This window comes from Sabethes cyaneus, chromosome 1 (assembly GCF_943734655.1).
Source record: "Sabethes cyaneus chromosome 1, idSabCyanKW18_F2, whole genome shotgun sequence".
Classification (NCBI taxonomy): domain Eukaryota; kingdom Metazoa; phylum Arthropoda; class Insecta; order Diptera; family Culicidae; genus Sabethes; species Sabethes cyaneus.
In genome coordinates, this window is record NC_071353.1 from 54,805,217 (window position 1) to 54,949,395 (window position 144,179).

Below are 144,179 nucleotides of genomic sequence, written 5' to 3' on the forward strand. Positions count from 1 at the left end.
CAATTCCATGCCATTACCCCAAAGCCCACTACCCCGAAAGCAACTAGCCCGAATAACAAGTCCGAATGCAACATAAGGAGCTTCGTGACCGCAAGTTTGCAGAATCTACTTGATGAGCGAATCTAGAAGAAACAAAACCATTTTACTTAAAGATGAGATTATTCTCAGGTCACTCATTACCGATCCTTCGTGCTGAATTTTATATTATCCCAAAAATGACTTCTTATAGAGTTAATATAAGGAGGAGCTATTGAGAACGCACCAACCCAGGAACATAACGTCATGCGGCCTCACCAGAATTATACAATTGCGCATTTAGATGTAATAATTTTATCGAATACCCATTCTAAACAGAATCGATTCCTTTGAAAGTATCAAATATTCGCAGCCCGACTACGCCCTCTAGGACAACTTGTTATCTATAATGTCGCAGTATAAATTTTATCGTATACTTAACCGTTTTTATACAACAGACTTCACAGCCATCAGCTAAAAGTTAATAATTGCGTTTCTAATAGTAACATTCACGAAATCAGATATATTTTTATAAAAAAAGACAATTTTTGAGTTAATGGCGATTAACTCAAAAATTGTCTTTTTTTATAAAAATATATCTGATTTCGTGAATGTTACTATTAGAAACGCAATTATTAACTTTTAGCTGATGGCTGTGAAGTCTGTTGTATAAAAACGGTTAAGGTTAAGTTTTGAAACGGAGTGTAGCATCCAGGCTTGCTATCGGTTTTATTGAATCCCAAGAATACTCAAGAATAAGACACACTTGAGCCCCGCCTTTACATAATTTATAAATGCTCAATCAAAAGATCACCGCGTATTCAGTTTGATAGTCGCAAAAAGCGGCTTTGCCGCTTTAAATTTCCCGAAAGTTAGATTGATGCGAGGACTAGGGAAGACTAACTAGAGGCCGGTAGACCTAGGAAAACGAATAGACCTAGACAGATGTGATTTCTGCGGGGGGGCTGACCCCCCCCCCCCCCCCCCCCCGCAGTTGCCGGCGCTTCCGACGGCGGGTCACCGGCGAAAACTCGCCGTTGCCTGCGGCCGGCTCGCCCTGAATCATCTAGGAAACGTGCGATACTAGCATGGCAAAAAAGTTTCATATCTTATGACAAGCATAACTCATAACACGGCTAACCGAGCTTACTTTTGTCACTTCAATTCAATTGAATTAACGAAAACGCCTTAAATATTATTAGCGATCTATTGAAAAAATTGTCATACATTCGGGCTACTGTCACATTTAGGCAAGTGCCCTTCGGCCATGTGGTATTCGGGCTAGTGTGATAAAACCCTCCGCAACACCTCCGTTACCAAAAAAATGACAGAAAATGAAATTCGCGTTAGGCCAAGATTTTAATTGCATCTATCGCGCTGTATAAAACTTCGAAATGAAATGCAAAGCCAGGTGACGCACCCTGTGCCAGCAGCACACAACTGTGTCTTTAGCTTGAAAAAAACAGAAATCGGCTTTGTCGTCGATACGAGGACTAGGAAAAACTAACTACTGTGTTACCTGACTCACTGCGAAATGCGTTGTATTCGCGGGATCGTGTTGGTTCGAAAGGTTTCGAAAAATATCGCCCTTGTATCGAAAATATCGTTAATTTTGATCACTAAAAATAACGTACTTAAACATTATATTTCATGTGCCAGTAGTACGCAATAATTGTATTGTGAAACGGAATTGTTATTTATGCAACTTTTTACAAATTAAATGCAATAACTAAAGCACAACTTATAAAAAATCGTTTGTTATCGATATTAACTGAATATGCGTTATAAACGAATAAAACGCATGGTTACGTTTTATTTCAATAATACGCATATTAGCAGTGAGTTAGGTAAAACAGTAGGGTCAATAGTCCTAGGAACGCCCTTAATCATCTCAAAAGCATCTGCCTAGCCACTTCGGTTCTCATTGTCCATTCGACCTCGCGTCCATTCGGCCTCATGTCTATTCGGCCTCTCGTCCATTATGCCTTTTGGCAGTATGCCTTCCATCCAGTATGCCTCATATCCATTATGCCTGACGTCTGTATGCCTACTGTGTTACCTGACTCACTGCGAATATGCGTTGTATTCGCGGGATCGTGTTGGTTCGAAAGGTTTCGAAAAATATCGCCCTTGTATCGAAAATATCGTTAATTTTGATCACTAAAAATAACGTACTTAAACGTTTTATTTCAAGGGCTAGTAGCACGCAGTAATTGTATTGTGAAACTGAATTGTTATTTATGCAACTTTTTACAAATTAAATGCAATAACAAAAGCACAACTTATAAAAAATCGTTTGTTATCGATATTAACTGCATATGCGTTATAAACGAATAAAGCGTATGGTTACGTTTTATTTCAATAATACGCATATTCGCAGTGAGTCAGGCTGTTTTCTAGGGGTAAAAAGTGACTTTTCTTATGTAAACAAATCCACGGTGAATTGAAAATAACGTATAATGAAAAATAATTAACGATGAATAATTTTATTATAAACAGAAAGCAAAATCGATACCTTTTGTTGTGTATAAAACGAGAAGCGCCTTTCGAACAATTAAACTTTTCGCCTGGGCAACAACATAGCTTCTCTTTTAGCAAACCCATTGTCATCATCGTCATCACTATCGTCATATATAATTTTTTTATTTACGATCCTTTTTTTGGTTACGGCTGCGCTGTTGGCTGTTTTAGATATGGACGAAGGTTTAACTACATCATCGTCATCGCTATCCTCATATACAATTTTTTTATTTGCCAATCTGTTGCCAATAACTGCTGCACTGGTGGCTATTTTAAATGTAAACGAAGGTTTGGTCACCTCAGTTACCACAGGTTCAATCTTAGCCTGTTTCGCTGGACTTCTGCCGGTTTCAGTGGCCTCACTTTCAGTCTCGTCGTTATAAATAATTCCTTTCGATTTGACAGAGGTATGTGTTGTAGGTATTCTATTGTCTGACTGATCGCTCATCACTGCCCGCTCGAGAGCTGCTATTTCGTCCAAGTCAAACTCTTCATCATCATCATCAATATCGATGTGATCCCCTGTGGAAGCATGTAAAAGATCCTTCTTACTACAACTTGCTTCCTTACATATTCGATCAATTTCAGCAAAACTACTTTCGGCAACGGACAGTTCTTCATCTTCTTCACCCCAGAGATCTTCAGCAAGATTTTTGGTAGTAGTTTTTACTTCTTCGCTTGATTGGTTATCCTCAGTGAGTTGAACATTTAGCAACTCGAGATGACGTCGTACGGAAACGTAACTAAGCACTAATTTTATCTGATCGAATGTAACATGTGGCAAACATTGATTCTTGATATCAGTCATCTTGCAGCCTTCCAGCGTAGTTGGGAGTTTTGATTTGATATGGTCGAATGTAGTCTTGGCCATGCCTATTCGAGTAAAATCATTAAACCCAAATGGAAATCCGTGCTTGATTGCTTCGCACAAATGACTGATAACAGTCCCTTCTGCAAGATTACGAAATTTGCCAATATCGGCAACTGACCGACCTTCTAACCAAAGATTCCAAGTCGTCTGATGCGTAGATGAAAACTTACTTTTGGTAAATGGATTACACTGTAAAGCAGTCTGCATGAGAGAATTCTCAGAATTGTCATTATTGGGTAAAAAATTCAGCTTTTCCTGAATGCATGACAGAAAACTTTTTCCAAATTTATGTATTTTTATATCAGAGAATCCATCCAACTGAGCATTTTTCATCTCGTCTAAGTTCAATGGCCGAATGGTTGCCATTTGGTGAAGAGCTAAATTCGATGCGATCATATATGGCATGCACTCATAAGAAGTAGCAAGCTCGGATCGTTTTTTGAGCAGACTTTTAACTAGATCTTGCACAATATCTTGCTTAGAAGCGATTGATTCCAACGTTCTTGAGTTGTTCAAACTGCTAACACTGTGTACAGTTGGCAAAGGGAGCATTTTTGGCACAACACTACGCTGACTCTGAAAATCCGTATTATACAGCGGTTGGACTTTGATCTAAAACGAAAAACCATTAGCGCGTACCGTTAACCATTTACAAGATATCTTACCAATCTCAGCGATTTAAACATTTCAGCCGTTGGCTTCATCATCAGTTTCCGGTCGGATGTTGCAAGCCACTTCTTCGCCAATGGCGTAGGCTGAACCTTGTACATAAGGGCAAATTTGCAGTAGTTGTTTTGAAGTTTGACCTTGTTTAGAAACCCTTCTCGCTCAAGCAATACAGCCAGTGCCTTCCACCATTCGTCATCTTTTGATTTTCCGATACCATGCAGCGGGTGTTTCCAGTAGCGCTCGTTTAATTTCTTACTTTTAGAACCTCGAAGTAAAGCAATCGGTAAAGAAATGCCGGTTCCACCGCCAAAGACGTCGATAGCATTTAATAAATATTCACTGTCTTTGCCAAAGTCATAGTTCCCTTGTTCATCAATGCCATCGTAGCGTTCACTATCTTTTACGCCCCCAACTGTTCGGTCACAATTATCACAACAATGTTTTCGCGATTCCACTACAACATCTTTCTCTTCAAAATACTTGAGAATAAACCTTCGTCGGCACTCTCTAGTATCCAGATACTCGTGCATCTTTTTGGATAACGCCTCCATATTTTTTTGAACACCTCCGGGATTGTATTCACGCAATATTTCATGCGTCTTAAAGTCAGCACGGCTCCAAAACATAACACATTTAGATGGTTGCCCGTCACGCCCTGCGCGACCCGCTTCCTGGTAGTAACTTTCTATATCTTTTGAAGCACCATAATGGATAACTAAACGTACATCGGGTTTGTCTATACCCATGCCAAACGCTATCGTGGCTACTATAATTTGTATTCGATCGCGCACGAAACTCTCGTGCACATTTCGTCTCTGGCTGATACCAAGACCAGCATGATACGGCTCACATTCAACACGTTTATTTTTCAGCAGTTCCACAATTTCTTCTGTTTGCTTTCTAGTCAGACAGTAAATAATGATGCTGCCCTCCGAATGTTTACTGAGTAACCCTCGAAGATCCTCCCACACTCCAAGGGATCCTTTCATTTTAACATGAAATTCTAAATTCGGTCGATCAAATCCCGTACAGAGAGTTTGTGGGTTACGCAGTTTTAGACAATTAATAATGTCTTCTCTTACATTGAGTGTGGCGGTTGCAGTTACTGCTAAAATAGGAACCATAGGGCATAATTTGCGTATAACTCCAAGATTTCTGTAAGCCGGCCGAAAATCATGACCCCATTTGCTCAAGCAATGTGCCTCATCTATAGCTATTAATACCAGTTGGTCTGCGATATGCTCCAACAGATATTTTCCACTGTCCCCGGTTACGTATTCGGGAGTCAAATAAATCACACGGAACTTTCCAGCTTTTATATCTGGCAAAGGATTTGCTCGCTGAGCCGAACCCAGTAAGCAAGCGGGTATATTACTCAAATTCAACGATAAAACTTGATCTTCCATCAAGCTAATCAGTGGAGAAATTACGATTGTGGTCCGTCCGAGAAAAACCGACGGAAATTGGTATGTTAAAGACTTTCCATATCCGGTTGCCATGATAACGCAATTATCGCGACGATCTTCCAGGATCGAACGTATAATAGTCCATTGCATCGGCCGGAAGCAACTGTGGCCGAAGTGGGACGCAAGTGCAGCCAGATGAGCCGGCTGCGGTTCATCGCTTTCTGCCATTCTGGATGGAATGGACAATGGAGATAAGTTAAAGAACACCATATTTACCTATTTGCGTTATACTTACTCTGCTTCGGTCGTTTAAATTTTTAATTTGTACGTCAGTTTGGCTCGACCAAGACGCCAAGACGTAAATAAAACAAACTGCGGTTCATTTCAATCATTTCAATCCGGGACAACCAGGGGCTTGCGATGGGTGCCATGTTTTTGTTGCCAACATCTCAGCACATCTCGACAAGGTTGGCAGCAAATCTACCTGTCAGACGGGCGCTATTTCTTGCATTTCTTGAAATAGCGCCCTTCGTTAAGTCGACTGTCAAACACCGTTCGTTAAGATAGGGATAGCACCCCGCTGGGGACAACGAAGCTGAAAAAGATTTTTAAGCCTGTTTGCACTTATGACGAAATCCCATGCCGAAGTGTCATTGTATGAATGATGACAAAAGCAAAAATACTTCCCTCTTCTTTTTTCTCACATAAAAACCAAACAAATGTCGACCAACATTTGAAAAGGGCGGATAAGTCAACTGTCAAACGGAACGAGTGAGAGTTCATTTTCCTATCCCCCGCTTAGGCGCGCCCGGCAGAAATCGAACAAAAATCTGGCAGCGAAAAACTTTTTCTGCCAGACATTCTGCCGGATTTCTGGCCGCCGTCACCCGTGAAAACTAGCAGAAATGCAACAACCGATTCTGGCAGAAATTTCGCCTAACAGTTTTGTCTGCCAGATTTCTGTTCGATTTCTGTCAGCCATGTCGAACAGAACCGATACCGAAACCGATTCAACCGGTTTGTGTTTTTTGCGTAACTTTTTGATTAAAAAAAGCTGTCATCAAAAATAAATACAATACATTCATACATTTGCGCATTTTACACTACTTAATATTGTTCATTCTTACGTTCAGCTTATTTTTTTGTTTTCGGTGCATTTCAGAAGCTGAAACCAGATGAGCGAGACCTTCGGTCTGCAAACAAAAAGAATGCACGGAGCACGCACGTTATTGGAATCGACCATTTAAAATGTTTCGTGAGGCTTTAAAAACAGAAACTAAATCCCGCAGAAACAGGTTAAATATTATTTTCTTGCCTGTAATGCAGAACTGCAACATTAGGTAGCATCGTGTGAAGCACGTATCTCCCGTTTTAAAATGTCATTTTTGACATACAGAAAAGCGAACGAAAAACGAAGAAGACGAACCGGTTCTGAATGTCAAATTTTGCCGGCGCCATATTGATTCTGTCCGATTTCTGCCAGGCATCCGAATTTTTCCTAAGCGGGCACTCGTGAAAACTAGCAGAAATTCAACAACCGTTTCGGGTAGAAATTGCACAGAGAACAGACAATTATGTTCATATAAAATATTTTATTTTAGGTGTGTAAAGCTTTTAAACAAGACACTAGTGACATCTCTCTTAGAGTGCACCAGTTGTCCAACATCCTCGTTGCCAAATTTATTACAGTATCCCCCCGCTAATCCGACACCCAATAATCCGACGACTCAATAGTCCAGATCTCGCTACTCCGGAAAATTCCGAATTAAAACGTATTGTACTTGACTTCTTTCAATCGAACACTACCTTCGTTTGGCGTCTCCGTTAAAGTCAGAATGGCACTCTTTCTAACTAAATGAAAATGGTACATGGTGCTGCTTCTAACTACGTTCACTTTTGCCATGGCTATAATATTTTCATTGCTACTCTCAATAGACTGATGCTTATTTCGACACTAACTAAGAATTTCAAAGTATTTTGTTGACGAAATAGAGCATTACCGAGTATAAAACATAGTTATTGCGTACTTACGACAAATATTTTCAAAAATGTTTACGTATGGATGTAAACAAAACCACATTTCAAACTCACACTGACGTCAGTTTGACTGTCGGATTATCGAGTCAAAATTCGCTAATCCGGCTATAAATTTGTCGGATTAGCGGGGCGGTACTGTATGTATGCTTGTCATAATCTACATCGTCGAAACACTGGCAACTCCAATATCAGTTACTGTAGCCCGCTTAGGAAAAATTCGGATGCCTGGCAGAAATCGGAATTCGCTATAAGGCTCTCTAATCGGTGTTTTGACAAGTCTCCTGTTCGATTGGACTTACTTTTGACAACTCATTCTGTTCGATTGGAATTTTGGGTTTAAGATGGCGACTCTCTAAGGCTCTCTAGGAAACCACTTGCTTTGGACGGAAAATATCGATATCGATTCGCATCGCCCATCCCTACAAACTGGTCACCTTTTGGCCTTTGTCAATTTCCATTTCCAAGCTATAATATCCCGAATAAATACAAAAGCAAAGCGGAGTTTAGTTTCCGGTGACATTTTTCGGTTGTTTGGCTTGCTGCACTTTTTGTAGCGTAAAATAATGTCTAAACGTAGAAATCAGTTGGATTCTGCGGAAAAGCGTGAGTACTTGTTTTACTATGTCTGACGACCTACTCTGATCGTTAATATAGGCCGCTCTTTGCAGAATGTAGCTCTGGCTCGCGGTCGTCTCAAAGGAGCGCTTCAGCATGTTGTCCCACAAAGTGAGAGCGATGACACCGACGGGTCGGATTCGGACGAACTGCAACAAATGAATCGTTCGTCAAAACGACAGAAAGTTTCAGCCACTGATACCATTCCCATACCTCATCAATCGTACCTTATGAAGTTGTTCGACCGCAGCGTCGATTTAGCTAGATTTGATGAGTCCACGCCTTTGTATCCTATTTGCCGAGCGTGGATGCAAAATCAACCACGGCTAAATCCCGATCATACCCAACTAACAGTTTATCCAGTAAAACGAGAGAGAAACAACACAATGGCTGAGCAATACCGCTGTAATGAATTAAAGGAAGTTCGAACAATGCCTAAGCCAGAGCCTGTCACTGGTGTTACAGCAAGCAGATGTCCATCACCATTGGCCTGTCAGACAGAAGTTTCGAAGGCAAGAATTGATTTAGCAGCTTCCCCGCTAGCTAAATCAACTTTAATGGCGGAACATTTGTTTCGCTGGGAACAGGTTCGCCGTAAGTGGCAAGAGCACGGAAGAATAGTGGATAGTCGCTATAATGCTAGTTTTGAATTACTTGATGCATTGCTTAAGGCACGTATATAGATGTGGCTGGTCGTGCTAAAGATTTTGTTTTATTGAACTAACGACGCATACAAATGATGCAAATTTTAAATAAGATATTTCATTTTTAAATTAGGCGAACAAAATTGAAGTTTTATTACACTGGAATCACACGAACATCATCGGCAATGTATTGCGACATTTGCCCCTATTTAGACTACCCCGATTTACACGATTATCAGAGTCGAATCTCGCACACGATTTCGCTCAAGGAAAATGTAGTGAAAAAAAGGGCAAGAAGGAAAAAGAAGTCAAACTTATAAGTTGATTAAACTAAAAGCCACTCTGCCCATAAATGACAAATTGGCTAATATGCCACCGACATGAACATGAAAAAAATGCAATTTTATTACTTTTTTGTGTAAAAGATGTTTTACGCGGTAATGGCAACCTGTTTAATGTGCATATTACCCCTCATACACACCGAAGCCACACCGTTGAGTTCCAACAGCGATAGATGTGGCCAAATTCCCTCCGCCGGACGTTTTTAACGCAGTAGCCAGTTTTTCATTTATAAACACAAGTAGAGTTTACAATTCGGGAGCAAATTTGGCTAACGTCCATACGTTGTGAATTATCTCGTGTTAGTGAGTCTACAAAATGGCTTGAAACTACCTAAAACAATAAAGAAGCACAGGTGAAGACGAAGTGGACGACGAAACAAGTAATCCGTGCACCCCGGGCAAGTTGCCAACGAAGCGTGTGCTTCAAGCGCTTGAAGCCAGAAGGAAGAAGCAGCTACTCCGTCATTAATGGAAGCTGCGAATCCTGCTGTCTTGATTGTAAAAAAAAAGATAAAATGTGAAAAAATAACAAGATTCGATCCAAAAACCTTGCGATTGCTAACCATACGTATGAAACCACCACACCACATGATCAGTTTTAATGTGTGATGGAAAAATGCGAAATAAGAACACATCGGTTGCTGCGCATGCGGTTTGAAATCATTATGGATATTAGCCAACTTCTCATTTATTTTGGATATTAGCCAAAATTGTTTCACGTCCTGTGCCTCCAAAAATACATTTTTTTACAATCGGCTTCCGTAGGAACATTGGTTGGAGTGTATGCTATCATGTGATATTATGATCTCAATTTTGGAAAAAATGGCATATTAGCCAATTTTTCATTTATGGGCAGCACTCTAGCGTCAAATTAACAATGCAAAATGCGATTTGTTTCAACAAATGATTATCACAGTAGTCTAAAAGGGGCAATATCGCAACGGAACGTCAGTGATGGTCGCATGCATTTTCAGGCTGTGAATAGTGATGTCCGATTACTTCTCGATTAATCGAACTAATCGATTATCCGCTAAAATAATCGATTATTTTTTAATCGATTGCTTTATGTTCCAATTATTAGATAATCGATTAACTGGCCGATCGATTATACCGGATTATTTAAAATTTTATTCTTTGACAATTTCTAACAAATTTAATTATTACAGTGGCAGGCGCTTACCTTCTAAATTAACCACACGCAATCAGCCAGTTCGTTGGTTTCGAGATACGATGCTGATCTAAGACACCAGTAGTCGTATGTTCAAATCTCAGCCAGGCAGTGCTCCTAGATACAGTCAGTAGGATTGTTGCAATAGCCCCGTAACTGTCTTGTACTCTAATATCTGGCTGTGAAGTCTGTCGATAAAGATGGGTCAAATCTTAGAAAGGATGTTTAATCCCAAGGTTTTGCTTATAATCATCCAGTTTGCACGCAGTAGGCCGGTTTAAATACCACGCTGAAGCCTAAAAACCAAACTAAACTTTATCTAGATACTAACTGTGCTACCGTCAAAAGATAATTCGAAAATTTGTCAGTCTGTCAGACACGGAATTTTGTAAGGAATTTTTAGAAAACTGGGTAATACACTTCGTCTTTTTCTATACAAAAACCAAAAAATGCGGTCTCCTCGATTTCTATGTAACTAGCCTAAGTCTGACTGCACATTCCAAAACACTCGTGGACGGTACTATGGGACGCAAAACTATTTTTTGGTGTCGGGAATTGTAACGAGGTTACAAAAGAAATAAGGTAACAAACCCTATTGTCCAATCCCACACACAACCGTCACTAAAAGCCTGTTTGCGTTACCTGTCGTTATCCCCGAAAAAAGGTTAGGGTACCGCGACAGTAAACAAACCCTGCTAATGCCCACCGGATGGAACCTGGTGAAACTAGCCGAAGCTGAATCGTCGGTCCCGTCGTAAAGTCCTGTGCTTGACAGGACAGGCAAATCAGTCTGGGGAATGAGCGATTTTAAAGATAGCCACCTAAGAGACGACACGCAAGATTGGAAAGGGCTAGAAGTTAGAAGACGCAAAGTGATACATGAGACGACGAAAAGCGAAGTAAACTAGTATTCGGAAAAGATACAATAAATAGAAGTAAAGTGGAAAAAAACACGGGTAGAAAATATAGGCGCTAAAGCGAGGTTAGATTACCTAGTCGAACGAAGCAAAAGACCACCAGCACCCTCCTTCAAACGGAGGTCTTCCCTTAGATCTTGAGAGCGCGACCGTCGTCAGTCGGCCTCAACACGTGTCGACCATGAGTGCGTGATGCGATTCTCCGAGCAACACACCGAGCGAGCAGGCAGTTGCTACCATCCGTGGCCCTATACACCATCGATCGTAGGAACCGATCGCCGAAGAGCGAACCGTATGCTATACCCACCACATAACCAATTGTTACTGTCCGTGGATTCATCACCGTTCGTACCGGCTACCGGATGTCGGACCCGGTCGAACTAAAACATTCCATTCACCATTTGCCACCCACCACGTATTTGGTACGGGCTATCTGTAAGCGGTCTACGAAACCGCTGGTCTAACACAGTCACCTGTTCATCGGAACATCAGAGACCCTTCGTCGACAAGAAGCAGCAGGCCGTAAGTAAAACTGAAGAAAATTAACCACTAGATTAAGCCAAACGTGTAAATGAAGATCTGTTAACCCTCGAAATGGTGTTTGCTGCGATATGTGTCCTCGGAAAGTGTGAGTCCCCGAATGTGCCCCCCCCCAGATCGGTTCGCGAGTTAGCCTTCGGTAGGTTAGTGTAGGATGCCTAGGGGACTCTGCACTAGCCGATGGTTGCTCTTGTCCCCCTGTTGAGTCGGTCGAACGGATTTAACCGATGTTAGGTAAGTCGGGATTTCGTTCGTAAGTTTATAGTTGAGCGTTTGATGGACCTGCCCTGAGGTATTCTAGCCGGACCGGGATTGTATCGCTAAACATGCTCCTTCACGGCAAGTTAATCCTTGCCTGGCGCTTAAGTGAAGGTTGTCACTGCTCCCTGCCCTAAAAACCATCCCGCCCCGTTACAGGACGTAAAGGTTATAACCAATCGATTATTTCGATTAATCGATTATGCAGCGCCGATTAATCGATCTCGATTATTGGCCGCCTAAAAAGTAATCGATTGTTAACTAATCGATCAACTGAAAAAATCGGACATCACTAGCTGTGAACCATTTCGCGAAATTTTTAACTTTTTGGTTAAAATTTGACAGTTCGATGGTTTTCCGAAAATACCCGATAAAAATCCCCCCTACTTTTCCCCCGATTTAGTATAGGTTCGCGTCGGCTGAATCGCCCGATTTTGGACCCGACGAATCGGCCGATTGTTGCAACGACGCTTATGGGAGTTTAACAGGGCGATCTACCGATTCGTCGGTATGTTTAATCGATCGACAAAAACCGACTAAATTGGCTGTTTAGTCGGGTGATGAAATAAAGGTGTCTGCAAGGGTTATTTACATAAATTTTCATCCTGTTGCGGCGGTAACCCGCATCGTCAATCACCGCAACGAGAACAGGGAAAGGTGGCCAAATATTTTTTGGTTTATATGTGCAATTGTTACTGATGCTTTAGCAACTAAAAATACATAAAACAATATCTTTTAGCATCTTACATTCAACAATATGTATTATATAAATTCATTGAATATCATAAGTATAAAAATATGTGTAAATGTGGTAACAAAATTTAAGAAGTACGGAATGGGGTTGCAAATATCTAAACAATAGAAATTGATCTATTTGTATGGCAGCTCTGGACAAAAGCACATCCTTCAATATTTGGCGAGGTCAGCACTGGGCGATAATGTATCGATATAACTGGTACTGATATTCGTGGACGAAATCTCGATAGTTTTTTGACGTAGGACTACGTCTTACGGCAAGTTTTGAGATAGGGTGTCATTCCAAAAAATCGAAAAATGCGAGCGTCACGAAAAATGAAAGGTTTTGAGCGCTAATAGCTCAGCGGTTTTCCGATCGATTTTCAATATTCTTACACCAATCGATCGGAAAATCTTCTAAGAATTGACCCAAATGAAGAAAAGTATGGATTCTTGATGTTGAACTATTGAAAAATTGAAAATAATGAACCTATGTTTTACCAGAATTCTCGCTTCGTGATTGGTTGGAAGATTCTTTACAATGATCTAAACCTATACCAATTTGATATCTGTGCTTGGGAAGTAATCCAAAACAAGTGACGAAGTTTCCTCATTTCAACAAGATTTCTTATGACCGCGGTTAAACCTAGACCATTTTGATGTCCTTGCTTGGGAAGTACGCCAGAAAGAGTAATAAAGCCCCCTCGTGCCAACAGATTTCTTACGAACGCGATTAAACCTAGTCCAATTTGATGTCTGTGTTAGGGAAGTATGCCAGAAAAAATGACAAGTTCGTTGTCCCAACAGATTGCAAATTCTTTACTGCGAGACGATTAAACGGTTTAATTTAAACCTAGGCGAATTTGCTATCTGTGTTGGAAAAATGTGCTACAGCTGTAGTGTTCGGTTACAATACGACTCTGTATGTAGTGAAAAGATGTGCTGTTGATAAAATAGGATTGAATTGGTAAAATCCCTTCAACGACGGGAACCATGGGTAATAAAAACAATCTTTAATTTCAGTAAGGTAGCAGGAAAGCAATAGTTTGTGTTCTTGATTTTGTTAAGTAGTTTTCAAATGCACAATCTTTTGAGAATTGAACGTAAGCAATGTTACTACTTTGATAAATGTTACATACAACGCATGTAGCATGTTTGTATGTTGCATATAGCATGTATACATGAAGAATCGAATGATTGCAAGCATGAATACATGCTACTATCACTACAAAGAGACCTACGTAGTCCTGCGTCACCTACATATGCGGTCGTGTCTTGTACACAACCCCTCTGATTTTTTCGAAATAGTTAATTGCGGCATGCATATAACAGCTTTGTAAATGTTAACACGTTATAAAACAAGTCAAACGGAGTGTTATAAAACAAATGTAAAATGCAGATCGTCACGTGATGCGAGCATTTTTGCTGATTATGCTCTCAGCTGAGTATACGTATCGATATGTGAAAAATATCGATATTCAGTTAACGAAAATTCGTCAGCTTCGCCCAACACAATATTATTTCGACAGCTTGCTATGAACTTTCCGAGAATGAAAAGATTTCTTGCAAAGCACAATATAAAGGGTTGACCAAGTTATGAGAGCCAATGAGATATGCACAGGTGAGGAAGAGAGCTTCGACAAGTTTCACTGATTTTTCGTCAGATTTTTTTTACATTGGTATGGATGCTTATCGCATTGTAAATTTGTTCAAACAACCCGGGTTGAAATGAGATAAATTTTATCTATCAAATAAAAGCAAATGAACATCAAAAATTCCTCCGATTTCAACTCGGACAGAAAAAAAACAATATTTTCATCCTCACCTTATATGCTCTCATTGAGCAATAGCTATAGACCAAATCAAGGTGACGTCATCTGGCATACTGATACTGGCGATACTTGCGCCCTTGTTTACAAACAGACCGCAGAGTCAAAAAAAGTTGAGGCTGTTTAAACGGCAAGTTTGTTGTTTAAACCGAGTTTAAACAGCATTAGGACTAAATTTTAAAGCCATTATGCCTGTAAAATAGCATTGGGCGATACTGTATCTGTATCGAAAAAATCGATACTTTTGGGCCGATACATCGATATTTTGGATCGATACTGAGCGTCCCGATACCGGCCAGTATCGATGCTAAAACGCCGATATTTGTATCGATACCTTTATATAGTAAAAGCTAGAGAAACTAAAATACTTATCCTAATTAATAACCTTGCTTATCCTAATGCGATGTCCATTAGGATTTCACCTGCATAACAATGTTCCGCCAACAAACTCGGTCCTTGGCTGCCCGTCTCCAATTTCTCGAATGTCCCACACTTTCCAGGACTTGCTCCATTAAATGGAGTCTATTTGGTCTAACCGTCGAGCACGCTGCGTACCTCTGCGCCTGGAACCAATCGGATTCGAGGCAAACATCATTTTTACGGGATTGTTTTCCGGCATGTCTCGCCCATTGTACCCTTCCAGCCTCAGCAAATTTCTGAATACTGGGTTCGCCGAAAAGCTGCGCCAGCTTGTGGTTTATGTTTTTTCTCCATACACCGTACTCACATACACCACCAAAGATGATCCTAAGCACACAACGTCCAAACGTTGCCATGGCCGTTGCAGCGCTTTCAAGTCTCCGTCGAGCGTTGTCCACATTTCGTGCCCGTATACTATCGGTCTTATTTGCGCTTTGTACATGGTACATTTGATACAGGGTTGAAGTTGGTCAAATTTTATGGTCTTGTAGAATCCGTAGTAAGCACGACTTGGGGGGCTCCGTAGCCGCAAGGTTACCGAGTCTGATTTGACAAGCGAGTGGTCGTGGGTTCGAATCTTAGTAGAATCAAGCCATTCGATGTCAAGTGACTTTAGCATGGGTTTATTCTCAGGCCCCTCCATTTACCCTTCCTTCGAGCTGAATTCTATATTTACCCTCTGAAGCCTCTTAACAGTGCAAATGTCCCTCCTACAGTTAAGTGTACTGGTCAGAGGTACGAATAAGTCCTCGCCAGGGACGGCTATAATATGGGATAGTGCTGGCAGCGAGGAATAAGTGGGTAAAGTAGATTAAGCTTTGAAGGAAGGGTAAACCCCAATACACGCAAGCACGCATAAAATTCGCTAACTCAATAAAATCGCTCACTCAATAGCGATTATAGCAAAAAGAAATGCAGTGCAGGTCATACAGCAAACACCCGGGCGATATTACAATAGATCAACTATACTGGTCGCAGTAATGAGTCCACACATGGAAAAAAAAGCACGACTTCCGGCAAGAATGGTGAGGTGTGTTTCTCTGCTGCAGTTGTTATCCGACGTCATCAACGACCCGATGTATATAAACTAGTTTACCACCTCGAACTCGTAGAAATTAAAATATGAGGTGTACCTAATTAAAAGTACGGCGGCTATTTTTATCGATAAATATACTAACGCTGCAAAAATAGATGCATTCCTAGTTCCAGTCTTAAATCAAATTTTAAATAAAACTTTAATTTCAATTTGAAATCCAATTTCAAGTCGGATTTCTTGGGCGATGTAAAAATTAAATTAAATTTCAAATCCTATTTCAAGTCCAGTTCGAAGTTCCTTTTTAAGTCCGATTTAACTCCAATTTCTGGCGAAGTTGTAAGTAAAATTTCTAGTATAATTTTATATCCAATTCAGGTTAGTTTCAAGTAAAATTTCAAGTTCAATTTCATGTCTCATTAAGTCCTATTTCATGTGTAATTTCAAGTCCTATTTATATATTCTAGTCTAAATTAGTCCAAACTTAAGTTTAACTTCGCGTCCAATTTTAAGTGTAATTTGAAGCCCAAATTCAAGTTCCACTTTTAGTTTAATTTTAAGGACAATTTAAAGTCTTACTTCCAGTTCAATTTAAAGTAAATATTTAAGTTGAAATTGATTCAAACTATCCAATATCATTTGATCATCAATATCAATTTAAAGTACAATTTTTAGCATAATGCCATGCTTAATTCTAAGTTAAATTTCAGTTTCTATTTCAAGTTCAATTTTAAGTAAAATTTCAAGTGCAATTCCAGCTCCGATTTTAAAATAATCTTCAAATGCGATCATTTAGACAACTCGCAAGTTGCTGAGAACTACGCGCACTTGCTGAGTGAAGCTTTGCTTTCCTCAATGGAGCTAGCTGTCTTGCCACTCGAAAATGGATGTGGTTGGATACGCTAGGCCGTCAATGAGGCCGCAACCGCGTTGTTAAGTGAAGAAACCCTGCATGGAGTGACTTTTGATGGAGATGAACTGGAAGGGGTTGATGAATTCATAAATTAGGGATCTCTGGCAACCGCCGTCAATAATACGAGTAAGCAGATTCAACGACACATTCTAGCTATGTCAGGTCTACTTTTGCCTTCGTAAGTGATTTCGATCAAGGAGCATAAACCGTACGCAAAATATAAGTGCATTTGCCGTATTTGAACGCAAGGTGTTGGTAACTGGAAGCAGAGAGCGGTCCAGGCATATAAACCACGAGCTGCAGGCACTACTTTGAAAGATTCCCATCGTACACGCATTGGCGTAGCTAGAGGGGGTGCCTGGGGTACCAGGCCCCCTCCAGAATTTTGCAGGCCCCCTCCAGAAATTTTCCCCATTGTAATTGAAAAACCGGAAAAACATTCAGTGTATATATTCTCACCGCGTTGATGTTTTCCTTTTTTGCTAGGTATCGCAAACGCGTAGTTGTTGTCATCGTTAGTAGCCGTCAGTAACCTGATAGCCACCCCGGCTGTTATAAACAGTCGTCTCCATTCAACTCGATCTTGGGCCACTCGGCGCCAATTTTCCAGTCTCAGAAGTCTCAAATCACTTTCGACTTGGTCGTGCCATCTTCGCACGTTAAGCCTCCCTGTTCCTGGTGCTGATGTAGCTGTTGAAAAGAGCTGTTCCCGTCACACTGCCGTCCGGTATCTTTACGAAATGTGAGGCCCACGATAGCCTACTGGCTTTCGCCAGATGACAATGAGAATCTCTCCAAACAGTTTCTGTAGCTCGTGATTCATTCGTCTCTGCCACTCTCCGCTTTCAGTTTGTTCTCCGCCAAATATTGTCCGGTGTGCCTCCCGCTTCCGGCAAGCGACGCTGTGAACAGTTACCGTCCGTGTGAGGCACGTGTTTGATTTATCAAGCCTCTTTCTTTCATGTATTTGGGCTTCGACGCACTTATGTTTAACCCAATCCTCCTAGACTTCGCTTTCGTCGGACCACCCCCTCAAGAGCGAAGTTGAATAGTATGTAAAAAGGATTCGAAAGTGTTCCCGAGTTACACACGAAATACATCTCTCGATACAATGTAGCTCTGATCATTTGCCCCAGTTTATCCGGAAAACCGTGCTCTTGCATTATCTGTCATAGATAGCCTCGATCGAGTGCATCGTATCTGCTTTGAAATTAATAAAGATGTGGTGCATGGGCACGTTGTACTCCCGATATTTCTGCAAGATCTGTCGGATGATAAACATCTGGTCCGTAATTGCGCGGGCTCTCATGAAGCCCGTCTGGTATTTCCCTACAAAACCCTGTGCTATCGCTGACAGCCGGCGTAACTGGATCATAATGAAATTTTTTTCGGAAGGCACCCCCTGGGCCCCCTCCAGGGAAATTACCTAGCTACGCCAATGTGTACACGGCTGGCATGTTGTACGAATGCACCATTGGCACCAGGATGAAACTGACTTGGGAGTTCTTGATATAGCACAATCCACCCCGGGTCGCTACAACGTAGCATTTTTTTTCTTGTCTCACTTGCTGATAGCGCCATCACTGGTCTGCAACATGCATTCAACCAAATTTCAGCAGTGTTTTTTTTTCATGTGTGGACTCATTACTGCGACCAGTATAGTTGATCTATTGTAATATCGCCCGGGTGTTTGCTGTATGACCTGCACTGCATTTCTTTTTGCTATAATCGCTATTGAGTGAGCGATATGCTTATTTTAAATTGAATGCGTGCTTGCGTGTATTGGGGTTTACCCTTCCTTCAAAGCTTGATCTACTTTACCCACTTATTCCTCGCTGCCAGCACTATCCCATATTATAGCCGTCCCTGGCGAGGACTCATTCGTACCTCTGACCAGTACACTTAACTATAGGAGGGACATTTGCACTGTCAAGAGGCTTCAGAGGGTAAATATAGAATTCAGCACGAAGGAAGGGTAAATGGAGGGGCCTGAGAATAAACCCATGCTAAAGTCACTTGACATCGAATGGCTTGATTCTACTAAGATTCGAACCCAAGACCACTCGCTTGTCAAATCAGACTCGGTAACCTTGCGGCTACGGAGCCCCCCTCTCAGCAGTGTTTGACTTTCATCTGTCTCAGCAAGTGTTACGCTCTACAGTTATTTCAATGTTTCGATGTTTACTGTATTAGGTGTTAAGGGCCATTAGGAGCATTGTTACCTGTTGGTGTTACCACTTGTAGAGCAAAGTGTTTAATTTAGTTATCTGTATGATTGTAGAGGTACATTCTCACGGTCATCATTATTGTCCAGTTTTGTATGGCTTGTACCTTTTGTAGCGTAAACAGAGGTGGAAGGGGGTTAAATTAATTAGTTTGTCGAATCTAAATCTTCATCCGCACGTTTGGGCAGAAAATGTTCTGATTTTTTAGTTCGACCGATATGGTCACCTCGCTTTTATTCATAGGTTCCATTTCTAGCATTTTTGTCTGTAAGGTTGCTGAGTGCTCGATTTCTGGCCCGGCCGGTTTTTCACTTGCAAAGCTGGTGACCGGTCAATCTGGCAAAAAGTCGGTTTACCGACTTAAGAAAACGGATTTGCTGAAAAAACGGATGAAAATTAAGCTAAATAATAAACAAAAGTATGGTTTTCGTTGTGGTTGCGTACACCCTGTCAGTGTATCGATACCGATATCGATACTACTGGTATCGATACTTGCCGCCCGATATTTCAGCCGGATCGATACTTTTAAAAAATTTGTATCGATTAGAGTGACTATATACAGAGTGGCGACAATGTCAAAATTGGAATGATAATTATCTGTCAGTGTCATTCCAATCGAGCAGACGACCTATCCAACGCGTTGGCAACGCGTATGCGGGAAAGAGAAAGAAAAACCTTGGAAAAACCGCATTGCATACATTTGGGATGACTTGTCGCCACTCTGTATATAGTCACTCTAGTATCGATATTCGAATATCGATGCTTCTCGCAGTATCGCCCAATGCTACTGTAAAATGTTAAAAAACACGCTACATTCGCTATAAACGGAAAGGAAAGTTTTCCAAAATGTAAACAAGGGCGCCAGTATCTGTCAATTGACGGTATGATGATTTGGTCTATAGACCAAATCAAGGTGACGTCATCTGGCAGATACTGGCGCCCTTGTTTACAAACAGACTGCAGAGTCCAAAAAAGTTTCAGCCGTTTAAACGGCAAGTTTGTTATTTAAACCGAGTTCAAACAGCATTAGGACTAAATTCAAAAGCCATTATACCAGTAAAATGTTAAAACACACGCTACATTCGCTATAAACGGAAAGGAAAGTTTTCCAAAATGTAAACAAGGGCGCCAGTATCTGTCAATTGACGGTATGATGATTTGCACTCTTAAATGATTCTACCTGTAAATTGGACGGATTTAGTTAAAGCTAGGTTGAAACTACTCAAAATGCCCTTAAAGTGTACAAGCTCAGATTTTGAGTAGTTTTTCAACCAAAAAATTGGTAGTAGGAACTTACAAGTGCGTTATTTGTCATAGAGAATAATTCAATTATCGGTAGCAAGTAGCCAAAATTGGTTGAAATTTTTACCCAAAGTTTGAGTTTGTACACTTTAAGGGCATTTTGAGTAGTTTCAACCTAGCTTTAACTAAATCTGACCAATTTACAGGTAGAATCATTTAAGAGTGTGGTCTATAGATCATTTTGCGATGACGTCATTTTGCCGTCAAATGACACCACTTGGTGGTTGGTTTACATGTTTTTTGTCACATCCAGCAGTTTCGATTTGAAATTTCGTGAAGGATTACTGCATCAATTTCTGTAAAACGCATGTAAGGCACTTTCTCTTCAATAAAAACTATAAATTTCTATCATTATCTGCCGGACAAAGATAGAAAACTCAATTCAAAATTTAACAACACGTAAACAAACCACCAAGTGCTGTCAAAAAAGTGTGGTTAGGAGCTCCCGTGTAATGATCTATATCAATCCGTCAAATATGACATGGTTCACATTCTGAACTGATTTTAACCACTCAAGGAGAAATAAAAATAACCATCGAATGCGCATTTACACATATATACACTTAAAATATTCTGCACATAACTAATACCACAGAGAACATATTAACAGGCTCGAAGGAAGTAATAGATTTTTTGTGTGTAAAATCTGTCGGTGGCGCCCTCCAGAAATAGTTTGCCAAACGCATCAAAAAATATCCATGTACCTCTATCAATATTTCTTTGTGCTGGAATTACATAGCAGCGATGGCAGCGACATCAAGATTTAGTCTGCCACTTACTGCTCGAGGGGTGCTCTATTGAAAAATTACTCGTAGATTACATAAAAACCTTTTACACACTTTTTGTCAATTACCTGGTAGTCTGTTCTCTGTGCTAATACACTCAACCCCCGCTAATATGAAAATTTAATGTGATGTGAACGCATTCATATCTTGAGCTGATTAAATAAATATATTTAATAATTATTATTGTTTTCCATGTGCAGCTGCGTAGAAACGAACATTGTTTTTGTTTTTAAACGTTACTTTCACTGCATAGTTTCGTTATTCGGTCGAGTCCTTATCATCTTGAAGAGGTAAATCATAGGGTAAACAACCTATTTTGGACCCCATCAGCAGCTGTACATAATAGAGGTTTTCCGTCAGATCATACCCCTCCTTTTCTTATTTTTTCTCAAAAGTACTCCCAATACGAGTGACAATGGTGCAAAAATATATTTTTTTCGTTGACTCTAGAATTTACTACGATTTTTTAAACAATGCAAATTGCAAGAATGTTGAGTTTCTTTTCACCAAATCACGAATGTTGAGTTTTAAAAAATTCGTTTCGGCTGCACTGTTTATCAAAATTTTCAGATTTTCTGGCAGCATTGCATAACAGTTTTTGACATATGTGTATCAGTGGTAGAGTGAAAAGGATAAAACGAATGAAAAGCTAATGATTACCTTCTTTTTCATTTCGTTTGTTGCTTGCCACAAGAGTAAAGAGTGGCACAAATGGTTTCGAAGTGGTGAAAATAGAGGACACTGGTACAAAAAGGCATGTAAGACATCCGAGAAGTGACCGGTTGAAATATACGTATTTTAGTTTTTCATTTTTACAGTAGTTAGAGGCTTTAATAAAGAAAGTTTTATATGGGTATCATTTCTAAGAGTCAAAACCTGACATTTAGTGAAAAAAAAATTTTTGACGGAAAACCTCTATTTAGACACTTCCATTTGATTTTGCTGTAAGTTTCCAAATTATGTACAGCTGTTGAGGGGGTCCAAAATACGTTGGTTACCCTATACTCACGCTAACCTATTGGCTTATCGCAATTTTATTATTTCTAGCAAACTATTTAGTTTGAAGCAAACGAAACATTATCTACTCGATTAGTTACTAAAGAAATCTTACACGGATCATATCGCAAAGTAAATGAGTGGAAAATGTCCAGTGCGGAATTCTGTGGTTACCGCTCCCCACTGAGCACCCGATATGCCAGTAGCGAAATGCAATATTTGTTTAGCGAACAAAACAAATTTTCCACATGGAGAAAATTATGGGTAATTCTGGCAAAGGCACAAAAAGAATTAGGACTCGAAATCTGCGATGCTCAGCTTACCGAAATGGAGGCCCATATAGAAGACATCGATTTCATGGCAGCAGCTGAGGAGGAAAAGCTCACTCGGCACGATGTGATGGCCCACGTGCATGTGTTTGCCAAGCAATGTCCGATGGCTGCCCCCATTATTCACCTCGGAGCTACTTCCTGTTACGTTGGTGACAACACCGATTTGTTAATTTTGAAATCTGGCTTGCAGCTTCTACTGCCAAGAATTGTAGGGGTGATCAAAAAATTGTCAGAATTTGCAGTCGAGTATCGAGAACTTCCTACGTTAGGCTTTACTCATCTTCAACCGGCTCAATTGACAACAGTTGGGAAGCGCTGCACTCTTTGGATTCAGGATCTTTTAATGGACGAGCACGCCTTGAGAAATTGCTTGGAAAATCTACGCTTCCGTGGTGTTAAAGGGACGACTGGAACTCAAGCATCATTCTTGCAGCTGTTTGCTGGAGATGGAGAAAAAGTTAAACTCTTGGATAAGAAAGTCACTAACTTGGCTGGATTCGAACGATATTATGCAGTCACTGGGCAGACTTACTCAAGGTACACCCCACTATATTTTCTCCAAATTTTTCCGTCTATATGTTCATTTTCAGAAAAGTGGATCTGGAAATTGTATCAGCTCTGTCAAACCTTGGAGCTACGATTCATAAAATGTGTTCGGACTTACGTTTGCTGGCATCTCGGAAAGAAATTGAAGAACCATTTGAGCAAACTCAAATCGGTAGCTCAGCTATGGCTTACAAACGCAACCCGATGCGATCAGAGCGATGCTGCGCCATTTCCAGACATTTGATTACTTTACACGCCAATGCTGCCAATACACTAGCCGTACAGTGGCTCGAACGTACGCTGGATGACTCGGCTAATCGTCGTTTAACGCTGTCTGAAGCGTTCCTATCAGCAGATGCTTGTCTGCTGACCTTGCTAAATATCTCGCAAGGCTTGGTAGTGTATCCCAAGGTAATCGAACGCAATATTGCCCATGAATTACCGTTCATGTCGACTGAGAATATAATTATGGCTATGGTGAAGGCAGGTGGAGACCGACAGGTGTGCCACGAAAAGATTCGCGTTCTGTCTCATGAAGCCGGAGCACAGGTTAAGCAACATGGCAAGGATAACGACCTGGTGGAACGTATCAAAGCCGATACCTATTTTACGCCTATTTTGAGTGCTTTGGACACAATTTTAGATCCCAAAACATTTACCGGTCGTGCTGCTGATCAAGTGATTGAGTTCGTCCGGGAAGAAGTGGATCCGGTGCTGCAAAAATATGGCAACAACATCGAGTCCAAAACGGTGGGGTTAACTATTTAGGAGCTAAATTTTAGATCGCTCGATTTAGTTTCTGTATTTGATATGTTGAATGTTAAATATAAAATATGTACAGAGTTAAATAGAAGTTTTAAACTATAGTAAATGTTTGCATTTCTCTGATACCCTTTTATTTCACCAAGTATATCTGTCTTACAACGAAAATAAATAAACATCTCTACTAGTACTAATAACTGAGTTAGACATAGATGCACACCAACGAAAAAAAACCGGTTTGGAAAATGGATTTTTTGTTTGAAAAGTGTAATTCCTAATTTTCAATTAATGCATATTCCATTTGCTTCTTGTTCTGGCGATTAAGAGCCAATGTACGTATGTGAGTGGTGTACGAAACCTCGAAAAACAGAAAAGACTGAAGATTTCGGAGCAAAATTTTTCTTTGTACCTTTCTATTAGTAATGATTTAAAAATATAATTTATTTCTACATATTCGGATTGGCTAAAGTTTAAAATACAAGCTAATGCCATAGCCTTTGTTGACAATGTTTCAATGATATCAAGAGTAGTCAACGTCGATAAATTTAAGCGCTCTTTTGGAGCGAGTGTCATATGACAAATCGTTATTATCATATAAGATTAAAATCACATTTAGAGAATATATGTGTATTCACCTTAGACCGAAAAGTGTAATTTATTATCACTTTGTATTTCAGCATCTCGATTGCACTCACAGATTCAGATAACAGCACAACCATTTTCAAATCCCGCGTCGGCGTCTTAGCGTAGATCAGTTCGGTTGGTCTAGATTGAGTGGGCCAGCACCAGCAGCTGCTGCTCCAACAGCGGCTGCCGCAGATTGATTGAGAAAAGCCACGTTGAACGGTTTTAGTCGAGCCGCAGTGGCCACTCCTCCCGACGAAATCGTTGATGGACACGGTGACATACACGGCGTCGAACAATGACTGTTACTGAGATCACACTGATCTAATAGTCTAATTAGCTCATCGGCCGAGGGTCCTCCTATGAGCTTTTTGTTTTGATCCTTTTTCTTAAAAATCTCCAGTGCTGTCGTTAAGTCCCACATCTGAATTGCACCATTACAGTGACCGGAGAGAATGAATCGGCGCGGACGAGAACCCATTCTAGACGATCCCTCACACTCATGTACACAAAACGAGGTAACGGTTGTCCCGTCAACCGAACGAATTAGGCAAACACGTTCACCATTTGATGCTAACCGTACGTATAACTGATCTGTATCCGGAACAACTTTTTGTACGAAGATCTGCTCATCATCTTGTTCACCAAAAGGCCCAAAATCGTTACCGGCAGAGTAGCTATAAGTGGAATCCACTGCTTCCAGGGAAACAATCTGTAGAAAATTTAGAAACGTAGAAACAAAACAGGAATTAGATAAACAAAAGGACTACAACAAAGTCTGCATTAGCTCTATTATAGCACAGAACAGAAGTGGAGGAAATGGAAGTTGAAATCCAAACAAGTGCATGCTACCTTCTACAGATACTAGCAAACCTGGCGGTAGCGGGGGACTTTTTCCCGCGAAAGCACACGAATGTACCCGAAAAAGCATGTGTTACCACTCTGTTACCATTTTCGAATTGCCAAAGTATTTGGACTTCCACTTCTGTTAAGTCTCTATACTATAGTTTATGTTAAAACACTATGCAGAATGAAACAATTTAACATTTGTATTTTTCTCTGACTATTAAATGAATAAATAAAAAATACATTATAACTAAACTTTACAATGGCACATGACTAGTTAAGCTACTGAATCCATCAAAAAAAAAAGATCAGATTAAATAATATTTCGCAAAGACATTTAACTGAATGGTTTGGTTAAAATTTGTAATGCCAATACACCTGTAGTTAAAAGCTGCTTCAAAAACCTACTTTCTCAATAAAAGCTACACTTTTAAATAATCATCCCATGTCAGTTTACTGCTTAATGATTAAGCTACCAGCGAAGTACGGATAATCACTTTGAGCGCAAATCAATCACGGTTCAAAACCAAGCTTATCTAATACTCCACCAATTCCAGTATACAACCAATAAATTGTATACAGAATCAGACTACAATCCATACCTTAAATGAAGCCTCCGGTGTCGAGCCCGGTTGAGTTGAGATCATGCCACGGAACCGTGTAACCTGCCATGTGCGCACATGATTGTATTCGCTGCACACAGAGATGAGGAACTTCTCCGATAAGGTTACCTTTGTAACCGAACTTTGGTGTACAGTAAAAGTCTGAAAAAGTTGCGGCCCGTGGCCGACCGTTTCCGGATGTTGAACAATAACGCGCACTGAGCCGGATTTGGTTCCGTAAGCGATTTCAATCCAATTTCCAGACAAACCTGCAGCGAGCAAAGGTTTCAATAACTATTAATTACACGCTCCATAATATTGCTTTCAACTTACTTGTTGTCTTAGGTGTTAAATAAACCGAAATGGCTGTAATCGAATCATTTGATGGGTCTTTGTACAACTCAGTAACAAGCAAATCATTATCTTTCATTCTAAGTGGAAACTTCTGCATATCTAAAACAAGAGTTAAGGCATGCCAAATCACGGTAAGCTTTTCTGAAGAAATCAAACAAACCTATATAATAAATTGAGCCATTATTGCATCCGAGTAGGAGAAACGAGCCTGCCGTATCAAATGCCAAAATAGGAACCAGATCCTGGATCTGCCAATGTTGAGTCATCGCATGCCAAACACCGATTTTTCCAGATGATGAAAGCGCTACCAGCTGACTTCCGATGAAGAAGAGATACTCAACGCGCACATTAAGATTAAAAATACCAACGTCACTTTTACTTCCATCTTCCGAGATTCCCCATAGTCGTATTTGACTGCCGTACGAGATTGCAACCATTTTGCTATGTGACTGTTCGCCGGCAGATGTTGCAAGACTCATTTTCGCGTTTATAGCAATCCGCTCGATCGTCTGTTCTACAAAAGGCGAAACAAAAATCTGTTGCCAACCACAAGAATCTTTCAAACGGTAGCAGGTTACAAAATGCGCGTAGGCAACTAAAATCCAGTTATGATGAGCCTTTATAATTTGAACTCGCATTGGGTCTGCCCAACCAGATGATTGGCCTGGACCAAATACCAACCCAACCTCGCTCCGAATGTACTTATTCAGATCGACAGAGGAATTACGAGAATGATGCCGCATCATATCTAGCGATGCGGTTCGCGAATGACCTGGTACCCACTGAGAATTTCGCCCGTTGCCGTTGTATGACACTCGAAGATCCCAAGATGAGTTCCTAGAATGCCCTGCATGACGAGATCCACTGGCCCCGCCAGCACTACTACCAGACGACCCAGAACTCTGAGAAAATTCTGGAACTCGTACCATCGATCCAGGTCGTGGATTAGAGGAAGCGTGAAACGGCCCACCACCAGAGGTTCCTGCCACCGATGGGCACGCCACCGGTGTTTGCGACGTAGATGGTACGGGTAAAGCATCTATTTGAGATTTAGATGGACCAGATTGAGCTGAGCTGTTCGATGTCGTACCAGATAGAGAATTACAAGCCGCAGTAATTCCACTGACTGAACTAGTTGAAGACGACGGAAGAGCTTGTTCCTGTGTGGGAATGTCTACAAGTAAATAGATCTATGATAAACTGACAAATTATTAAACATTAACGAATACATACTTGGTGCTGGCAAATATCCGTAAAATAAAATATCTCCACAGCTAGACTGGTCCATTTCCTCGCATAACATTAATCGCTTGATCAATGGAGATATGTTGTAAAATTCGGCCTCATGGCGAAGCACACGAATGTCACAGGAGCGGATATCTATCTCTTTAGTTCGCAAATAGTTAAGTATTATGGAGAAAAGCTTCGGATCTCGATCGATGAAAATTGCATCAGTTTCATCACGCAAGCTGCAAAGGAAAATGTGCATACACTCACCAAAAAAACAAGATAACTAATAAACTTACCTTGATATTCGGCCATTCCGCTCAGAATTTAATAAGGACGTAAAGAAAGTGTCCGGAACCCACGTTAGAGTCTGACGTGATGTAGAAAATCTATCAGAAACAAGCAACCGTGTGTTAAGCTTATAATTTTGTATGCATGTTTCGGATAACAATAAAAAAAATACACTTCTATTTTAGTTAATCATTGGCTATGTATAATACACAAATAATAAGGGCACTTCGGGCACTTGCCTTGTTCCACCAACATTCAAGTTGACAATATCGCTGATGTGGCTCGAATATGCCATCTTATTTTCACCAACAAAAAGGTATTATGATATGTTTCCAAATCATCCGATTAAACTATTATAACATGATGTTTATTTGGCAAAATCGTTTTATTTAAAAGATTGCCAAAATCACTTTCACGAATTATATTAGATTATGCTCATCCGCTTATTAGATGAAACAAGTTAAATGTTTCTATTATTTATACTTGACACGACTAGCTTCAGGAATTTTTCGAATTTTTCACAACAAAGCAGAGATGCCAGATATTCGTTCAAAAGTAGGACTGCTCGAAAATCAAACAACCCAACAAATAATTTTTCGACGACTAAGGGTTGCCAAGTCTGAAAATTGCAAAAACCGGCCGGTCGGTCCTGACATCAAATAATGCGGGGGGGTCGTGTCAGCATATTAGAGGATTTGACTGCAATGTGTAATATGCGTTAGACAGTCGCCGGTAGCATGTAACCGGCATAGGCATAGAGAGAAAGTGGAGTCGGTTAACAGTTTTCCGTGTAAATTATTGAAGATAGCTAGTTTTTGAGTGAGAACTACTTGCTTCTGGCGCTAGTGGATAATTTAATGTATATTACCGCCAGAAGCAAGGTATTATCACCACGGAGAACAGATTAACAGGCTCGAAGGAAGTAATCGATTTTTTGTGTGTAAAATCTGTCGGTAGCGCCCTCCAGAAATAGTTTGCCAAACTAATGCATGTACCTAATGCATGCCAAAAAGTATGCATGTACCTTCATCAATATTTTTTTGTGCTGGAGTTACATAGCAGCGACGGCAGCGACATCAAGATTTAGTTTGCCACTTACTGCTCGAGGGGTGCTCTATTGAAGGATTACTCGTAGATTACATAAAAACCCTTAACACACTTTTTGTCAATTACCTGGTAGTCTGTTCTCTGTGTTATCACTGCAAAACTAGCCATCTTCAATGATCCACTGTTCAGGATTGCTGATAAATTTATCAGAAAAATTAATAAACCAGACAAAAAGTACAAATCCGGCTTCATACGTCGGAAAACCGGCCTTTTGCCGGATTGACCGGCCACCGGCTTTGCAAGTGAAAAACCGGCCACTTGGCAACCCTAGCGCGACAACTAATATCTACGTTACTTTCCGGGTCACACGAAAAATGTTATTTCGCTATACATATATATCACCGGTAGAGGATACTTTTCTCTCTGGTTTGTTGCGCCTATGAGATTTTTACTATCGCCGAACTGCCAAGGCGAGATATACCTGAACGTTACCCAAGTAACATTTTTGTTGTATAACAGCTTATCAAGCACTTGTACCACGGAAATCAGCTGTACAATAGTTTAATAAGCTATTATACAACATAAATGTTACTTGGGTACACGATCTACTGAGTGTAAGTGCTAGTAAATAACCCACTGCATCGCTTCAAACTACCAATAGTGATTACCATAATTTTCTGGCATTAGACAGAAAAGATTGGTTTTGAAAATTGTCTATTTCATTTGTAACTATTAGCCGAATAATCAATTTCTCTTAAAGAGCACGAAAATTATACGCTTACTTAAGACTGTTACACATTTATTCGGATCGTAGTTTGATTTCTTAGCCGGTACGATATCAACGAGAATAATTACTGAGTCGGGATCATCATGAACCTGCTTCTTATCTTCTACTTCTGCTAGCTTTTTGCTTTGCGGCCACTTTCTTTTTTTCCGAGGACAGTCCAATTTTAATCATTGACTGCTCCTAAAAACGTAATTTTCGCTTTTACGATTGTCTGACGTCAATAATCTGAAATAGTCGAACAATGAATACTCTTACAGCGGATTCTTGCTATGCGTTGATTGAAACTTACTCCGAGATCCAGGTCAGCATTATATTCCTAACTGGGATAGAACACTTTTAATGTTAATGCTGTATTTAATTCCTAACGGACCGACACATTTTTCCGCACCTCACGGGTAACACGTTTCGCTTCAGAAATCTGCTCAACGGGGGATCAGATTTACCGGCGAAATCAAACCGCAACTTTTCCAGTACAACTAATGAAGCTAATCGGTGTCCTGGGCAAGAACTTTTTACTTTTTCAAGTCACTGTGCTTCAAAATATCACGATAAAAAAGGGCCGAACAGCAAAATCATATCACCACTGACAGTAAATAAAAGCCTTATGTCAAAAGGTACAACAACAATGGATAATCAAATCAGCCTTATGATAAAGTCGTATTGCCGAAAGATTTCCGTGAACGGCCTAACGCACATTTTTGCAAATTGCAAGGCAAAATAATATTTTTGCTGCTAGTTGTTGCATTACACAATAAACTGATACGTTTTTGCATCGAAATGCGATATTTAATTTTACGCATAACTGTTTATATCAAATGAGGAGTTAAATTTACACAAATTTCATCAGCGATTTTCTCGAAACTGTCAATTTTGAGTTCGGCCTATTTGAAATGTTGCTCTTGAATTGAAAATAGAATTAACAAAAGGGCGAATGTCGCAAACGTAAACAAACCGAATGAGGGTTGATTTTCCTATGCTGGTCCAGCAAATAATAACTCTCACTCGTTTTGTTTACATTTGCGACATTCACCCTTTTGTTAATTCTATCTAGAATTACCGTGGACCCCCGTTCGTTTGACCGTTTTTAATCTGAACACTTTTTAATGTGAACCCCGTTGGTTTGCACGACGTGCAAATTAAAAATGGTTCAAACGTCATTCTCAATATGACATCATTTGCTTATGCAGACAATGCACATAAACATGATTCTTTTGTGCTGATCTACGTGCTTAATCTGTTCCACATTGCTTTTTCTCAACGATTATGGTAGAAATCCGATCGGAGAATGAAATATTCGCTGCTTGCAATTGCCAACTGAATCAAACCACCAAACAATAACAAAGAGTAGGGCAGCCAGTTTCCACAAGTTCCAGCATATTTAGGGCTACCAGTTGTTCAAATTAAAAATTAACCCCGTTAGTTTGCATGAGGAATCGTTCAAACGAACGGGGGTCCACTGTATCATTTCAATTTTAATTTGTCGTCACTCATAGTCACTCTGGGCCATTTTCTCACAGTCAGCTCACCTCACCTTACTTCTCTCACGCGCCCTATTCTCACAGTCACCTCACCTCACCTAACGGCTCCCCGTTTGATTTGTACAGTCACCCAAGTGAGCGGGGTCACCTACATGACTGGGAGAATCGCAAATTGTCACTTCACCTGAAAAATTTAGGTGAGGTGACTGTGAGAATAGGGCCCTATACAGCCTGAATTCGTTAATTGGGCCACGATTGCACTCCAGCTGATTCGCTAATTGGGCCGACTGACAGTTGTTAGAAATTTCTAAACTCGAAAATTCCATACAATTTTGACATTCAAGTTGTCATATAGCCCAATTAGCGAACACCCAATTAACGAACCGCCCAATTAACGAACCACCAATTAACGAAACTTTGCTGTATTTGTGGCAGCCTGCCACAAATATAATGGCAGCTCTGTTCTTGTAAGAAAAATCCAGCGGGGTGCTATCCGTATCTTAATGAACGGTGTTTGACAGTCCACTTAACGAAGGGCGCTATTTCAAAAAATGCAAGAAATAGCGCCCGTCTGACAGGTAGATTTGCTGCCAACCTTTGTCGAGATGTGCTGAGATGTTGGCAACAAAAACATGGCACCCATCGCAAGCCCCTGGAAAAATCTGACATCTCTACTTGCGGAAATTAGCAACACGCAACAGCTACAGCCGTGGCCCCCGTGGCCGTCAAGGATGGATTAGCTTGGGATTCGCGTTGACGAACGTAAGCTGCTGCCACCTCCAAAAGTTTACTGTAGGGGTGAAGCGGAATAGGAATTTCTTGAAGAGCGCAAGAGATCGAAACGTTTTGGCAAATTTTCACCCACACGTACATACGGGCATTTCTATGAGTGTGCAAGAGATCGTTTAATGCCGTCAACGCGAAAGCGAATTAGTACTTACTTAGTAGAAGGTAGAAGCTCGCTAGAAAGGTTTGTTTTGACTTTTTGACTAAGTTAGGTTCTACAGTCTACAGATTCGGTTGGCTGTTGTATTAGATAAGACTATTATTTTTAGTCATGGTTCTGTTTAAGTATGGTTGCGCTATAATGAGCGTTTTACGAGCGGTTCCCAATCGAACATTGAAACACAGTGCCACACTTTTCAAATCAGAGGACAGAAAAAGCATGCTTGCTTCTTTGCCTGCCCAAGACGAGGGAACTGTTGGTGAACGCCTAATGGGGATGGACGCTCTTATTTCTAGGTAATGCCTGGAGTACGACAGCTTTAAGCGTTCTCTCCAATTTCTGTTATTCTTTTAGACAAAATCGTTTCCCGGATGCCGATACGCCTACCACTCTTTTTAATGGTGTGCCGTTCAGTGAAATTCCCATCTGTAATATTCGTGTTTCGCCAAACAACACAATAATTACCATTTGTGACGCTAAAGGAACTCCGCAATTTATTAGGTCATGCGGAATCGAAGGCTTCAAAAACACTCGCAAGGGCACTAATATCGCCGCACAAGCCACTGCAATTAGTATTTGCGCGGTAAGTTAAAAAATGTAAACCTCAATATAACATCTTCGAATACTTCTATTTTTTCACACTATATCCCTATGTAGAAAGCCATTGAAAGGGGATATAAAACTGTTCGGGTAACAATCCGTGGGCTTGGACCAGGACGAATGGTAATTACAATCATATTGTGAACCAAAGAGATTCCTTTTTTTCTCGATTATCTTTCCAGTCCGCTATAAAAGGCGTAGAAATGTCTGGAATGAATATTGTATCTATTACTGATGCAACTCGCGTATCTTGGAATCCACCGAGGCCACGAAAACAACGGAAACTTTAAAAGTATACATTGAACTGTTGTTAGTATCTAATTCTAGAAGAAAAAAACGAGAATGTTTTATTCTGGCTTACAGAAATAAAAGACATCTAATCGTGTAAATATCTCAAATTCATTCCGCGTACTCTGTACTGCATCGGGAGTAATGGTCTCATGATTTCTGGTCGTTTTCTACAGCTTTCCTGATTGCCAGGATTAGCATTATGGACCAACCTTGCTAAATAAGCTCATGTTTGTTACCCTTAATAAAACCATAAAACCCTAACTAAAATCCATTTGCAAATGTCGACTTCGGTTTCATCAAACAATTTAAAAAAATACAATTCGTACAATTTCTTGTCCATTCCCCATGACCTATCTGTTCCTGTTACTATTTTGAAATATCATTACGGCTCAACAACGGGAAAATTAGCTAAATGACAGAACTGTGCACTCTGCAACATTACCCCTGCATAAACACACGATTTTCATAAATCATTTCTTTGATTCAAAAAATATCATTGCCAATTACTATTAATCTCAGTTCGCGTTTATACACGGTACGTAGTAGACGCATTTCTTTAACTCTGCTCCGTACTTTAACATTCAAAGCGGTACCTACGGCATAATCACGTTACTGTCGATACTTAGTGTATCTTACGATCATAGTTCTCTATTAGATAAATTATCAGTGAGTTATAAAGCCAAAAGAACATATTTACCAGCATCGATTTCCGACGTGATAAGAATAAAGAAGCTAGCATTTCGTATACGGTGGTACATCTGCAGTGATAAAAGCAAGTGAAGTTGTCATTGTGAGTAGAGGTCACCATCCGCTGTGCGGTGGTGTATCTCGCCTGCACAGGCAAGGCAGATCGAAAAAGTTTATCGTATCTATCGCTCCACACCGACCGCCGTGCGTCGCAGAATTATTACCCCCGCAAAAACCATCAATACACAGTGGTGTATAATCAAACAATAGCAGTGTGAACACAGATTTCAATCGGTTAATAAATTTCGTAGTGCAGATCACATCTCACCACTGGTAGTGGATATTATATTTACCACTACCCTCACCATCTTTATATATACTAGTGCGAATACGATCAGCCGAAAAGTGCAGTGCAGTGTTTGATTCGCTCGAATGGGGACCGAAGGTCCACCCCCCGATGGGGGAACATATATCGGCAAAAGAACGCTTCCTTGTTGGATGGACTCTAGTGGCGACCAAATTAATACCGTGACACTTCTTTTGAGAGCGGTAAGTCATTCCGATGTCAATGATAGTTCAGACTCGAGTATACCTCCCACCCCCACCACTCCTGAAGCTAAACTTCCCTTGAATCCCTTTCTCATCGAAAAAACTGTCGACCTGGCGCTTGATGGCAAGGCTCGAAAATTGGTCTCAGCTACTAAAGAAGCCCGCGGAAATCGTTACGTTCTGAGAACCACTTCAAAAAGCGCATGCGACAAGCTTCTCGCGATCAAACAGCTAATCGATGGTACCCCAGCCGAAGTCGTCTTACACCCATCACTCAGTTTTTCGCAAGGTATCGTCTACGATGCGGACACCATCGATTTTAACACAGACACAATTCTGGAAAACCTCGTCAACCAAAACGTAGTTGCCGTACGTAGGATCACCAAGAAATCGGGTGAAACTATCAAAAACACCCCGCTTCTAGTCCTAACTTTCCGTGAACACAAGATACCTGCATTTATTTATTACGGACTCATCCGGCTCCCTGTTCGTACATACTACCCTTCGCCTTTGCTCTGTTATGGTTGCGCGAAATACGGACACTCTCGAAAAAACTGTAATCAAACCCCGATCTGCCTAAATTGCTCCACCGCCCACGACCAACCATGTACTAACCCGAAATTCTGTCTGAACTGTAACGGGAATCACGGCCCTACTGACCGGGAATGTCCGGTATACCAGGAGGAAGTAGCAGTAATAAAGCTTAAAACTGACCAAAGTTTGACATACGGGGAAGCACGAGCTGAAATAAACAATTCCAAGCGATGTACCACATATTCCAGTCAAGCTCAAAGTATTCGCCCACAGGTTGACGGCGACAAAGACCGCCAAATCAAAGCGCTTCGCGAAGAAGTAAATAAGAAGAACCAGCAGCTAGAAGAAATCAAGAAACTCAAAGAGGAGAATCTGAAAATGAGAACACTTATAATCAATACAAAAACTAATAATTACAGCCAGGAAATAGATGCCATTCGAAAAGAACTAAACAAATACAGAGAGGCTTACCATGCAACGTTTAAGGAATTGGCGGCTATTAAAGCTGAATTGTCCACAAATAATAGTATTACTCTAACCGCTGATACCCATAGCCAACAGCAACCCAAAAAAGCTAAGCGAAGCGAAAATAAATCGGGCGATGAAAGCAACGAGGTCCGACGACTCCCTACCCGAACACAAAGTAATATACCTAAAGCGGCAAATTTGGAACACAGCTTCGTAACTCCACCCACTCAAAATACCAGAGGACGAAATAGGCCAGAAAGTAACAACCAGACCACTCACAATACCAGAAACCGAGCTAATAACCCTGAACCGTCGCAAGGGCGTGTCTATACTACTCTACCCGGTATGGACATAGATGATGTTACTATCTCCGATTAAAATGTTCCCAAATAAACAAAATACTCCCGTTCATAGTTACATCGATACTACCCTCGACAACGAAACTGCGCAAAACCATCAAATATCACTCATCCACAATTCCATTCCAACCCCTCAGGCGCCGGAAGTCCCGCTCTGCGATGATCCTGACGCTGTTGGGGATCCAAATCAACCAAAGAACCGTATTTCCCAAACGCTCCCTTCTCTTACCTGTGTACTCACTCTGAATAAAAAGCCTAGACCGTATGACCAACTGCCCGGGGGGCCAACCCCGGTTGGAGAGGCAGTTAGCGATAACAATGAAACAGCAACCACCATGCTAAATGACACGAATCGCCTACTACAACAAAGCACGTTACCACTCCAACGCCAGCAAGCTGATCTCACTCACTATGGGACTAGAGTAGAAGACAAAACCCGAAGTAGTCGTGGCCCCGTCAGTGCGGACGTTACACCCCCACCGGAACTGACGGACAACCTGCGACACTTTGGAACATCTCCAGGGACGCACAAAGGTATATTTACCTGTACCCCTACTCAGGAAAAATCGACAGAAATGGACGTGCCACTACAAATGGACTCCGAGGGATACTCCACCAGGACGGAAAAGGGTGTTACAACCCATACCCTGGGGAAGGAATTTGATACAGTAAATCAGGATAACACCAACATTAACACCATTGGGACAATAGATGGAACCTTATTTGACGACACTGAAACAAACTCCGTTCCCTCAGTCACAGCTAGTGCACATTCAACTCCATTTGCTCTACAATGGAACATAAACGGCTACTTCCGTAATCTTCACGATCTCGAAATTCTCACACAAACCAACTCACCAACCATCATTGCCATACAAGAGACCCACCTTTCTAACTCGGATAACATAAACCGCACTCTAGGTGGCAAATACAACTGGATCTGCAAACGGAATACAAATATATACCACACAGTAGCTCTAGGCATCTTATCTTCGATCACATACGAGCCGATCCCGCTTGAAACAGATCTGCCCATCGTAGCGGCAAGAATCTCTGCACCTTTCCCTCTATCAGTGATATCTATGTATTTACCATGCCAAAAATGCCCGAACCTGCGTCGGAAACTTCAATCAGTGTTCAACCAAATCAGTGAACCATATCTATGCCTAGGGGATATAAACGGACATCACCCTGCTTGGGGAAGCCGAAAAGCTAACACGAGGGGATCAATTATAATGGAGATAGCGGAGAGTCACGGTTTGGCCCTCTTGAATGACGGGTCAACCACTTTCGTTCGGGGAAACCTAGAAACAGCCATCGATGTGTCGCTTATAAGTAACGTTATTATCAATAGACTACAATGGAAAATCGAAGAAGATCCCATGGGAAGCGACCACAAACCCATACTAATTACCACCAACGATGAACCTCCAAACGTGTCACGAAGACCGCGATGGCTCTACGATCAGGCAGATTGGGCATCTTTCGAAGACGTCATCTACGCAGAAATACGCAGCTCCGAACCAAAAAACATTGACGATTTCATGAAAATGTTAAATAAAGCAGCTGACTCCGCGATTCCAAAAACCAGTCCTCAACCTGGTCGAAAAGCATTACATTGGTGGTCACCGGCGATAAAACTAGCAGTCAAAGCAAGACGAAAAGCACTCCGGGCAGCAAAACGGCTAGCCGCGGATCATCCTGATAAAGAACAGGCCATGTCTAATTATCGAAACCATAGGAATGAGTGCCGTCAAGTGATTAGAGAGGCAAAGCGCAAATCATGGGAAAATTTCCTAAATAGCATCGACGAACACCAAACCCCTACGGAACTTTGGAACAAAGTTAACGCCCTAAATGGTAAAAGGAGACACTCTGGAATCTCTATTAATTACCAAGGTTCACAAACTCGAGATCCATCCATTATTGCAAATGTTTTAGCATCTTATTTTTCGGAACTCTCATCCCTATCCAAATATAGTCAACATTTTATCCAAAAAAATCTTGCATCCGGCTGCTCCCTGCACAACATCGCTATTCCAACTGACACCGAAAACAATTATATTAACATACCCTTCTCTATTGAGGAGCTGGTTTTCGCCCTCTCTAAAGGAAAAGGCAAATCTGCCGGAGCTGATGATATAGGTTATCCTGTCCTAAAACATCTGCCACTTAAAGGCAGACTCATGATGCTAAACCTTATTAATAAAGAATGGTCCTCGGATAGCTTTCCCCAAACTTGGAGACATAGCTTGGTTGTAGCAATTCCAAAAAACGGTCCTGGTTGCACGGATCCTACCGGATACAGACCGATCTCCCTAACGTGCTGTATCAGCAAGATCATGGAAAGAATGGTGAACAGACGATTGGTGCATTTCCTGAACAATCATGACCTACTAGATTGCCGCCAACATGCCTTTAGGCCAGGGTACGGCACAGGGACATATTTTGCATCCCTTGGCCAAGTCTTTAATGAAGCAAAAACAAATAACAAACATATCGACATCGTCTCGCTTGACATAGCCAAAGCATACAACAGGGCCTGGGCTCCCGAGGCAATACGTCAACTGGGAGAATGGGGTCTGTCCGGTCATATTCTGCACTTTATTAAAAACTTCCTAACCAATCGAACGTTCCAAGTTATAATTGGCAATCACAAGTCAGATACGAAGACGGAAGAAACCGGTGTTCCACAAGGTTCGGTCATATCTGTCACTATTTTTCTGGTAATAATGAACAGTGTTTTCCGGCAACTCCCAAAAAACATACACATATTCGTGTACGCTGACGACATCCTGCTTGTCACCGTCGGCAACAAATTGCCATCGCTGCGTAGAACCACACAAGCTGCTGTGCGAGCTGTTGTCAAATGGGCAACTCTCCTCGGCTTTGAATTGTCGGCTGAGAAATGTGCAATTTTACATGCATGCAACGAGAACCACCGTACCACATCTAGACCAGTCTATATCAATGACACTGCAATACCCTTTCGGAACACACTACGAGTTCTCGGGGTTCTAATTGACCGCCACCTATCCTTCAATCAACACTTTGCTGATGTCAAAGCCAACTGCGGAACCAGACTACGCTTGCTAAAATTGCTCTCCGGCCGCCACAGTACTAACAGTAGACCTACACGGCTCCAAGTAGCGAAAGCAATAGTTGATTCCAAACTTCTCTACGGTATTGAACTGACATGCAGCGCAACCGATAACATGATATCCAGTTTAGCTCCAACATACAACCGCTCCCGTAGAATCCTATCTAATCTGATGCCTTCCACACCAGAAATTTCAGTCCACATCGAACTAGGTACGCTTCCATTCAAACATCTCATAGTTTCAACGATATGCAAAAGAGCCATCAACTTTCTTGAAAAGACCACTGGAGACAGTGAAGGAGTCTATATTCTGAATGAAGCAAACCATGTTCTAAGAGAACTAGTCAACCATGAGCTCCCTGACGTTGCCGCGCTTGAATGGATTGGTCCCAGAGACTGGCAAGCCCCACAAATCAACATTGATAACACTATCAAAAGAAATTTCAGCGCAGGCTCTAATTCCGTCGCACTCCGAAGTACCGTCACAGCCCTTATTGCAGACAAATATTCTGACCACACATGCCGCTATACTGACGGCTCCAAAGCGGACGGAACAGTTGGCATTGGCATCCATGAGAATACCAGCAATCTTCAGTACCGTCTACCGGACATATGCAGTATCTTTTCGGCAGAAGCAGCTGCAATATTCATTGCCGCCTCTGAGCCCGCATCCAAACCGTTAGCCATTTTTTCCGACTCCGCTAGTGTAATCTCCGCCATCCAGTCGGCCTCTTCTGCCCATCCTTGGATTCAAGCCACTCAAAATAACGTACGCCCTAATACCACATTTATCTGGGTACCCGGACACTGCGGGATTCCAGGTAACGAAACAGCCGATCAGCTTGCAGACACCGGCAGAAACTCTGAATTCTACACGAGAAAAATCCCAGCGAAAGATATCAAAGCCTGGGTCGACCTATTAATACGGACTAAGTGGTCTACAGAATGGTTCAGCAGCAGAGGACCGTTTATCCGAAAAGTTAAGCAAACAACGCAATCATGGACTGACTCACCGAAGTGGGAGGACCAGCGTGTGCTGTCGAGACTTCGTACCGGCCATACCAGACTATCTCACGATTACGGGAACAGAAGTGGATTCCATAAGATATGCGATATATGCCATGTACCTTGCTCAGTGGAACACATCATCTGCAACTGCCCACAGTATACCAGCTCCCGGAGTCTATACAACATATCCGTCAACATTAATCAGGCACTACAGAATGAGACATCAAGCGAAGCAGCCCTAATTTCTTTCCTTAAGGACACACGTCTATTCAACTGTATTTAATATAAGAAACACGAGATGAACCAGCCCACGGCTGAAAATCTCGATAATAAAGAGAGAAAAAAAAAAAAAAAAAAAAAAAATACTATTAATCTTTTGGTCACACGGACCACCGAAATTTTTGTCATTTTACAGGGTTTCTAACAGGATCTGTAATAATAATTTTCCCTAGACAATAGACAAAGCGACGACCAGGATAGGTTGATGTTAATAGTTTGCTACCTTTTGATCAACTTAGAAATCCATGTGATGGATTAACCAAATCGTTGCCGACTACGAAATTAACGAAGCCCATCCAGATTTACATGATTAGCCAATATTGTAGATAATTACTAGCTTACGAAATGCCCCATTCATCGTTGTATCAAATACTGTCTGATTTATGATAGAAAAAAGTAAAAGGGGCAAACTCCAGAACATATCCGTATGAAACTGCCCTTAACGTTGGAGATAAAAACCGAAATAGCGAAAAAACATGGTTACAAAACTACTCCTACCCTCTCTAGCCTCAAGTTATGTTGGAACAAGAAACACTGAGATCTCAATATTTCATCAATAAAACTGCGTTTTTTGTATCAAAATATGTCTATTTCTTGGCAAAGTCCAGTAACGCATAGAACACCAAAGTAACTGAACTAAACGTATGTCTAGCCTAGGAATCTTGAGAGTACAGAGATTAACAAAAACTTCAATCACCTTCAGTGAATCGAGATCTGAAAACCAACAGAGCATGTTTACTATTTCTACAAATGTGTCGGTGGTAAAGTATTAAAAGATGGTTGTAAAACAATCAAGCAATGTTTGAAAAAAAAAAATATACATCCGTATTTCGCAGAAACGTTCAATAATTTATTAATAGATCGATATTTTCAATATTGCCGCTATAACGACAATTTCAAAGAAAAGTGCCATTGGGAGTCTCTGTTGGGTATATGACGGGTCAAACGTAAGGCATACGGTGTGATTTACGTGGAAGAAATTTGATAATTTTTTTATGGGTTTTTTGTCAAAACCACAAAGCAGCTAAAAATCTATGTTAATCGAAATTCAAAACGAAGCGTTGGCTTTGGCTACTGATAGTTTATCACACGAAAACAATAGCAGGGAAACGTTAGCACCGACAAAGTCATACTACATGGATTACCTTCGTACTCTTAGGATATCTAGTCTAACCTAATGAAACATGCGTTCAGCAAGCCATTTGTAGTCCTTCGTTTAAAATCGCTCTTGGGTCCACTAGTCTTTTACTACATTAAACTATCTTACGTCTAAAGTTTTGCGAAATTTATACATAGTATAAATTTGGTTACAATATGAAAACCTTCATCTTAACGTTATAGTAGTTTAAGTCGACCATTGATAATAAATCTATGTTTTCCCTCCATATGTCACTATGTAACAAACGAAGAAAATAATAAAACCCTATTTACAATGCATTAATACATTAGGAATGTGACTACCTATCTGTATTTTCACGTGTATGCAAACCATCGAATAGTTCTTAGTTTTGGATTCGGTTATTTAAAAATTCCTAATGATCGGCGATATCAGTTTAACAAATCCCGTCGATATATGTTCAATTCAGACAGGAAAAGTATTGTTGAAATCCATAGAATCGTAGCCCTAACCTCTCAATTGCACGATTCAAGTCTCTTTCCAGACATAATCAAACGGGGGCCTAGCTTTGCTTATATTGACAATTTAACATGGCGAACTGATTCTAGTTTCAATATAAACGAAAATTAAAATGTACAGATATATTTTATCTTGCTTGAGTGGAGCCATTATTAGTGTTAGCTTCATAGCTTATCAACTGTATAAGTTTGAAGCGTCTTTTGGATAGTATTGCAAATAGACTGTATTAGACCGATCAAAGTGTTGCCTGTTGTCCGCAATATATAGGTAATAATGGAACGGCTCTAAGCATCACAAGGTAATTTTTTACATTCTGATTTACGCTAACAAACCAAAATGACTATAAATCTGGTTTTGTACCAGTGTCCTCATATTTTGGTTGTTCAGAAGTCGGCATTTCAAAAAGACCTTGTTCGTTTTTGGATTCGTCGCGCTCTGCGAGTGATTCCTCATTGGGCGATGTACTCTCCTCATTAGGAGGAATACAATTGTTTGGGTTTGATTGGTTAACTATGGATGATACGAAACACGTGATTTGCCGCTTTAACCTGATAAGTGGACAATTTTCTTCATTCCACCCACTGGATGCTTTTCTCTTGGCTTTAGAGCTTGAACTTGCTTCACCCTGATCGTTATTCTGTGAACTGGAAGACGTAGATGCTTGCTTATGCGTAAACAGCTTCTGAGTAATTCTACATGGCATAGTTAATGCGACCGGAGGTGCTGTTTTGTGTAACATCGCTGTATCGTTATCTTCGCTTGAATCAGTTTGACTAGAATTGGTTTCCATGGCACATACGCCTTCACTAGTTTTATGCTCACTTTGTTTTACAGCTTGGGAAATCGGCATTTGTACTTCGTCTGCGGCACAATGGTCTCTTTTAGAGCCACTTCCGTTTCCAAAGTTTGTTCCTCTCGATGTTGAAGCCTCGCAGTGCATTCTTTGGCTGTTGTTCGGCGGGACATCTCCATTCCCATTTTGTTCTTCACGGCTTCCCTTAGATTCCTCGCATATATTTAAATTTTCCATGTAGCTGGAAATGCATGCTGGTGTATAGATTACTGCCGATGCATGTCCACTTCTTCCAGAGGTAAGTGGCGTACCATCCACCCAAACGTTCGTTGTTGGATCGTAAACTTCTACATATGCCAGAAAATTCTGGCCATCATACCCACCCATTGCATATAGCTTACCATCTAATACAGTTAAGGACAAGGCACTACGAGCAATCTGTATCGGTGCTACTAATTCCCAGATTTGCAGTTCCGTATCATATCTTTCTACTGAATCTAACTGCCGTGTTCCATCGAAACCTCCGACCACATATATGTATTGTTGCAAAGCCGCAACGCCAGCACCAGAGCGTCCATACTTCATAGGTGGAAGCATCGTCCACTCGTTGTTTTCAGGATGGTAGCATTCTCCAGATGAATGCCTCACTTGTCCATCGAAACCACCAATAGCGTAAAGCAATCGATTAACCACAGCTACACCTACGCCCAATCGCTTCGAATGCATAGGTTTTATCAAAGTCCATCGGTCATTTTCTGGATCGAAACTGGATCAGACAGTAGAATGAAAATAAGTATAGTTTTAGCCATAAATTCGGAATATTATGCTTACTATTCTACGGTGTTGTGATACTCCATACTAGCCGAACCACCAACTGCGTAAAGCAACTCGTCCATCACCACAACTCCAACACGATTTCGTGGTACAGTCATCGGTGCACAGGGTCGCCAAGTTTCCGATTCTGGGTTGTAACGATCAACCCAGTCGGAATCGTACGAAGATCCGGGCGCATTGTTTCTCCCACCGACAGCGTAAAAAGTTCCCTTTAAAAATGCAGCTCCCAGTCCGGATCGCGGCACCGTCAGCCTTGGTAGAGTGACCCAGACTTTGTCATCCACGTTGTAGCCTTCTAGTACGTCTAGGGAATGTTTAAAGTAGCCGCCGGCAACGAAAATCATTCTTGTAGTATTTGGTTTCCGTTCTTTCACTGCTGGTCGCTTATGCAAGGTAAGATCTTTGAATATTTGTGCCAGATATTCTCGACAAGCTGGAACCCTTCGCAATACCTCACAGTTTTTCATCTGGTCTTTGAGGAAGCTCGGTGTAAGAAGCTGACATCGGACCGCATACAGGATAGGCTGCATTTTCGGGAACCGATTTTCTTCATCATATTTAACCCATTTCAGTACTGCATCATACACATCTCGTTCACCCTGCACGTTCAGTTCATCCTTTTTGATCAAAGTAATGAGCTGTATTGCTGACAATTGCAAAAACTCGTCCTCTTGGCAAATCTTAAATTTAAATGAGTATTGTGTTAGGTGGCGAAATAAAAATACAGACTTTAAACATACTTTGGTGAAGTGACGTTCAATGAACTGGTTCGCTTTCAGTTTAAGTTCCCTACAACCATACTGTTCTGCAAAATCAGCAATACCAATTGCATTTGTAGGATCAAGCTGACGTTCTAAGAAAACACAACATGCATCTATTATGTTGGGAACCTGGAACATAGTTGCAGCTGGCAACAGCGTACATACTGTTACCTCCGTCACCCGTATATGACCGGTGTACATGAAAAACAAAATTCGCGCCATCGCTGTTGGACATACCTAAAAATTTAAAATATCTTCTAAAGTTGCAATTGTAGTTAGTAGATAGTATCTCAATTAAACTCACCCCTTGTAACCTGACCCTCGACATTTCGCATTCCATAAGCCCTCCAGTGAACATTGCCTTGAAGTACGGACTTGCGGCAGATAGCACGACCTTGTGCGCATGAAAAGTTTCGTGTTCCACTTCAAGTGCTACATCAGTTAACATGTGGTGAGAGCGCATCATGAACATCATCTTAAGCATCTCCTTGGCGTAGTTCGACATAAAGAAGGTCACGTCGCCAAGTTCTTCCTTCGAATCACCATTACCATTGTCTGCAGTGTCATCTGGATGATCATCGAAATTCGTTTGGGTATCCATGACCAACAGCGCCTTCGGAATCGTAAACTGTAAATATTTGCCAAAAATAACATAGTTAATATTTACATCTGTTTATCAAAATTCACGTGCTTTTCATCCTCGTCCACAATCCCCTTCGCTGCTAACGCACTTTGTTCCATCTCCCATGCCTAGCACTGCTCAAGCAACAATGCGAGTTTTATTGTGGCTTTTATGACCAATATTAGTCATAAAGGCCTTCATAAAATTGAAATAGAACCTAAATTGTTGCTTGGGAGGCGATCTATGATGACTTTCGATACTAAAATCAGCCGATTGAAGTTTTAAAACACTCAAATAGTTATGTATACTTCTATTTTAGAACGCAATAACCAAACCAGCGGTTTAGCTTATTTCTAGGGGGGTTTTGCCCTCGGCAATTTTTTCGGCCGATTTATTTCATCGATATATTAAAATTAAATGCATATTAAAGCATGGGATCTTCTAAGAGTGAGGCAAATAAAAATTGCTCTCAAGTTTTTATTATTATGTTTTTTAAAGTTTGAAAAACTAAATGATTTTTTCTAGGGTAAACCGTCATATCGAAATAAGAGCAAATGAATGGAAATTACATGTGTTTAAGAAGAAATGAGTTTAGAGTTATCATTAATTCTGTAAATTTCAAAAGCAATTTTTTTATTTGTAAGAAAAGTTCTGTTAATGAAAATGTATTCTCTGTGTTCACATAGACAAAACGAATGCATGGAAATTTTATTTTGAGCATAAAAACTGGTTTAGAAATCTAAAAATTCAATGGCGACTGCTTAAATCTAAAATCTAATAAAAATCATATTATTTGTTTACTAAACAATCTATAGAAATGAACTACAAAAGATTAAATATTACTTTCACTTCGGTTTTAATTTAAATATATATTTGGCGGCGATTTCGGCAAAAACAATCTTCAAACAACTCTTGGCTTTGATAACTCAGCTCAATCAATGAAAATGTTTAAATATGCAGGCTAAGGGTTTAGTGCAATTATCGAAAGATGATTGTACTTGCAAACCTCTCCATCATTATCAGTATTTCGTTCGTATCCCACCAAATAATGTATAATCGTATTTACAATGGAACTATAAACATTGTCACTATCTGTTATTCCCTGTTCATATTCTATCTGTTTGTTCTAACATTTGAGTTAGTAATAGCCTATTTGGAAAAATATGTTAAACAACAATAAATATAACCTTCTTGGTATTCATTTTTAAATCTATCAGCACGTACAATTGGATACATACAGGTTTTCACCCCCCGCACTAAATGTATCATGTACAAAACGCCAATAAGAACGGTAGTCCTTTACGGACCCGGAATGTGGACAATGCTCGACTGCTCGACGAAGATTTGAAAGCACTGCCTGTGTTCGAACGTCGAAGGGCCATTTTTGGCAGGCTATGTGAGAACGGTGTATGGAGGAGAAGGATGAACCATGAGCTGGCGCAGCCCTTCGGCGAACCCAGTAATCAGTATCCAGAAAGTCGCTAAAGCTAGAAGGGTGCAATGGGCTGGACATGTTGTCAGAATCTTGGACAACAACCCCGCAAAAATGGTGTTCGCCTCGAATTCAGTTGGTACCAGACGCAGAGGTGCGCAGCGAGCTAGATGGTTAGACCAAGTGGAGCAAGACCTAGAATGTGTGGACACTTCTTCACTTCACAACCATGGACCAAGTATGCAGGTGAAATTCTAAGGGACATAGCATCAAGATAAGTAAGTAACCACTTATAATCAAGATAAGTTTTAAAAATTATAAAATATGTTCAACCGTCCTAATAGATTTCACGAATAAACGAGCAAAAATTGGAGAGATTCCATTTACTTTTATTACTTAATGCGATCTTCACAAATAGGCATATTTCAGTTACGACTTGTCTCGCTTGTAGCTGCACATGTGGCGACGCGCGCGGATAGAGCTAGATCAAAATAGAGATTGCCGACATTTATCGCACGCACACTTCGCCGCGTATACGTATACGCGATTTGTTTTCATCAGGATTTTTTCCATAGCCACCAACACAGTCGCACTTCAGCAATCCTTATACGGATTCCAGACAACGTAGTTTGTCTCAAGAATGAAGTATAAATCAAGGATCAGTAAAGAGTAGAGGATTGTCCCTGGTTTTGAAACACCCATCACTTTCGACGAGTTTATTAAATTAGCACTACTAAATTACTACCAACGTCTCATCCCAGATAACACAACATCGTTATAGAAAGTTATAATTTTAAAGCAGTAGGGGAACTGGGGGTAAAATGAACACCCTTAGCAATTTCGTCTTTTGCTCCTCCAGGAACCAACCAAATGCCGAACTCATTACATAAATTGAAAATTGGACTCATATTCTATGTAGCATAATATAAAGATGTTTGAAAAAGGACGATTAGTCATGAGAAATTCTTTATTTTCGAAAGCGTAATTTTTTTTTTCATGTGGGTAAAACGAACTGCAGTGGGGGCACAATAAACATGTCATAGAAAACTAAAACTAACATGCAGTTTGGGTAAATTAAACAATATTTTAAATGGGACTCCATAAAGTTAGCATAATGTATTTCACCACGTTCAATGTTTGACTTTCAACTCTTTTCATCGGTCATTTTTCGCCGTTTTTTGAGAGACTCGATCATTTTTATCGCTTGAATTGCAATTAGGTCGTGGTTGCAGATAAATGGAAAATAAAATTCATTATACACACTGTTCACTTTGCCCCCATAATGAAGTGTTCATTTTGCCCCCAAAACACATATTATTTTCAAGTGTTTATTATAAACAAATAGTTGATAAAAATATTAAGAATTTTCGACAGATCCGCAGAATAGTGATAAACAACCAATACTAAATGATACCAATACAGTGGTTTACCGATTTTATCTACCCATCCGAAAATTTTTGGTAGATATATTTGGAAAGTAGACAATTTTGGGGAAAAATAAATTGCTCCAAAATAATTTAAATGAACAAAAAATATTGCTATTATTAATCATTTTTTTCAATTATGTATTATTTCAGAGTAATTTTACGCATAGGGCTCATTTTATTCATATCAACCATTAGCCATAATGCATGTCAACTCAGCAATATTATGAAAAAAGACATATCGAAGTTCAAAATTGCTCCGATTTTATTCAAATTTTGTGTACTTATTCCTTTACAGTAAATTTTAGATCCGTATTTTCATTTGGCACTTAGGATTCTCTTTTCGGAGTCAGTGTGGTCCCAAAAGTTGCCATTTTTCCACCTTTCTTTCTTTAAAAATTCATAACTTTTGATCCATTGAACCGATTTAAATTATGTTAATACCAAATGAAAAGTATTTTAATGAGCTTTTCAGAAAAAAATATTGGACTGAAGCCCAAACTTTCTTTTTATAATCGCAAAAGCATTGAAAAGATTCACTTTTTATGTTACCATGGTGTGTAGACCAAAGGAACTCTAAGTTTTCATAAAGTGTCGAGAATACAATGGAGACGCATGGTTTTTGTTTTTACTTGTAATAAAAGGGGTTTTTGACAAAGAAATGTGTCTCATATAAAACGCCATGCGAGTCCATTGCATTTACGCATCATTATTCCTAAAAAAAAGAGTATCTCAAAAACTGAAAATGTTACAGATCTGTTTTTTGTCGTATGTTGTATGTAAACAACTAGCTTGCCATTGAAAGTACATATAATGAAAAAATAAAAAACGAATATATTAAATGTTTTAAGTGACTTTAAGAGGCTCCTACAAAAAGTGTTTTTGCAATCATAAAAAATTTGAACATCCGTTTATTGTTTTTTTTTCTTGTAAAACTCATTAAAATACCTTTTATTTGGTAATAAAATTATTAAAATCGGTTCAATGAATCAAAAGTTTTGAATTTTTAAAGAAAGATAATCTTTTGATTAGAATTTTTAAAGAAAGAAAGGTGACAACCATAGTTCTTAGCGGAGACGGGGTGTGCCCGTTATCGTTACGGTAAAGAATAATCTCAAAAAGGATCATTATGAAATGTTAAAAATATGCGTTACAAAATAAATGGAAGTTACTTTGCGTATTTGACTTCAGCATTATACCCATTCTGTGTGTAATTACATACCACAGATGCCATATAGTAAACTATAAAATACAAAAAAATATTCTTTACTATTCATAAATTCATGAAATCTTCCAAATTTTCATGTCTCATGGTTGAAATGACAATTAAAAAAAAGGTAGATAAAACCGGATCTAAATGATAGACAAAATCGGGGGTACCTAAAATCGGGTGTAGATTAAACCAGGTGTAGATATAATCGGAATACCACTGTAGTTGAAATTTTATTTGTTTCTCCAAAAAAGCTTATTTACTTATAGTGAAAATTACCATCGGCGTCAGATTTTAGCAAATATTTTTTACTTTTTCATTTTTTTCACAATGGAAAGCTTATGATTACCACATAATGTCTCAAACAACTTGAAATACTCTTAGGAGAAGATACCTATTGATTTGAATCGGTTGACTAGGAATTTGGCTACCTGTCCATTTTACCCCCCTGTTCATTTTACGCACAGTTCCCCTATAGATTTTTTGAGTAAATTATTTCATTTAAAACTTGCCTGTGTGGTGAACTAGAGGTTCAAAATTATAAGGTTATATGCATTTTACTGCCTTTTCTATTTTATCTGATACACAAAAAAAATCAATATCAAAACATTCTAAAAAACTTTTTCGGGCATTTTTTCCGAACACATTTCCTACAAAATATTCTATAAGCAGTGTTATGATTGTCACTTGCTCAAGAGTTAGAATACATACTGTTTCGGCATAAAGCCGCACTGTAATATTCCCTCGTGGTTAGCTTCTATTGTCCAGCCGAATCCAATCACAAAAGACTATTGTCCGTTCAAACGAACGTGATACGCAGGAGTTATTGTTCTCAACGTAGAAGAAATCTATTTACTACAAGTGTATAAAAGGCGATCAATAAATAGCAATGAGATTCAGCGATGCCAAATTAGCGGTTTTCGCGGGACAGCGGGACTTAATAACCGAACAGCGGCTAGCGGAAATCTAGCGGTTTTCTTAAATAACTCACCGGGATCTCGATTTAGCGATACTTGGTAGGCAAGAAGAGTGCTGAAAGAGAGGTTGACAGCAAAACTCTTCGTTTTGCTGTAGTGATGCGCCATCAATTGGAGTACCGTCATCCGGGGATACTTGCAACACCGGGGTTACTTGCAACACTTTGGCGCATCGCGCTTCTGGCAGCTCTAACGCATTTGTTTGTTAACATAACCATTTGTACCCAATGCCATTTTAAAGAAGGGATGTTTGCCATATTGTTTAGTTAAGTTCAATCCATTACATCATTGTTTTGTTTGTTTTTATACGATTGGAAAGTAATTTCACTTTCAGAGTAGGAAAAATGGATGTCCAAAGTTGCGTCAGTTCATTAACATGGAATTATTTTTTATTGTTTGGTTCCTGTACACAATAAGTGCATCATATAAGCTAACAAATAGCAACTTTGAGTTTTGTTTATATTTTGAACTTGGAGAAGAAACGATGAATTCGTGTTGTTACTTCCAATATGGCGCGGCTTGCAGCACTTGTAAAAATGAAAATTATCGTATTAGACAGTATGTACAAAGTAAGTTTGCATCTGTACGATGTTATTTTGTCTAGTACCATCTCCAGACAAATTAAAATTGTAAAAAATTCCACGTGCCTTGAAACGGCAATTTGGAGTTCGCCGACATGCTGCATTTTCACCGAACATTTTTAAAAAAGCGATAGACGAAATTGGGAAACAAAAAACGCCTCCAGTATCTCTTGTTTTACTACAAATAAATTCAAAATATCTCAAAATAGTCATTCGCAGTTTGAAATCAGATAAGAAACGCAAAACCAGAAAAGTGTTGCAAGTAACCCCGTTTACTGGGTAACTTGCAACACCCCTCTTTTCGGTTCATTCTACAGATTCATTTAGTTTGTATTTTTATCTCATAATCATAAATCAAAAGTACTCACCACTATACAAGTTTTGGCTACTTACACGTGGACCTGAACGGTATACTTCGAAAGTTATACCAAGTCAAAGTTCAAAAGTGTTGCAAGTATCCCCGGATGACGGTATTCAAAAACGGTTGTACGACTTTTTCCCGAAAACTGTTTTCTCGAAAACGATTTTCCCGAATGATATTTGCTCGAGTGTACTATTTCCCCGAAAAATATTTACCCGAAGAACACCATCCCCGAACAGACTATTTCGCCGAATTATTTTTCACCGAACTGACTATTTTCCCGAATTATTTCTCCCCGAACGGACTATTTTCCCGAAGTATTGTCAATTGCAAGGAAAATTGTACCATCCAAAGTACGATATCGCTCATAAGAGTGCTATTTTAGCTTATATCGTTTCGGTCTCTTCGGCGCACTTATTGCATGGACAATAACAAAAAAGTGCGCCGAAGATACCGAAGCGATTTAAGCTAAAATAGCACTTTTATGAGCGATATCGCACTTTGGATGGTACAGTTTTCCTTGCAATTGACAATATTTTACCCTGAATCAACATTTTCCCGATTTGGGGTCTATTCTGCGAGGCAAGTGACGTGAAAAGTTAAATTTCGGTGCGTATTTATTTCCGTGTTTTGCAAATCGAGTGACATGCCGCCCATGCCGCGAAAGGTCCATGTGAAAACTTCAATGTTATCCCATTCGACTCGATTAACGCCGAACGAAACGCGAGTGGCGAAGCAAAGCCTAGATGCTACATTACGTTATCGAAACTTGACCTTCTGTTTTTATATGACAGACTTCGCAGCCAGCTATTAGAGTACAGGGCAATTGCAGGGCTAGTTGAAACGCGAGTGGCAGCAAATTTTAATTTGTCGTGTCACGTCACTCGCCTCGCAGAATAAGGCCCGTTGATAAGAATATTTTTAATGTATTCAAAGTTATTCTCGCGCGTTTTATAAGGATATCTAATGATAAAGAAAACCAAAAGCGTATCGTGAAATCCGAATTTGACAACATACATTTTTAGGTGTGTTAGCAAAAATGAACCGATGAGTGTCGTTCATTATAAGAAGGTGGCATAATGGCAAATGTTTCCTAGATGATTCAGGGCGAGACGGCCGTAGGCCGCGAGTGTTCGCCGGCGACCCGCCGTCGGAAATCACCTCTATCTAGGGGCATGCGTTTTCCTAGGTTTACTGACTAGTAGGGGTTATCTCTTAGTAGAGTCCGAACGAGCGGCAGCGAGTAAGGACAGCATATCGACATTTTCGCGTGCCTAATGGCGGCTAGTTAAAGCCCTATAAAGATATACATTTATAGGGCTTTATGGCTTGTGGGTACAACTAACGGAAAAAATAACATGCTTTTGGCAACTCTGCTCACGTCATGTTGACATTTTCCCCTTGCAAAACTGTCAAGCGTACGTTAGCAAAGTTGCCAAAAGCATTGAAATATTTTCCAAAAGTTGCGCCCACTATCCGCCATTAAGCACGCGAAAAGGTGGATACCCGACCATTGCCCAGGTCGAATTACTCCATTTCATAAATTTTAAAAGATTTTTAGGAAACTATAATGTGATAGCCCAACTTAGATGATCTTGGAATAGTTGTCGACCAACATTTGAAAAGGGCGGATAAACCAACTGTCAAACAGAACGAGTGAGTTATTTTTTGCATGAACAGCATAGGAAAATGAACTCTCACTCGTTCTGTTTGACAGTTGGCTTATCCGCCCTTTTCAAATGTTGGTCGACAGTTTTTCTCTTATACATGAGATATTATTCCACAGAAAAACGGACATAACATTCACTGTCCCGTTCTTGTTCGTTTGAACAGTAATTTAATATTTAGTGTGGGTTAGGAATGTCTCCGTATTCGTCAAAGTGGTACTTTTTAACGAAAGAAGAGAAGGCCACTTATTAACTTATTAATAATTGCATGTTAGAGGGATATTCCATTTTTAAGTTGATATTTTGGAATGTCGATCACAAATGGTGCTAGTATTAATACTAAATGTGCGTGACATTTTTTATCGAATTTTCTTCAAAGAGTTATGTCTGTTTGTGATTATACTAAGGGACCTGGCAGTTATACTAAGGAAAAAAGGTCAAAGGCCGAAGGATTCAATTCAACCTCCCGTTGCAAACAATCCGGATACTGTCAGCTATTCAGATATTTTAGGAAACATCAAAATATCAATGGTCAATTTCAACAGTTTGCAAGAAATTATTTTGAAAACATAGTGGTATTTTTTGGCAGTTTCTTTAGCGGCAATTTAATTTAATGGAAGCTAATGAAAGCGCTAACACATTTAAAACCTGGCCAACGCACTACTCGCTGGCTAAAATGTCTCGTATTAGCGGCACCCGCCTCTGTAATTACGGAAATCGTAAATTCAACTGGAAATCATATTTCTTGTTTGACAATATATTTTATGCTTGTGTTACTAATTGAGATGACTGTAACAATCGGTTTTTTAAACATCCGGAATCGTTTTGGAACTGTTAAAATCAGGCAGGATGTTTATGAAAATTACCCGGCATAAAGAGAATGATTTATGCAGACCCGTAGGCGAGCAGAATTTACCTCTATAACGGTTCATTTTGCATTGGCTGCCGATCGTGATAACAGCAACAGAGGTGGCACTCGTCGCGCTACGGTATATCGATAAACCTATTCAGCATTGTGGTGGAAGGATATAATCTCGAGCATAATCAATCAATGAACTGCACGACGGTCTAATAATCTGCAGACTGCAGAGCTACGACAATCTTATATGGTCTTCAAATCGGTGCAGCATGTCCTGGCAAAATTAAAAAGATCAGCTGTAAAAGCTTTTTTGACGTAGGACTACGTCTTACGGCAAGTTTTGAGATAAGGTGTCATTCCAAAAAATCGAAAAATGCGAGCGTCACGAAAAATGAAAGGTTTTGAGCGCTAATAGCTCAGCGGTTTTCCGATCGATTTTCAATATTCTTACACCAATCGATCGGAAAATCTTCTAAGAATTGACCCAAATGAAGAAAAATATGGATTCTTGATGTTGAACTATTGAAAAATAGAAAATAATGAAAATATGTTTTATCAGAATTCTCGCTTCGTGATTGGTTGAAGATTCTTTACGATGATCTAAACCTATACCAATTTGATATCTGTGCTTGGGAAGTAAGCCAAAACATGTGACAAAGTTTCCTCATTTCAGCAAGATTTCTTAACACCGCGGTTCAACCTAGACCATTTTGATGTCCTTGCTTGGGAAGTACGCCAGAGAGAGTAACAAAGCCCCCTCGTGCCAACAGATTTCTTACGAACGCGATTAAACCTAGTCCAATTTGATGTCTGTGTTAGGGAAGTGTGCCAGAAAAAATGACATAAGTTTGTTGTCCCAACAGATCGCAAATTCTTTACTGCGAGACGAGTAATTCTAGAAGAATTTGATATGTGTTGGAAAAATGAGCTACAACTGTACTGTTCGGTTATAAATACGCATGCTTGCCGTTTCATTAGAAGTGTAGTGAAAAGATGTGCTGTTGATAAAATAGGATTGAATTGGTAAAATCCTTTCAACGTGGGAAACCATGAATAATAAAAACAATCTTTAATTTCAGTAAGGTAGCAGGAAAGCAATAGTTTGTGTTCTTGATTTTGTTAAATTGTTTTCAAATGCACAATTTTTTGAGAATTGAACGTATGCAATGTTACTACTTTGATAAATGTTACATACAACGCATGTAGCATGTTTATATGTTGCATATAGCATGTATACATGAAGAATCGAATGATTACAAGCATGAATACATGCCACTATCACTACAAAGAGACTTACGTAGTCCTACGTCATTTATATATGCGGTCGTGTCTTGTACACAACCCCTCTGATTTTTAATCGTGTTATAGAACCACTCGCGTCTGTCGGCCTACTCAATTGTTAGATATATGTTGTCCTTACTCGCTGCCGGCCGTTCAGCACCACTAAGGGATAACTCCTAGATTCCTACTAGGCAGTACAGGTATACCTCGATATAAGACAGCCTCGTTATAAAACAACCTCGATATAAGACAATTCGATATAAGACAATTTTGTCTTATATCGAAACAAATCCCTTTGACATAGCTGGTAACGATACCAGAGCTGATTTTCCATTCTGAAATCGGTGCCATGAAGATGTTCATTATTTCAAAATAACCCCAAAAATAGTAGAAGAAAACTAATAGTTCAAACAATAATAAACAGTTCAAAAACCGTAAACACATAACACAGAGCAAAACTGGCGACCGCCTATGCAAAATTTTTTTGAAAAAATCAGAGGGGTTGTGTACAAGACACGACCGCAGATATAGGTGACGCAGGACTACGTAAGTCTCTTTGTAGTGATAGTAGCATGTGTTCATGCTTGTAATCATTCGATTCTTCATGTATACATGCTATATGCAACATATATACATGCTACCATAGTTACTATGTATATATAGTTCTATAATATACATGCTACATGCGTTGTATCTAACATTTCCGGAGTGATTCGCGAAAAGGGCGCAACTTACGAGGTGTAAACAATGAGGAATATCACTGTGATAATTTGCCAGTACATTTTCAAGTCTTAATTTAAATAAAAGTTACAAAAATCAAGTTTAAAGACATAAATTGGTGTAGAATAAATCAATCTTATAATTTCACAACAATACCGCATAAAATTTGTGCATTCAAGCTCAAAATCTAAGTTTTATAGTTAAACCCCTTGGAACGAGACTCAAATCATTTTGACAATGAGATTCGCCCAAGGGGTCGGACACTCAGCACATAGTGCCCCGGCACTGCAGAGATATCAAACGGCACACCTCTAAAGCCTTATAAAAATAACATTTATAGGGCTTTACACACCTCCGGTTCAATTTTACATATGAAATGGGAGCACTGCCAGTTGTCAAAATCATCTCGCACGGTTGCCAGATCTATCAGATTTTAACGAATTTAACAAATCTTGCAGTTCGGCACTTTCAGTACAGCATCGGCACAGCTCGGTTCGTTTCAAGTCGCCTAACATAAAAACGGCTGTGCCGAGTGACCGACCCCTTGGATTCGCCCAGCCCTGTTACGCCTTGTTTTGATTGTTTTATTTAGTTTCGCCTGTTTACAATGCGCCTGTGTTTTGAAAACAACGCAGTTTCGCTCTTTACTATCGCCTGTTTACAAAAAGATTTGCAAATAAGCCTGTCACTTCATAACAATGCAAGGGGCTAAACTGCAAATTGTCTTTTGTTTTGATTAGACACTTCTATCGCCCATCACTAAAAACTTGTTTTAAATAATTCAAACGATTAAAACAGAAGAAAGGATTCTTGCCAAGGATATTATCAGTCTTTTAAAGACTGATGGTGCAATAAAACGATTTGTTTACAATTTGCCAGTTGAGCCCTAATCGCGAATCACTCCGGATTTATCAAAGTAGTAACATTGCATACGTTCAGTTCTCAAAAGATTGTGCATTTGAAAACAATTTAACAAAATCAAGAACACAAACTATTGCTTTCCTGCTACCTTACTGAAATTAAAGATTGTTTTTATTATCCATGGTTTCCCACGTTGAAAGGATTTTACCAATTCAATCCTATTTTATCAACAGCACATCTTTCCACTACACTTTTAATGAAACGGCAAGCATGCGTATTCATAAAGAGTCGTATTATAACCGAACACTACAGCTGTAGCACATTTTTCCAACACAGATATCAAATTCGCCGAGGTTTAACCGTCTCGCAGTAAAGAATTTGCGATCTGTTGGGACAACGAACTTGTTTCATTTTTTCTGGCACACTTCCCTAACACAGACATCAAATTGGACTAGGTTTAATCGCGTTCGTAAGAAATCTGTTGGCACGCACGAGGGGTCTTTGTTACTCTCTCTGGCGTACTTCCCAAGCAAGGACATCAAAAAGGTCTAGGTTGAACCGCGGTGTTAAGAAATCTTGTTGAAATAAGGGAACTTTGTCGCTTGTTTTGGTTTACTTCCCAAGCACAGATATCAAATTGGTATAGGTTTAGATCATCGCAAAATATCTTCCAACCAATCACGAAGCGAGAATTCTGGTAAAACATAGGTTCATTATTTTCAATTTTTCAATAGTTCAACATCAAGAATCCATACTTTTCTTCATTTGGGTCAATTCTTAGAAGATTTTCCAATCGATTGGTGTAAGAATATTGAAAATCGATCGGAAAACCGCTGAGCAGTGGCGACTCGTCCGCATGTTCAACCTGTTCATAGGACAGGCAACAAAATTCAACCCGACAAAATTTTTTTTCATCACTAGTTCATGATTTCGTTTGAACCGGCGCACATGCAATACGAATAATTCGGTAAATTATTAGTTTAGTTTACGAAGCTGCTGAGCAAACCGTTCAACACGACGTTTGAACGTTGCTTTGATCTCAATGCACAAGCATATACCAACACATTATTCCTGGTGTTGATTCTGGGTACGAAGGAGATAAAAAGAGAATGTGAAACAGCTTTTACTCGAAGGCGCGGGCGCATTATTGTCTCATTACTCGTTCATCTTCAGCATTGAACAACTTACTACCCCATTTTCCTATGGCCTGCGCTTTGATTCCATTTTATCGAGTTACGAAGCTAATGAGCAAAACGTTCAATATGACGCTTGAACGTTGCTTTTAGAGATTAGCACCAGGACAATGTATTGGTACGAAGGGGATGGCATGCATTATTCGCAAAATTTTCTCATTAACTCGTTCATCTTTAGCATTGAACAACTTACGCATATTGCTTGTGGTGCGTGTGGTGGTTATTCTTGAATTTGGTTCAATAGGTAAATTGAACGGAAAGTCTTAGGTTCGTAGTTAAAATTCAGAGACGGGTTTGCTGGTAAAGTAAACCGCCGTATTCCGTTGTTATTTAAATAATAGGGGTATTCCCGTAGCGCTTGTAATGTTGCGTATACGGAGTATTGCGTATTTATACTGCCGCTTCCATAGAAACCGGAACTGCTATGCGAATTGCGGCAGCATATACACGAAATACACCGTTTACGCAACATAGCAAGCGCTACGTGCATACACCTAATGTTTGTTTTATGAATAAAATATAGAATTTCGATAATAAAAAAAGCTGCGTATTAATTTGTATTTTTCGCTGGTTGAACAGGTAAGCTAAACCACCACGAGTCGCCACTGCCGCTGAGCTGTTAGCGCTCAAAACCTTTCATTTTTCGTGACGCTCGCATTTTTCGATTTTTTGGAATGACACCCTATCTCAAAACTTGCCGTAAGACGTAGTCCTACGTCAAAACCATGTTTCGATATAAGACAATTTAGATATAAGACAAATTTTAGAAATTATAAATTGTCTTATATCGAGGTATCCCTGTACTATAGCCCCTCGCAGGGGCCGGCGCTTTCGATAGCGGGTCGCCGGTGAACACTCGCAGCCTGCGGCTGGCTCACCCTGAATCTTCAAGGAAACGTTAGGTGTACCGTAAAACGGGGTAACATTGATCAGTTCAGGAAAGTTGACAGAAGTTGTTAATTTCACTTATTTATGAGATTGGTTTAACTGATCAATGTTACCCCGGTGATCAATGTTACCCCGTTTTACGGTATTAGAAATTTACAAATCAATTTCTATCAACGGTCCTCATGTCGATTCAGAAGGTCCTGTTACAAATACAAAAACTAGCTGTAAAAGTTTTATTCTGAGACATCAAAGTTCATCAAAGTGGCGTTTTTTTGGTTACAGGACGAGAGAAATGCCGAACAAAGTACTAGGAGCGAACTTCAACCAACACACATAGAAGGAACTTCAACCAATACACGTCTAGTCAGACAGGAAGAAGATAATACAACAAATTGAGTCTTGAACACTTGAAACTGATTTTCGTAAAGGTTTTTCGGGGAACTGGCATTCGAGAAACTGATTTTCGGGAAACTAGTACCACAGAGAACAGACTACCAGGTAATTGACAAAAAGTGTGTAAAAGGTTTTTATGTAATCTACGAGTAATCCTTCAATAGAGCACCCCTCGAGCAGTAAGTGGCAAACTAAATCTTGATGTCGCTGCCATCGCTGCTATGTAACTCCAGCACAAAGAAATATTGATAAAGGTACATGAATATTTTTTAATGCGTTTGGCAAACTATTTCTGGAGGGCGCTACAGACAGATTTTACACACAAAAAATCGATTACTTCCTTCGAGCCTGTTAATCTGTTCTCTGTGCTAGTACTTTCCATAAACTGTATTTCGAGTAACTAGTGCTTTCGGGAATTTAGTACATTCGAGGAACTAGTATAGTCGGGAGAATATTTTTCGGGGAAACTGTTTTCGTGAAAACGGGTTTCGGGGAAAAGTCGTACAATCTTCAAAAACTATCGAATGTTTTTCCGAGCAAAGCGGAGTGCTTTCGTTAGTTGAAATTGACGCAGCGCTCAAGGAATAGCCGGCATTTCTGCCGAGAAAACTTACCCGGTATTGTTACCGCAAATGTTGCACCAGCTTTTCAGCAATATCAAGGAAACTGCAAAATTTCCGGTGGATTGTATGCAAGACATCACATACAGGAAATTTGGGTGGCATCATGTTGCTCTGTATTACTCTTAAAGTGCTCTGAAAGGTGATCCCCAAACACATCCAGGAGAAAACCAATGCTAATCTCCGGTGGTAGCAAGCTGGATATCGTGCCGGCCGATCATGTGTGGGTTAGATGACGACGCTCAGTAATACATTGAAGCAAATCATGGAAATCCAATGCTGTCTTCTTCTAGTGCTTGTTGATTTCGATATAGCATCCGACCGATTAAATCACGAAAACATCTGGGACATAGTAAGGCGCAGAGGAGTTCCTGATAAGTCCATCTCATCGATGAGGCGGTTTCGTGCAAAGTGCTGGACGGCGGCCTTCTATCGGACCCTATAAGGGTTGCTGCAGGAGTGAGGCAGGGTACCAGCACTGTTGTCGTTATGGTCGAAATTTTAATTTGAACCATTAACAGTAAACCTAACCGAGCAACCAATACCCTGGAACCCTTTTGACAATGGAGAAATTAAAAAATCTCGACCTGGCCGACGACATTCTCTTGCTCTCCCAATATCGATATGATATGCAAAGGAAGCTTGATGGTCTGTGCGACGACTCCAAGGCAGCAGGTCTCATAGTAAGCGTCGCAAAGACCAAGTCAGTGGGAATGAACACTCCCAAGCAACCAAAAGTTCGGATTTCACTTAAGAAACGAACTTGGAAATTCATATTTGGTACAAATATAGTTCCGCAGAACTTTCTTGCTGAACAGTCAGACACTACATTTGTAAACCGATCTTCATTCTCCATAAAGTACCGTTAATATCTGTAGCAACTTGAAAGTTCAACGTGCAACCTGAAAGTTAAACGTGCAACTTGAAAGTAACTGAAAGTTCGGATAATGATGTCTAAGGAAGGTTAACAAGCTTTATGTCTACGTATCTATAGCTTGCTAAGCAGCTTTACCAGTTATTAACCGAACTTCCAAGTTGCCTCGAGTTCACTGTCTAGAGCGCTAAGCAGCTTCTGGCGAAACTTTGTCAAAAATTTAATAATAGCACTTTGAGTTCTATTTTTATACTTTTCTATTTTTTACCTCCGCCTCCTTCCAATTTCTGTAAATTCGGTTCATGCGATTAAGATAGACATAAAAAACTCTAACTAACACCTACCGCTGCTGGATTTGAACCCGAGCGTTCCGTGCTGCAAGTGAATCCTGATCCATTGCGCCATCTCTGATGTCGCTAGTGACATGAAACTTGCCGATGAGTTGTTCTTGAGTGTAAGTTCGTTGCGGGCTGTGGCAAATGAGAAATTAGCACTTCGAGTAAAATCGATGCAAATCGCATAGTCCAACAACGGAGCAGTGGTATGCATCTTAGTCACCGAAAGGGAGTACTCGAGTTGAAATCCCCGAGGTTTGGTTGGTGGTGTGTGGTAAGTTACAATAAATTAATATTTGTAAAAAACTACGAGATATACACCCTAAGGGTTGTACGAATGGGTGACGTAGGACTATATTCAGATTCAATTCTTCATTGAATGCAATGGTGGCTTTGAAAATATGCGGACGAGGGTGCATAAGTACAACGCCTGCAGCCATTGAGACATAGAAGATATCTTTCAAAAATCCCATGTGTGCATCATAAATGTTGAGATAGTAATGAATGACCAGCCCAGAGATTTATTGTATTAATTACTAGCTGACCCGACAAACTTCGTATTGCCACAAATTAGCCTGTATTGTACATAAATCATGGATCTCGGATGATCTTTGTCACAATCTCGTGTTTTGCAAGTTTCTGAGAAGTTCAAGTTCAACTTTAGATGATTCATTTTGGCAGTTACGTAACTATGAAAGCATCCCAGGTAACCAATAAGCATCACCAAATGTAGGCCAATAAGCATTTAAGTCGCCTTAAATGCTACTTAAATGCTATTTTGGCAAAATATACAGCTACTTTACTGATAACCTTCTTATAGTGCTGACAATGCTAATTTACAGCTAATTACCGACACGAAGAATTTGAATACAATTTTGGATGCCAATTTACAACACCTATGCAGTCTAAAAGCTAATATACAACAACGTGCAGTATAAAACGCCAGATATGCTGCTTATGTTAATGGTTATTAGATTAATAGAGTAGTTTAATATTTTTAAGTAGTTTAAGTAGCAATTTTTACTCACGGTAAAGTAGAAAACAACTCCCCTGTCCCCTCATTACATAGCCAGAAAGAAAAACCTTAAGCGGAATGTACCATTTCACGGAAAACTTTTTCGTGGAAAGTACCATTTCACGATCCTCTCCTTACTCGCTATCGCTCGTTCCAGGAAACCCAGGTAGACCTAGGAAAACAAATAAACCTAGACAGTAGTGATTTCTGCGGGGAGTTGCCTCCCCCCAATGGGCGGCGCTTCCGACGGTGGGTTGCCGGCAACACTCGCGGCCGTCTTGTCCTGAATGATCTAGTGTTACTATAGATAGTTTTTGTGGTCCTGTTATTTACTAATGTTTTATGGAAGAGTCTCGAATTTCTCGAGTTCGATTAGTTTTCGAGTTTCGCAAAAATTTCTGTTTTATTTGTATGAGAGTCCATATCCCCCTACCACAGGGGTAAGAGGTCTCAAACCATCATAAAATAAATACATGCCCCCATAAACCCCCACATGCCAAATTTGGTTCCATTTGCTTGATTAGCTCTGATTTATGAGGAAATTTGTATTTCATTTGTAAGGGGACCCCCCCCCCCTCTTAGAAATGGAAGGGGTCTCAGTATACCATAGAAAAAATTCCTTCTAGAACCCCCAAATGCCAAATATGATTCCATTTACTTAATTAGTTTTTGAGTTTTGAGGAAATTTGTATAGGAGCCCCCCTCTTACGCCCTTCATAAAACTGCTCTCTCACCCCCTCTATAAAATTGCTGGGCATTTTACCTAGCCTACGACATATAAATTGTTCAGTTTCGTTCAGTAGTTTAGTAGTTAGTTGCTATTCATCGATAAAAGTACTGATTCGGTTCGAAACACACTCAAAGGTGATTCCATAACTTCAAATTCTCTGGCAATGATTTTCTAGCTGAGAACTATTTAATGCGAGTGAGAGAAAAGCGAATTACCACTAACTCTTTTTCATGCCATGATTTGATCGCTAGTGATGCCAATCAAAACTGAATACCTCGCGTTTTGACTCATCGCGATGAGTAGCTTTGATTTATCAATTTTGGAAAACTGGCAAATCGGATATTGAATTATACCGTCAAAAAAACATGTACCTAACATTTATGTTGGTTTTTCAGTCCGACTATTAGCACCTGAGATACTTGGAATATATATTTATGTGACATAGTACATAAATGCACTTCAAAACATCAACGTTCTTCTACACCCAGAAGACTTTTAATCTCATAAACTTATTCTAACATGCTATTCATAATTTTTCAACATTCACGTTGAGTGCACCAGGATCAAATTTTGAACAGTAGCCGACGATATTTTTATTATCAGCCTTCATCGTTAGTCACACAAGAAGTAGATGTATTATTTTTCATAGCTTCGAACCTTCGAGGCACCAATTAATAATAATAATATTGCACCAGGTTTGCATTTCATTGAAACTAAATCTTGAAACCATTTTGTTTGACCGTGTGCCGCTTGAAGTTACTGGTTGTGTATGGCGTTGCAAGTATATGTTGACGTTTGACAAGTTCATAATTATTATATGTGATACGAATAAGGTTTTATATTTGAACGAGCAATATTTCTTTTGCAATTTGCCAAAAAATATGTTTGTTTACGTTTCATCGCAAAATACATTCTCGGTTGGATGACAGCGATTAACGATGATTATAGCGATGAGTGTGAGACAGAGATACCGAGCGAGTATTTTCGAGCGTAATCAATTCATATTTTGCTCACCAGTTTTTGCGTCGACGATTCATCGCGAGCAATCAGAATACGATAGAGTTGCCAGTTGATAAGATTTAAATCGCTGATGAGCAGGTGATGAAAATTTGCAACATAACCATTTGAAATCTTTCATTCAAACGTTATACTTTTATTTTCGTTTTCACAAAGTGCTGCCCAGTCCCAGTATAGTAAACAAAGACGTAGTCCTACGTCAAAAAGTGAAGTTCAACTAATCGATAGCAAATTTTTTCACCTTTAATATGAAAAAGAGATTTAAAATTGATGTACCGCAGCCGGAGATATTTGTATCTATATACTTATTCTTTCTTTTTTTTAAGCAAAATTTCAACTTTTTTGCATATCTCAACAACTATTCTACTTTAATTTTTTCTGACCTCATTTTCGGGATCAGTGGCCGATTTTACATGAAAAATCACTTTCAGCTTACCGTAGACTGACCAGACGTCCCGGATTATGTGGGACTGTCCCGGATTACAAAGCGTCCCGGAAAGTGTCCCGCATTGATTAATTTTTTAATTGAAACAGTTTCTAAGGATGAAACATAGGAAATTATGTTAGACTGCATAAAAAAACCTACTGCTGACACCGCTCGTCAGCTGGTGCACAGCCTCGCCAGTCACGGCCTCGGCCAGCCGGCACCTCGAACTCGTCATCTGACCAATGTCGCTTGTGACTGTTCTCTTCATCTTCAGCTTCATTATTCCCCAGTATTACAATACTGGATGAACCCGGGTACAATTTGGTGCACTCAGTTCTTTCGAGATGAACTAAAGTCCATTATCAATGCATGCATGCATGCTGAAACTGCGGCAGGCTGTCATGGGACTTAATGAAGGGCAAAATCCGCCTGGTGAGGCACCTACCTCTGTGTATCTCCAAATTCTTATCCATCACAAAACACTGGTTTTCACACGGATGCCAATGAAATAGATCTCTTGCCAAGTAATGACCTTTTATCACGAACCCATCCCCAAAATAAATCTCGAAGTTGCTACAAATCCTACCGCGGGCCAGAGCATGAAGAATTTAACCCCTGAGTTTGGCTGAAATCGGTCTTCTAAAAGCAAAGCCATGGGTATAAACGTCCTTCAGAACTTGACCCTTCTTTATCGACAGACTTCGCAGTCGGTTATTAGAGTACAGGAAAATCAGGGGGCTAGTGCACTGGGGGTTTCCTTGCGCCCCTCAATTACTGACAACAAAAGCTCTTTTAGAATAATACCTTAGTCCCGCCAGCTCCGGAGCCGACGCCGATGGATTCTGCAGGTGACCGCACAAAACTATTTTCATTTCTCCTCTTGCATGATGCATATCTCGCTCCAAAAGCTAGCATCCGCGGCCACTGGGAGCACCGCTATCGCCGAAATGAAATGCCCAATTTCTAAATCCGAACTAAACCGATTGAGCAAATAAGCCATTTAATATGTCCCGCTTTCATCCAAAAAAAAATCTGGTCACTTTAGCTAACTGAGTTCATCATCGCTGTTAACTAGTAATAATTTACCAGGAAAAAATCATCGTGAAGTACAAGAAAAAAATGGCTGTTAGAGTCAATAGGATTGTAGCACTAGCCCCGTAATTGTCTTGTGCTCTAACAGTTGGCTGCGAAGTCTGTCGAATAACGACATTGCATTAAATATAGAATCTAGGCTTTGCTCTGCATTGCTTTGCTTCTAGAAAAATAAAATAGACGAATACAAAAAACAAAAAAAATTGCATGAATGAAAGCATAGTTTTTCGATTTTTTTTAATTTCCACACCAGTGGAAAATTTTGAATTATTTTTTGATTCATATTTTTCCGGAATTGTTGAAAATATTACTTTTTTCATTCTCATGCATTACCTCGAAATTGCTACATTCAAAGTTTTTTGTTCTAAAATATATTAAAATATTATCATCCTACCGTTTTGGTTTTCATCTTAAGAATTACAAGACTATTCATCTCTTGTATAAACATCAAAATGTCAGAATAGATTCTAAAAATTTGTGCAGACAATTTCCAGGGAAAAACAATGTGCAAGGTCAGTAATCCTATGAATCTCCAACAGCGCAATTTGCGTTCGTACTTTCCAAATACGAGCGTCACCGATTACGATAATGTAATCTTTCGCGTTGAGCAAGTCATCTTTAGCCAAACGATAAGAAATGGTTGACTCGCTAATATGCAGTGACTGAAATAGCGCAGACATGTTTTATTCAGTTCACTAGAAATGATCTAATTATAACGCTCAGGTCGCATTATAGGGCAACATACTAAGAGGTGTTAATAATTATCTTTTACTTTATGCGGGTGAGTTGTATATTCACTCAATAAATAGTTTTTATTATTATTTATTTTAATTACTTATAACAGGAAACAAAGTTTGCATTACTATGGGAAACGCCCTTGCGTGGTGCGATGAAAATTAAAATATTGCTGCAGTTGCGGCATTTTACAATCTAAAAATAGAATTTCTTAATCATACACTTGATATGATCCATAAACACACTAAACACAAGATTGAAAAGAAACGGACATCCATGTAACTGATTTCCAACGATTTATGTATATGACAAAATTCACCACCAAATCTGTCGCCGATGGCGGTTTTGTGTCTGATGCGTAACAAAACTTCTGTATCGCACCTTTTCCAGCTCTGCTACCTACTGCCGCCAGTGAGCAGTCAGCATGAGTCTGCAAAACAGACGCGGATTTAATCGTAAATGTTCACAAGCGCGCAAATACCGGTCGAGGGAGGGAAAGATATCGCCACCGGTTGCTATATCGACTGTATAATATGTAGGCATGAAGCATAGTGTTGGTATCACGACGCTGAGTATGGAAAATAGAGAATGCTTACCGATACTGCATGATACTAGACATAATCATTCGCATAGGTGAAGGAAACAATGCCTAAAAGTTTCAACTTTTCCGATCTATCAGAAAAGAAATGCATATGATATCTTTCTAAGCAGTGGAGCTGTAATGTAAACAGACGTTTTGGGGCCCAAAGCATTTTTCATCCGCATTCATAAATACTCCCGGGGTGCCACATGTCAGACTTCCTTTCTGCGTTCTTATGAATAACTATTATTTTGTACTTTTTGTTTGGACACACACCATTCATTCTGATGACGAGCTGTGCTTCCAACATAATCTGTTAAGACGACAGCGGACAGTGATAGTTTTCAAAATTATACTTTCACTTTATTTTGGCTTAATTGATTATTCCGGCTATAGTGTAGAGTGTCGGATGTAGACGAGGTCAATTTCAATTTCATTTTCCGACGGAAAGAACGTATATTGATGTATTGTATTCTATTAATACTTTTCTTAGTACTTGCGTTGTTGGGATTGGTGTTTTTTTCTTATTAGGTATATAAAAAAATAATTTATCTATAAAATATATGTTTTCTCAAGGGGACATAGTACATTTGACATCATATTTTTTGCTTAATTTCCAATATTTTTTTCTCGATAACGCGAAACGCCAATCGATTCGGGTTTTTTGCATTCTAAACATTGCACTTTAGACTAATATTAGCAATTTTGATTTCAAATGGAAGCCTCCTCCCCCCTCCCCTACGGCTCCTTGAAGTTGACCATTCAAAAAAACATCAAATGCGGTACCATGGATTGATGCTCGAGGGCATATCAGAAATGAAAAATTCCAAAACGATATGAAACTATATTAAATTATTTCATGTTTGACCTATCCTTCTTTAAAATTCAAACGCATAACAACAAAATTGCGGACATTCAAATATAAAAGTTTTTTTTCCTGTATGGACTCATCACTGCGGCCAGTATGGTTAGATCTATTGTGATATTGCCCGGGTGTTTGTTGTATAACCCGCACTGCATTTATTTTGGCTATAGTCGCTATTGAGTGAGCGATATGCTTATTGAATTTTATGCGTGCTTGTGTGTAATTTGAGTACCCTTCCTTCAATGCTTTTTCTCTACTTTACCCACCTCGTTCCACATGACAGCGCTGTCCCCAATTATAACCATCCCTGGAACAGCTAACCAGTGCATTGAACTATAAGGGTCTCATTTTTGCACTGTCAACAGGCCATAACGGGATAAACATAGAATTTAACACGAAGGAAGGGTGGTGCTGGTGAGGGGCCTGGGAATAAACCCATGCTAAAGTCACTTTGCCATCGAATGGCCTGATTCTACTAAGATTCGAACCCATGACCATTCGCTTGTCAAAGCAAACTCGGTAACCTTGCGGCTACAGAGCCCCCCTAAATAAATATAAAAGTTAGTTTTTCTGTTAAAAAAATTGGCTTTAAACTTTTCTAAAAAATAAAAAATTTGCAATATCCAAAAAGGGATGCGTTAAACGCTAGATAATTTTGTAAGCTTTTAAACGTTCTTGAAATATCTATTGTAGGGTAAGGGATCTAGTTTTCGACCCTATGCTGGTTTTTGCACCACTGCTGAAATATTCATCAAATAAATTTCAAAGGAAAAGGTAGAAAAAACCTATTATTTAGCACATTCTTAAGGTTGTTATTTTGCTAGAGATTCTTCAATACCCCACCAAAATTTGAGTCTGTATGTTCAAATAATCAAGTTGCAACTGAATCAAACTGCAACTGGAGTTTAAGTGTTTTCTTTTCGTCTAGTGAAAACAGGTACGGAATCAAATTTCCATTAATTGTACAGGGGTTCAACCGAATATATTTTAAAAACGTGTTTAAAAAATGAAAATACAAGATATTCTTTTCTGAGTCAATTTTTATTGAAGCAGTGTTTATTGTGAACCTTTACTACGACATATTTGGTGGAAGCACCCCCCCCCCCCTTGGTCTTGGTGCTTTATGACGAGCTTGAGACGTTTCTCAAAAAAATCACACGCGGCACGTACCAGGTCCATGCGAATCTCGTCCCAGATCTTGGAAATGAGCTTCTTAAATTGGTCCATAGTGCTCACTTCATGTTCACTCTGCTTGGCCAGCATGTACGACCATACATAAAAGTCCAGGGGATTAAGATCCGGGGAGCTGGGAGGCCACAAAGTCTTATCGAGAAAATCAGTTGAATACTTCCAACACCACGCTTGGACGATATTCGCCGTGTGGGCCAGTGATCTTTCCCGTAAAGGTCACGAAGTGCCGGGCCACAACCTTCTCCAGAACCTCGGTCCTATAGTACGCGGCGTTGATTTTCACGTTTTTCTCGATAAACACCAGTGGAAGCTTCCCACGCTTGTATACGGCCTCCCAAACCATCAACGACGCGGCGCTCTGGAACAGCGGGATGTTTAGGTGGGACGAGGGATGCTGGTCAACGTCGGCGCCCACAACCGATCATTTTGGACATTATGCGCCTGTTGCGAATTGAAGAGTTTCTCATCAGAAAACACGAACTCCTGACCAGGGTGCCGCGAACGTATCAGTTTTGCTCTGTCCAGCCTCTTCTTCGTTGTAGCCTCCGTTACCCCATGAACCTTGCGTTTCTTGTACGGCTTGCATCCCAGGTCCTTCGCCATTATGGTGTGGTACCCCCATGTGGTGTGGTAAGAAAACCTATGACCAACCTTGGCGTCCTCATACAATGCTTCAAGTCAACAGCCTTCCCGTCGGAAGACGAATGCGTAACTGCATCAGCAATTTCCTAACAGATTGACATTTTCAAGCAGCATACGACGGAGTAATCTCGTCGGATAAAATTCAAGATTCAAGTACTAGCGGTCACACTTTTTCTGTTAGCAATAAATCTAGTCTTCCAGGTCATCCCAAAAGACATCCGTGCGTTGGCTTATGCAGATGACATAGTATTTGTCGCCACCTCCAAGCATCTTCCAAAAGTTCGTGGAAAAATCATCAAAGCAGTTGAAGCAGTCCACACATGGGCAAATAGCGTTAAGTTTTCGCTATCGGCACCTAAATCCTGTATATTGCATGTTTGTCAAAGGTCTTCACATAGATGGTGAAATGCCCGAAAACCCGTACTAATCGGCGGCGAGAGCGTTTCGGAAGTCAAATCTGCGCGACTATTGGGAGTATGGATTGACAAAAAGGTACCATCTACCCATGGAGCTAAAACTAAAGAAGTAATCCATAGAGCTAAAACTAAAGAAGCAAGCAAGGACGAATAAACTATTTAAAAGCACTGGCACCCAGAGGCAACCGAATGTCTCTATGGAAAATTGCAAATGCCGTGTGTAATTCTAAAATCACATACGGCATTGAGCTGTTTGGGCAAGACCTAACTGAAACATTCCAAACTACTTTCAACCAAATTGTAAGAACTACTTCCGGAGCATTACTGTCTTCACCCGTGACAAGCCTTGCAGTGGAAGCTGGAGTGTTACGCGTTACCCCTTCATCTCGGCCTCGCTGAGACATTTATTCGGAGATACTGTCGCTTAGCTGAGAAATCTGAATGTTATTACCCACACCTTCTCGATGTCGCGAATAAAATCTTAGAAGAAACCACAGGCAACGTACTGCCAAGTATTGCTAAACTTTCACGAGTCGGCAAACTGCCTTGGTATCATCCCAAAATTAAAAGTGATTGGTCTGCCAGACACATTTTAAAAAGGAGATAATATAAAGAAAGCAAAAGCCATCGTACGCGAATGCCAGGAAAATAAGTATAGTTATCATCTGCAACTATACACTGACGGTTCCTGCCATATATTGCATTCGTTGGGTATCTCAAGTATCGCACAATAGTTTTCAACAACTTTGGGACGAACACCGTCCTACATTCTTGCAAAAACCAAAACCAACGGTTATGAAATGGGATGATCGCCAGGATCGCCGAGAACAACAAGTGCTCACACGATGTAGAAAATATTCGTGAAGAAATGAACATAAACACTAATATCAGAATAGCACTTAGTAACAAAAAAAGGAAGAAACTAAGTTAATTAAATTTTTCAAAAAATGTAAATTGTTCGAAAAAATTTAAAACTGTAACTTAAGAATTAATAAGAGGCGAATGAACCTCATTGGTTTAAAACCTCTCTAATAAGCAAAAAGAAAAAATTGTGTATATTGGGACACTGAATTCAAGCGATATGTTATTATACAAAAAAAAAGCAATATTTCTGTCAAATTTTCTTTTGTTGCAGTGCATATTTGTTTTTAATGCTGTAATTAAAGACGTTTAAACTGTCGTGTTCTAGATTTCGACCGGTCGAAACAGCCTGCTGTGTGCTTTCAAATCCGCTTTTTTCATTTTTCGCCCCATTCTCGCGTAACTTTTCAAAAGGACATAAGTAACAATGATAGATTCTCTTTGTACTTTTTCTCTTTCGCTTGCCACGGCGATGCAAATGCACTTTAAAGCCTAGTATCCAGCTGAAAAGAAAACAGCGCAAGAAAAAATGCTGGTATTTACCGAAGAAATTTTGACAACTGCAAGGCAAGCAATTATCTGTCATTTTTTCTTATGGTAATAATTGCGCCGGATATTATTTCGTTCGGAAAAGTGACGTTTCAATTCACTAACATGTAAAACTGCGCCATCTGAAAGTATTTCAGATAATATTTCTTGTGAGGTGCATACTGGTAAAGAAATCGCAAACGGAAAATCTTTTCTTTAGCATTTCTTGGCCTATCTTTTTGCCCATTTCTTTTCAGGTCGATACTAGGCTTAACCCTTTATAAGGCAGTGGCAACTATATTGCCACCAACAAAAAAATTTTATTTTGCTTCTATAATTATATCGATGTCATTAATCGGTGGCTGGCGTTATTATTTAGCTAAATGTTAAGAAAATGTTCGTTGAAATGCATTTATATCGCCGCAATAATCGGAAGAGAGGGTCACCAAAAAGAGTCTCTCAATGTTACTTAGGTCCTTTTGAAAAGTTACGCGAGCATTGTCCAAAATACTCAGTATATTTAAAAAATTTAAACAAGACGATTTCAATTCAAGTTATATTGTAGCTTGCTACTATACATTTTACATACCGTCATGGCCTGCAAAATATACGCAAATATAAAAGTTTCTACTGCTTCCTGGAGTTTCCATTTCCAAAAGAGCTTTCAACTTATGCGGTAGTCAAACATTACTGTATTGACTGAAGTTTTTGGAGCGTTTTAGTAGAATACGAAACCTGGAAATTAAATAAAAAGAAAACTTATCCAATTTAATTCTACCATGTATATTTTATTCTTGACAGATACGTATTTCGCCAACGACTTGCAGGCTTCCTCAGTGTCTATTTTCGAACTAAACAGACATTGAGGAATCCTGCAAGTCGTAGGCGAAATACATATCTGTCAAGAATAAAATATACATAGTAGAATTAAATTGGATAAGCTTTCTTTTTATTCAATTTCCAGATTACTGTATTTCTAAATCTATAATTCGTTTCAGATTTTTTCAGAAATTTTCACCTATATTTTCGACAAAAGTAGATGATCTGGAAAATATCGACCTCCAGTATGCCAAGAAGGATATTTCCAGTTACGCGGGAAATGTTCACAGAATCCGTTAGAAAATTGCGTGACTGGACTGCAAGACCTAATTACTTCATAATCTAATCGTCAGCAATGCCAGCGCAAAAACGTTCAAAACGTTTTGAATATGAAAAATATAAACACTACACTCAAGTCAGTGTCAACGACTAGAATTTTGCTTTGGGGACCAAGATATTATCTACAAAATAGGTCTAATTTAACAAACTTATATGCATCATAAGCTGATCAGCACCAATGACAAACCAGCGCGAAGTGGTCGACAAGTGAAAACAGGTGAGCATCTGAACGGCGATATAACAGACGTAGACGCAACAGAAGTTAACCTAGGAGTGCCTATCAAACGATAACAGCGTGCCAGCAAATTCATCCAGTATTTTGTGTGAAAGAGTTGTTTGCTCTTGCTATCTCCCTGTGGTCATCATATTATTATGTTAATAAAGCGAAGTTACATATAATTGCATTCAAAATAGTTTTCTTTCAGCTGTCATCTCGGAACCTCATGTAAAATTTGTTGGCCGTCAACACCTGCGTCCGACGAAATCTAGCTTGCGCCGACTTGATTTTTGCAGTTTATTACTTCATATTTTTAGAATTGATGGTGATAAGCAATAACAAATGTTAAAAGCTTAACAATAACAACATTAACAGCTCAATTTGTTATTGCAATTGTTTTTTGATCTTGTGCAAACTTTATATATAGGATTTTTCCGCTGCCGCGCATTCAGCATAGTAATTACTAAGAATTTTAATTGCAACTTAACAGTTTTCGCAAATACATTATACTGGTGGCGGTCGAGTAACCCCTAAATTCCGAGATCCGTGTAAAAAGAGACCCGACTGTAACTAAATATTTGACCAACCTCGTGTTTTTGTCTTGACCTTGAAATGCGGTCAGGCATGTAAATTAATATTTTTTAAAACGGTAGTTCTTTTACAATTCACGAAGGGACGGTAGAAGAAAGTAATGAAATTTATAATGAAGGAGAAAGAGGGGAAAGGTGAGGGGGGGTTTTTTAGTAGCTAAACTAAGCTAAGCTTAACAAGTAGTCGTTGTGACTCCTACGTTTTGTCCAATGCTGGAAGGTGCATGGGTCGAACCAAGCTGTGAGCTGGGATTACAACCGGATTCGAACCCACTACACCCGCCAGGACATGTGGCTCGCTGGTACTGATGTACCTTTGAACCACAGAGGCGCTGGACAAAAGGAGACTACACAACCCCCTTTATTAAGCGTGCGACGTATCTTTCAAACTCCACCATCTGGTGGGTTGGGTTATTTATAGACACACAGGTTGTGCCATGTGAGGATATAGCCTCACATGAGCACCATTTTTCCGGCCATGTTTGGATTCAGTACCGTCCCAGTACCAGTACCGCTATCCGCCTTTTTACTTCACTGCTCACATCGTTGTCATATGTCATTAACGTAGGGGGACCCGGGGCATAAAGGACACCTTAACAGTTTTCAAACAATTACTGGTAAAAAAACCGTTTAAATTAAGCTTAAAAAAGCCTAAAACTTGTATAAGGGTATAATCTAAATAGTTTCAGTGAGTTCAATATCAAAAAAAATATAAAGAAAGAAAAAAATAACATTTTCATTTTAGATGTTTTTTCGTTTGATATTAATAGGTACGGGGCAAAAGTGCCTCTATGACGGGACAAAACGACCACATGTAGATAAGTTATATTTATCATTTGGATTGACTATTTATTTTAAGGTTTGAATTATAATAAACAAGAAATGTGTTTAGTGATAACAAAAAGATTATTGCCTGGCATGATCAAAATCATGTTTTGCACAATTGTGGAACCACAAATCGCATTGGTTACACTTGCGCCAACCTGTACCGTCCTCCGATTCGCTAAAAATTGCACAGCAACAAGCACACAAAACATCCTGCAACATGGTACCTGATTGATCGATTTTTTGCTTTTTTGAATATTTCGGGATCATTTTGGACTTCCGTTTCTGCTTTCTGACTTGATTGATTTCTGTCGAAGCCTGAATTTGATGGAGAGATGCGATGTATGTACTTGAACTAATTTCCGCTGCTTTTTCGCGTTTTGTGCGCTTAGAGATTTACATTTCGCCTGTGGAAGAGGTAAAATGGCTTCTGGAGTAATGTCAAAGGCACTTCCGGCTGACGAGAGATTAGCTGACTGCTTACTGCAACTCGGCATAAACGTGCTAAGAATTGCATCAAGGTCAGGGAGATTTGGTTTCAATCGTAACGTTGCATCGTCAAAGCCATAAAAAACGTCATCGTCATCAGACAGACTGCACGAAGCATTGGTATCATCCGATCTGATTTGAGTTGATACAGGGACATCAGTCACGTTAGACGGTGTGAAATCAGCTTCAGTAAATATAAATCTATTGAAGGGTGCGATGCCTGTTTTCCTGAAACCATTGATGGCAATGGAGACGACTGATGTCTCCATGTATGCTTTCCCGAAAAGGCCTGCAATATCGTTAATAGTAACCACTTTGCCAGGATTATTTCTCAGATATACATCTATAACTCTGGAGAAATTAGCTTTAAGAGGTGCCATGAAGCTTACATCCAAGGGTTGCAAACGGTGGCTACAATGCGGTGGCAAGCTAACAGTAGTATGATTTTTCTTGGCTTGTTCCAAGAATATTATATTTTTGGTATGGGTCGAATGTCCGTCAAGAATAAGCATTATCGGGTTCGTCTCAGATGGCCTAGTATGTTTGAGAAAATGTTCAAACCACAGGCTGAAATCTGAGGTGGTCATCCACCCAGTACCATTGCAGCTAAACAAGCTTTCCGGCGGTGCTCCCAATTTAAGATTCTCCGTCATACGGACACGCGGGAAAATCAACAGTGGGGGGACGTAGTGTCCAGTGGCTGACACACACAAGCAAGCAGTCGTCAATACTCCTCTTTCGGCGGAGGTCAGACAACCAATTTGACGCCTGCCCTTCAGCGAAAGAATTTTTAATTTCTTCGTTTGCACCTGGCAACGTATTATGTAAGAAAGGCTGCAGTTAATTAATGTAAATAATTATTTGCATGTCCTACTTACTGTAAGTATGGAGGTTTCATCAACGTTATAGACACGACTGGCGGGAAATTGACCCGACGTATAGCAAGACTCAAGTATATCGTAGAACCGTGAAACTGCCACACGATTGAATCCAGCAGCACGAGCCGCTGACGTTGCTTCAGGAGTTCGAAGGGAAAGTTCTGGATGACGACGGCGAAATCCTTCCACCCAGTCTACACCCGCAAGTTTCGTTTGAACGTTAAAAGGATGTTTAATTCCATTTTTAACCGCCAACTGGAAAGCCAAGCTTATTACATCCCGGATGGTTAGTCCGTAGTATCTTTGTTCCATATTTAGAATGTGCTGCAGTAGCTCATCTTCCTGCTGTGCCGTAAAAACTGTGGCGTAATGTCCCAAGCGGCGAGAGGAAACGTTAATGTTCGGTTGTTTCACGTAATTCAGCAATGTCCTGCGGGGCACACCATATTCGATGGCTGCTCGCTTCACTGGCATTCCGGAATCTGTAACCGCCTGCAATGCCGCTGTCATATTTGCTGTTGACCATTGTTTTCGCGTTGAAACTCGCTTGTATTTACGCACCATATTTGATTCAAATCACAACTACGGTTTTTGACAATTCAAATTTTGAGGTTATGTTACCCAAAACAGGTGGCGGTTTTGCCCCTTATAAGCAGTGTCCTTTTTGCCCCAATCATATACGCAGCGATTAAAACCACGAATTATTATTGCTAACCAGATGAAAAGTTGAATTTTACGCTTCTTTCTATAGGAATTGAGCCAAACCAACCCTACAGATCGAAAATAATACATATAAAGAAGTATAAGATTGCAGTATCCTTATTTTCTGCACGGCCATTCTTATCACTTTTTGTACGTTTCAAAAAGCCAGATTTGAAAATCATTTTTATGCCTGAGTTTATATTTTTTATCGATGAAGTTTTTTATGGTATATTGTAAGACACTGTATAAACCATAAAAATTAGCCACATGAAAATTCTTCGCTCGTTTCATGGAAAACTGTAGAGTGGCACTTTTGCCCCGGGTGGTCTTTTTGCCCCTAGTCCCCCTACCAAGGTAAACAAACACATCGACCACTTCAAAAGTATCACCATCTATTACCGAATATTTACCCCAATAAAAAAGGCGATAATTGTCGCTGAAAGCAGCTTAAAATTCATACTTGAACCTTCTTTATCAACAGATTTCACAGTTATTACAGAATTACAGATTACAGAACAGTTACGGGGCTAGTGCAACAATTCAGAATTCAGAAACAATCCAGAAATTATCGCATAATGCCCGAATTTCCTGTTACTTCATCGTAAAAACCTTGCCTATGAACGTCTGTAAGAGTTGACGTCTTTTTAACGATAGATTTCAGAAGTTCCTGTTATGGTCAAGCGCGCGAAATTTAGAGAAGTTATGTTTCCCGAGTTGAATAAATCATGCTAATTGTTCCATTTTTAATAATACACTGAGTATATTAAAGGAGAGTCTGCTATTTCAATAACCCCTACGGCACGAACAAGGTCTTTGACCTTACCTTGAAATGCGGTCAGGCATTAAAATTACTATTTTTTTTGAAACGGTGGTTCTACTATTGATGGAGGGACGGTAGGGGGAAAGTAATGAATTTTTTTTCGGAGTGGAGGGGAAAGAGCGGGAAGGTGATGGAAGGGGGGGGGGGGGTTATTGGTATCTACGCTTAACAAGTAAGTAGTCGTTATGCCTCCTACCTTTTGTTCTTTTGTCCGGGATAGACAGCCAGTAAAAATCGTCAAATCAAGAGACATTGCATGCATTTCAATGAAACCACACCGAATCTACGCGCAGCTTTCGTCCACAGATCAACGAATGATGGGTGAGATGAATCATGATCTATTTTCCCTTCTACTAACAATCCCTTTCCCGAAATGCTTGTGCTGAAGACACAGAGGATTCTCTGATTTAGCAGCAAGTATTGGACTAACATTCCTTCCCGCATTAGGATGTGGCCAGTGTCGGCATTGATCGGCATGCAGATACCTAATAATGTTGCACAGTGAGGAATAGCGTGCTGTCTCAAGCATGATCTTCCCAAACATGCCATCGTTTGGCAATTTCCATCGGTGGCATTCCGTTTAACCGTGCATGTAAAAAACTAAACTCTCTCATTTTATAGGTTTATTAGTGTAGAGTAAAAACGCGTAAAAAGCTGCCGTAATGTTCTTAACAAAAATCTGGCTTAGTGACAAGATTATCTTACAATGAATGGTTTGGAAGTGCATTTTCCGTTTTCAGATGTGATCGTTGTTTATGGCCATCTTTAATAAACTGAAGTACTTTCTCGATCTTCGATTTATGAAACACTGGTCTAAACCTCTAAGTCGTCCTCGGGGCACGACACTGGTCTAACAAGCCAGTCGTGGTAGATACGGATCTCGACTGGGAGAGGCTGTAAGAGTCAATAGGATCGAAACACTAGCTCCGCAATTGTCCTGTACATTCGAATGCGGAATGTAGCCCTAACATTAACTACCAACGCTTTTACGCATCCGCGGCTTGTACTGCGCTTTTAAATGGTTACTACTCTCACAGCCTGACAAAAATCTACCTGGTTCTAAATAGAAATACTCGCTTGATAGACCAGGCACTTGATAAATATGCTGCCATCACAGACCTAAACCAAGAATTTTTCATTTAATTTTACTCCAAAAATTACATACTATGGAATTTATACTAACTTAACCCATTACCTCCCAGCGTTGCGAAAACGCAACGTAACTATTTCTCAGGGAGGCGAATACGAAAGCGGGAACGTCAATGACAGTATTCCTGGATTCGAATTATGTTCTCTTAAATTCTTTCCGAAATAATGAAGCTATGCTAAACTGTATACCACCCACCCACTCCCTCGAATTTAATATTCTAATCTTTCCGAAACAATGAAAATTAAAAATACATTTCTGCGGTTTTTTCTTAGTTCATCTAAAAAAACCTCCCCCTACAGTTTCAGCTTGGTATCTTTGCCAGAAAAAGTTTAGGGCTTAATGTGTTAAAAAAGAAAAGCATCTCAAAAAAATTATATTCTTTTATATGGCATAGATTTGCCTGATCGGCAGAATAGCTTGAGTACAGTATTCGGTGGGTCTCTATATGGGAAATTTCTATATGGTTACGATTTTTGTGATGATACCTATGAATAGGTGAGGAAAAAGACTTATTGTTTGTCTAATACAATAGGTAGTTGAATTGAAATATCCTCTTTATGTACGGCTGTTGCCACCAAATGTGTTTACATTTTTTAATGTTACATGTTTTTTCGGCGTCGCATAATCTTTCTATGCTGCATTCTGCAAGAATAAAATTCTTGCATTCCAAGCTGTGATTTTTAAGAAAACAGGGCTAAAACACATTGCTAATACTGTAATTTTGCTAAAAGAAAACATCATTTTAAAGCTGTTACAGCCGCTTATTTCCAAGATAACTAAATTTTGGTGCACCGGAAAATCGTATATTATTTTCTTTCGAATGGATGTAGGTACATGAAGATGTAGTTACTTACATTTAGCATTGAGCAACTACATCAAGTATTTCAATAAATATATTTTATATTACACTCCTTGCAGAGTTAAATAAAGAAAATGGTCTAATTTGCGTCTGGCCGAAAAATATCCTTGAAAAACCTAATACCATTCTTTTTAGCAGAGAAACAAGTTCTTTGTAAAGTAGATACCAACGCAGCACTTGTTAATAAATGGAATACCTACAGTACAACACTAAAATCACTGGCGATTGGACGATCGTTTCTGTTCTGATACTGCCGAGTCATGCGTACGTGCGGAACTTAAAGATTACGATATTTATGAGTGCCCATACAATCCAATGAGGCACTAAATCTACTTCATTGCATACGATCTACGTAATCACAGAACACTCATCTACCTTCTATCTTTACTAGACCACCCCGTGCTGATTTTTTCATCATCAAATGCAAATTTTGTTTTTAGAAGGTAATCCTACATATTATGTGGTCGAAGATAAATACTTGTAATGCATAGCTACTTTTGCGATACGACGTTCACCATGATCGAAAAGCTGCAAGCTACTTACTGAATCGAAGGAAACGAATAAAGTGGTTGGATGAAATCCAAAAAAAACTTGCTAAATATACGCCAAGAAACACTTCTGTTTACAACTTTTTCGCAACACTGAAAATATCGAACTGAGTGAGATGGACACTCATCTTTCTCAATTCCCGAAAGTGCCTTATGTTTGCAAAGATAGTTCAAAATAGAACCAAAGGAAATCGAATGACAGCAAATCGTAGAAATGTCAAAACAGTGATGATCGAATTTTTATCAATGAACCTAAACACTCCAGGTGAAGAAAAGACAAGGGGTTTCTGGAAAGGCGTATATCCAGCTTTTTACGAGCCATAATGGCGGACGTGTTCGTAATATTTGAACAGCATTTTTGACATTTCCTTAATACATCGCACCTTTTCTTTCCGCGCGTTCACGGTAAAACTAAAGAAATGTTCGGAAAGAAAACGTGCGATGTATTAGGGAAATGTCAAAATTGCTGTTCAAATATTACGAACACGTCCGCCATTATGGCTCGTAAAAAGCTGGATAAATGATAATGCAGCAAAAATCACGCGTGGCGCTGCAGAAATATCGTCACAGAGAACAGATTAACAGACTCGAAGGAAGTAATCGATTTTTTGTGTGTAAAATCTGTCGGTAGCGCCCTCCACAAATAGTTTGCCAAACGCCTCAAAAAATATCCATGTACCTTTATCAATATTTCTTTGTGCTGGAGTTACATATAGCAGCGATGGCAGCGACATCAAGATTTAGCACAGAGAACAGATTACCGGTAGAGTGACTATATACAGAGTGGCGCCAAGTCATCCCAAATGTATGCAATGCGGTTTATCCTAGGTTTTTCTTTCTCTTTCCTGCATACGCGTTGGATAGGTTGTCTGCTCGATTGGAATGACACTGACAGATAATTATCATTCCAATTTTGACATTGTCGCCACTCTGTATATAGTCACTCTAATTACCGGGTAATTGACAAAAAGTGTGTAAAAGGTTTTCATGTAATCTACGAGTAATCCTTCAATAGAGCACCCCTCGAGCAGTAAGTGGCAAACTAAATCTTGATGTCGCTGCCGTCGCTGCTATGTAACTCCAGCACAAAGAAATATTGATAAAGGTAAATGAATATTTTTTGATGCATTTGGCAAACTATTTCTGGAGGGCGCTACCGACAGATTTTACACACAAAAAATCGATTACTTCCTTCGAGCCTGTTAATCTGTTCTCTGTGGATTTAGTCTGCCACTTACTGCTCGAAGGGTACTCTATTGAAGGATTACTCGTAGATTACATAAAAACCTTTTACACACTTTTTGTCAATTGGGTCCTAAAGCCCTATGTCGTTTTTAGTTTGAATCGATGAGGTTAGGGTTAGGAACACATATTTTGATATTCAATTTTATATTTTTAGGCTATTGCCGTTAAAAACCTATTTTTTTAATTATGTGAAATTTTGAACAAAAAATAAACATTTGGGCAACCTTATATAGACAAACTATAGTTGTGCATGGTTGTGTCAAGCGGTGTCTAGACAACACGAATTATAAAAAGAAACCATAGTATGTCTTGAAATGTCACGGAAAACTTTTTGTTTAACTTCACGCTCATGTGATAGTGTGTCAAAAAGTCAAAAGTTGCAGTCAGGAAATGGCTTGGCAATCGCGACCTAAAACATTTTCTGAGTTTACAGCTCATTTTCCGGTTCCGGTCATCTCAGTTTAATTAAGGCCTTTGTCAAAATCAGCAATAGGCGTAGTGGCTGCACTTGGTCACAGCGTGGATGGCTTCAGTTTTCGGATGCAACACCCGCCATCGAGATGCGAACGTGTTTGGTTAGAAACGCACAGAAATTTTTGGTCTGCCGTTCGCCCTACTGCTGATTCACATCGGAGTAGCAGAACATACCAATCTGATTGATAATACGGTGCCAGTTTCGGTTGGCGTTTTTTTTCATACTGTCCTGCGGGGTCGATTGTACCGAGATTATACTGTTGGCCATCAGTTTGACATCGTTTAGTCATTCTTAGCGCAAACTAGATTTGGACAAAGTCTAGCACCGTGTATCGATGGATTGGAATACATTGCCCGAATCAAAACTTTTATCCGATAACTAGTACAAATTCTAGCAGCAGGCAAATGCAACGAATATAGAAATTAGGTAGAAGTATAAAAATAGAACATAGAAGTGCTGCTAAATTTTAGTTTTTTCTTGGTTTTTGACAGTTTATTTCGAAGCTGCTTAGCGTTCTATGCAGCGAACCCAAGACAGCTTGAAAGTTCGGTTAATTACTTAAGCCTAGTATCGACCTGAAAAGAAATGGGCAAAAAGATAGGTCAAGAAATGCTGAAGAAAAGATTTTCCGTTTGCGATTTCTTTACCAGTATGCACCTCACAAGAAATATTGTTTTACTTTCAGATGGCGCAGTTTTACATGCTAGTGAATTGAAACGTCACTTTTCCGTACGGAATAATATCCGGCGCAATTATTACCACAAGAAAAAATGACAGATAATTGCTTGCCTTGCAGTTGTCAAGATTTCTTCGGTAAATACCAGGATTTTTTCTTGAGCTGTTTTCTTTTCAGCTGGATACTAGGCTTTAAAAGTGACGCTGCTTAGCAATAGATTAATATACATAAAGCTGTTTAACCCTCATTAGACACCATTATTCGAACTCTTGGTTACTTGGGAATATGGAACATGATGAAGCAGGTATAATTTAATTGTTAACCTGTTTATTGCACGCTTGCTGCTACAGTCCGCTGCTGCTACCCTCCAAAAAAGGAGGGAATGCTGAATCGGTGCAAAACCGGTTTTTATTCGAAATCTCTGGCAGAAATCGAACAGAAATCCGGCAGAAAACTTGGGCGAAAATTTCTGCCCGAATCGGATGTTGCACTTCTGCTAGTTTTCACGGGTGACGGCGGCCAGAAATCCGGCAGAATGTCTGGTAGAAAAATTTTTTCGCTGCCAGATTTTTGTTCGATTTCTGCCGGACGGGCCTAAGCGGGAAATAGAGGAAAAGTCTTGTGAAAAGTTAGGAGGGATTTTTATTGGGAGAGAGCACGGGAATGACACTTCCAATACCAACCTATACAAAAAAACGTAGCCAACATAGAGCGGGCCCAAGCTGACAGCTTCATAGATGGGCTCAAGCTGACAACCGAGTCGGATGTATAAATTGTTAAATTTTGTTAGTTTTAGTTCGATTTTAGTCAAGGTTTTAGCATCACATAGCCAATTTCAGGCAGACAATTAATGCGAAATACATGAAACTGTGAAAATGGTTAGATAAATTCGTTTTGTGAAATCGCTTTGCGTTTGCCGCCTTTTTCATGTGAGCAACGAAAATGTGACGTCATATCAGCCCCCTGGGAGAGAGTCATTCCTAATTTGACAGTGTTGTCACCTTGGTTGTCACTTTACTCAAACGCACTTTAGCATTTACGTCACTAGCAACACTGCATACACATCAGGTCATCAAGAGCAAAAACGAAAAATAATAAATATACCTACGTGATTTTAGGTTTTCAGCACCCGAAATAATACATTTAGCAGTATATAATTAAAACTTTGTTTACCGTACTTCAGTAATTCGGTAGAAAGTTTTCACGTTATAGCCTAGAAACGATTGGCTTAGGTAAGTATATCCTTAATCCACAGGAATTTACGCAAAATTAAATAGGCTCATTTTCTTAATGAGTGTTTAGATTTTTTTTTTCTGCAAGTGCACTTGTTAGAGCTCGTTGACAATAGAATTATTATTATATTAAACTAAATAACATGCCATTTTTACTTCTTATCCAAACAGAATGTTTATGTTGAAAAGTGGTAACTGTAAAAGGAACTTTAAAAATTAAGAAAAACATTGAAAGGATAAACGCGCTGGGTTTCAACAGCGTTTAATTTTTTTTGGAAAGGTCAGTTAGTATGTTGCCGCTTCTAAAAGACACGGATGAAATCCTTAGCCCGTTGACGATTGGGTTGCTTGCTCTAATCATTGTTTACTTCGCTTGGCGTTCAACGTATGTACGAGACGATCGCCCCAACTCACAGGGCACAGTTCTAGTCATTGAAAACAACTTGCGACGACTAAATCATATCACACAAGAACCGGTCACTATAAACATACGTAAGTAATTTTACTAATATTAAATATACTACGAACCTTAAGGTATCGCCAAAAGTTAAAATAAGACTAAACACGTGTACATAGTGAAAAGGTATTTTTTTCTTCATCTTCATTCGAATTAACTTAATTATAAAAAATTGATCCTTGAACTCTATGATGCATTTATTCAGACCAATTTATACCGAATTAGTTTACTTGCAGAATACCCTTATTTACGGGGAATCAAATAGAACAGACAGGGTATTATTTTCAAACGATCGTTATCATGCACAAAAGGTAAACTGTACTCTGGGGATAAATCTGTTCATCAGCAAAGCCAATACTTGATAAACAAAAATATGGTTTAAAATTCAAACATGAATCATCAATTTTTTCGATTTCAAAATTTTGGATTAAGTGTTACTGTACGATAGAAAAATTAGAATGATTATAAAACAGAGGAATATATGTTATGCAACATGCGTGCGTAAAAGCTGCGTTGACGAATGGTTAAATAACATTCAAGTTATTTATTACCCATTTTACTGTTTTCTAGTACGTAGTTCATCACAGCAATCAAATATCTCCAACGTCACGGAAACAGAAGAACTTGATTTGGAGAACGACAGCATAGCATCGTCCATCGACAACATTACTCAATCGATCCTGACGGAGGCGTCTGAATCAGCCACTGGCCTGGATATTAGTGACTCGGAAACTTATCCCAGCACGTCAATAACCAGGAACAACTTAGATGATATCGATTCGGGACCAGAGGAAATAATTAGACAAATGGACCATCATGATTCAGATGACCATATTTCTACTGCTCCACAGGAGCAAATAACATCTACAAGTTTTGCCGGAATCGATGGCGTACGGCAGCAGGTAAACACCCAGGGGTGTGATACAAAAAGTATCGGTTCTAATGGCGAACAAAATGAATCGCGACCAACCAAGGAAACATTGCAGTCGAAACGTATTAGAATAAAATTGAAGTACTTGAACGATGATTCTAGGTTGGTAGAAGGTGATCTAACCGAGAAGGTTGGAGATTTCAAAAAGTAAGTTTATGAAACATTATTTTCGCTGAAAGCTTATTATATTTATTTTTGTCCAGACGTAATTTTTCTATTGAATTAGCAGCAAAAAAGCTTGTTCGGTTGGTATTTAATGGACATGTCTTACAACCGGATTCAAAAACTTTAGCTGCATGTGGATTATTTGACAACTGTGTTGTTCATTGTTTAATCCATAACCCAAAGCCTCAGCTAAGCAGCATTGAGGCAAATGAATCTAGCACTAATCCTATTAGGGACACTGAAGGGACCGGAAATGGTATACCAAATGCTGTTAATCCTGATGGAGTTGGATTTAGAAGCATGGATCGGGATAACTGGACACGCTATGGAACATACTTTATCTATATTGGCACCTTTATTCTATCCGCAACTATTTCCTATTGCTGGTACTGTAGATTTCATTACGGTCATCTGTTCAACCTAAATTCAACGATTGGTCTGATTGTTACAACTACAATTTTTCTAATAATGATGCCAACAATAATTCTTACTGAGAGCCATTCAGCTAACTAGATTCTTACTATATCATTCGCGATAGAGGTGAGTACCAAAGCACCAATGTGAGCCTTTGACAAAATTGTGTAAAACAACTCTCCGGGTTCTTAGCTCCCTTCACAATGAAGCGCAATCCAAAAAATGTAAGTAAACGGCATTTTATATCTATTGTATTGCTGAAATGTGAAAACAAATTTCGCTTTATGGTTGAACTGAAAGATTTTCTTTTAATATCCGATTATGCCGTACATAGGGGGATAGTGGGACACGAGCGCTCTTTTTGCTACCAACGGAGTAGCAGTCCCATAGTGCTATAAACACTAAAGATAAAACTATATTATCTTCAACAATATTGTAGATAGTAATTTATTCTACAATTGCCCTTTACACTACTTTTTCGCATTCTATTTCGCTGAGTGTCTGACCAAAAAACTGCAAATGATACTTGAATTGACTACGCTCTTATGATGGTCGGGGTTTCTCGAAAATCTTCTTATGAGATGCAGGCATTAACTGGGATCATTACATGGTAATATGCCGTATGAGTACTCAAAGCTGTCGACGGTATACTTTTCGCAACAAACTAAACCCGCATGCTGCCGAGAACTATGCGTGCCATTCATACGTGCATGAATGAGGCTCTACCTTGCTCTGTCGAGCTCAGCTGTCGCCAAAAATGGACGACAGATGCAAGTATGACTGTCTTAATGCCGATATAGTGGAAGGATGCGAAACGAGACCTAAACTGGAAGTGTCCATAAATGATAGCAGCGCCCACTACAAATATTACAAAGAACCACTAGTAACGGCATTTAATTGGATAGTTTGTAGCATTAGGCAACAGGAGAAATGGATGGATGTAAATGTAGTGTAATTATCACGGTATAACGGTGCCTACAATGTTTTCTCCCAAATCCTGTTACGTTATCTATTCCTAATACCAGGAGGCTCTGTAGCCACAAAGCTACAGGTCTAATTTGATAAGCGAATGGTCGCGAGTTCGAATTTTAGTAGAATCAAACCATTCGATGTCAAAGCAACTTTAGCATGGGTTTTTTCTCATACCCCACATTACACTTCTATATTACCCCAATGCAGGCTCTTGAAAGTCACTCTTAAGTAAATGTGTACTAGTCAGTCTCACCAGTTTGATATTCTTCAGGAATATATCAAGCTGGAGTGAATGCTGATTTGGATTATAAATTGAAATTCTTCTAATTTGTTGAAATTTCTGTTACTAACGTGCCTAGTAATGAGAAATTTGCCGCACGAGAAAAACGAGTCAGAGAAAGGAGTCACACATTCAAATAACCTTCGTAATATAGGGTAAAGAACTAGTTTTAAGCAGTCTAAGCGGGTCACTGATTGTTTTACCTTATTACAAGCGATGGGTTGACTAAGTGGGGGATATCAGCATACCAATCTTCTTGCTATCTTTAGTTCTTCAAGCTGTTACCATTGGAAGACACTATTGTTGAGCTAAACATTTGATTTTTCGCTTTAAAAGTTGGAGCGGCGGAACTAATTTTGAACAGACCGAACCCATTTTCATCCGCAAGGTGCTTTTTAAGCATGGCTGAAATCTGAATTTTTTTACGTCCCCTTAAAAAATCCCTCGAACTTTTCCCCCTATTCAGTAAGTTCGCGTTCCTATCAGCAACCTACTAATCGGCATCTGATGCGTAATCGGCATAGCGTATCGGCATAGATGCGTAAAATGCCATCTGTCTAAATTGTTTATCGGGGCATACACTCACCGCACCGTTCGGCAAACGGTATTCGTCGTCTCTTTTATTCTCTGGTGTTCTTATGGGAAACTACGAGTTTGACGTCTCACTCGCTGTTCATAAGGATGGTGGGAGAACAAAAGAGGTAAACATATAGCAGTACAAACGATCCGTCTCAGAACAGTGTTTTCAAAGCAAATAACATTGAAACACATCGTTGCTTCATTAAATCACTGAGAAAATCTTCGAAAATTATTGAAAAAGCTGTCTTTTGTGTTGTTTTTAATAAAGAAAAATTAATTATGAACATACATTTCTCTTGAAAGTATTGAACCACGTGTTCACCATAGGAGGTTTCAGTTAATTTCAAACTTAAAATTCTTATTTCCAGAACCGAAACAGTGTCTTGGCAACACGATAGTTCATCAGTTGTGCTGCAGCTGCTGCTAGTGGTGAACAGGTTCCGTCAATTCAGAATTTGTTTTCAGTTTTGTTAGAAAATAATAAAACTTTTGGCTAGTGACAAAGCCTTAGATGATAGAAAAAAAGAGACTGAATAATATGGTATGTGACAATTGAGTGCTTGACTTTCAGAGTGGTTGTAATCAGTGCTGAAAATTTGATGAATTCGATAGTAGCGAGGTGGCGATTGCTGAAGAGCAGCTGAAAAATGTACGTTTTTGGACAACAATTTTTAATTCATCATAATTCTTGTCGGAAACCCAGTAAATTGTGTTTGTGTGAATCAAATGTATGGTTAAGTGATTTGTGAAGATGATCCTATCAAGAGATTTTGAAAATATGAATAAAAAAGTGCATTTTCGGATCATTTATGTTCAACTGATTAAAATAGGTAACACTGCTTAACTCGTTCCTTACCCTAGGTACTTCTTTCACTTCTTTCAAAACTAATTGTCTAACAAGGTTTAAATTATTTAAGTAAATTTATTCAGAACCAGTCAGCACTTTCTCTACTGTCTGAATCACTAAAGCTACGCTTCTCTTCTTTGATTTGCTGCACTTCTTCATCATTTTCGGCATCGTCTGTTTTATTTTTTCTGGTGTCATGGTGGTGACGAAACTTTTCTACGTCTACTATTCTATGGTCAGGCAAATTTTGAAATAACGTAGATCTGCAGCGAGCTGCAGTGAAGCATCTCCATACACGCCAGCCATCTTTATGATAGTAAAAGTAGCAGTATCGATTGCCCTTGTATGTTAACACCTCATAACCATCGTTATTAACGCTTATGACATAATCCATAGAACCTTCCAAGTCGAGCAATGTGAGCCGACGGTCCTGTTCATCCTGCGTCATGTCATGTGTATGGGGTTCTTGATTTTCTCTGATCACAGTAACATCTTCATTGCAAGTGATGGCTGCATTACAACCTTTTTTGCGCTCGGTACATCGATAGTAGTAGGTGGAGTTTTCCCTTCGACACTGCCGTTTATACAAATAACCATTGTAGAACTTGTAAATCGGCCCATTTCTTTCTACATGTTTAGTTTCGATTACATAATCAAATTCTTCTATACCTTTTTCTTGTACGGCTAATGGATGGCTATGTTCATTTTTCCCGATAAATTTGAGCACGATTCCATTTGGCATCAGGTAAATATATGCGGCACAGGTGTCATCCTCTAAGCAACGGCAAGCTTTGGTGCCATCAACTCTAGTATTCATTATAGTGTAACGAAGTCCTTCAAAAATAATGAAATCAGTTCCTAGCTGGTTTTTAGCGACATGATAATTAGTCGATTCAATTGGTAGCACTCCTTTCTGTCCTTCCACAATATGCAAACCTTTCTCTAGATTATAAGCATCCAACTCATGATTATGAGGCAATTTAACTTGATGTTTTGATGTTTCAATAACATTATCCTCTGTCGAGTAAATTATGTTTGGACAGTTATGCGATTTTCGCAGGTAACAGTGCCAAACTAACCGCTTATTTTCCAGTTTTCTTCCACTGAACATATAATAGTATCCTTGAAATGTAAGAATTTTTTGTGATCGACGATAATGACGTTCAGAAACACCTTGAAAATCATTACAGCTGCTTCCGCTGTATATTTTAAGATCGCCATCTTTCGAGAAATAAATTAGCGCACGACAGGAACTTACAGTGCACCCGTAAATGTTGGTACCATCAGACTGCAAAATAAAAATAACTATTTAGGACATAACTAGTTATAATTGTGGGATACCGGACACTCTTAAAGTATTATGATTGATCTTATAAAATTTTACAAATATATACTTCAAATTTTTTGTTCGTTGAAAAATACCTTCAGATATGAGAGATCTATCTGCTAAAACTCTTAATAAAACATAACTCTTATTTTCAATAAAATATGAAACATCACGAAAAAAGAAACACACAATTTAATTTAAATGATAATTATCTGTCATAATTACCAGGAAACAATTTTTCCAAGCAAACAATATATATACTTCACAAAATTTAAGAAAAGAAGTTGATTGATAGGACTATTAAATAGATAAAAATTTTATCTACCCAATATCGAGGATTCAGGTTGGTTCATCCTCATTTTTTAATTTCCTATATTATTCTGACCACTAGACATGGCTTTTTATGTCGACAAAATGTGTAGATAAAGTGCAGATGTGTGTCGTATAATTTTGTTACCAAAAATCTCAGCAAAATTTACCTTTGTTGTCAGCAGCCGATGTTGGTGATCTCCGTACACTAATACGACTTCTCCCGAAGGGAGCCTAACCATGCTGTAATTGTATCGCCCACGGCCACTCGATATTATTTCTTGATCTGCATCATGATCCACTGCTGTTAAATCTTCCAACTTGGCAGCGACATAATTATCCAAACTATTTGGTTCGTGATTATGCTGATGGGACCTTTCACGCCAAAAAATTTTTTTCTCAGCCGAGCTTCTCGTGTATATTGCAGCATTGCAATCACGTTCGATACAATGCCATCCAAAACGGATTTCAGAGGATGTCTTGTAATACCGAAACTTAACGTACCGATAGTTCTGAAATACTATATTGATGGTACCATGCCCCGCATTGTACAATTTAAAATCGGAAGAACTGGACATCTGAAAACATATACAGCAGCAGCTAAGAATTTGTCCATATAGTCTATAAAACAATTTGGAATACCTATACTATACTTTACTTACTTTAGCCATCTTGGTTTTCGAACAACTAGGTTTAGGTTGCGATATTTCTAGAAATTTCGCTTTTGATTTGCGACCTCGTTTCTTTTTAACTGGTGTGAACTCTATCTCATGCTGGTCCAGGCTAGTTCTTGCTTTTCGAGTAGGCTTGAAACTGTCATCTGATTCATATATTGGTTCGTCGATACTCGATGCGTCACTGCAACTCGTAGAGGATTTTCGAAAACGTTTGGGCAATTTTCTATTCCTTTTCGTCGACCTAGTTAAAGTATTATTGTTTTTGCTACTCGAAATGTCTTCTGATTCCACATCGGTAGAGTTTCGATCCTCGAAAGGATCAATATCTTCATGGTTAGTTTCCTGTGACGATGTATGCTTGTAGGATGTGGCTGTTGGGTCTGGTTCTGTCAAAGGAATACTGACTGACACAAATCTATCCGTCGTTATCGTTTCGAGTTGGCTTTGTGCTTCAAGAAGTAACCTATTGTACAATTCACATTGCTGGCGAAATTGACTAAATTCTTCCAGGATTGTTACACAGCGCGAACATACGCAACAATCGGGTTCACTGGTATGATTTAGTTTGACCAATGTGAGTTCGGAAATTTTACGGGATAGAGCATTATCCGGATTATCCCCATAAGGAAACACGCAACGTAATTTGAAGGCTTTTACGAAACAAAGCCGACAGTAGTTATCTTCTTGGCCACCCGCGGCATATTTTTGTATATTTAACCTGATATAAGCAAAAACATGGTAAACAATAAGCGGATTGTTTTGCATTCTATTTTAACTTACCTGACTGTATCCATAAATAATATTATTACCAAATTATACTGTTTTTTAAATAGCTGATACCTAATTTAATATCGTTTTTTTTTCTTCGCCGAGTTTTTGTCCTGACCTGATCGTGATTCGCAAATCCAGGGGCTTGCGATGGGTGCCATGTTTTTGTTGCCAACATCTCAGCACATCTCGACAAGGTTGGCAGCAAATCTACCTGTCAGACGGGCGCTATTTCTTGCATTTCTTGAAATAGCGCCCTTCGTTAAGTCGACTGTCAAACACCGTTCGTTAAGATAGGGATAGCACTCCGCTGCGCAAATCACAACAAAATCACAATCACAAAATCGCGACTACACACAGTACACTCTAAAGTTTACATATAAACTGCGATTTGATTTATCCAGTGATGCCAAGTGACTTTTTGACACAGGACTTCATCTCAGGACAAGGGGTTTCCAACAGCAATGATTACTACGCACCTTTGAAAAGAATTAAGATCTGACAGATAATCTGTCAAATTGTATGGGAGAACTGTCAGGTTACCGCAAACGCAACCGTAAAGTACCAATTCTGCGCTGGCCTTTACTTTTGATTACTTTACTGATTACCAGTAATCAATCTCTTGTGATTATTATAGATTAATCATGATTACCAATGATTACTTAAGATTATCATTGGTTACTCTATACCGTGGACCCCCGTTCGCTTGACCATTTTTAATCTGAACACTTTTTAATTTGAACCCCGTTGGTTTGCACGACGTGCAAATTAAAAATGGTTCAAATGTCATTCTCAACATGACATCATTTGTTCGATTCGTTTGTACTGACCTAGCGTGTTTAATCGGTTTCACATTTCGTTTTCCTAACGATTAAGAGAGAAATCCGATCGGAAAATGCAATATTCGCACTTGCAACTGCCAACTAAAACAAACCACCAAAACAATAACAAAGATCAGGGCGGCCAGTTCACACAGGTTTCAGCATATTTCGGGTTACCAGTTGTTCAAATTAAAAAGTAACCCCGTTAGTTTGCATGAGGAATCGTTCAAACGAACGGGGGTCCACTGTACTGATTACCATTGATTATTGCCCGTTTCTTTGGCAACAAAACTCGCTGTTCACTTTTTTGATAGCTAAGGTGGGAAACTTACAATAGTTAAATTATAACTAGAAGGCTGTGTTTAACTTTTTCTAATTAGGTTCAGTTGTTTTAAAATGAATCAACCTTTAAGCACAGAGAAAGTGCTTTAAGTAGGTGCCAGAACCAAAAGTACCATAATACCAGAGACAGACATACAATTGTACCAGCGTTGTACGTGTACAGTGTTGTACATGTACAACGGAAGGGTGACAGACATACTGCTGTACGTTGTACGTGGTTGTGCTCATCACTGATATTCTCTAATTGCATGGTCTAAGCGTTGGTTTTTGTTCCTATTCACGAAATGTAAACACAAATTTCAAGATGCCGAGCGTTTAGCGTTAAATCTTTGCAAAAATCTTGCAAAATAATAACTAATTTTAAATTCTGCTTAGTTTTTGTTATCACAACTAGTAGTCATTGGCGCTGCGCGCAGTAAAAATCGAGCAGTTGTAGCTTCGTACAACGGTGAAAGAGGTAGGTACAGAAACCACCGTTGTACCACTTTGCTTGCGTGATTCTATCGTTGTACACGGTGACAGACATACAATTGTACAGGTACAACGCTGGTACAATTGTATGTCTGTCTCTGGTATAACCAATGAGTGGGACATGGACAATTTATGTAGTTTGACAGCCACACCACCCCTCTGAAACAGACCTCATACCCCTAAGACAAGTATTGGCGCTAGTGTGCCAATTGTATTCTTAGAAATTCAACTTCCAGCAAGAAGCCAGAACTTCAGATGAGCTACAAGTGTCAAAAGTGTGTTTACATTTACCAAAAAAGCAAATGCTTTATGGATCATCTATAGTCTGTGCCAAAAGGGAATAAATAAAAAAAGCAAAAACAACAACTCGGGCTGTGAACCATTTCGCGAAATTTTTAACTTTTTAGTTAAAATTTGACAGTTCGATGGCTATTTCTCCTCGAGTGGTTAAAATCAGTTCAGAATGCGAACCATTTCTTATTTGACAGATTGATAGTTGTTTCACAGAGAACAGATTAACAGGCTCGAAGGAAGTAATCGATTTTTTGTGTGTAAAATCTGTCGGTAGCGCCCTCCAGAAATAGTTTGCCAAACGCATCAAAAAACATCCTTGTACCTTTCAGGGGTTTGAAACGAACGTCAAATGCATACACGGAGAATAAAAATGTAGTTTCAACTATATTTATGGTTGTTTTACGCACAAACAAAAATTTCGTTTTGTTTCAAACTGAAATATATGATTGAAATGAAAATATTTATTGTTATATCAATCTTAACTTCAAATTTGAAAATTCTTTACTTTTAATTCAAAACTGCTATTTTATTGATTCAAACAGAATCTCGTTTTGAAACAACAATATTTTCAGGTTGTTATAAAAATATTTTATTGAGGCTTAAAGCAACAATCATTTTGTTTGAAACAAACTGTAGCTTTTTCGCTCCGTGTATGATTGCAGTGTAACCGTTTTTTCTGACGTTTCGGTCCGAGTGACGGCTAACGCTTTATTCAATGGAAATTCTAATTGCCGGCGAACTAGTTGAAGGATGCTCTCTTCACTCCTACATGAGAAAGAGATAGCATGATTACATACCCTTGGTACCTTTATCAATATTTCTTTGTGCTGGAGTTACATAGCGGCGATGGCAGCGACATCAAGATTTAGTTTGCCACTTACTGCTCGAGGGGTGCTCTATTGAAGGATTACTCGTAGATTACATAAAAACCTTTTACACACTTTTTGTCAATTACCTGGTAGTCTGTTCTCTGTGGTTGTTTTACTCAATGAGAGCATATAACCACAGAGAACAGATTAACAGGCTCGAAGGAAGTAATCGATTATTTGTGTGTAAAATCTGTCGGTGGCGCCCTCCAGAAATAGTTTGCCAAATGCATCAAAAAATATCCATGTACCTTTATCACAGAGAACAGACTACCCAGGTAATTGACAAAAAGTGTGTAAAAGGTTTTTATGTAATCTACGAGTAATCCTTCAATAGAGCACCCCTCGAGCAGTAAGTGGCAAACTAAATCTTGATGTCGCTGCCATCGCTGCTATGTAACTTCAGCACAAAGAAATTTTGATAAAGGTACGTGGATATTTTTTGATACGTTTGGCAAACTATTTCTGAAGGGCGCCACCAACAGATTTTACACACAAAAAATCGATTATTTCCTTCGAGCCTGTTAATCTGTTCTCTGTGCCTTTATCAATATTTCTTTGTGCTGGAGTTACATAGCAGCGATGGCAGCGACATCAAGATTTAGTTTGCCACTTACTGCTCGAGGGGTGCTCTAATGAAGGATTACTCGTAGATTACATAAAAACCTTTTACACACTTTTTGTCGATTACCTCGTAGTCTGCTCTCTGTGATATAACAGCGAATTGAAGATAGAATTAACAAAAGGGCGAATGTCGCAAGCGTAAACAAACCGAGTGAGGGTTGTTTTTCCTATGCTGGTCCAGCAAAAAATAACTCTCACTCGTTTTGTTTACATTTGCGACATTCGCCCTTTTGTTAATTCTATCTAGAATTTGTTTAATCAGTCCAGGTTGGAATTGGATGAATTTTTGGTGTTCATTTGCTCCTTTTTGGTTTTTGGTTAAAACCAAGGTTAAAACTAACCATCCCAAGCAGCACTTGCAACATCTTCCATGTGGCTATTAAATCTTGTTTAAATTGCAAAAAACTTCACCGGTTACAGTATTGAAACACGCAACAAATAAGCAACTTCATGTTATTAATATGTTGGATTCAGGTTATCCAATACTTATACTGGCTGTCACAAATATATTAGTCTATATCTAGTAACATGAAACTTCATCGCAACATCGTGTTATTATAATGCCATTGCTAAACAATAATGTCACATGATGTTGCAGCATGTTGATTACGGCATATTGTTAAATAAAATGTAACCAAACAAATACAACCAATGTAACATCATATTCTGCCATATTTTTATGAAAAAATATTTTTCAACGAAGGAATGTTTTTATTTCAACAATAATTACACGAACATTCATCAGGAATCCATGGCATTTCCTAAAATATTATTTGATTGCAGTATCTAGTTCGATTTTACACCGCATTTTTCCATCGTAAACGAATTCTTAATCTGGCTGGGTTAATTCTTTAAACTTGAAAATAAATAAATTAATAACTTTCACGAGGCGCATCAAATAATACAAAGCAAAATTATATTTTGCACGATAAATTTTGAATGGCATGGAGATTAGCTCATAATAGGCCCAAAAAACTAAAGTCGCATTAAGAATATTAATATAAATAATTTTCGTCTTGGAGCCCTGAGAGAAAATCCCGGTTCCCGCTAAACATAATTCGGGATGAAGTTGCTCATAATTGTTTGGTTTTTGTGCGAGGAAAAAAGAGAAGAAAGTATTTTTGTTTTTGTTTTCACGCAAGTTTTGACAACGCGGCATAGGATTTCGTGGGAGTGCGAACAGGCTTAAAATCTCTTTTAGTATCGTAGTCGCAAGTTTTGACAACGCGACATAGGATTTCGTGTGAGTGCGAACAGGCATAAAATCTCTTTTAGTATCGTAGTCGCGAATACCTGCTTGTATTTAGATAACGCGCATTGGTTTTTGTGCGAGAAAAAAAGAGAAGGAAGTATTTTTGTTTATGTTTTCACGCAAGTTTTGACAACGCGGCATAGGATTTCGTGGGAATGCGAACAGGCTTAAAATCTCTTTTAGTATCGTAGTCGCGAATGGATAGATAACGCGCATTGATGTTCCATAAAACATCTGTGTAACAATTGGTTGCATATAGGCTCCACCTCTTGCGCTTTTTCAATCACATAACAGTTCGATAAAGGTAACTGATGCGAACTTTTACCATATTTGAATGTTTCAATTAGAGTTGCGTAACCCTTCATGCAACAAATGGTGCTGCTTGGTATAGAGCTTTCTGACAGCTCAAGCACCCACACTAGCGAACACGAAATACGCGTGTATATACATGATATTTACCTCATTTTGGGGAAGAGCTGATGCCTGTTTGCCTCATTTTCAAGCACCAAGACACACTTGAATGGAAAGGTCTATGAAGTATTCCACCACGCACACATATAAAGATTTTTTGACATTCGCTGGGGCCCTCGCTGAGGCTGTTTGCAGTAGGAATAATATCAACAACATCAAATTTCAAACTCCCGGATTTCCTCCTCCACTCTTTGCTCCCCTCTCAAGCCTACATAAACGATCCGCAGCTAATGTCATTTCATTCTCGTTAGTGACGAAACCGCAAATTACTTCATGCTCCCGAGCAGGGTTATTTTGGAAAAACCTTCGTACTGTCAAATTTTAACCAAAAAGTTAAAAATCTCGCGAAATGGTTCACAGCCTCGGTGCCGGTGCTTGCGGAACAGTGCAAGTCGTACAAATAAACGGATCTATTTTTTTATCAAGCACTTGACCGTGTTTAAATATGATTCATATTTATTTTGAAATCGCTGAGGGTGCCGGGTGCAGCGAAGTTATCATTTCGGATATGTTCGTGTTAGATTATATTACTGAGAAGTTTCCAAATATCTGCCCCAGTCAGTGTATCCGTTTTGATCCTCTTATGATGGAAAAAAGCAGCATGAAGTTGGAGGCAGTCTGCATTATTCGTCATGTGTTTGAAATTAAGTATCAGCTAACCGGTAAAAATCTGCTTTATATTGTGGTGCAGGTCGTTATCGACTCAAGACAATTGAAAGCGCAGAGCACACACAACCTTGCAGTTTGTCCGCATCGATTTGGGACTCAAACCGCTTCGAACGGACCTGTGAAACAACCCTATTGACATCTGTATATCGAGCTGCAGTAAGTGACAGTGACTGAATGTCCCGGGCTCAAAATTTGATGCGAAAAATGGTTCTATTTATTAAATTTTTTGGAGAATAATCTATTCTGGTAAATGGTTTTCTGGCGAATGGTACATTCTGGGAAATATTTTTCTGGGAAATCGGGCAAATTGCATCCTGGCAAAAAAATTCTGGGGAATGGTTTTCGGGCAAATGTCATACAACCGACTATAATATTATTGATCTGCACGAGTTAAATATGTAAACAAGTTTGACATTTGTAGTACAGTATACATAGCAAAACAGAACATAACCTGCAAATATCCAGTGATGCCAGCGCCAATACTTGTCTAGAGACTATGAAGTCTGTTGTTTTATATGAGGTTATTCGTGGGGGTTATGCAAAAAACGAAATAAATCAAAAAAACAAAATGAAAAACGATTGGCTCCGCTTTTGGCGTTTAAATTGGCTGCCGATTTTGTATCTACCAGACTATATATATCCACCTTTTCGCGTGCGTAATGGCGGCTAGTGGGTATAACCACAGACAAACAGACGAGACACTCGCGATAATTCCATCGTCCAATCAAAAACCACTCATTTTTCAAAAGAGCATGTTTCACAACATGGCCACACCGCGGCGCGCGAGTGTTGCTTTGAATTTTCGATATAAAACCATTCAAATGTACAAAACCCTACAGCATAAAACCCTGCAAATGCAAGCTATTCCGCAACATGCATAATAGGGGGTGTTAGTGTGCAAGCAAAATGTGCATGACGATGGTTTTTAAAGGATTTTCTTCTAAGTGTCATGTCAGTTCGTCAGTGGTATAACTTTCGGAAAATGTTAGTATGCCTTTGGCAACTTTATTCACGTCAAGTTGAAGTTCCACCCTTGATTGTTGTTGTAGAATTTTCAAGCGTACGTAAGCGGAGTTCCTGAAAGCAAATAAACATCGTCGAGAAAGCCGCCATCAAGTGCGCGAAAAGGTGGATATATCCGTGTGCAATGGCGGCTAGTGGGTACAGCCTTCGGAAAATATTAGCATGACTTTGGCAATTTTATTAATGTGAAGTTGACATTCCCACCCTTGATTATTGTTGTAAAACTATCACGGGTACGCGAGCGGAGTTGCTAAAAGCAAATAAACATTTTCGAAAAGTTTACCCACTAGCCGCCATTAGGCGCGCGAAAAGTTGGATAGTGACCTTAAGTATGACTAGTGTGACAACCCTGAATATCATCGCAAAGTCAGCTCTTCTTTACCCACATGAAAAAAATTATCGACAATATTGACAGATGTTTCAGTTTGTTTCTTTTGTTTGTATCCAATTTCACTCACACCATGCGAAATCCGCCAGCTCTAAATGAATGAGATTCAAAGGATGGGAATGTGTGGTGACGGTTTTTACCATTCTTGAGACTCTTCTTACGCTCAGTCGTTGGTTGGTTCTCTTTGCTGCGAGTTTTTTTTTATGTTCAAAATTTTCTACCTCCATTCAAACGTTCCGAGTGCCATTAAAGCCGCTAATACAAAAGACACACACACATACCATTATACGCGACGTTTTTCATCAATTTTATCGCGCTAAGCTGTTTTCTTGGATTTATAAATTTTGCTCGGGAAAAGCGGAAAAGCTTCAATTAGTACCAAAGAAAAAATCGCTCACTCTTCTTGCCGAATCACGTGCTACTAATCGACAGTGACAGTGCCGGAAGCGTGTTTCGCGGTTTTAGATTAAATTTGTTTATCGATCCTGCTTGCAGTGAAATAGGACATTTACCAACGATGCAGGTAAAGAGAGTTTATATAGTGCTATGTAAATTGTGTAACATCAGAGAAAATATGGAGTGATTGCTTTTATCAGTAACAACATGCGGCATTCAACCACGAGGTGTGGTTACATGTATTTTGATTATATATAGATTGATTGATTCATCATCAAAATTAATGCACTACTTTAAATAATTTTTATCAATCGATGTTTTTATTACTCCAAAAACAATGGATTAAAATAGCGTTATAACCCGCTCCTTTAATAAAAAAATATATGTTTTGAAATTGATTTATAGTTGCATAATCGCTGTTCGAAAGTTTCTTAATGTTTTAATGCGATCGGGTAGGTCGAATTATCTACATGCCATTTATAACCTCATTGTTACTAGATTCGTCTCCATTTTTATCCGTATTGCATCTAAAAGAAAAAGAAGCATCAGCGAAATAGGTTGTAGAAATGCAAGTCAAATAAATACCTACACAGCGAAAATATTAGTTTCCTTCGAAGTTCGAACGTGTTTATTTTACCAGAATATGCTAATTAAACGCGCAGTATTAATAATTATATAAAAGCTGGTGTTTTTATTAGACATTTTCACGTTTTTGTCATCAAAAAAAGTATTCACCAGAGTAATCGCAATCATTCTATGCGGGAATAACGTGTCATGTATGATATTATTGCATCAATTCGTTTGGGAGGATGTGTGCTTTGCGATGTAAAAAGGCATGAAATGAAAAATTACATTAGCTTGTAAATTGATATAGTAAAATGTTTTTTCAACCGAGTGTTGTACTAAGAAAAATTAATTACTAGGAAAAATGCATTTTCAGAAAAAAGTCCGATGATTTTACATGTACCTATTATGAAAACTCTGTAAAAATAAGGAAAGAGAAATGATGTACAGTAAGTTTGAACGTAAGATATTATTCTTCATTCAACTAATCAATGCAATTTGAATTCAATTTCTTATTTTTATATCTACATATTTGCGTTGGTAGGAGGAAATGCTTATCAACTTAGGGACTATTTGGTTCAAGAAATACCTTACTGGCTTTACTATTCCTGATTTTTACTGTCAGGTATGGTGAGTGAATTAGCATTGTGTGATTATCTACATCTTCATGAAAATCGTCAAGAATTTTAAACTGTTTCGCAGTGTGTTCGTCAATGTTCGTAATATATGTTGTTCGAATCATTCATGAAACAAAATATTATTCTCAGTTTTCGTTAATGGTGCTGAGGTGTTCAGGTTCTGAGTATTTTATTGCAAGGAAAGCATCGCTTGCTTTCATGCCTCGTTCGTTGCAAAAAGCTTTGACAACAAAATTTTTCCGAAGCCGTAACGACTAGCTGCCTTACATTCAAATCAGCAGTTTTGAATAATAGTTTGATATAAGGGAAGTGCCGAATATAATAGGAGTTCCTGGTCGTTACTTGCATGATTTTTGTAATGAAGCGATAAATTCGCGGAGCAGTAAAGTTTTTAATGTAACGGTTCGTAAACGAATTAGAATTCGTGATTTTGTGACCTCTTCTATAGCATTATCTTGAATTTGCTAGAAAATGCTTAATTAAATCAAAACTTTCTTGATAAATCGTCAACTTTATCTAACACGACGGTTACAATATTTTCCGTGCATACAGTGGATTCGCGCGGGACTAGTCAGTTTTACTTACAGAAATACATGTTCACAGGATAATAAAAAAAAAATACCCCTGCTTTATTCTATTATTATTATTATTATTATAAATATTTTGCTAAGTACATAAGTATATACACATATATATCGTATCACACTTATCATAGTTAATTATTTTAGTCATTAAAATTTTAAAAATAATCCTATAAATGTTTTAGGACAAGAATGAATAGTCATCACGATATGGGAAAAGAATGATACGCGGTAGAAAGGTTAAAATACGTGAATGCATTCAGATTGGTCACGGTCGGTGGAGTGTCAGGGCTTGGCTGATAACGTTTCGGACTACTGTCTAAGACTAAAACAGTGGGCCGAAGCGTAGTCGACTGAGTTTTGATGTTTCATCGATCGTAATCAGTATGAATACATACACATAAGTGCACGGTGACTAAAATCAAATCTTACTTACTTTAGTGGCAACGGTCCGTTACCGATCCTGCGCCGAACGAATTATGGTCCTCCAGTACCGTCGGTCCTGGGCTGCCGTTCTCCAGTCCCCACGAACACCAGCTGAACGTGCATCGTCTTCGACAGCACACACCCACCGGGTGCGGGGTCTGCCTCGGAGTCTACGGCCTCTTCCTGGTTCTCTGCTGAAAGTACTTTTGGCTACTCTTTCATCGGGCATTCTGGCCACGTGTCCAGCCCACCGCAGCCTGCCACATTGCACTACCTTCACTATATCAGCATATTTGTATACTTGGTACAGCTCGGGATTCATGCGTCTGCGCCACACTCCATTTTCCACTTTGCCACCAAGTATAGATCGTAGAATTTTACGATCAAGAACCCCAAGCACTCGCCGATCAGCTTCCTTTAGCGTCCATGATTCGTGTCCGTAAAGGATCACCGGGAGGATTAGTGTTCTGTAGAGCGCCAGTTTTGTGCGAATATGCAAACTACGGGACTTCAGCTGGCTACGTAATCCATAGAAAGCACGATTCGCGGCTGCAATTCGTCGTTTCACTTCGCGGATTACATCGTTGTCACATGTCACGAGTGTACCAAGGTATATAAATTCCTCCACTACTTCATATCGTTCCCCATCTAACTCCACCTCGGCACCAACACCACTTGGGCTCCTACGTTCTCTACCAGCAACCATGTACTTCGTTTTGGCGGTATTAATGATAAGTGCCAATCTCGCAGCTTCCCTTTTAAAGGGTCTGAAGGCCTCTTCTACTGCTCTACGGTTGATTCCGATGATATCGACGTCATCCGCAAAACCAAGAAGCATGTGAGATTTCGTGATGATAGTTCCATTCCTTTCCACGTTTGCTCTTCGTAATGCACCTTCCAAGGCAATGTTGAATAGCAGGTTAGCGAGTGCATCCCCTTGCTTCAGTCCATCCAACGTCAGGAAAACAGCTGAGGTCTCACCCGCTATTCTAACGCATGATTTGGATCCGTCCAGCGTCGCACGAATCAGCGTAACTAGTTTCGTCGGAAAACCATGTTCTAGCATTATCTGCCACAGCTCATTTCGTTTAACTGAATCGTGCACGTTGAGCCCCTCTGTTCCTGGTGCCGGTGGGGCCGGAAGAGAACGGATTTCATTACACAGTCGTCCGGCATCTTTGCGACGTAGCCGGCCCACCGTAGTCTCCCAGCTTTCGCCAGGTGTACGATGGGAATCTCTCCAAGCAATGCCTGCAGCTCGTGGTTCATACGTCTCCGCCACTGTCCGCTTTCCGTTCCGTTCCGCAAAAAATAGTCCGCAACACCTTTCGTTCAAAAACGGCAAGTGCACGTATATCTTCCGTAAGCGAAGCTACCGTTTCAAGTCCGTAGAAGACTACCGGTCTTATTAGCGTTTTGTACATTATCAGCTTTGTGCGGCGGCGAATGCTCCTAGATCGAAATGTCTTGCGGACGGAAAAGTAGGTTCGATTTCCAGCTTGAATGCGTCGTTGGATCTCCGTACTCGTATTATTGCCGGCGGTGACCAGAGATCCCAAATATACGAACTCATCAACCACTTCCAGTTCATCGCAGTCAATAGTCACTGTCCGTGGGAGGTAAACGTTACTTTCTCGGGAGCCTCTTCCTAACATATATTTGGTTTTCGACGCATTAATTTGTAACCCTTTCCCCCTAGCCTCCGTTTTTAGTCTGGCGTAGATTGCCTCCACCATCCCACGCTTTGTAGTAATGATGTCGAGGTCGTCTGCAAAGGCTAGGAGTTGGCTACTCTTGCTGAAGATAGTTCCTCTCGTTTCGATGCCCGCTCGCCGGATCACACCTTCAATAGCGATATTGAATAACATACAGGACAGTTCATTCCCTTGCCGTAACCCTCTGCGCGATTCGAAAGGACTTGAGAGTGTCCCCGAAACACGCACGTAACACATCACTCGTTCCAGAGTAGCTTTGATCAGCCGCGTCAGTTTGTCCGGAAAACCGTACACTTGCAATATCTGCCATAGCTGTTCGCGTTCAACGGTGTCGTATGCTGCTCTGAAATCCACGAAAATATGATGCGTGAGCACGTTGTACTCTTGACATTTCTGAAGGATTTGTCGGAGAGTAAAAATTTGATCCGTAGTAGCACGGTCCCCATAAAACCCACCTGATACTGCCCTACGAAATCTCTTGCTATTGAGGATAGACGACGCAACAAAATCTGGGAGAACACCTTGTAGGCGGCGTTGATCAGCGTAATGCCGCGGTAGTTACAGCAGTCTAGCCGGTCGCCCTTTTTGTAGATTGGACAGACTACGCCTTCCATCCACTCCTCCAGTAGTTTCTCTTCTTCCCAAATCCTTGAAATCAGCCAGTAAAGTGCCGTTGCTAGCGGTTCTTGGCCATTTTTATAGAGTTCAGCCGGGAGTCGGTGCTTTCCGGCGGCTCTATTGTTCTTCAGCAGACCGATTTCTCTCCGGATCTCTTCGAGATCGGGAGCCGGTACGCTGTTGTCGTTTGTACGTACTCCGAGGTTAACTTCCATTGCGTCTCCTGCTGCTATATCGCCGTTGAGGTGCTCATCGAAGAACTGCTTCCACCCGTCGACCACCTCGCGCTCGTTTGTGATTCGATCCCCTCCCTCGTCCCTACACATGTCAGGTTTTGGTGTGTGGGCCTTGCGAGTTTGGTTCACCTTCTCGTAAAACTTGCGGGTGTCATTAGCCCGGAATAGTTGTTCTAGCTCCTCACGATCTCTGTCCTCCTTCTGGCGCTTTTTCCGTCTCAGGATCGTGGTCAACTCATTCCTCGCTCGTCGATACTTGGCCAAATTATCTCTCGTGGATATGCCCAGATAGTTTTCCCAAGCTCTTTTTTCCTCTCTATCGCTTCTTGGCATTCCCCGTCAAACCAATCATTGCGTGCACTCGAGGTTTCCGCACCTAGCACCGCGGTTGCGGCCTCGTTGACGGCCGAGCGTATCCTGCTCCATCCGTTTTCGAGGTTCGAAGCATCTAGCTCCACAGAGGAAGGCAGAGCTTCATCCAATACGCGTGCGTAGTTTTCGGCAGTTCAGGGTTGTCTAGTTGCCGAATGTTTAATTTAGTCTAGGAGGGTGACTTTGTCGTGAGGTATAAACCGTCGACAGTTTTGAGCGCACATGTACTGCTATTAGGTAGCGGTCCGAGTCAATATCCGCACTCCGTAGGGAGCGTACGTTGGTGATATTCGAGAAAACCGGCCCTAGATGAGAGTATGGTTTGGGGTTCGTTGGTCAAGGTGATCTCCAGGTGGCCTTGTGGATATCTTTGCAGGAAAAGAAGGTGCTTTTGATCACCAACTCTCGGGAAGCCGCCTAAGTTGATGCACCGCTGGGCGTTATCGTTCGTGTCGGTGTGCAGGCTATGGGGCCCGATCACCGGTCTATACATTGCTTCCCGGCCGACCTGGGCGTTCATATCCCCGATGACGATCTTGATGTCCCGTCGTGAGCAGCTGTCGTACGTTGTTTCCAGCTGCGCATAGAACGCTTCCTTCTCGTCGTCGGGTCTACCTTCGTGTGGACAATGCGCGTTTATGATGGTATAGTTGAAGAAACGGCCCTTTATCCTCAACACGCACATCCTTTCGTTGATCGCTTTCCAGTCCATTACGCGATCCTGCACTTTTTTTTATTTTTCGTTACTAATACCATTAACCATTAACCATATTTTTCCATACCCTTTTAAATATCATTGGGTTGTGGAGTCTTCTTTTCATCCAGTTTGCTAAGGTTCAAAAAAAGCTGAGCCATGGGTATAAACGTCCTCTTGAGAACTTGACCCTTCTTTATGGACAGACTTCGCAGCCGGTTATTAGAGTACAGGACAGTTTATTTATTTATTTATTTGCAGTCAATCGTGTGTAGACCGTGATACAAGCTTAACCTAATGTTATCAATCGATTACATATTCTATTTATGTTTGCTCGTTTCTGCTAGTTTTCTGTTGTTATTGACTTGAATTACTTATTGTCCTAAAATATTGCTTCAATTTGGTTTTTTTAATTGTGAAGTCAATAAAATTACAATGTTGGTTGTATAGCACCATCATTTGATTTATGGGCCCGAATTTAGCATAATTAGTTCGATAATGATCCGTGGCAAATAGTGTACGAACACGTAAATTTCTAGTAGGTGCGTAAAAATTTAATTTAGATAAGAGTTCGGCAGAGTCAATACGTTGTGAGACTATGTCATTAACAAATGAGACCATTGCAAATTCACGACGCGCCTAGTGCAACGATCCAACTCACAACTCCCACCTACCTACAACTGAAGGAAAGTAATAGAGATCAGTAGACCTAGGAAAACAAATAAACCTAGACAGAGGTTATTTCTGCGGGGGGCTGCAGATCAGGCTTGGCATGCATTTGTCGCTCAAATTATACTTTTTTGGTTACTACACCTAAACCAAGCAGAGATTGAAAAAGTGATGTATGGGTCATTTGTAGAATTAGTAATTATCTGCAATATTGCTGAAGAAACTACTGATTTTTTTATTTACAACGCTATAAGGCTGCTACCCTGTTGGTAGCAAAAGAGCGCTCTTTTTGCTACCAACGGCATTGCAGCCTTATAGGGCCGTAAATACAAAAGTTAAACCCTTACTTTCTTTAGCAATATTGTAGACAATTACTTGTTCTAGAAATGCTTCATATGCCACTTTTTCAAATTTTGCTTTTTTTTTTTTGTATACCAGAAGGGCATTGGATTAACCCTTTATAAGGCCGTGGCAATTATTTTGCCACCAACGAAAAATATATGTTTTGCGTCTATAATGACATCAATATAATTATAGAAGTAAAATTAAAAATTTTTGTTGGTGGCAATATAGTTGCCACTGCCTTATAAAGGGTTAAAAGGCCACTGCAACAGTCTTAATGATCGTCTTTTGTGGCAGGCCCCGATTGCTGTACACAGTTTACGGATCGCTCATACCCATTCAAATTTTGCTTAGCTGAGGTGCAGTAATCAAAAGAGCAAAATCTAATCGAAAAGTGAATGCCAAGCCTGCTGAAGATAGTTTTTGGTGGTCTTGTTATTGACTGTTATGTTTTATGGAAGAGTCCCAAATTACTCGAGCTTGATTAGTTTTTGAGTTACGCAAAAATTTCGGTTTTATTTGTATGGGAGTCTTTGTACAACCAAGCCATCATAAAATAAATGCATGCCTTCTAAATCCCTCAAATGCTAAATTTGATTCCATATGCTTGATTAGTTCTCGAGTTGTGAGGAACTTTGTATTTCATTTGTATGGGAGCCACCCCTCTTAAAGTGAAGAGGAGTCATAATTTGTTATAGAAAAATTCCTGCCTCCTAAAACCTCACATGCCAAATTTGATTCCATCTGCTTGATTAGTTCTCAAGTTAGGAGGAAATTTGTATTTCATTTGTATGGGAGCCAATAAGCATTTCTAACGCAATTTAAATGCAAGCTCATAAGCATTTGACTTGTCTTAAATGCTACTTACAAACTATTTTGAAAAAATATGCGGCTGCTTTACTGTTAGCTCTCTTATAGTGCTGACAATGCTTATTTGCCGCTAGAAGACAAGAAGAATTCAAATAGAATTGTCGATGCCAATTTCCAACAGAAGGCTGATAAACAGCAACCTGTAGTATAAAACGCCAGGGATGCTAATAAACGATTGATTTACTGCTTATACTAATGCTTATTGGTTATCTGGGTGGCTTGTAAGATACATATATGTCTAACCTTAAATAGAATGCAGTATAAACTTAGCTATTCGCGACGTGCTAAGAATATCGAGTGTAATAACCGCTCTCTAATTTCCCAAGTCAATTGGATTAGTAAAGACCGCTGCTACTTGTTGAGATGTAATGGATAAAGCTGTCTAACAGTACTTGTCATTCGAGCAGTACGTTTCATACAATGATTTATTTTATGCCACCTGGCTAATTAAGCATTGTTCACGGTTATCTCAAGCACTATGAAGCAGAAATATAGTGATGTCATGCCTATTCACCGTCCTTATCATTGGAAACACATATTTTTCCATTCAATCAAAATACTCGGTTGATATGAACTTAATAATTTATTTTCAACTAGTTTTCGTTGCCATGTGCATCTAATTAAAGGCGAATTGAAGGTACTTAGCCTAACTCAGCTTCAGTATAGCGTTATATATTAGTTTACTGTCTTGCTCCTTATTGCGCATCTGTATCTATCTATTTCTAAGTCGTAAACCCATTTTATTTTGTGCGGGTTCGACCAAAAAAGCAAAGCTTTGGGCTCAGACGTCCTTCGTAAGACTTGACCCTTCTCTATTGACAGACTTTACAGCCGGCTATTAGAGTACGGGGCAGTTATGTGGCTAGTGGCTAGTGCAACAGTCTTACTGACTATCTAGCAGCACCGCCTAGCCGTGCATCGTTAGACCAGCATCAGAGCTCGAAGCAAACTAATCGGTTCATACTAATACTTTTAAGCGTTTTCGACCAATGCTTTTAATTACTCAGAAATTCTTTGAACGGTAAATGAGGTTTTGATTAGAATTACCCAAAGGTTAACACTCGTAAACAGTGAACATTTTAGTTGAAATTCATTAACGGTGAAATGCACAAAACTGTTCAGAAATCCTTCGAAGATGCATGCATTGTAATTCATCATGGGTTTCGATTTTCGCAATTGCGTTAAAATTAAAATAAATTAATATTTGCAAACATTATTAACTTAAAGTGAATTCTATTAACCATGAAATGCTTAATAGACTTAAATATGAGTTGCAGTTGAATTGATCAAGCAATGAAACAATAAAAAAAATATTAAAGCTTGTTGAATTTATGGAACATCTATCTCATTCGCCTTATTCTTTGTGAAATATTTTGAATAATAATCACTCAAAGACAGTTAATTTGAAGTTATTGTATAAAATTTTATTGAGAGATAGAAAATTGTTGTTGACAAATCATCATGTGCGTTTTAATACAAAAAAAATCACACAGAATTGTTTCAAAGAAATGCTTGAAATATGCATGAGTGTAAAAACTATTTATTGGATATATCAGTTTTCTCACTCAATGGTCACGATCTCTTATTTTGGTTCTCGTTTGCTAAAACTTCAGTGTAGTTGGTTATCCGTTTACATTTCACTAGCTGTATCCGCATACGTTGCCACGCGTCCGACTTTAAGCGAATAAGGTACGTTCTGTTGAAGCCATTAAAAAATTCCGTAACGCTATTGAGAAAGAGGGGGTATGCCGGCATCCCACTGTACCAAATAGCGTTACGTAGGGGGCCTCCCACTAAAAACCACTAAAATCTGCGTTATGAAATTTATGAATGAGTAGAATCCTGTAGTATATAGTATAGTAGTAAATATAGAATACAAGCTGTAATAGATTGACTTCATTCAAGTATTTTACTGAACTTGTACAAAGTTGTGTTACACCTGGCGGCGAGTCGTTTTTGCTAGTTGTCACTACGGTGCTAAGGTTTCGTTACAGACCGAATACGACACTTCTATACATATATGGTAGATTTTTGCTAGGGTTTGCCTTTTTTAAGACAATCGTTTAACAAATATAGGAAACAATGCGCTAAAATTTATCATCTGCTTTTATTCGACCAACTTAGTATGCAGGACAATTGCTTGGCTAGTGCTACGAACTTATTGACTCCAATAGGTGCTCCCGGTCGTGATTCAGACAGGTTAATGCAATTCATGAAATGCTCTTACGCTTTTTTGATGTGTAACACATCACACAATCTAAATATTTGCTTTTACTGAATGAAAATACAATGACAGTATTTTACAGGGATGAAGAATAAAAATAGATGTTCGTTACGTTGAAATCCTAGCATGTCATTCCATTAACGAACATGGTTCTGGATATATCCCGCCTGTTCGCAAGTGTTTCCATATTGAGTATAAACGACATTACTCCCAAGCTAAGTGTGCAACTAGAGAAACAAAGCGTCCCCCCCACGCTGTGTTATTTCTAACTTTCTAACTTACGGAGACTGCAGTAGCAGACAAACAAACACACGAAGCTAATGCACGTGATAATACAGGTCAGACTCGATTATCCGGGTGAATTTTTTTTAAATGAGTTTTTTGAAATGTGTTTACGTTTAAAATGTGATTGGCATTACAAAAAACTTTTTTTTTTCACCCGAATAATCGAGTCCGACCTGTAATTCCTTTATGTAAATGCGCGCGGCATGTGTGCCTGTCTACTCAGTTTACTGTCTGCGTCTGCGCTGCGTGTGTCAAAAAAATTACAGTCAGTGGTTTTTCTTTCTTTATGAATACACTTAAGTCGCTTTTTACGCGAAGGATACGTCCCGCGTAAATCAAAACCGCGTAAATTCCGAAAACCGCATAATTTAAAAAACCGCGTAAATTCCGAAAACCGCGTAAATTCCGAAATCCGCGTAAAAAGCGACTTCAGTGTATATAAAATGCCTGATTTTGATGAAGTTAACAATTAAAAGTTTTTTTATTTAATGTTTGTATTCGCACATAAAAATGTGAGTCTAGATTTCTAATCATGACTTGCACCGAACTACTGGCGACGGACACCTTGCCTACAACGGCAGAAGTTAAACTTGTAGATTGAGCTAAAATATATTGTTGAAAAAATGAACTTTCATTCCTATAATCATTTCTAAGAAACATGATTCGATCACTTTGATTCAATTTTGATACATTCGACTTACCGTCTCAGCCGAGCAAAACTTGACAAAGTTATGTGTCGGACATTTGTAGAACTAGCTATTATCTACAATTTGGCTGAATAAAGTTGTGCTGTATCTTTTGTAATTACAGCGCTGGTGAACGTTCACTTATCTTCTGATAAGTTACCAATATTGTAGCAATAAAACAAACGCTACTATAGACCCATTCAAAAGCTTCGCAAAATAGGTATAAATATATATGCTATTCAAATATGTTAATGGGAGTCTAAATTGTCCACATTTATTGTTCCAAACACTCACTATGACGCATTGATACCGACTGATCGGAATTAGGAACAGATTTTTGTACATGTTGCTAATTCCAATCAGTCCTTTTTCCTTTTCATGGAATAAATTCTGTAAACAAGTGAATATTCATCCGATGTTGAAACGAAACATCAAAACACTCTTGTATCTATCAATTATCATAAAATATAGAAGGAACAGTTATAGTGCCATGTCGGAATAATCTTAACAAAATTGATCAATGAGTATAGCACTTCGGCTAAGAAAACGATGGCGTGTTTTCGCTACCCTCTGTAGAATTGAATTTATTTTGAAGTGCATGGCGTGTTAAAAGTAGTCATTTTGCAACAATTGACACAAAAAAACATAGGACAACATCTGAGTTTGTTCACTGATTATGATTTTTGATTCAATTTTCTAAAAATCGACAATTTTAGTTAAGTGATCGGTATCACGTGCGGTCATGATATATCTATAAACCAGCAATCTTTATAGTAACTAATCTATTTTGGGCAGTGCGTTACGCGTACTTTATTTTAGACGCGTCCGTTTGATTTTGCTGTAAATGTTCAAAATATGTAGATAGATTACCTTGAGGTCTTGAAAAAAAATAGGTGAGTTACCAACCAAAATCTTTGATAGACTGGTGCAAAATTTTTTTTGACGTAGCACTACGTCTTACGGCAAGGTTTGGGATGGGGTGTCATATCGAAAAATCAAAAAAATGCAAGCGTCACGAAAATATGAAAGATTTTGGACGCTAATAGCTCTGCCACATTTGTTTTCTTGTATCAAATTTATAGGAATGTTTCAAAGCGTTTATTACAACACAGTAAATTTAAAATTTGTGTGACAAACATTGGCAAAATCTCGAGCTTTGTTGAATTGAACCTGCCTTTGTAGTCCTATGTGAGCCCCCCGTGCCACAGAACTTCACACTTTTTTGAAAACTGATCGCTAACAAAAGTCTCACATTTTAGCAGTAGCAAAGATAGGGCAAGAAACAATAGCTACCCATAAATCGATCACTCAATAGGACAATAGCTGCAATTTCTGCTAATGACTGCGATTTGTATTTGATTTGTCTTATCGTTTCTGCTCCGGTATTACCGTTGTGGTGATAAGAGCAGCGGGTCCAGAAATGGCAAAAAAGTAACAGGACAAACAAGATTCGGCTCATAAAGCTATAACATTACTTTATTGAATGCCATTTCAATTATGTGTAGAATAACAAATCACATTTAATTACATACACATGTTGCACGCTGGCATCACATAATTAATACACAAACATAAATTGCTTCCCATATAGTTCTCATTTCCTCTTCGTATACTTTGTAGATTGCAACCCGCTTTCTTTCTCTTGCTATTTAATTTTGTCCAGTGATCAACCAAAAGAAATTCTACAGTACCGGGTTCCGAAAGCCAAGTTATGCCATAATGGATGGGTGATCCATCCACATTTGATTAGATAATGCGACCTTGCCCGCACAAATCTTGTCAGTCAAGCGATGACCTTATAATTGAATGTGTTATCGCTCTTCTCGGGATCGTTTCGTTTTGCTTTAGTTCGTCAATAGAAACAAGAAAACTAAGTAGATCTTTGCTGCGAATTATATACTGATAGGAAAACGTCATAAGGTAGTCAGTTGACTGTAGTTTGATAACTGGTCAATCTCTCTTGGGATATGTTTGATTTTATTCTTGTGAAAATTTGTAATGTACATATCCGAGCATGAATAACAATGTGTTTCTAATACATAGCATTTAAATTCTCTATTTTTAGTTTCGCTAAAAAGTATCTGGCACACAACTTCCATATTCTACGCTATATTTCCTTTGCACAGAAGTTGGGGCAATCTGCAAATATGCATCACAAGGGTGGTGATTGAATAGTTATGGTTACTAGTGTCGTGAATTTCAGGCGAAAAGTGACAGTGTGATTAGTTTTTTCTCAATTGCATCCATGTGGTATGATTATAATAAATATTTGACAGTATCGACTAGTATTCTTGCTGCTGCAGTGAACGAAGCGCAGATTTTTGCAAGCTAGTCTGGCACTTTGAACTACTTCTGTTGTGCAAACCGGTCTTTCGAAATGGCTGCTAATGATAATCAAACTCTGCTGGATAACCGGAAAAATGGATCTATCAGTATCGTCGGAGGCAAAGGTAAGTTGAAAAAAAAAAAAACAAAAATATCAGCAATATTGTTTATACCTTTGCCCTAAGATTCAAACGCGCGTCATTAATTTCTTGGATTTCAAAAGCAGTTTTGATGCACAAAACAATAATAATGTTCGTAGAACTGTTTTCACTTCATTCTTCGCGTCCGTCAGAACACAATGATAAACTTTCGTGAATATATCTCTTGTTTTGCTGCTTTTGAAATCCCAGAAATCAATGATGCTTGTTTGAACCTTAAATTTCTTCTACCTTCAACTACCATCAGTAAATTAAAATAAATCAAGTAAATCCGGCGCAAGGTACCATTATTGCAAAACAATACATTCTGTTGTCAAAGAAACATACAGAGTGGTTTATTGCACCTGCACAACCCTCATTTAGCCAGCCGTCGATAGTTTTTCGAGATCCAGATTTGGATCATTCTTTTTGAAATTTCGTTTAAACGCTCCAGATCCTCGTTATTTATACAATTACATGGATTCAAACGGATCGGCTACTCGAAATTTATCGGGCAGTCAGTATAATCCAGTTAATCCTGTTGGAATAGCATTAAACATTAAACTAGCATTAAACTTAGCATGTGTTGCATAATGACTAAAATAAATAAAGATTTTGCAAGACAACTTTTGTTCCACTGAATGCGAAAAAATTAACAAACTAAAAAACTGATTTCGGACTTCATCAATGTGTCATAATGAGATTTGTGACCTCAGCCATTTTCTTCTGTATAGGTCATCAGAATGTTAATTCCATTTACCGCAGCTTCGTCAGAAACAAGTTTTGCTTTTATTCACAGGAGTGAATAATTCCTTGAGTTGGGGTCAGTCCCGGCGTAGTGGTTAGCATTCACGCCTCTCACGCCGAGGACTCGGGTTCAAATCCCAGCCCCGCAGAAGTCACGAATGACATAAGCTGTTAAAGTGACTATAATCTAACAAAAAAAAATCCTTGACAGGTTGTTGACAATTAGGGTAATTGATCTTGAATGGACCTATTTAGCGCTTTTTAACACCACCACTCGCACTCCTGCTCAATTTACTCGTCATTTATAAATAATATGTGGTGATGTTACTATTTGTTGGAAAGTACCACCTTTTTTCTACATTATCAGTACTTTAAAAATGTATAATTGATGAAACTTTTATTAAATATATCGTTTTTTGCCAAAGCCTTTTTTTGATCTTGAATGGACCCAACATGATCTTGAATTGGACCTATTTTTGATTTTGAAATGGACCTAAATTAGGATTGTCATAGTTTCTTCCATGTAAATGAACAAAATAATAACAAAGAATTTTTTTTAATAGTACAACTATACTACTGTTATTTATTAATAGCACACAAGGTTGAACAGCTTTTACCTTTCTTATACTCTGTTAGAAAGGTATGAAAGTCGGTTGAAAAATTTGAAATCAGTCACAGTCGCCGAGGGTCTTGTTTTTATGTCAGCCCAACAATTGAACAATGTTTCAGTGACTTGATATGCGTTATGTATGTATCTATGTGTGACATTTGTATATTGGGAATTTATTATTACCTGTTGTTCAGATATGGTTGAAACGATTTCCACGTCATAAAAAAATTAGTCGCCTATTAGTTTCAAAAATTTAAACCATTCATTAAAAATATGTAATATAACTTGTGTTAAATGTAGTTTATCAAGTACAGCTGGGTTCGAGTTTTAATTTAGTGACTACATATTTCTAAAGGTCAGACTTTTACTGACGTAGGACTACGTCTTACTGCAAAGCATCTAAAGGTTTGCGACAGCCCCTGTCGAACATTTTGAATATAAAACCGTTGCAATCGTGAAAAATTCGTTAATTAGTGGTAATTATTCAATTTTTGACACATTTATATGCAATTTTTTCAGTTGAAAAATGGTCTAGATTTTGCCACGGTTTCGATTTTGGCAACATAGGCGACACGCATTTGTTGTCAAATTCGAAATCATACTGTAAATGGTGCTTGAAAAAATTAAGAAAAGGCAGCACACGTTTTTCAAGACACGAATTCACGTTAATTTCCTGGTTGACGGTCCCGGTTGCAATGAAAATGTCGCTTTTGATGCCACCGGTATACCAATAGCCAGCCAAACCAGATATTTCCGAGCGAACTTCGACAGTTTCATATGCTTGAAAACATCTGCCACCTGTCCCCCTTCCGGTTACAGAAAGCTGTTTAAGGTCTGCCTTGTCGTAGGTCTCTTCTTCCATCACCTTCGAACTCCGTTAGAATCATTACATATAAAATCTTCAAGATCGTAATTTGACTAGCAGGTTTTGTTTGTCGTAACGATTTGGAGTCAATACCTTTTTTTATTTGTCCGGCTCATTTTGTAGCCTGATTTACGGTTGTAAAAGACATTCGCAGTTTATTTGCATTGTGCGAAATGATTATGTTACTTTCAAGTGTTTACAATAGATCTCCAATGAAATATTCTCCCCAATTTTTATTACCAGCCTATTACTAGATTACCCAGTTGTTAGCAATCTAGTACATTTTATGCACAATATATATAATAATTATCAGCAAATGCGGAATATATTCGCAGTGTTGTACAAGTATCAAACTGAAATGCAGAAGCTCGATGGAAGTAAAAATAGATCTAACGGCTTACAGCTTACCATGATCTAAATCGGTTAGATACATACTCAACTGCGAGCTAAATGGCGTGGTGCGACTCAAGTGAGCCGTTGTATCGTTTTCGATAAGCACGTGACCTCTATTGAATGAGGTCGCACACCAAGTCTCTGAGCAGACGACGGTAGCACGATGAAAATAGACAGGTTGATTGGCCGTGCGAAGAACTTGTTCAGGAGTGAAAAGGGAAAAGAGATATGGTAGTGCAGGGAACGTGTCGTTGATTGATGGAAACTCTAAGCAATTATTTATTGTTATTTATGTGGGTTTAATATATTTAAACGTTTGTCACTTTTCAAAATAATCACAATTTATACTACGGAACCAGTAGGGTAGGTATGGTCTGATATATGGGAATCCGAGTTCACAGCACTGCGACCGTACCGCCGTCTGTAGCCACGTGGTCTACTATAATAGTAGTACTTATACCCTGGATAATAATACCAATAGCCTCTCTTTCCGTACACCTTTACCACTGGTGGTCCATGACGATAGTAATCGTATCCCGCTTCCACAGAAGGGAAAATTCCATCGAATGAGAAAACAGTACAGAACACCAGAATTATTACGGTAATTGCCGAGACACGCATGGTTGTCTTCTAATGAAAAGTCTAAAGTGTAAAGTTTTTACAATCTTTTCTGTGTTTCATCGAAAGGTCAAGTTAGAACTGCTTGATACAGGGATCGGTTCACCTTTAATATTATGAAAAAGTACAATGAGATGTTGTTAACAGATAGTAAGCATGTGCATTTCCCACCATAAACAATCATCCATTTATAAGGGGAATTGAAAATTGCGCAAATAAGGTAGATGTCCCTTTCTATGCCATATGAATCCAAAATGTTGGATGTCGAAACATCTTGATTAGCAAAAGTTAGGAACATAAAAAATAAACAACTTCTTCAGCAAAAAAATCCAAATTACTGATAGGAAGAAAGAATTGTATTACATTTATTTTACCAAGAATAGTAACATACAATGATACTTGTCATTGCTACGATAAAATCAATGCATTTAAATTTTCAAACAAAACAAATAATTTTGGGATTTCGTAGAATTTTTCCATTCATTCAATAGATACATTCTAGGGTAGCGCAATTTACTTTAAGGTCAAATTTACTGGGCGTCACGTATGAGGAATTATTACCATCGGTCACAGGCGTATTGCTTGAAGAAAATTCACTTTCCCACTTAACTCTTATTCGACGCATATATCGCGAGTGGTGAGGTGGTGCTTCCTTCATGACAACCGTATTTTGCACGATTTTTCTCAATAGCGTTCTAAAGTTTTTAAATTTTTAAAGTTGATGACAAAACAGCTTTGAAGTTAAACATTTAACTAACATGGTTGCTATGAGCTGTTAAAATTGTATCATTCCTAGTTTCAAACCCCCCCTTATATCTACAATTTCTATTAAAAAACAAAAAACAAAACTCCGCAATGTAAATATTATCGTACATACATGGGTGGCATTGGTTTAAATATCCTTTGATCTATAGATAGCGGTTTACTCGTAATTATTTTTATAGCCTCAACATTTATTACGTAATTATTCGAACAGCGATCGTCATGGGAAAGATGTAACGGATGCAGTACGAAAAGCAACAACTGCTACGCGTGTAAGCGTTTCATGAGTGCTAATAGAAATGAATTCAATTTACATACAAGTGCAATTGATTTACCACTGAGAATGTGCGACCGCACAAGTTTATTGTTTTATCGCAATCGAAGGAAAACAGTTCAGAAATAATACATCACTGGTGGCCACATTCTCACTTGTTCCAAGACATCAGTAGTTAACCAGTTTGGAAGTTCCCATTCTGATTTTTGTTTATAATTCTAATGTCGTTCCATGCACTTGACAACAACTATGGTCAATACGAATATCACTGGTAAGCACGATAAGAAACCATAAATCACTGCTAATTGATTGAATCTAATTCAATCAGTGAACTTGAACCTATCAACCGTATCAGTTGCCTTGTTGCATTCTACTCAGCTATGGTGACGATGCTGACGCATCGCAAAACCTAGGGGAAACGTGAGACGGCTTAGATCATGAATGTGCAAATAAGGGTTTGAAAACGAGATTCCGGCGACTTATCATGGTTTTCAGAGATTGACAAATAGCATATTTTTACTTTTGTGTAGGGTCGCACGCCTTGTTATTAAATTATTCTAGCGATGAATTATGCAAGACTCCCTAGAATAATTCTTGTGAATGGCTGATATTTCTTTATTGTGGCGGCTATGCGGCGTCTGGAGTGTACATTTATTAAATCATTAAACTCGCACCCGACGGAATGAAATCTGTTGACAAATTGAATATATGGGATCGTTGTGTGTATTATAATATTGAATTGATTAATGCGGGAATCATTGCTCTGTGGTTGGCTAGCTCATGTGGTAATTCCTATTCTCGATCATATCTTCATTATTACACAATATGTATAAAGTGTCAATAACTATATCAAAGATATCTTGATAAGGGGCTGCGTGAACCCAATGATATTTGAACTGCTACTCCCAATCAGGTGGTTAATTTTATGAGTTAATTTTATTTTTTACCACTTGATTTGGTACTAGAGCTTACTGATACGATATGGCATAAAATAAAAAGAGGATATACCGCAGTGAATCAACTTACTGGTAGCGGAGGTACTAAGTGTCCAACACAGGACAGAACGATATTAAAATTTTCTCAATTATGATAATCGCTTTTGCTGAACACACATCAATACTACTGCTACCCGCATAACAGTCCCAATTTCTATGGTCCCATATAAATGGGACTGATATGCGAGTAGCGACAGAATGGTCCCTAGGCTAAAAACGCGTGACGTGTTCTTATCAGTAAGTGGCAACTCGTGGTCGTATTATAGTCCATCTGTTGAAGCAGAAAAATATGAAAATTGTTTTCTTTTATTGCTATCTACTTTAATATCGCATTTCTATGAAACATGAGCGACTACGAATTACTACGAATAGCTCGGTTTAATAATACCTCAGCATTAAGTTAAAAGGTCGCTATACGCCCATCGTTATCTTCATGTAAGGTACCCTGAAGCAAGCGGGACCTAAAAATTGCATAGTTAGGGTTTATTCGACTGTGTAATCCACCGATGATTATTTTAAAATTCTTGAAGACTACGACTATGTTTCATCCAAAAATGCCGTAATTAGGTTACTTTTAAAGCACAATTAGCTAACATAAAACACAATTTGTGAGCAATTACGCAGTAATGCAGAATTGTAACGCAATGTAGTTGAATATGTAGCTGTATCCAATACTTGCGAGATGTAATTTATGATTGATTCGGAAATATGATTATGATCTATTTGTTCTATCATGCCCAACACGACAGAGCAACTAAGTGAAACTATCATAAGAAATTTATTTATTTATTTTATTTATTTGTTTATTTTCCGGTAAGGGGAAAAGCCAAGCTGGAAATACATATTTTAATCGTATTTCCAACTCAGGCATAAAAACCCCTAAATAAAATTGTTACAATTGTCTTAACCTATTTTACAAATTTTTGAGTTTACAATTTATGATTTTTAATTTTCCCCTATTATGTGCTATTTTAATTACACACGGTAGACCTCTGACAGTCACTATTGACTGGTATTGAGGTCTTCTAATCACGACCAAGTTGCATTCAAAATTATAATTCTTTATCTAATCCAAACTACATGCTCAAAACATATGCTTTTAAAGCTTTTTTGAATTTATAAAGAGGGATTATATTTGAGATATGTGATGGTAAGCTGTTGAATTTAATCGTTGTGCTATATATGCAACCCAATCGTAGTTTGTTCTTGGTGTCGTTAATCGTAATTCATCTGTTGCGCGTGTTTCGTATCTGTGCAAATCACGATTCCTTTGTAAATTTATGTCACGCTTAATAAGGTTGTTTTTCATTTTGTATACAAATAAAACAGCTTCATAAAACTTAATTTGGTTGAAATTCAACATGTAATTATTCACAAACAAATTGGCTGTTCTTGTATTTCGATCGTTATATTGTTCCCAGAAAATAATCCTCATAAACTTGTTTAGTGTAATTGCTATTTTGTTAATGGCGTAAGCAGGAGCATTTTGCCAGATTATGTTTAGATAAGTTATCTGTGAGTGAACATGCGCATAGTACAGACACTTTCTTTCTTTAGAAGGTAGCATGAAACTAGTTCTTCTAAGCATGCCAAGGAATTTAACTATTTTTGAGTGAATATTATCTACATGACTATTCTATTTCATATTTTGTTAAATCAGTAGTCCTAAATAGGCATGGGTTTGGACCCTTTCTAGCTGACTATTTCCCAGAAAAAGATTGTGGCTGATAGAACTGAAACGATCCGTGCTTGATAATATCATGTACTTTGATTTTGCAGCATTTATGGTTAAACTATTATTAAAAAACCACTCATATATCAGTTTTAGGTCATGCTGCATATCACCAAATAATTGCTCCACCCAAGTAGCACTTGTAACTAATCATAAAAATAAAAAAATACAAAAAGGTTGCACAGCAGTTACATTTAGGATACTTGTAACGAGTTAGGTTACATAAAATTAAAAATAGTTACTTTTTAGTTTTCTAGTGACAAAAATCTCAAAAAGTTACCAAGTAGTTACCAAATGACCAAATTGAAACCTTTTTTTCGAACTGTCAACAACTTGGTCGTCGCAAAACAGTCACCTCTCAGTTACGAGTTACCAAATAGTTATCAAGTGACACAAATGAAACCTTTTTCCAAACTGTCATCAACTTGGTGGTCGCAAAACAGTTAATTTTCCGTTACGAGCAATTACGAAGTCAAAAAAAGTCGGCTAGTTACATTTTCGCAACAATTTGTTCACTGTTCCTTGTAAACACAACGGATTAAGGAAAAACTAGACCTGAAGAATATTGCTAATGGTAAAGATAAACAATTGGTACACGGGTTGTGAAATGCTCTTGTAAATGCGTTTATTTACTTAATTGATTGTACTTGGAATCTTCTCCGCACAGACATTGGTATTAAGTAAACAAATGATGATTATTCTCAAACGTCAAAACGATCAAGTTACATCGAAACGAAACCGGCAATGAAAATAGGTTACAGTGTAACTTAGAAATGACGACATAAGAAATAAGTGACTACAACAGATTTAATATTGGTTACCGTATAACCGATACCGTAACCAGGTCGAAGGCTAAGGTTACGTACAACTAGAATGTAACTGAAATGTAACCTTCTATGATTAACACTGCTGGTAACTGTTTTATTCAAACTGAAACTATTCTTTGATATTAAATTAACACTTTCTTTTCACAACAATCACTAAAAAATACCTTTTCCCGATATCAACAATGTGAACAATGAACAATGTCTGCTTAAAATCATTTCATGCAATATGCCGAAAACGATACAAAACTTCAAGGACGATGATGTAGTAGTTAGAACCAAAGGCAAAATGGCTATGAATTTTACTGTGATAGAAATGATAGCGAAAACAATTTGATTTTTAATGGTTTCTAGGTGAATGCTCCACTAATTAATTATTGCTAAGAATAAATTTAAAAAATCAAAAAATTAAAGTTTAAATTTTTATATTTGTTTTACAAAACATCAATTTTTCAAAGAAGTAAGTAACGAAAAGCTAGATTAAATAAGAGCGCGTGAATTTTTCAAAGCTAGAATCATGCATTTCACCATAAATTTGAAACTGCATTAAAATTTGTGCTGAAATAATAATTTATACACTCTTCTATATTCAACAGTTAAATTTACTGCTTGACGTTGACAGCCATAGATTGAAATAATAAACCTGCTACATTTTCGCTATGCAATAAAAGTTTCAAGATAACTAATTTGCCACCAATTGAAAGTCAATTTACAGTTTATGTGTAACTTCAATAGTAACCATTTTGTAACTATACATGTTACATATTGGTTATTGAGTAACTGTTAATGCAACCAGATTTAGTTACATAAGTTGCGCTATTTCGGTTACACAACTGTTATATTTTAGGTTACTGTAACCGAAGTTTTACATTTAAATTTGTCGCATATCAGCCGCTGCGACTCAATTGTGACAACGTGTGCTACTTGGGCATATTGTCAGCACTGTATACAATGACTGAATCATCTGCATACATTCTCAGCGTAGCCTTTAAAGTCACTTTGAATATGTCATTAACGTAGATGATAAACAAAAGGGGTCCTAATGTGGATCCTTGTGGTACTCCATATTGAATCATACATTCATGACTACTGCTAGCGTCTATCTGAACTATTTGTTTCCTATCATTTAAGAATAACTAAATTAAACCATAAGCATTTCCTCTTATGCCATATTTGTATAATTTGAGTAGCAACATATCATGTGGGACACAGTCAAATGCTTTAGATACATCGATGAAAATTGCCGAACATATTTTCTTCTGATTCACGCTTGTCTGAATCTCATTGACTAGGCTGACTACAGCACTTGTAGTGTTCGAGTGAGGTTGAAATCCAAACTGGCTTTATTAATTAAATTATTTGTAGTAAAAAAGTGTTGCAACCTTGTATGGATAAGCTTTTCAAATGGTTTAGACACATTAGAAAGAATTGAAATAGGCCTATAATTTCCAACATTAGACTTACTACCTTTCTTAAAGATGGGTGTAACGCGTGCCTTTTTTAATTGCTCTGGGAACACTCCTTCAATCACTGACCGGTTAAAGAGAGTAGTTAACGTTGGGAGTATAATATTTGCATTCTGCTTCAAAAATTTTGAAGGCATTAAATCTATACCGGCAGAACTCGAGCTTTTCATTTCTCGAATGTAATTTCCTATTTCTGTTTCCGATGCAGGTAGCAAAACGATTGATCTTGATGTGCTACTATTGAAAGTGCAAACTTGTTGCTGACCATTGAACTCATTTTGAAGAGCTCTTTGTAGTTGACAAGGTATGCTAACAAAGTATTCATTGAATATATTACAAATTCTAGTCTTATCTCTTACTGCTGTGTTATCAACTTTTTTTATCGTTTGAAGATTTTTTGGGAAAAACAATATCATTCATAATATCCCATACTTTCTAATATTATAACGATTATTCTCAATCAAAAGTGCATAGTACTGCTTTTGCTTTTGTCGTATAATCTTGGTAACATAATTTTTTTGTCTACAATAATTTGTTTTAATTTGTGGATTATTTGGCCATTCTATTGTTCTTCGATACAGCTGTTCTCTAATACGAATCTGGTTAAGCACATAATCGTCTATCCAGGGAGTTTTGGTGGATCGTTTTTGTCTAATTCTAACCTTCTGTGAGTTAGACCTTAACGCGCCAGAAGTTATTATACACAATTCGTTCAAATTTGCTGCTTGTGGAGCCATTCGACAAAGATCTAGAGAGGCTTGTTCATAATCGTACTTTGTTACTTCAACATCTGAACTACTTATTCTAAAGTTAAAAGCACCTTTAAGGCTTATCAACATTGCTCTATGATCAGTAAAACTTATATCGTGTAAGCCGACAGTATATTCATAATTAAACATATCCGTGAATCCATGATCGATGATTGATCCTGACAAACTATCACCGTACGTGAAACTATTTGTCTCTATATTGTTGAGAAACGAATATCCATTTGAAGTAATCATTGATTGATTCTGGTCAGAAGCGGAACTCAATAGATTTATATTGTAGTCACCTACACATAGCATACCACGGTAATTTTCTAATAAGTTATCGAAAAAGTTGATACTTGCTGACAATTCGGCATGAGGAGGCCTATAAACAACTGCTACCGCCATCCGGGGTGAGATTGTGCCACGGGGGTGAGATTGTGCCACGGGGGTGAGATTGTGCCAAAAACCAAAAATGTTTATTTGTGAAAATTTATCATATCTATAGAAACTGGTGACCTAAATTCAAAATGATGATAAACATAACATATTTATTCATAACTTAGAATGGAACATAGATAATATTAGCAAACCATTTAGCCTAAACAGGGTTTCAAAGTTCGCGATCAAAAATACTCGGAAATAACGCTTGTAAAAAATGTCCTGCATTAACCAACCCAAACTAGAAATCGCATCAACTTGCTATTTTGAAGGTATATAAACTAATCATTTACAATGTATTGAAAGGTTATTATGCGTTGGATAAGTGTTGATTACGAGAATAATATTTTTCGAAACTTTGTACTTTTCGAGCTTCACGGGGGTGAGATTGTGCCAAGCTATACTGATCGATCCAATTTGTGGATTTCACATACACAACAAAAATACGTCAGTATACACTAGTACACTCACATTCTTTACTATTGAGCACAATATTTTGACAGATTAGATTGCATCATCCATTTTGGAGCAAACAGCATCATAGGTATGCTAAATAATTCAAACTAATTTTTACTTTTTCTCTGGAAATTTCAGATACTTTGAATAAACACTTTGAATATAAGACGAATATATTGTACCGTGTACAAACTGTCAGTTTTAAGGAGCGGGGAGGGGGGTGGGATAGGCCACATGTTCTGCGGCCGCAGGTTCTCGAACGAAGTAATGGTTACTTTTGTTAAATGATCAAATAGGTATGCCCCCTTAGGATATACCCCTTCATATATCTCTCCCTTGTTAACCCTAGAAACGCTACTCGCTATATAAAGGCTGCCCATTGATTACAAACTCATTTTTAGTTTTTCAGACCTCTCCGGGTCATTTTCGTTCATACTTTTTGTATGATGCGTTATTTTTGGCCGACCCCCTGCCCTTAATAGTCCACTTAGTTCATGGACGGCCCCATATGAACTACTTTATACTGATATTTATGTGTATTGTTTATAAACATACTAATGTTCACTGTTTAGGTTTTTAGCCTAACTTTATGTTTTTGGCACAATGTCACCCCCTAGAAGGGGGGTGTTGAAATCAACTTAGCTCCTACATTGTGTGTATACTAAGCTAAAGAACAAAAACCTGTGCTTTTTTGGCACAATCTCGCCCCGGATGGCGGTATTTTAATTTTTGGGAATCGAAGTGCAACTACTATTAAACTTCCCTCAAGAAACTCTTCAATAATTAGCGTCTCAAAGACAACGGAGCGATGAATGAACATACATGCACCGCCACCGGATCTCGACGTTCTCGGACAAGCGTACCTCAACATAGTCTTTTAGATGGCATATATACAAGTCTGCAGGAGACAGCCGCATCTCCGTAATGCAAATGATATGGATAGTAGATTGATAACTAGATACGTATAATTCTAATTCATTAACTTTATTTCTAATGGAATTAACGTTAATTGAAAGCACATTCAAAGTGTTTTTGGTAAATATTTCGTTAGGTGACTTATGAGTAACAATTAGATTATTATTTAGATTAACATTTTGTAAAAAATCATGTACAGATTTTTGCATTTCCGTTTGGGCTATAGTGAGGGCATTTAGTGATGACCCAAATTTCATGTTCATTTGATCAGTCTTCTTCAGACACTCCATATTTGCTTCACACTTCTGATCAATATTGTTGACAGTCATTTGCAAAGCCTTTACCGACATAAGAAGTTCACTCCTAGTTTTACTGTTCGTGTGTGCAGTTTCACATTGAGCTGAGCAATAAAAGCAGTTGTTTTTTGCACTTTATTGTAACGTGCCTCAGATAGTCCGGCACATTTCATATGCAGACAATTGCTGCAGAACAGACATTTTACATTTTTTTTCGTCTGTTTTGATGTCGCTGTTACAGACGAGACACTCATCCATGGCTGGACGTTTGTTACGACCACTCATAACAGCAATTGTTCTCAAACGATACCGATAATTCCTACCGATTATTTACGGAAGAATACAAATTGAAACAAATAATGTTCACTAAATTTCCAAAGTTTTGAGAAAGCACTTTCAATCGTAATGCTTCAAATATATTTTCGTGGCGGTTTTTCTGTGTAATTACCGAAATAGTAACGCTATAACATCCAATACGCTTTGTTGTTTCACTTCAAGATGCAAATTAGCTTAATTATTCAACTTTGCTTTACCAGATTCAATTAACATCGTTTATGTGCCACCAGAATGTAACCAAACTCGTAAGCCCTCATAAGCCATGCTAATAGACTTCTTTTCTTGGATCCTCTTGGTTTAGTCCTTTTCGGGTTTATTTCGAAGCTTTACCGATATAAATATTATGCAATTGAACTGAAAATGTTCGGTAGTACAGCTAAAAAAATCATAAGATAGGAAGTTTTATTCTAAACCACTTTGTTTTTAATAGGTCCCACTTTCTCCGGGCGCTCTGAAGTGCCACCTTCATTTCGACCCACATATTCAATGCCGTTTGTCAAATTATGCAACTAGTTTTCGTGTGTAACTCGTTACTAATGCACTAATAATGTTTACGTATTGTCAAAAAAACACGTACTTTTACGAACACCGGGACCAAATAATCGTTTATAGAAAGGTGCGTCCAACTTAAAACGGAAATTGAAAACGACACTCAAAATAAAAGTTTAATTTTGATGTTTTTTTTCTGCTTTTGAGTACCCTTACCACTGTGTCCATTACTTTGAACTATTGTGGTATGACACGTTTATTTTTTTTTGCTGTTCGCTTCAAGCTTACCTGTTACTTACTGAGGAAGTGATAGGCTGGTAGCTGGAGCGAGACAGGTGCCAATCAGGGATGTCTTGGTTTATGAACCTTGTTACCCTGATCGGCGACGCAAACCAGATCTCTCTAGGCTCTATAGTATGTTCTTTTTGAACCCAATATAAATTTACCGAGTTCGCCTGGCTTAGTTGCCGTAAGAGGCAAATGCAGTCCCAGACAATTTTTGAGGAGCACGTAAAAGCTTTAAGGGCTTTTAGTGTCGCTTGGCTATCAGAGAAAGTGCAGATATTAGCATGTCTGTATTTCCTTTTAAGACAGACGTTTGTACATTCTATTATAGCTTTGGTGCTTCAATTTGCTTCGCTTTAATTTTGGTGTTTGGCAAGCCAATTATAATTAAACTATAATTTTAATGTTTGCGTTGGAGTTGCATATTCAATTTGTAGAAAGCTTCAGTTTGAGAAAATCAGGTTGAAGTGATTTATGGGCTCCGTTCCCATTTACCCCGTATTCCCACTTGCCCCGTGGTACCTTATATTGCATTTTATAGCCAAACTCAACTGGTCGTAGTAAAAGTACTATGTAAAAGTGCTAGGATAATCTAATAGGATTATATACTTCCAGATCGATTCTTAGCTCAAGCTAGTCAAATTCATAAATTTTATTGTCCGTGCTGCTAGTACGAGGATCAATCAATGAAAACATGAAAAAGTAAAATTTTGTCTTCCGTATTCCACGCATATTTCAAAACACCAGAAAAACCTTTGGTGATAATCTTTGATTTAAAGCTCTAAAGCCGTCTATGTAGAGTAAATCACAGCATGTTTGCATTTCTCACTTAGTTAAAATTTAGATACCGTAGTATCTAGTTATAAGGAATGGATCAAATAAATGAATCTTCTGTACCAGTAACAGTAATTTCAAACCTTAAAAATGTTTTTTTGCTTTAGAATATTTTATTTTTTGAAGTTAGTCAAAGAGTGAGAGTCCTAGTTTTAATTAAATTGAAGTATGGGGAAGTCCTCTATGGCCGGACAGTCTCTATGACCGGACACTAGGATTTCTTAAAAACAAAGCTTTATTAAAATATTCGGAAAGCATGTAACAATAGTAAATTGTAAGATTTTACGGTGTCCCAATCTTGACGTCTTTGTTACAAAAGGTAAACAAATGAGAACTGTCGAACGGTTCAACCAATAAAACAAAGAGAATCAAGTAAATTTCATAAAAGTGTTGCAAGCAGTTGTAAATATTTTTTGCTTATAATATTGTTTTTCTCCATATTAAAGTGAAAATATATGTAACTAGCTGACCCGACAAACTTCGTATTGCCACAAATTAACCTGTGTTGTACATAAATCATGAATCTCGGATGATCTTTGTCACTATCTCGAGTTTTGCAAGCCCCCCAGTGGGCGGCGCTTCCGACGGCGGGTCACCGGCAACACTCGCGACCGGCTCGTCCTGAATGATCTAGTGTTACTATAGATAGTTTTTGTGGTCTTGTTATTAATTAATGTTTTATGGAAGAGTCTCGAATTTCTCGAGTTGGATTAGTTTTTGAGTTTCGCAAAAATTTCTGTTTTATTTGTATGAGAGTCCATATCTCCCTACCACAGGGGTGAGAGGTCGGTCTCTAACTATCATAAAATAAATTCAAGACTGAAAAATCTCCTACATGCTAAATTTGGTTCCATTTGCTTGATTAGTACTCAAATTATAAGGAAATTTGTATTTCATTTGTATGGGAGCCCACCCTCTTAAAAGGGAAAGGGGTCGTAATACACCACAGAAAAAAAATTCTGCCATCTAAAACTCTCACATGCCAAATTTGGTTCCATTTACTTGATTAGTTCTAAAGTTATGAGCAAATTTGTATTTCGTTTGAATGGGAGCCCCCCCCCTCCTAAAAAGGTAAGAAGTCCTAATTCATAATGGGAAAAATGGTTGCCTCCAAAAACACCCACATGCCAAATATGGTTCCATTTGCTTGATTAGTTCTCGAATTATGAGGAAATTTGTATGGAAGCCCCCCCCCCCTCTTAAAGGGGAGAGGAGTTACAATTCCCCTTATAAAGAGGGAGGGGTCTCAATTTACCATAGAATAAATTCTTGTCACCGAAAACACCCACATGCCAAATTTGGTTCTATTTGCTTGATTAGTTCTCGAGTTATGAGGAAATTTGTATTTCATTTGTATAGGAGCCCCCCCTCCTAAAGTGGGGAGAGGTTCTTATTCATCATAGAAAAAATTCTTGCCTCCAAAAACACCTACATGCCAAATTTGGTTCCATTTGCTGGATTAGCTCTCGAGTTATAAGGAAATTTGTATTTCGTTTGTATAGGAGCCCCCCCCACTTAAAGTGGGGAGGGGTCCCAATTCATCATAGAAAAAAATTTTGTCTCCAAAAACACACACATGCCAAATTTGGTTCCATTTGCTTGATTAGTTCTCGAGTTATGAGGAAATTGGTATTTCATTTGTACAGGAGCCCCCCCTCTTAAAGTGAGGAGGGGTCCTAATTCAACATAGAAAATTTTCTTGCCCTCGAAAACTTTCACATGCCAAATTTGGTTCCATTTGCTTGATTAGTTCTCGAGTTATGAGGAAATTTGTATGGAAACCCCCCCTCTTAAAGGGGAGAGGAGTTATAATTCCCCTTATAAAGAGGGGAGGGGTCTCAAATTACCCTAGAATAAATTCTTGTCACCGAAAACACCCACATGCCAAATTTGGTTCTAATCAAGCAATAGTTCTCGAGTTATGCAGAAATTTGTGTTTCATTTGTATGGGAGCCCCCCCTCTTAGTGGGGGGAGGGGTCTCTAACCATCACTAAAACCTTTCCTGGCCCCAAAAACCTCTACATGCAAATTTTCACGCCGATTGGTTCAGTAGTTTTTTATTCTATAAGGAACACAGGACAGACAGACAGACAGACAGACAGACAGACAGACAGACAGAAATCCTTCTTTATAGGTATAGATTTGTATTTCATTGGTGTAGAAGCCCCCTCTGTTAAAGTGTGGAAGGGTCCTAATTCACCATAGAAAATGTTTTTGCCTCCAAAAACCTCCACATGCCAAATTTGGTTCTATTTGCTTGATTAGTTCTCTAGTTATGAGGAAATTTGTATTTCATTTGTATAGGAGCCCCCCCTACTAAAGTGAGGAGAGGTCCTAATTCATCATAGAAAAAAATCTTGCCTCCAAAAACACCTACATGCCAAAGTTTGTTCCATTTGCTTGATTAGTTCTCGAGTTATGAGGAAATTTATATTTAGCTTATATAGGAGCTTCCCCCTCCTAAAGTGGGGAGGTGTCCCAATTCATCATAAAAAATATTCTTGTCTTCGAAAACCTTCACATGCCAAATTTGGTTCCATTTGCTTGATTAGTTCTCGAGTTATGAGGAAATTTGTATTTCGCTTGTATAGGAGCCCCCCCTCCTAGAGTAGGGAGGGGTCCCAATTCGTCATAGAAAAAATTTTGGTCTCCAAAAACACACACATGCCAAATTTGGTTCCATTTGCTTGATTAGTTCTCGAGTTATGAGGAAATTTGTATTTCGTTTGTATAGGAGCCCCCCCTCCTAAAGTGGGGAGGGGTCCCAATTCGTCATAGAAAAAATTTTGGTCTCCAAAAACACACACATGCCAAATTTGGTTCCATTTGCTTGATTAGTTCTCGAGTTATGAGGAAATTTGTATTTCATTTGTACAGGAGCCCCCCCTCTTAAAGTGGGGAGGGGCCTAATTCATCATAGAAAATATTCTTGCCTTCGAAAACCTTCACATGCCAAATTTGGTTCCATTTGCTTGATTAGTTCTCGAGTTATGAGGAAATTTGTATTTCGCTTGTATATGAGCCCCCGCTCCTAAAGTAGGGAGGGGTTCCAATTCATCACAGAAAATATTCTTGCCTTCGAAAACCTTCACATGCCAAATTTGGTTCCATTTGCTTGATTAGTTCTCGAGTTATGAGGAAATTTGTATTTCGCTTGTATAGGAGCCCCCCCTCCTAAAGTGGGGAGGGGTCCCAATTCATCATAGAAAAAATTTTGGTCTCCAAAAACACACACATGCCAAATTTGGTTCCATTTGCTTGATTAGTTCTCGAGTTATGAGGAAATTTGTATGGAAGCCCCCCCCTCTTAAAGGGGAGAGGAGTTATAATTCCCCTTATAAAGAGGGGAGGGGTCTCAAATTACCCTAGAATAAATTCTTGTCACCGAAAACACCCACATGCCAAATTTGGTTCTATTTGCTTGATTAGTTCTCGAGTTATGCAGAAATTTGTGTTTCATTTGTATGGGAGCCCCCCCTCTTAGTGGGGGGAGGGGTCTCTAACCATCACTAAAACCTTCCCTGGCCCCAAAAACCTTTACATGCAAATTTTCACGCCGATTGGTTCAGTAGTTTTCGATTCTATAAGGAACAAAATACAGACAGACAGACAGACAGACAGACAGACAGACAGAAATCCTTCTTTATAGGTATAGATAAACCCGGTTTTTTGAGTTTTATCTTAAAAGCCTAAAGTGTCCGAGCATAGAGGACTTTCTCCTAACAGAAAAATGCAAATGTGTTCCACCTTGTACCAAACAATAATAGTAGAGCAGCAATAGCAACTAATGTGGACCGTTTTGAGATGAATGGATCCTTATACAATTTTACACAATAATATTTTCTGCATATTAAGCTGAATTATGTGATTTCTCGGAAACCAACTGTTGAATAGGTTATGATTAGCATTGAGATCCCACAGTTGCAAAAAACTCACGAAAGATGAATGGCAACAAATTGAAGTTTTGCTACGCAGAATTAATTCTATGCGGCTTTGTCAGCTTGGTACGGCGCGTATGTTAGCTGAGATAAAAGTTTTTGTTTGTACTACACATCCTTATCTTTTCTGCCGCTACTCGCACAGCAGTCCCATTTATAAATGAAACTCCATAGAAAATGGAACTGTTATTCTAGTAGCGGCAGTTTTATATTTTGCTAGCTGACCTGACAAACTTCGTATTGCCGCAAATTAAACTGTGTTGTTCATAAATCGTGAATCTCGGATGACCTTTGTCACAATCTCGAGTTTTGCAAGTTTCTGAGGAGTTCATGGGTGGTTTAATATACAAATTTTCCTCACAGTAAAGTAGAAAACAACTCCCCCATTGCTTAGCCTGCTAAAATAAAGCGGATAGCATTAAAATATTCGCCATCATTATATAACATTTCGCCGCATACCGTTTTGCGGAACACCACTTCTCGGTTGACCATAACGCGGAATATAGAGTTTCGCGGAATACCATTTCGCGAAAAACCTTACGCGGGATGTACCATTTCACGGAAAATGTTTTCGTGGAAAGTACCATTTCGCAGGGGTTATCCTGTCCTTACTCGCTTGCGCTCGTTCGGACCCCACTAAAAGAAAGTAATAGAGGTCAGTAGACCTAGGAAAATAAATAAACTTAATTGATAGTTTCTAGTGATCTTGTTTTTGACTAATGTTTTATGGAAGAGTCTAAAATTTCTCGAGTTCGATTATTTTTCAATTTACGCAAAAATTTCTGTTTTATAGGTATGAGAGTCCTTATTAGAGATGGTCGGGTATGAAAATTTGAATACCCGAACCCGACCCGTACCCGATCAAGAAAAAAATTAAAAACCCGTACCCGACCCGAACCCGCGAGTTTATTATTTTTGATACCCGAACCCGACCGCAACCCGACGGGTACGGGACGGGCCCGGGTACCCGACCATCTTTAATGTAAATGTGGTCAATAGAGATACCCGACCCGACCCGTACCCGGTTTCAAAAACAAAAATTGAGAACCCGTACCCGACCCGAACCCGCAAATCATTTTTTTTCAATACCCGAACCCGACCCGAACCAGGCGGGTACGGGTACGGGTGCGGGTTTCGGGCAAATTTTCCGCTACCCGACCATCTCTAGTCCTTATCCCCCTACCACAGGGGTGAGGCGACTAAAAGCATCACAAAAAAATTCCTGCCTCCAAAACCCCCTACATGCCAAATTTGGTTCCATTTGCTTGATTAGTTCTCGAGTTATGAGAAAATTTGTATATAATTTGTATGGAAGCCCCCCCCCCCTCTTAAAGGGGAGAGAAGTCATAATTCCCCTTCTAAATAGAAAAAAATCTTGGCACCAAAAACACCCACATGCCAAATTTTGTTCCATTTGCTTGATTAGTTCTCGAATTATGCAGAAATTTTTATTTCATTTGTATGGGAGCGCCCCCTCTTAGTGGGGGGAGGGATCTCTAACCATCATAAGAACCTTCCCTGGCAACAAAAACCCCTACATGCAAATGTTCACTCCGATCGGTTCAGTAGTTTTCGGTTCTATAAGGAACATAGGGACAGACAGACAGACAGAAATCCTCTTATAGGTATAGATAGCGGCAGTACTAAATCCCATTTATAAGCATTTTTTAAATTATTTCGTTTTAGGTCTTGGCCACGAAATGGAAAAAACACCATTCCTTCCATCGGAACCCGTCCGACTTACTCCTGCGTGGGAAGAAAATAATCTTCCCAATGATGAGCTCAATTTTAAAGGTGAGATATTACTCTTTCGTTATGATTTTCACTAAATTTGTAAACAAGTCGGAAATTCGATTATAGAAAACCTTCTTAAATTTGGTTCAAAATCGACCAACTCTTTTCCTACATGGCTAAAATGCCATTTCTTGTTATTCGTTCGTCAATTTAAATAAAAATGCTTTATTGGCAAAGAATTATAACTTTGATTATTAAAGAATATAGATACGTCACTCTTTGCAAATTCAATCGTTACTAAAGTGGCTCCGGACGGCAAGAGGATTTACTAACTTGTAATAGTGTTTGTAAAGCGTTCTCATATGTACACGTTTAGCAATATCATCTGTCACTAACACTTGTGTGAAATGAGAAGGCGACACAAAGACTATAATAGTCTAGTAAACCCTGCTGCCAGTAGATAGTGCTGATGGCATACTTTTACTCATGGATGCGGAAATCAAAGAGTTCTCTTAATAATCTAAGATTATAAGCAAGAGTGCCCTGCACTTAGTGCACCGATTTTGCTTATTTAACTACACTCAAACCTCGTTTTACGTCCACTATTCGGGGGACGTCGTAAAAAAGAGGACGTTAATTCAAATTTTGGTCGTAAAAAGAAAAGATGTTATTTCGATTTTTTTAAAACCGCCTAATAATTTTTGACGACGACGGTAACTCAAATTTTGGATGTAAAACGGGAAGATGTAAATTAAAATTTTGTATGTAAAACGAGAGGACGTTAATTCAAATTTGGACATAAAAAAAGAGGACGTTAGTTCCAATTTTGAACGTAAAACGAGAGAACTTCGGGTAATATAATCATCATGATTCGCATGGCCCTCCATATCCAGAACTTTATTTATTGCAACTGCTGTTGTTCATGCACTTTTTGGTACCTCAAGCGCTAGTTCCCTTGGCAGTCTGGCCAACCGCACGCTAATGGGCCTGCACTCCTGCAGGTAACTACAGGGTGTGACACTCGAAGTGTAACCAACTTCAGACCATTGTCGCAGAATGACAGTTCGGAACATTGTTTAGAAGCATCCAAGTTTTTTTGTTTTGTGAGAATACAAAAAAAAATTAAGCGATGGAATTCAAATGTAATAGTCTGATTACAATTTATTTAGCAGAAAAATCAAAACCAGCGATTGTTCGTGGTTAGAAAAGTGAAGAAGCGACCTAAGCTAAATCTACGATGAAATTCCAGTCAGATGGTTAACGAACTGGAAATATCCGATCGCAACACTTTACACATTTTGAAAAATGAGTCTAAGATCAACCCGGGTAGAAATGCATAACGAATATTAATGTAAAAACATTACGGTTACTATGAATTTTACTGTTTACAACATTTTATGCTGTAACTTCACTTTTCATATTAAAGTAAAAACTTTACGATTACAATGAATTTTATTGTTTACTACACTTTATGCTGTAACTTCACTGTACCGTTCTTGGAAAATTTTTCATATAATTCGGCAACAATGCAAATTGTTTAGAAGCACGAAATAATCTCTATCTAAGGTCCAATCCTTGGCAGGTTGAGTTATTTGTAGACACAAATTGTGTCTCTTCCTCCGTCTACTGTAGAAACCACCGATCGAGAAGTTTAATCTAATTCGTTTTACTGACGGGACGACGACATTATGCAGGCGCTTGCGGCTTACTTGTTCGTCTGTCAACATATTAGCCGCGATTCTTAACGCGGTTGTTCGGGGGAAAGGCTCCGTTCCTATGGAATAGACCAACCTCGTTGTTTCTACGTCTTGACATCGAATGAGGTGTCAGGCATACAATTAAGTTTTTCACCCCTATTCTGTATTTCGAATGGGTTTATGTTTCGTTCGAAACTGACATTTCGTTCGAAAAAACAGCGGCTCGAACGAAAGATCTTCATATGAAAAAACAACTCGAACGAAATATTTGCCAAGTCGATCGAAATATTTCAACTCGTTCGAAATACAGAATATGGGTGTTTATAACGGTAGATTTTACAATTGACAAAGGGAACGATAGAAGACAGTAATGAAACAAAGAGTCGATAGGATCTAACAGATTGAGATAAGGCATAAATGGGAAAGAGCGGAATTTGTTTATGTAGTTGTACTGACCCCTAATACTTTCCTAATATGAGCGATGAATGCGGCTCAAAAATTATAATAGTTCGAAGCCTATCAAATTCATTGTCATAAAATCTTTTAAAAAACATGAAATACCGTAATTAATTAGCCGGTTTTATTTTGTCCTAATAATCCGAAAGCCTACAATTTTTATTTCAGAACTCACCTTAAATTTCATTGTAACTTCGTTGTAAAACAGTGTAAAACTTATAGTGAATGTACCATAAATTTTACTGTTTTTGGTTTTTATTTGTATGGGAAAAAGCCGAAAAATTTAGTGTTACATCACTTAATCACCCCCTTATTCGCTGTAAAATTGGCGGTTTCCATTAAAATTTACTGTGAAAACAGCGATATTCATGGTAACTTCAGTGTAACTTTTACAAAGATTTTCACTGTTGCAATGTGGTTTTTCGAAATTTTTCAATGTTTGTAACAGTGAAATTTAATGTTTTTTCGCTATACATTTTTATTCGGGAAGCCTTACAAGTTCTATAGAGTAGACCATGGACGTTTCAACAAAAGGTTGGCTGAAAGGCTGAACAATGTTTCGAACTGCCAATGGCTGTCGAATTTATCAGATACAAATCCCTATTCTCTCTGAGCCATTTTGGAGAGCATGGTCTGAGCTAAACACACACCAGCCTCGGGACGCTAAAGAAGGTTATTGTCCATGAGTAGGCCAAAATACCGGCAAGCCACTTTCGGGCAGTTTGCGATCCGTTTGGTGAGGGGAGCATTATGAGTTTTGGCGGGTAATATTGCATTCGTAATGTAATGCATTACATGCATTAGTAATCACTACTATAATTTTGACCGATTTTTTCTTAGCATTTTACACTGTACTTAGTCTGCATACGAAAACTGGGGTCAGAAAATCGTTGTTTCGGCCTGTAAATGCTTGCGTTTCATATTTTGCATCGGTCTGCATCGTTTTCGCCGAAAGCTCCACATGCACGTATAGCGACAATAATTCATCGTTCGCGTCAGGTGTCCGATGAATAAATTAAATTCACAGTAGAAGTCTGGAATTCGCCAGATTTGTTTTCAATTTGATCGTCGTTTTCTTAGAATTTTCAGGAATTAAGGCCCTAACGATAACATTCCCGATACGATTGAGATAAACGCAAAACAGGTTTGAAAATATTTTTGAATTCTTTTGGACATCTAGCAAATTAAAAATTTAGTCTTCAAACAAAAAACTTCCATATCAAAGTACAAATAAATTGTATTGAGGAGCATATTGAAAAATAAATGCAAATAATATAAATCGGTCACGTTTATGTCAGTACCTACTATATCGAGTTAAAAAAATACATAAATGGAGTAAATATAAAAAATTCGCATTGTAGGTAGGTAGAGCTTAGCTTAGTGTTATAGCATTTAGCTTATTTTGTAATACTAGTTACAATCGATTGGTTTCATCGGTTCATTGGTAGATTTTAACCAAATCCCTAGAAAAGTGGAAGACATTTTACGTGATGATAGTAAACAATAATTTCAACAAAAAATTAACAATATCCAAACAATACCCGTTGGATGAGCAAAGGAATGCACCAATAATTTACTACCCGGTCTCTTCCCGCGAGTTTTTTTTTTTTTTCATTTTTATAAGTCTTGTTCTCTTCGACTCTGAGGATGTATTTCAATAAATACACTGTAAAAGATTTTTTTATTACTTTCAATCACAATAATTATGATTACTCAATACTAAATGATTTTGTGGTTCGGTGATGAGCAGTATCATGTCAATCGATTAGTTCTGCCACACGGTATTGGCCTCGTGCGCTATTTCCTAATCAATCGGTTCAAGGATTCCTATGTACCTGAAATGTCGATTAGCTTAGGGACGCGGTCTAATCGTTGTACATTATGTACAACAGTATCGTAATTCTCTTAATCTTTAATGATTCTATAATCAAACAATTGATCGAGAATGTAATAAGCGCCCGGCATGAAAAGCAAGAAATTTGTTGAATTATATGTATTCATTACATTTTGTTGCAAACAGAGGAAAAAGTAAACTTTCAATTTAGCGTGCATGTTATTTTCTTCGTGTATAAGCGAATACATGCCTTCGATTATATATAATTGAGAGCGTCCGTCCTTTCGTTTCTTCTTGTCTTCAGGTATTCAATGTTGAGCATCCATCTTCTCGTTGCTCCTTGTCCTTAGGTCTTCCATGTTTTTGATCGCTTATTCGTTGGCTACTGGATTCCGGTGGCAGCGCTTTTACCTTTTCCATCCTGTCTGATTCTGCATTCCAAAAAGTGCAACCATCCTAGCAGGCCGACTGTATTCCCTGCGTCCGTCCGCCGATCGAAATGATTTTTACCGTGTACTATTTGCTAATCCGATTTGGATTCTTCGCAGGGGTCACTATGGAACGGGCCAAAATGGAGTTACATCCGCCCCGCGACAAACTGCTGCTCGTGTTCCTGACGCTTATGATCCACGGCGTGGGTACGCTGATGCCATGGAATATGTTCATCACTGCCAAATCGGTGAGCTTTTATTGTAACTTTTATCTGAATTTCCTAATTTCTAAGTATCTTTTTCTATTCCAGTACTTCGTAGATTATAAACTGAGTCAAAATTATACCGGAGTTGAATCTGAATATGGTACCTACTTCCTGTCCTATGTTGGGTTTGCATCGCAGATTCCCAATTTGTTGTTTAATTGGTTAAACATCTTCATGAATCTCGGGTAAGTGTTGCCATTTACTTTATTCAATTACTAGCTGACCCGACAAACTTCGTATTGCCACAAATTAACCTGTGTTGTACATAAATCATGAATCTCGGATGATCTTTGTCACTATCTCGAGTTTTGCAAGCCCCCAGTGGGCGGCGCTTCCGACGGCGGGTCACCGGCAACACTCGCGACCGGCTCGTCCTGAATGATCTAGTGTTACTATAGATAGTTTTTGTGGTCTTGTTATTGATTAATGTTTTATGGAAGAGTCTCGAATTGCTCGAGTTGGATTAGTTTTTGAGTTTCGCAAAAATTTCTGTTTTATTTGTATGAGAGTCCATATCCCCCTACCACAGGGGTAAGAGGTCTCTAACTATCATAAAATAAATTCAAGACTCAAAAATCTCCTACATGCTAAATTTGGTTCCATTTGCTTGATTAGTACTCAAATTATAAGGAAATTTGTATTTCATTTGTATGGGAGCCCACCCTCTTAAAAGGGAAAGGGGTCGTAATACACCACAGAAAAAAAATTCTGCCATCTAAAACTCTCACATCCCAAATTTGGTTCCATTTGCTTGATTAGTTCTAAAGTTATGAGCAAATTTGTATTTCGTTTGAATGGGAGCCCCCCCCTCCTAAAAAGGTAAGAAGTCCTAATTCATAATGGGAAAAATGGTTGCCTCCAAAAACACCCACATGCCAAATATGGTTCCATTTGCTTGATTAGTTCTCGAATTATAAGGAAATTTGTATTTCATTTGTGTAGAAGCCCCCCCTCTTGAAGTGTGGAAGGATCCTAATTCACCGTAGAAAATATTTTTGCCTCCAAAAACCTCCACATGCCGAATTTGGTTCTATTTGCTTGATTAGTTCTCGAGTTATGGGGAAATTTGTATTTCATTTGCATTGGAGCCCCCCTCCTAATGTGGGAAGAGGTCCTAATTCATCACAGAAAAAATTCTTGCCTCCAAAAACACCTACACGCCAAATTTGGTTCCATTTGCTGGATTAGTTCTCGAGTTATGAGGAAATTTGTATTTCGTTTGTATAGGACCCCCCCTCCTAAAGTGGGGAGGGGTCCCAATTCATCATTGAAAAAAAAATTGTCTCCAAAAACACACATATGCCAAATTTGGTTCAATTCGCTTGATTAGTTCTCGAGTTATGAGGAAATTTGTATTTCATTTGTACAGGAGCCCCTACTCTTAAAGTGGGGAGGGGTCCTAATTCACCATAGAAAATTTTCTTGCTCTCGAAAACCTTCACATGCCAAATTTGGTTGCATTTGCTTGATTAGTTCTCGAGTTATGAGGAAATTTGTATGGAAGCCCCCCCTCTTAAAGGGGAGAGGAGTTATAATTCCTCTTATAAAGAGGGGAGGGGTCTCAATTCACCATAGAATAAATTCTTGTCACCAAAAAAAACACCCACATGCCAAATGTTGTTCTATTTGCTTGATTAGTTCTCGAGTTAGGAGGAAATTTGTATTTCATTTGTACAGGAGCCCCCCCCGCTTAGAGTGGGGAGGGGTCCTAATTCACCGTAGAAAATTTTCCTGCCCTCGAAAACCTTCACATGCCAAATTTGGTTCCATTTGCTTGATTAGTTCTCGAGTTATGAGGAAATTTGTATGGAAGCCCCCCCTCTTAAACGGGAGAGGAGTTACAATTCCCCTTATAAAGAGGGAGGGGTCTCAATTTACCATAGAATAAATTCTTGTCACCGAAAACACCCACATGCCAAATTTGGTTCTATTTGCTTGATTAGTTCTCGAGTTATGAGGAAATTTGTATTTCATTTGTATAGGAGCCCCCCCTCCTAAAGTGGGGAGAGGTTCTTATTTATCATAGAAAAAATTCTTGCCTTCAAAAACACCTACATGCCAAATTTGGTTCCATTTGCTGGATTAGCTTCGAGTTATAAGGAAATTTGTATTTCGTTTGTATAGGAGCCCCCCCCCCCACTTAAAGTGGGGAGGGGTCCCAATTCATCATAGAAAAAAATTTTGTCTCCAAAAACACACACATGCCAAATTTGGTTCCATTTGCTTGATTAGTTCTCGAGTTATGAGGAAATTGGTATTTCATTTGTACAGAAGCCCCCCCTCTTAAAGTGAGGAGGGGTCCTAATTCAACATAGAAAATTTTCTTGCCCTCGAAAACTTTCACATGCCAAATTTGGTTCCATTTGCTTGATTAGTTCTCGAGTTATGAGGAAATTTGTATGGAAACCCCCCCCTCTTAAAGGGGAGAGGAGTTATAATTCCCCTTATAAAGAGGGGAGGGGTCTCAAATTACCCTAGAATAAATTTTTGTCACCGAAAACACCCACATGCCAAATTTGGTTCTATTTGCTTGATTAGTTCTCGAGTTATGCAGAAATTTGTGTTTCATTTGTATGGGAGCCCCCCCTCTTAGTGGGGGGAGGGGTCTCTAACCATCACTAAAACCTTTCCTGGCCCCAAAAACCTCTACATGCAAATTTTCACGCCGATTGGTTCAGTAGTTTTTGATTCTATAAGGAACACAGGACAGACAGACAGACAGACAGACAGAAATCCTTCTTTATAGGTATAGATAATAAAACTATGAAAACCGTTCGAAAAATCGACATTGTATGAAGGTTGATAATCTAGACAGTGTTTTACTTATTTTAAAATGTTTAGCCGTAGACCATCCCGATCAGATGATTCTAAGAAAAATATTACAGAATTGTAGCTCCAATTGATATCTCTATCAAACTTTGCTATAAATGTGAGAGAAAAATTTACGACACACAAAATTTTCCACCAAGATTCAATCTCGTTCTGTTACTTATAACACGCCTTGTTGCAATTTGGTTATGCAGCAGGACAGAATACTGATTTTTGTAACTCATCTTGATATAAACTAGATCAAATTAGAACCAGAATTATCACAATTATGATATGCCTGGAGCAAATTTTGTAACAATTTTTGTAAGTTTAACTACTAACGAGAGCAACTTTTTAGCAAAACAATAAGGAGATTTTGTTATAAAATACTGGTTATTTAGACCTCATCCTGTTATAAATTTGATATTTTCATTTGATCGAGCACCTAACACCTGAATACGCTCAACAAATAACAACTACCAATTCTAGATATGTGAATATTCTTTGATTTTAAGTCACCGCAAGATCACTATCTTCAGGTTTAGTTGAAAATTTTCGGTGAAATAATGAAACTGATGAATATATCGCGTAACGTCTCAGCCTACTACTCTTCAGCTATCGTCTGACGCATTCTTCTAGTATTTACGCCACATTCATACTAATTATTCAGCCTTCACCAGTAGGCTGGATTTCGTTCCAGCTTGTTGTTATTACTCCAAACGAGTAATGTGGCGTCAATACTAAAAGAATGCGTCAGACGATGTACCATAGACGATGTAGATGATGTACCAAGTTCGGTTCACACGGAATGCGAATTAGCGCAATGACTATAGTAAAATGTTAAGTCGTATACATAGCAGCCCCGTAGGTGTTTCCGGGTGTTCACGGGTGGCAAGGAGAATTACATTTGTGTCACACACTTGATTTATTTTAAGTATACGTAACGATGACAAACACTTTGAGGTTTTTTGTAAACTTTTATTAACGGACAGATCACTCTTTATTTGACATGTGATAGATACGCGATATCGAATGTGACTGACTTATTTGCCGAGATCTGTATGATTGGTCGTGGCTTAATGGCTGCCAGAATGGCTAGACAAACTAGCCCATTGCGCGCCCGTTAGCACCAGCTGCGCAGTGAGAAGGCGAAATGCTACTCCGTGCTACCAGAGCCATCAGTAGCGTCTTTGGCTCTAGCAGCACTTTCCTCACAATCATGCGAAAGATTTGTGACGTGCCAGTCCTTTTTGAAAAGTTGGTGCTGACTTGAAGTCTTTATTCTCCTACTTGCAAGCAGTACGAAGCATTCTCGAATACGGAAATTAGGTTTGGAAACTATATCAAAATAACTTCAAAATAGTATTGAACGACTCCAAAAAGCAACGGATTTCGCACTTCGTCCGCTTCCATGGAGTACCACCACAGCATACGAGCAATGTTAATTTCTTTAACCAGTCTTCCCTTGAATCCAGTGGGTTATACCAGCAACAACATCTGTATTTAGATTAAGACTTGTAAAAATTAAACCATCTGTACGAAAATCCTTAGCTGAAGACTAAGTAAGGAATAAAATAGTGAATAAAATGGATCTTTTTGAACGCATTGCATACGTTTGAAATAAACAAAGTTGACCAATATACACGATTATTCCAAATAGATAGATTTGATGGTTTTAATATTTTAGGATGCTAAATAAAAAAGAAGCTAGTGCAATCCTTTCTTATTTCATTTTAGTGGAAATTTGACGAAACGCATCGTCTACAGCATTCTGATTGAAGTCATAGTATTCGTTGTAACAGTGGTTCTTGCCATGATTGATTCATCCGAGTGGCCCGGAGCCTTCTTCTGGATTACTATGATAACGGTTGTAATTCTGAACAGTAAGTAGAATTCGATTGTATGCAATAGTCATATATCGTTCTAAACGAGTTGTTTTCGTTTGAAACAGTGGCAGGAGGGATCTATCAAAACACGGTTTACGGAATGGTTGCCAAGTTGCCTTTCAAATATACTGGTGCTGTCGTGCTAGGATCCAATATTAGTGGAACGTTTGCATCGATCATCGCAATCCTCAGCTCGCAGTTTGCTTCCTCAGTTCGTACCGCAGCTATTTACTATTTTATCACAGCGATGTTCGTATTGTTACTGTGCTTCGATACCTACTTCGCATTGCCTTTAAACGTAAGCATCGATAACATCGTTAACGTGACTTTTATGAAGTAAAATAATTTTCTTTTTCTTAGAAATTTTACCGATACCATGAAATGCTGAAAGAAAAGGAACACGAAACTCATAAACGAGCTGGAATCAATGTTGATGGACGGCCACCCTACTGGACTATCTTCAAGCAGGCATTCCCTCAGCTGTTCAATGTATTTTTTGTATTTTTTATTACGTTAGCCGTGTTTCCAGCAGTTCATTCGGATGTCAAACGGTCAGATACGGATTTCCCGATTGGTGACGATCTGTTTGTGAGTATCACATGCTTCCTTACCTTCAACGTATTTGCCATGCTGGGTAGCTTGACAACTTCTTGGATAACATGGCCCAAACCGAAGTACCTGGTGTGGCCAGTAATTCTTCGTGTCGTATTCTTGCCACTATTCTTGTTTTGCAACTACCGACCACTTGGAATTGAGCGCGTTCTGCCGATCTATATAAATAGCGACTGGGTTTACTGGGGAGTGGCTGTAGTAATGGCTTACTCATCCGGATATCTCAGCTCTCTAGGTATGATGTACACTCCGCAAAGTGTAGAATCGCAACATGCTGTAACTGCGGGTATGTTTGCCGCGGCTATGCTCATCACCGGTATTTTTACCGGTATTCTGTTTTCGATGGTTTTCCCATGGGTTGTGCAATACAATTTCCTCGATTGGCTGCACTAGGGCTGGCGCTGGGGAGTTGGTTTGCTAGCTCTGAATAGCTAGATCAACTTATCCAGGCGCCCGTCACCAGGCGGTCTTCTACAATCTACACTACACTTGGTATGTTGCTACTTAGCAACAGACATTTTAAAAATGCTTTCTTTCGTTTATTGAAAACTATAGATTTTCAACACGGCACATGACTGCAGAAGCACAATTAAACGGGATCCGAAAACATTCTGTATACTTGGCCAGATTCAAAACCAAAATTAATTACGCACTTCCTAAGAGCGTCAAAGATTAAGTTTACATTATCTTATTCTGTGTTTTACTAATTTATCTTCAAATTATCATTAAAACGAAGATAATGTAGATGACTGATAGATTTTTATAGGTGTTTCCCTTCTTATGGTTTTATCGACGTGTTCGTGCTAGCATAGATTATTCAGTTAGGATTCAAGCGAATGCTGTATTTGAATCAGCTGTATTTGAATTTGCTTTTATGTATTTGAATATCGTACGGTTACAAGCATTGTATTGCTCTCATCTTGTGTAACATTCATTGTTTAGTTAAGATTTCGTTATCAATTAAGTTCGATACAGTCGAAATTGGTTTGTAATAGTGTTAATGTTTTACAAGAAAGTATATTTTTTTACAAACAAAAGCTCTTACTTGAAATTGTTTGAAGAATGTTCCCCATGTCGCTTATAACGTTAACTCTCTCTGTCCAACGGGTGTACGGTCAATCCAACATTTTCGACTATCTGGAGGTTGTTCATAAATATATATATGACAATATCGATTCAATTACGTTCTGCAACAAATATAGTTGTATTCAAATTCTTTGAACCTTTACTACCGCGAGACAGAGAAGGTTAAATCTAAGCTGATTCTTCTTCTAATCTTCTTTGACGTATATCTTTTACTTATCAAATAATTTTATCTGAACTGTTCTCATTACATAACTCATTACATTTGTATTTTAAACTTTTATTTAAGAACGTAGCGTTGTCTGTAGTATAAGCCTGATATCTGTTTATTTATAAATTTATAAATTTCTTTTTTTAATTTTTACAATTATGAATTAATTAATTAACATATTTAGTTAAGCGCCAAATATACAGGATAGAAAAAAATTGCCTCATTATCGCACATCCTTTTCTTGAAATGTAACTTCTCCTAATCCCATTTTTACTTTTTGCCGTGAATACTATTCTACGATATAATTCTTAAATAAGTTGTAAAAAACATTGAACATTAGGCTTGAATTTCAAAATTTGAAAGAAAAGCCTAATTTTTTTTTATTTTAGAAAATATAAATTATATGAGCGAAGTTATGCACTAAGAGTAGTATGGCTCTACGATGAGGCTGTTAATATAATCCTTCTTCACAAATATGTATAGTTTCACTGATTTAGTTGAATATTTTTCTTATATAGTTTTTGATCCTTATACACTAGTGTACGACGATTGGGAAGACCATCCTTCGGGCATAACCTCTGTAGACGATCTGCTAACTGTCTCTTCCGTGAATAATTCTAACGTACAACAACAAATACGTGCACACATTAATTTCATAAAAAGCAATCTGCTCAAAATTGGCATATCAATCATGATAGCGCATATGCTTTTTATGACATAAAACTTCTCAATATTCTAAGAGCGCCTATTCGCTGGAGTCAAAAGTAACTTCTAGCATATTAGATACGATTAGATAGATGCAAACATATCTTCTCGATAAAATAAGTAATAATCTTACCTAGTAAAATTTTGTATTACAGTAAAATATTACCCTGTTTTGAGTCATGCAGATTTTTACTCCATACTAAAAGTATCAGCTCTACTCATAGTAATTATAAATATTTATGATCTCATGGTATGACAGAATATCCAGTTCTTGTACATCTTTAAATAAGCTTTGTTGAAATATGCAATCAATTTCATTCAGCTGAAAAAAAAACAATAAACGGAGTATATATCTTTAGATCCTATCGGATATTCTTCACCAAAGCAAAATAACACAAGGAACCACACTATGACAATAATCAAATTTGGATCCTTCACAACTTTTTAGACACTTGTCGCGCTAGTTTTTTGATACATTTATACCAAACTTATGTACTAAATAGAGAAGCAACGTGGCAGCTGTTGTTCGCCACATTTTGATAAGCAAATAAAATAAGAGTAAAAACCAATCAAGCAATGTTTACGTTTGCGGACAATAAAAGTTGAAATGGAGACTGCACGCGAGAGTATATAAATTGCTCAAAAAGAACACAACAATAAGCTTGTAATCAAAGAGGCGTCATTAAAGCATAATTGAAACATAAGCATAAGTGCTATCGAAATTATCGATGGCGGTCAGGTGTCGTTGAAAAGGTCGTTTCTCAATCACTTTGAAAGATAATGGCAGCAATCTGTTAGAAATTTTCCTATGAATTGAATAGTACCTATTCAATAGTTGAATAGTAACTTATTCTCGTATACGGTCGAATCCTGCATATCGAATATATCGGGGATAGCATTATTCGCATATGCGAAAGCAGTAAAAGAAAGCACGTTCAACCGTTCGAATTGATTGGAACGAAAGCAAGAATATAAATTGGTGATACCACGAAGCTCTGATAATGTGAATAACACCTCGCTCAGATTAAGCGAGTTCATTTCCAATCTGAATATTTGGTAACTCTGTTCGTTTTCACGGGTTGCTCATCCTATTGCTTCGATTTGACGAATATAACCTTTAGAAAACTTATGAAATGGGTTCAGATTAGAAATACTAGATTAAAGGAGGTTATATTCACGAGGGATACTTTCTAACGCAAACAAGGGTACAAAAAGGGCGATTATATTTTCGGTAATTTTCTGCTATAATATAACGACAAAAGTGTCAAGCAGTGTCAAAATTAATCAATAAACGAGTAACATGTAAACACGCTTTTTATTACCCGTAACGCAAAGGAGTTACAGGGACCCTGCCTCGTCTAACCAGTCAGGGAATTGTTTGATTCGACTGAACCTACATTAAACTGATTCGTTATACCTGTTTCAATCTAAATAAACGGTAGACGTGTATAAACTTGAAAATAT

The 144,179-nt window shown here is 38.7% G+C and overlaps 10 protein-coding genes across 12 annotated transcripts; 6 read left to right on the forward strand and 4 right to left on the reverse strand.

The window, feature by feature from the left end:
• Positions 1-2,506: 2,506 nt before the first annotated feature.
• On the reverse strand, positions 2,507-5,889 carry LOC128737772 (bifunctional 3'-5' exonuclease/ATP-dependent helicase WRN-like). The gene is made up of 3 exons (XM_053832482.1): positions 5,777-5,889; positions 4,072-5,710; positions 2,507-4,018 (listed from the first exon to the last, which is right to left on the reverse strand). The coding sequence occupies exons 2-3, from the start codon at positions 5,707-5,709 to the stop codon at positions 2,570-2,572; spliced, it is 3,087 nt and encodes a 1,028-aa protein (XP_053688457.1). The 5' UTR covers position 5,710; positions 5,777-5,889; the 3' UTR covers positions 2,507-2,569.
• A 2,135-nt stretch (positions 5,890-8,024) lies between these two features.
• LOC128745349 (protein lin-37 homolog) lies at positions 8,025-9,331 on the forward strand. The gene is made up of 2 exons (XM_053842395.1): positions 8,025-8,121; positions 8,173-9,331. The coding sequence occupies exons 1-2, from the start codon at positions 8,082-8,084 to the stop codon at positions 8,814-8,816; spliced, it is 684 nt and encodes a 227-aa protein (XP_053698370.1). The 5' UTR covers positions 8,025-8,081; the 3' UTR covers positions 8,817-9,331.
• A 12,948-nt stretch (positions 9,332-22,279) lies between these two features.
• On the forward strand, positions 22,280-24,019 carry LOC128732999 (adenylosuccinate lyase-like). The gene is made up of 2 exons (XM_053826518.1): positions 22,280-23,108; positions 23,162-24,019. Exons 1-2 carry the CDS (start codon positions 22,387-22,389, stop codon positions 23,883-23,885), a joined length of 1,446 nt encoding a protein of 481 aa, XP_053682493.1. The 5' UTR covers positions 22,280-22,386; the 3' UTR covers positions 23,886-24,019.
• Positions 24,020-24,306: 287 nt separating this feature from the next.
• Positions 24,307-28,291, reverse strand: LOC128732998 (BTB/POZ domain-containing protein KCTD3). The gene is made up of 7 exons (XM_053826517.1): positions 28,063-28,291; positions 27,832-27,921; positions 27,539-27,774; positions 26,466-27,479; positions 26,285-26,404; positions 25,952-26,220; positions 24,307-25,215 (listed from the first exon to the last, which is right to left on the reverse strand). Exons 1-7 carry the CDS (start codon positions 28,116-28,118, stop codon positions 24,631-24,633), a joined length of 2,370 nt encoding a protein of 789 aa, XP_053682492.1. The 5' UTR covers positions 28,119-28,291; the 3' UTR covers positions 24,307-24,630.
• Positions 28,292-32,108: 3,817 nt separating this feature from the next.
• Positions 32,109-33,060, forward strand: LOC128745134 (uncharacterized). Its single transcript, XM_053842128.1, has 4 exons — positions 32,109-32,377; positions 32,436-32,664; positions 32,739-32,804; positions 32,864-33,060. Exons 1-4 carry the CDS (start codon positions 32,193-32,195, stop codon positions 32,969-32,971), a joined length of 588 nt encoding a protein of 195 aa, XP_053698103.1. The 5' UTR covers positions 32,109-32,192; the 3' UTR covers positions 32,972-33,060.
• A 1,031-nt stretch (positions 33,061-34,091) lies between these two features.
• Positions 34,092-35,588, forward strand: LOC128745703 (uncharacterized). The gene has a single exon (XM_053842783.1). The coding sequence runs from the start codon at positions 34,092-34,094 to the stop codon at positions 35,586-35,588; it is 1,497 nt and encodes a 498-aa protein (XP_053698758.1).
• Positions 35,589-40,547: 4,959 nt separating this feature from the next.
• Positions 40,548-78,699, reverse strand: LOC128733125 (kelch-like ECH-associated protein 1B). The gene is made up of 5 exons (XM_053826744.1): positions 78,609-78,699; positions 44,285-44,608; positions 43,960-44,217; positions 43,217-43,899; positions 40,548-43,151 (listed from the first exon to the last, which is right to left on the reverse strand). The coding sequence occupies exons 2-5, from the start codon at positions 44,579-44,581 to the stop codon at positions 41,933-41,935; spliced, it is 2,457 nt and encodes an 818-aa protein (XP_053682719.1). The 5' UTR covers positions 44,582-44,608; positions 78,609-78,699; the 3' UTR covers positions 40,548-41,932.
• Positions 78,700-82,072: 3,373 nt separating this feature from the next.
• On the forward strand, positions 82,073-84,493 carry LOC128743241 (transmembrane and ubiquitin-like domain-containing protein 2). 2 transcript variants are annotated; one of them, XM_053839795.1, is made up of 5 exons: positions 82,073-82,241; positions 82,413-82,733; positions 83,269-83,776; positions 83,833-84,334; positions 84,401-84,491. In XM_053839795.1, exons 2-4 carry the CDS (start codon positions 82,532-82,534, stop codon positions 84,305-84,307), a joined length of 1,185 nt encoding a protein of 394 aa, XP_053695770.1. In that variant the 5' UTR covers positions 82,073-82,241; positions 82,413-82,531; the 3' UTR covers positions 84,308-84,334; positions 84,401-84,491. The 2 variants fall into 2 exon arrangements, with proteins under 2 accessions (XP_053695770.1, XP_053695763.1); XM_053839788.1 differs by having other exon boundaries at positions 83,833-84,493.
• Positions 84,494-86,965: 2,472 nt separating this feature from the next.
• Positions 86,966-90,261, reverse strand: LOC128745704 (uncharacterized). The gene is made up of 4 exons (XM_053842784.1): positions 89,980-90,261; positions 89,185-89,917; positions 88,693-89,100; positions 86,966-88,174 (listed from the first exon to the last, which is right to left on the reverse strand). The coding sequence occupies exons 1-4, from the start codon at positions 89,991-89,993 to the stop codon at positions 86,966-86,968; spliced, it is 2,364 nt and encodes a 787-aa protein (XP_053698759.1). The 5' UTR covers positions 89,994-90,261.
• Positions 90,262-97,373: 7,112 nt separating this feature from the next.
• LOC128734987 (equilibrative nucleoside transporter 1) lies at positions 97,374-141,905 on the forward strand. 2 transcript variants are annotated; one of them, XM_053829427.1, is made up of 8 exons: positions 97,374-97,711; positions 110,570-110,954; positions 130,679-130,786; positions 135,262-135,392; positions 135,456-135,595; positions 139,956-140,101; positions 140,170-140,402; positions 140,465-141,903. In XM_053829427.1, exons 2-8 carry the CDS (start codon positions 110,882-110,884, stop codon positions 141,107-141,109), a joined length of 1,476 nt encoding a protein of 491 aa, XP_053685402.1. In that variant the 5' UTR covers positions 97,374-97,711; positions 110,570-110,881; the 3' UTR covers positions 141,110-141,903. The 2 variants fall into 2 exon arrangements, with proteins under 2 accessions (XP_053685402.1, XP_053685411.1); XM_053829436.1 differs by lacking the exons at positions 97,374-97,711; positions 110,570-110,954 and adding an exon at positions 115,385-115,506 and having other exon boundaries at positions 140,465-141,905.
• The last annotated feature ends 2,274 nt before the right edge of the window (positions 141,906-144,179 follow it).

What these genes read in the sequence shown, in the direction of transcription:
- LOC128743241 (XM_053839788.1), top strand. Translation starts at nt 82,532, where the DNA reads ATGTTGCCGCTTCTAAAAGACACGGATGAAATCCTTAGCCCGTTGACG. An exon ending in ACCGGTCACTATAAACATAC is followed by an intron (nt 82,734 to 83,268) that starts GTAAGTAATTTT and finishes ACTGTTTTCTAG; the next exon opens with TACGTAGTTCATCACAGCAA. An exon ending in AAGGTTGGAGATTTCAAAAA is followed by an intron (nt 83,777 to 83,832) that starts GTAAGTTTATGA and finishes ATTTTTGTCCAG; the next exon opens with ACGTAATTTTTCTATTGAAT.
- LOC128732998 (XM_053826517.1), bottom strand. Translation starts at nt 28,118, where the DNA reads ATGGCATATTCGAGCCACATCAGCGATATTGTCAACTTGAATGTTGGT. An exon ending in TTGAATGTTGGTGGAACAAG is followed by an intron (nt 27,922 to 28,062) that starts GCAAGTGCCCGA and finishes TGTTTCTGATAG; the next exon opens with ATTTTCTACATCACGTCAGA. An exon ending in CGGAATGGCCGAATATCAAG is followed by an intron (nt 27,775 to 27,831) that starts GTAAGTTTATTA and finishes TTTCCTTTGCAG; the next exon opens with CTTGCGTGATGAAACTGATG.
- LOC128745704 (XM_053842784.1), bottom strand. An exon ending in CGAAAACCAAGATGGCTAAA is followed by an intron (nt 89,101 to 89,184) that starts GTAAGTAAAGTA and finishes ATATGTTTTCAG; the next exon opens with ATGTCCAGTTCTTCCGATTT. An exon ending in ATCGGCTGCTGACAACAAAG is followed by an intron (nt 88,175 to 88,692) that starts GTAAATTTTGCT and finishes TTTATTTTGCAG; the next exon opens with TCTGATGGTACCAACATTTA.
- LOC128733125 (XM_053826744.1), bottom strand. Translation starts at nt 44,581, where the DNA reads ATGGATACCCAAACGAATTTCGATGATCATCCAGATGACACTGCAGAC. An exon ending in CGAGGGTCAGGTTACAAGGG is followed by an intron (nt 44,218 to 44,284) that starts GTGAGTTTAATT and finishes TTAAATTTTTAG; the next exon opens with GTATGTCCAACAGCGATGGC. An exon ending in TATCACAACACCGTAGAATA is followed by an intron (nt 43,152 to 43,216) that starts GTAAGCATAATA and finishes TGTCTGATCCAG; the next exon opens with TTTCGATCCAGAAAATGACC.
- LOC128737772 (XM_053832482.1), bottom strand. Translation starts at nt 5,709, where the DNA reads ATGGCAGAAAGCGATGAACCGCAGCCGGCTCATCTGGCTGCACTTGCG. An exon ending in TGTTTAAATCGCTGAGATTG is followed by an intron (nt 4,019 to 4,071) that starts GTAAGATATCTT and finishes TTTTCGTTTTAG; the next exon opens with ATCAAAGTCCAACCGCTGTA.
- LOC128732999 (XM_053826518.1), top strand. Translation starts at nt 22,387, where the DNA reads ATGTCCAGTGCGGAATTCTGTGGTTACCGCTCCCCACTGAGCACCCGA. An exon ending in ACTGGGCAGACTTACTCAAG is followed by an intron (nt 23,109 to 23,161) that starts GTACACCCCACT and finishes GTTCATTTTCAG; the next exon opens with AAAAGTGGATCTGGAAATTG.
- LOC128734987 (XM_053829427.1), top strand. Translation starts at nt 110,882, where the DNA reads ATGGCTGCTAATGATAATCAAACTCTGCTGGATAACCGGAAAAATGGA. An exon ending in TGATGAGCTCAATTTTAAAG is followed by an intron (nt 130,787 to 135,261) that starts GTGAGATATTAC and finishes GATTCTTCGCAG; the next exon opens with GGGTCACTATGGAACGGGCC. An exon ending in ACTTCGCATTGCCTTTAAAC is followed by an intron (nt 140,403 to 140,464) that starts GTAAGCATCGAT and finishes TCTTTTTCTTAG; the next exon opens with AAATTTTACCGATACCATGA.
- LOC128745349 (XM_053842395.1), top strand. Translation starts at nt 8,082, where the DNA reads ATGTCTAAACGTAGAAATCAGTTGGATTCTGCGGAAAAGC. An exon ending in GTTGGATTCTGCGGAAAAGC is followed by an intron (nt 8,122 to 8,172) that starts GTGAGTACTTGT and finishes TCGTTAATATAG; the next exon opens with GCCGCTCTTTGCAGAATGTA.
- LOC128745703 (XM_053842783.1), top strand. Translation starts at nt 34,092, where the DNA reads ATGGGGACCGAAGGTCCACCCCCCGATGGGGGAACATATATCGGCAAA.
- LOC128745134 (XM_053842128.1), top strand. Translation starts at nt 32,193, where the DNA reads ATGGTTCTGTTTAAGTATGGTTGCGCTATAATGAGCGTTTTACGAGCG. An exon ending in ATGGACGCTCTTATTTCTAG is followed by an intron (nt 32,378 to 32,435) that starts GTAATGCCTGGA and finishes TTATTCTTTTAG; the next exon opens with ACAAAATCGTTTCCCGGATG. An exon ending in CTGCAATTAGTATTTGCGCG is followed by an intron (nt 32,665 to 32,738) that starts GTAAGTTAAAAA and finishes ATCCCTATGTAG; the next exon opens with AAAGCCATTGAAAGGGGATA.